Source organism: Pempheris klunzingeri, chromosome 8 (assembly GCF_042242105.1).
Source record: "Pempheris klunzingeri isolate RE-2024b chromosome 8, fPemKlu1.hap1, whole genome shotgun sequence".
NCBI classification, from domain to species: Eukaryota; Metazoa; Chordata; class Actinopteri; order Acropomatiformes; family Pempheridae; genus Pempheris; species Pempheris klunzingeri.
Window position 1 is genome coordinate 18906629 of NC_092019.1, and position 137573 is coordinate 19044201.

At 41.9% G+C, this 137573-nt stretch overlaps 11 protein-coding genes and 1 long non-coding RNA gene across 14 annotated transcripts; 7 read left to right on the forward strand and 5 right to left on the reverse strand.

The window, feature by feature from the left end:
- Positions 1 to 3130: 3130 nt before the first annotated feature.
- LOC139204862 (cell adhesion molecule CEACAM5-like) lies at positions 3131 to 13326 on the forward strand. The gene is made up of 12 exons (XM_070834882.1): positions 3131 to 3285; positions 3650 to 3970; positions 4776 to 5054; positions 5465 to 5737; positions 6714 to 6992; positions 7210 to 7476; positions 9364 to 9618; positions 9740 to 10039; positions 10415 to 10523; positions 11712 to 11758; positions 11888 to 11928; positions 12582 to 13326. The coding sequence occupies exons 1-12, from the start codon at positions 3240 to 3242 to the stop codon at positions 12807 to 12809; spliced, it is 2445 nt and encodes an 814-aa protein (XP_070690983.1). The 5' UTR covers positions 3131 to 3239; the 3' UTR covers positions 12810 to 13326.
- Positions 13327 to 23890: 10564 nt separating this feature from the next.
- LOC139204864 (cell adhesion molecule CEACAM6-like) lies at positions 23891 to 28249 on the forward strand. The gene is made up of 5 exons (XM_070834883.1): positions 23891 to 23897; positions 24785 to 25093; positions 27118 to 27399; positions 27523 to 27789; positions 27861 to 28249. Exons 1-5 carry the CDS (start codon positions 23891 to 23893, stop codon positions 27938 to 27940), a joined length of 945 nt encoding a protein of 314 aa, XP_070690984.1. The 3' UTR covers positions 27941 to 28249.
- A 1543-nt stretch (positions 28250 to 29792) lies between these two features.
- Positions 29793 to 36586, forward strand: LOC139205098 (hemicentin-1-like). The gene is made up of 13 exons (XM_070835201.1): positions 29793 to 29863; positions 30110 to 30403; positions 31316 to 31597; positions 31687 to 31950; positions 32542 to 32817; positions 32939 to 33190; positions 33658 to 33933; positions 34243 to 34494; positions 34613 to 34888; positions 35035 to 35286; positions 35384 to 35665; positions 36015 to 36272; positions 36493 to 36586. Exons 1-13 carry the CDS (start codon positions 29818 to 29820, stop codon positions 36579 to 36581), a joined length of 3099 nt encoding a protein of 1032 aa, XP_070691302.1. The 5' UTR covers positions 29793 to 29817; the 3' UTR covers positions 36582 to 36586.
- An 898-nt stretch (positions 36587 to 37484) lies between these two features.
- LOC139205675 (uncharacterized) lies at positions 37485 to 38692 on the reverse strand. Its single transcript, XR_011584465.1, has 5 exons — positions 38541 to 38692; positions 38381 to 38434; positions 38191 to 38271; positions 37973 to 38041; positions 37485 to 37801 (listed from the first exon to the last, which is right to left on the reverse strand). It is a non-coding gene; the product is annotated as an uncharacterized lncRNA (long non-coding RNA).
- Positions 38693 to 39586: 894 nt separating this feature from the next.
- pafah1b3 (platelet-activating factor acetylhydrolase, isoform Ib, gamma subunit) lies at positions 39587 to 42842 on the reverse strand. The gene is made up of 6 exons (XM_070835256.1): positions 42789 to 42842; positions 42397 to 42485; positions 41918 to 42007; positions 41651 to 41767; positions 41360 to 41482; positions 39587 to 40883 (listed from the first exon to the last, which is right to left on the reverse strand). The coding sequence occupies exons 2-6, from the start codon at positions 42475 to 42477 to the stop codon at positions 40623 to 40625; spliced, it is 672 nt and encodes a 223-aa protein (XP_070691357.1). The 5' UTR covers positions 42478 to 42485; positions 42789 to 42842; the 3' UTR covers positions 39587 to 40622.
- A 4761-nt stretch (positions 42843 to 47603) lies between these two features.
- tlr21 (toll-like receptor 21) lies at positions 47604 to 57257 on the reverse strand. The gene is made up of 3 exons (XM_070835029.1): positions 57244 to 57257; positions 56838 to 56878; positions 47604 to 50746 (listed from the first exon to the last, which is right to left on the reverse strand). Exons 1-3 carry the CDS (start codon positions 57255 to 57257, stop codon positions 47895 to 47897), a joined length of 2907 nt encoding a protein of 968 aa, XP_070691130.1. The 3' UTR covers positions 47604 to 47894.
- On the reverse strand, positions 52297 to 53582 carry cnfn (cornifelin). The gene is made up of 4 exons (XM_070835030.1): positions 53463 to 53582; positions 52967 to 53086; positions 52740 to 52876; positions 52297 to 52542 (listed from the first exon to the last, which is right to left on the reverse strand). Exons 2-4 carry the CDS (start codon positions 53082 to 53084, stop codon positions 52453 to 52455), a joined length of 345 nt encoding a protein of 114 aa, XP_070691131.1. The 5' UTR covers positions 53085 to 53086; positions 53463 to 53582; the 3' UTR covers positions 52297 to 52452.
- A 4553-nt stretch (positions 57258 to 61810) lies between the features above and the next one.
- LOC139205510 (C-X-C chemokine receptor type 3-like) lies at positions 61811 to 65435 on the forward strand. 3 transcript variants are annotated; one of them, XM_070835753.1, is made up of 4 exons: positions 61811 to 62264; positions 62561 to 62736; positions 62923 to 63273; positions 63606 to 65435. In XM_070835753.1, the coding sequence occupies exons 3-4, from the start codon at positions 62926 to 62928 to the stop codon at positions 64314 to 64316; spliced, it is 1059 nt and encodes a 352-aa protein (XP_070691854.1). In that variant the 5' UTR covers positions 61811 to 62264; positions 62561 to 62736; positions 62923 to 62925; the 3' UTR covers positions 64317 to 65435. The 3 variants fall into 3 exon arrangements, with proteins under 3 accessions (XP_070691854.1, XP_070691855.1, XP_070691852.1); XM_070835754.1 differs by lacking the exon at positions 62561 to 62736; XM_070835751.1 differs by lacking the exon at positions 61811 to 62264 and having other exon boundaries at positions 62478 to 62736.
- Positions 65436 to 67734: 2299 nt separating this feature from the next.
- cxcr3.1 (chemokine (C-X-C motif) receptor 3, tandem duplicate 1) lies at positions 67735 to 70688 on the reverse strand. The gene is made up of 3 exons (XM_070835172.1): positions 70624 to 70688; positions 68954 to 69355; positions 67735 to 68839 (listed from the first exon to the last, which is right to left on the reverse strand). The coding sequence occupies exons 1-3, from the start codon at positions 70669 to 70671 to the stop codon at positions 68102 to 68104; spliced, it is 1188 nt and encodes a 395-aa protein (XP_070691273.1). The 5' UTR covers positions 70672 to 70688; the 3' UTR covers positions 67735 to 68101.
- Positions 70689 to 77269: 6581 nt separating this feature from the next.
- trim35-28 (tripartite motif containing 35-28) lies at positions 77270 to 81413 on the forward strand. The gene is made up of 6 exons (XM_070836005.1): positions 77270 to 77923; positions 78555 to 78650; positions 78810 to 79040; positions 79180 to 79202; positions 79444 to 79562; positions 79832 to 81413. Exons 1-6 carry the CDS (start codon positions 77501 to 77503, stop codon positions 80365 to 80367), a joined length of 1428 nt encoding a protein of 475 aa, XP_070692106.1. The 5' UTR covers positions 77270 to 77500; the 3' UTR covers positions 80368 to 81413.
- Positions 81414 to 81867: 454 nt separating this feature from the next.
- Positions 81868 to 101290, forward strand: megf8 (multiple EGF-like-domains 8). The gene is made up of 44 exons (XM_070836134.1): positions 81868 to 82156; positions 82915 to 83104; positions 83196 to 83359; positions 83449 to 83658; positions 83783 to 83963; positions 84252 to 84340; positions 84872 to 85085; positions 85184 to 85367; positions 85777 to 85922; positions 86015 to 86125; positions 86269 to 86420; positions 86577 to 86678; positions 86817 to 86964; positions 87329 to 87492; positions 87857 to 88060; positions 88479 to 88676; positions 88881 to 89141; positions 89261 to 89379; positions 89485 to 89616; positions 89907 to 90020; positions 90196 to 90279; positions 90877 to 91116; positions 91203 to 91387; positions 91554 to 91767; positions 91978 to 92218; positions 92332 to 92464; positions 92740 to 92990; positions 93221 to 93331; positions 93444 to 93562; positions 93706 to 93937; positions 94036 to 94207; positions 94418 to 94581; positions 94682 to 94817; positions 94907 to 95138; positions 95242 to 95368; positions 95461 to 95671; positions 95977 to 96191; positions 96286 to 96481; positions 96613 to 96781; positions 96905 to 97097; positions 97189 to 97359; positions 97459 to 97589; positions 97755 to 97887; positions 98110 to 101290. Exons 1-44 carry the CDS (start codon positions 82133 to 82135, stop codon positions 99607 to 99609), a joined length of 8667 nt encoding a protein of 2888 aa, XP_070692235.1. The 5' UTR covers positions 81868 to 82132; the 3' UTR covers positions 99610 to 101290.
- Positions 101291 to 102195: 905 nt separating this feature from the next.
- LOC139205300 (zinc finger protein 436) lies at positions 102196 to 105274 on the forward strand. Its single transcript, XM_070835469.1, has 3 exons — positions 102196 to 102256; positions 102532 to 103016; positions 103458 to 105274. Exons 2-3 carry the CDS (start codon positions 102566 to 102568, stop codon positions 104840 to 104842), a joined length of 1836 nt encoding a protein of 611 aa, XP_070691570.1. The 5' UTR covers positions 102196 to 102256; positions 102532 to 102565; the 3' UTR covers positions 104843 to 105274.
- Positions 105275 to 137573: the final 32299 nt, after the last annotated feature.

The window sequence follows — 137573 nt, forward strand, 5'->3', positions numbered from 1 at the left end:
GATAGTTGGCTTTGAAATTGTAAACTTTATCTTTAAGAAGTCATTTGAATTAGTGTCTCTTTAATAGAGCACAAGGCTAGTCTAGTAGAAGACTTAACTTCTGCGTGGCTCAATTTACCCCTCATCAGGGGCTGAGCTAAGTTGAACCAAAAGCTTTCATTTGGAAAGTCATATTTCCACTGTAACTGTTTTGTTTTTTTTTATATCCAAAGTGATTATTCCCATGGATGCACCACATTCTACGATATATGTACACATTTTGCCCCTACTTTAAAGATGCCTCAAGAAAAAACGTAACGTAATATCAATTGCAACAGTAAAATATGTGTTAAATTTAGTTCCAGCTCTTCATCTGAGCTGTGTGACATTTACACTGAATGAATATCAAATACCAGCACTCCATGCTCTTTATGGCCACACAATGAAAATATTCTAGATGACCTTTGCATCCTTTTAGAATTTCCTTCAAACTCATCCTGACACTTTCAGTGTCTTTAGAAAAGAAGGAACTCTCCAGTGCTCTCAGTGTGTCTATGTGGGGTGAGAGTGGTTTGGTCTCCTAGCTGATAGCTTTGCCATCATCCCCTCTCTCCCACCACCTCCACTGGATCAAGGGGGCAGCCCAGGACAGAGCTGGCCTGTCCTGTTGGGGTGTGGTTACAGCTGCAGGTATCTTCATGAAGGCTTCAGCTGCCAGATGAGCTGAACGAGTTCTACGCCCACTTCGACGCACTCAACACTGACCGACGCAGAGAGATTACACCAACAGAGGCAGCGCAGAGCTCCTCTCTCACTGTCATCAGCTGAGGTGTGTAAAGTTCTCAGCAAGACTAACCCCCGGAAAGCAGCAGGCCCTGACAACATCCCTGGCCGAGTTCTGAGCGTCTGCTCCTCAGAGCTGGCGGAAGTGTTTACGGACATCTTTAACCTGTCCCTCGTTCACTCATCTGTGCCTACCTGTTTCAAATCCACCACCATAGTGCCCCTCCCCAAGAAAAAAACAGTTACCTGCCTGAATGACTATCGTCCCATTGCACTCACCTCAGTTGTGATGAAGTGCTTTGAGAAAATAGTAATGACACACATAAAGAAGGCCGTCCCGGACACACTGGACCCCCTGCAATTCGCCTATCGTCAGAACCGCTCCACCGACGATGCCGTCAACACAGTCATCCACACAGCCCTCACACACCTCGAAAAGAAGGACACTTAGGTCCGAATGCCGTTTATTGACTACAGCTCAGCATTCAACACGGTCATCCCAAGTAGACTGGCTGAGAAACTGCTCACCCTCGGACTAACACCCCTCCTCTGCAACTGGGTACTGGACTTCCTCACAGACAGACCCCAGAAAGTCAAGGTTGGCAACAGGTCATCAGGCACAAGAACAGTGAGTGAGCCCTCTCCTGTTCACCCTCTTCACCCATGACTGCATCTCCTCCCAGGATGACGCCACCATCATCAAGTTTGCTGATGACACGACAGTCATTGGCCTGATCACCGGTGGAGAAGAGGCAGGCTAGAGGGAAGAGGTGGCTCAGCTGGTATCCTGGTGCCATGAAAATAATCTCTCTTTAAATGCTGAGAAGACTAAAGAGATGATCATTGATCCGAGGCAGCGGGTCTGAGGTGGAGAGGGTGAAAACCTTCAAACTCCTTGGCACTCACATCAGTGAAGACCTCAAATGGACTCACAACACACAGCACATCATCAGGAAGGCTCAACAGAGACTGTACTTCTTAAGGAAGCTGAGAAAATTCGGTCTGCCCACCAAACTTCTCAGCAACTTCTACAGATGTACAGTGGAGAGCATCCTGACCAACTCCATCACAGTATGGTATGGGAACTGTACCATACAGGAGAGGAAGGCTCTCCAGCGTGTCATTAAAACCACACAGTACATCTGCGGAGCAGCCTTCACACCACTCCATCACATATACGACAGCCGTGCCACAAAGAGGGCACAGAACATTATCAGAGACAGCACACACCCACAACACACACTCTTCACACTCCTTCCATCTGGCAGACACTACAGGAGCGCCACCGCCAGAACAACAAGACTGAAAAACAGCTTCCATCCACAGGCCATCAGGCTCTTAAATAAATACATATAACCTGTCATAAGCTGTGAACCACACTACCTCTGCAACCATAAATACTTGTATACTTTTTGCACACTATATTTGCACTATCCTTTTAAATTATTCTTCTGTACATTGCCCTCTTTTTTTATATTTATAATTGTTTTTCTATTTTTTATTCTTGTGTCTATGTGGAGGGAAACGAACAAAGTAAGAATTTCATTGCTCAGTGTCACCATCGCGTTCTTACTGTGCACATGACAAATAAACATCTTGAATCTTGAAGCTACAAGATTTGAGGTGGATCGGATGACACCAAAAAATGGCCCAAAATGTACCAAATTTGGATATATAATGGAAAACGCTGGGCTTCCTGTGCTCTTGACGGTATAGCCTCAAGAGGCTTTTTTGCAGGTCTGGATGTGATGCACGTGCTCATCAAATTTCATCTTTCTAGGTCAAAGTACTGGGAAGGGCTTCAACTTTGAAATCATTCAGGGGGTGCTATTGAGCGAAAAAATATAACATTTTTCACCGGCCCTGACAAGTTTGCCAATTTTCATGAGTTTTTGATTATCCCTTGCACCTACTACAACTACTACTACTACAAATAATAATGATAATAACTCTTTGAATTACAATAGGCACTAAAATAATGCAATAACTGTGAAATCTTCAGGCTTTTACTTGCTGGATTCATAGTTTAATTCAGCAGTCAATTAGTCTGGTTAAAGTTCAGCACAGATCCCCACCAACTAACTGTCTAATTATATGGGCATTGTTTTTTGCTGCATAATCATCAATATGGTCATTTTGAGCTACAGGCTTTTGAAGGTGCCTTAATCAACCAGTGTGAAAGTTAAGTCGCCTAAACAAAGTTTCCTAAATAATTACATTTTCCTTTGGGATTATTAAAACCACAATAGGTGACACATCTGTTGATCATTCACACCAGCATGACAGCACAAACACAAGTCCACCACAGGGGGGCAGAATCAGCGCCTTCATCTCATTATGCCTTTAAAACTCAGCACGCAGACAGCTCCACATTTACTGAGTGATATAAGGAGAGCTGCCTCAGGCTCGCATTCATTTGGACACTCACCGTTTATGGATGATCTTTGCTGCTCTTTGCATCTCACGAAGAGAAATCAATGGATGTATTACCCTTGCTTTGTATCGTCTCGGTGGCTTTCACGGGTAAGAAAGAAGTTTTAACTTCGCCTGTCATCATCGTCTGCAACTTGAAAAGTCAATGATGAAGGAGCAGATGGTTTTCTTATACTTCCTTATACTGTGCTGGTTCCCTGTTGTGATTGATCTGATCTCTTGATAACTGGGTCACTGTGTTACACTTGATTTCCATAATTAGATAAGCTTCAAATATTTATAATTAACTGTTTCTTGCTGTTTAATAAACAGACATCCATATCAGGGTAATATGAAAATAGATGACAACTACTGCCTGGCTGCGCTCATCAGTTTTTTGTGCAAATATATTAAGATACATTGAGTATGTTGGGTACATTGTGATTGTCCTTCTCAAACCCGCTGTCTCCCCCAGGTTTAACCAGAGGATCTGGTTTGTTGCCAGACGGTCCCCTGAATGCAACTGTGGGAGAGACGGTGATGTTCAACACATCACTGCCTCCAACAGAAAAACCATTTGTAACAGCAAACTGGAAATTTGGTGCTAAAAATATAATCACCGCAAATATTGTCAACACAACTGGTCCAGGGTATGAAGGCAGGATCACTTTCTTCCCATCTACTGCATCTCTGGAGCTCAGAAATCTGGCTTTAAATGACAGTGGAAAATACACAATTAACATCACACCACAGGGAACAGAAGAGATCTCTGGGATCACGACACTGGCCGTATACGGTGAGCACATGTTTCACATGTTGAATCTCCTATAATGCTGAATGGACATTATTCACAACAGTTGAGAAAGAAATACATATTGTTGCTATGCAAATAATTATATTTTATACTTTTATATTTGACTCATTATTTTAACCCAAACCAAGTAGTTTTGGTGCCTAAACCAAAGCAAACTGCGACTGAAAACTGATCATAACAGAAGAAACCTGAAATATATAAGTTCACTCAGTCTACAAATAAATGTATCAATCTTAACAGCTGGACTCATATGGGATTCAATAGGACTCTGCCCCCACAGCCACATTCATCTGAGGAATTTGTTGTTCTTTATACTGCAGACTGGGTTTGAATAGCCAAATAGTGGCCGTCATGCAAATAGACTCTCAGTTTAACAAAAACATGATCAATAAAAGACAGTCAACTCAAATTCAAATCAGTCATTCAAAACCGTGTTTTTTAGGTTCCTTTAAAGCAACTTGTACAAAAAAAGTATGAAAAGTGTAACTAATAATTTCCAGCTCTTTCAAACTGCATCTCATTGACTTCATCAGTGATGGAGTTTATTCAGTTGTCATCACAGGTGACAACAGACGGTTGTATTAAATCATAATACGCCATCTTTGAACAGAGGCAGGGACATGTTCTGTACTAGATGGCACAGTTTGCTGTGTATAGTCTGTATTAGAGAGACATTGATGGGAGTTTCAAAGGCATACACATTAACTGGTGCTAAATTGGACTGCATTTTATTGAAATCTGATTCTAAAGAGTGACCACCAAAAACACACCTTTTTGTCGTCCACAGCACGAATCTCTGATGTGATAGTAACTCTCAGCAGCACAGACTTGGTGGAGTTCAACAGCTCTGTCCGTCTGTCCTGCTCCTCCTCTGGATCCTCTCCATCTTTCCACTGGCTGAACGGCAGCTCTGAGGTTACACAAAGTGACAGAGTTCAGCTCACTGATGGAGGCGCCAATCTCACTATAACCAATGTGACCCGCTATGACGAGGGACAGTTTAGTTGTCAAGCTTTCAATCCTGTCAGTGACGACAAGAGTGAGCCAGTAAACATCTCCATCAGCTGTGAGTTAAAAACCTACACGCTCAGTATTTTATTTATCTGCATGCAAACATCAGAGTGGGTTTAGATTGTTGTCACAGCTCAGTGAGGAGTGTTCTTACCCTGTTTTATTGTTTATTTATGTTTTTTTGTGACCCCATGGGTTGAACAAAATATTAGAAAAAACATTTATCAAACTAATGAAATCCAGTATGTCACCAGGGTGTCAAATGCAGTAAATCACTATCAGTCAGTGTGTTTTGCTGTGCTCTATGACATTAAATACAGAATCTTTTTTATATACTTGATGTATAATGATGAAGTTGTGCATATTAATCCTCTCACACTGAGCTAAGCTGCATGCCATTTCCCTTTTTAGTTTTCATGCAACCAGCATGATTTGTTTTTCTGTTCATTTCTTGCCTACATTCAGACGGCCCAGAAAATGTTAATCTGACACTAGATCTCCCACAAGAATACTATGGAGAAGGGTCAGACGTCAGCCTGACGTGCTCAGCTGTCTCCACACCTTCTGCTCAGTTTTTGTGGTTTCTGAATGGAGAAAAAAAGTCTGATACTGGAACTGGATCAAAGCTCAGACTGACAGACATTCAGGAGAGTCAGAGTGGAAACTACAGCTGTCAGGCCTTTAACAGCAAAACTCTGAGACATGAAACTTCTCAACCGGTAGCAATTTCTGTTCTGAGTAAGTCTGACTAAAAGATTTTGAAGAACATTGGAAGACGTGTGGATAAATAGATGGGGTTTAAGCATGTGCCTGTGATAAGTCTGTCTTAGATATAAAAAAAAGGAAGCTCTAAACATTTGTGGAACCAACAGAACAATACATACATACATTTAAAATCTCCTGCAGTTTTTGCTCGCACAAACACAACTGATCGGTCTTGGAATGAAAAATGTTTGAGGTCGTACCAAATTACTTTGTGGAGCGGTCAAGCGTGCAGCAAAAGTCTGGCAAACAAATATAACTGATAAACCTGTAAGATCAGCTGACAGTGAATAAGCATTGCACCAAGTACAAGGTATCGGATAGGATAAGATATAATGCTGCACAGTGAGCCGGACAACTAAGTTCATCCTGTCTGGTGTATGATCTGTGTTGTCTTTGATTAATTATTGTACAGTAATTTGGTGACTCTATGCCTCACCAGTCTTGTAGTGTACAGATCATTGGACCACAACATAATTTATGCTATGATTCAGGCAGCTGCAGTGATGCAAGAATCATCTTCCTGAAAACACACATATATGAGAAAAACTGTTCAGTGTATCAATTCAGGCAGATTCTGAGTCATGACTGCTAAAAGTAAAGTACATGTTCCTCAGTCATACTTTTGTTATTGCTGTCAGATTTCAGTGTGTCAAAACTAACTCAGTGTCAAACAGTCAGGTCTCAAGAGGCCAAACTGCACAGCTGACAAGTCCATGTCTCAAGTCCACATTTCTCCTGACTACATGCATTTGTCCAGCTCAATTACACACCTTGGACATTAGTAATATTGGCCGTTTTATCATTTTAATGGTACCGATTGAATTGGATAGTATCATTGAAATGGGATTTATTCCCACTCCCTACATTGCTCTCCTCTATTGAACACTGTTCCCTTTGATTGGCAAGAAAGTGCCACCTTTCATCAAATCACTGTGTTTTTCACCCACAGCGCGTGTTGCCAATATTGTGGTAACTTTAAACACCACAGACTTGTTGGAGTTCAACAGCTCTGTCCGTCTGTCCTGCTCGTCCTCTGGATCATTCCCCTCTTTCCTCTGGCTGAACGGTAGCTCTGAGGTTACACAAAGTGACAGAGTTCAGCTCACTGATGGAGGCGCCAATCTCACTATAGTCAGTGTGACCCGCTATGACCAGGGACCGTTCAGGTGTCATGTGTTCAATCCTATCAATAATGGCACCAGTGATCCCGTAAACATCTCCATCAGCTGTGAGTTTCTAACCTGCTCGTGCACATCATATGCTTGCAGCTTTCACTATACTGCGTACGTGCAGCTTCATAGTTGCATCTGTGCGCTTCAAAGTTGATGAATGAGGCTTCACACCACGCTAAGTTGTATGTCACGTAGCATTTCTTTCAAACTGCTAACATTACTTTCTGGTGATTTTATTTTTGTTATTCACTCCCCACATACCGCGCACTGTAGATGGCCCAGAAAATGTTAATCTGACACTAGATCTCCCACAAGAATACTATGGAGAAGGGTCAAACATCAGACTGATGTGCTCAGCTGTATCCACACCTTCTGCCCAGTTTATGTGGTTTCTTAATGGAGACTTGCTGAATGATACTGGACCAGAGCTCAGACTGATTAACATTCAGATGAGTCAAAGTGGAAACTACAGCTGTCAGGCCTTTAACAGCAAAACTCTGAGACATGAAACTTCTCAGCCTGCAGTTGTCTCTGTACTGGGTAAGTTGGAATTAAGACATTTGGCAGATATAGTAGTTAGAGGTCAGAAAGTTGGTATTTGAGCATCCACCTGCAATATCTGCAAAGGCATTAAATTAGTTTAAAAAAAAAGACATGCAAATCATTACCATTGTGTACCATTAGGGATTGCAGTAAAATAACTGACAACAACAACTTTGAACTTAACATTTAATTGTTCAACCTTACAGGCAAAAGTAATCACCATTACTATATTGATGATGGAACAGGTGACTAATTGCAACACAAACTAAATGACTCCTCGCTTCCCCGCTCCCAAGGACCTGTGCCACAGCAGATGCAGTCCAAACAGAATTGATTTATTAACAGCTAGCAACAGAAGCTTTCAGCTTCAGGGTAAGATCAGCCAAAACAATGAACAACACATCTTATGAAAAACATCAACTAAATTTCCTAACTGAAGAAAAGAAAAGAAAAGAAAATTCAGGGCTCTTACCTGTCTCCCCAACAACCCCTACATCTACCTGGTGCTGCTTTTAGTTTACGCTTACAATCACCACACTTTGAAGTCAACTTGAAAGACACAAGATGACGCATCAGGGTCCACTTGGGAGCTGAGAAGGAGTGGAGTTGTTCTCAACAGGTGCCATTTTAAAGTAGGCGCTATCAGGGCCTCAGCCAATCAGCAGCCACCACCTGCAACTCAGTACAACACTGGATAAACAGAACAGCACCACCCTCATGCAGGGAGGAAACACAACAAACAGTAATCCAAAAACACATAATGACCCAGGTCATAACACATCTCATAGTGATTTTAGAGAATTATCACTTAGCTCTAATGTTTTCCTCAGATCGATGTACTTATTAGCGTCTTTCAGCTCATTGTTTTGGTTTTCCGAATTCTCAACTTGACTCTCAAAGCATCGTTTTTGACATCAGACAGCCATTTTCAGTAAAACCTACTGTAGGCTAACTGCCGACACCAAACAACAAACAGACAAAGTGACTAGCCGGTGATCATAGTGGAGCATTTAGTAGCTGAAGCACCACATATTTCCCTCTGGAATTGGTGGAGACCAAAACAGATCTAAAAGGAGAGTGAAGATTGGATTCACATTCACCACCTGGCCAGAAACACGGCTGGTGTGACCGTGTGACCTAAACATTGTTGGGGGTAATACATACAATAATATATTACCTTTGGTAGAAATAAAATAATATAACGCATAAGTAATAGAATTTCAGTTACATTATTACATTTACCGTGTTAACAATTTCCAAGCTCACCGTGGAGCCAATTTGCCCAATGAGGACCAGACAGAGCAGGAGAGATCCTTCCACACCGACCAACTGTTTACCTCTCAATGGTTTCACACCCTCTTGAATGCTCTCTTCAAATTTTTTTCAGCTTTCTCTTGAGGTAGTTGTTGCCGATATTTAATCTTAGATGGAATTTATCACCTGCTTGTGGCTGCCTGCCCATATGCTGCCACTGACCCTAAATAGCCACCTGTTTCCTAACAAGTTTGCCACATCAACTTAAACAGTAGTTAAGTGTTAATGTTGTGTTTTATCTCAGGTTTAAGGATTTTATGCTCCATTAACACATTACATGGTGAAGGTCATGAGTGAAACTGATGAAATTGATGACGGCTTTAGGTTAAGTATGGGTTATGTAGGTTTTAGTGGAACTCCGTTACTCAGTGTGTGAATTGACACACTATCTTCAGTCGATCTAAGAACTCACTGTTACGTCATGTGTCATTGGCTGTTGTTAAAGTATGTGGATAGTGGCATGTATTTGGCATGTTGTATACTCAGCCAACCATGAGTTACTTTTGTTCCTGTTATTTGGATTTTTTCACAGAAAATCCATGATGTCTTTGTTTTTGTTTTGCCCAACAGAAAGAATATCAGGTGCTTCTGTCACGTCATCACCAAACCAGCCGATTGAGGGGAACCCTGTCAACATAACCTGCAATGCTGCTGGCTCTGTCTTCACCAGAGAGTGGATGAAGGATGGTTCAAATCTTTCTCAGGATTTCAACAAAAAAACGCTGTCTTTGCAAAGTCTGAGTAAAAAAGACAAGGGAAAATATTCCTGTAGAATCAGCAACCCCATCAACAGTGAAGTAGCCACATACATCATGATTGTTAACTGTAGGTAACAAACTGTACAGTGTATAAAACGATGACTGCCATAACAGTGTAATGCTGATATGTTTGCTGTAACACAGGATTTTTGACTTTTGTTTTCTTTCTTATTGGTGCTGTTTTCCAGATGGACCAGATAATGTTCAAATCAAAGGTCCAAGTGAGATACATTTGAAAAAGCCCTTGACGTTAAACTGCTCTGCTGAGTCCACACCTGCTGCTACTTATACCTGGACACTGAATGAGATGGAGATACACAACTCTCCTGTGTTCACTAAAAGAACGACTGAACTCTCTGACAGTGGCAACTACACCTGTGAAGCAAGGAATGATGTAACTGGGAGAACATCATCAGTGGTCCATCACTTGTCTGTAACAGGTACAAAGATGGTGTTGACTGCAGATTTTGTTGATTCTCTTGGATACTGTGATTAACCCACAGTACCTCTGATAATTTAAAGAGTAGCAGATTTCCTAAAGTGTTTTTTACAGATCCATCCCATTAGCACCATGAGGCAGATTTATTTTATGCTTATGGCTTATGGACAATAATGGCTTGCAATTCAAAACTCCACTTAATCACCTTTAAAAGAGCACTCCAACATTTAACATTGCACTTCTGTTTTTCATTGTCTGTCTCAATATGGACAGACTGGAAAAAATGAATGCATGCAAATAGGTATAATTATAACTGGTCAACTGTGAAATCAGGGAGAAATGATTGTATGCTTTGAATCCATGGGTATAAGTTCCTGGTTAATGCACCAAAAATTATGTTCTTATCCCCTTTTTATATAAACAGTCCCAGGCAAAGCACGCTGTTTGGGTGGTTGCATCGCTGGAATAGTATGTGCAATTTGTGCCGTCGGTGGAGCAGTTGCTTCTGGAGGATACTACTTTCATACAAAACAGTAAGTGGGTAATAGCTTTAAGATATAACCATGAAGCCATTATTGCCATTTTTGGAAGACTCAGAGACCCGGCAGCTAAAGGTGAAAAATAAGTCATGGTCAAAAATAAGAAAAGGTCAATACCAGATAGGCAAGGGAGGCTGGGCAAACTTATCCACGTAAGGACCAAGTATAGGGACAAGTCCAAAAAGCAGGCAGGAATCAGGCAGGCAGGGATGATGGCTGGGTTACATAGCTGAGAGCACATAAGACAGCCTGGCAGAGAATGAATGGGAATGGTGGGGACATGTGTGCAGGTGGGCGGGTTTAGGGATGCTTTTCTGTGGTTGTAGCAATGAAGAGAGGAGTCCAAGATTCATTCAAGAAGTTTATGTAGGTGTACGAGCTCGGAGTCTAAAATCACAGGCATAGATGAGACTAAGGAATACAGAGTAAAGCTACCACATATATAGGACTCTACAAACTATATCTGGTTTCGGATACATGAGAGCATGTCCCAAGACTTGATCTTTCCTTAGAACAACCAGTTGTCCAGACAAAGCGGAGTCGGAAGAGTAGTATGCTGACTTGAGAGTAACATATATACCATGTAAGACACAAGTTCCTACAGAATCATGTGAATCATTCTAACAGCGGGGGAGGTCAGGTGATGGTGTGGGCAGGCATGTTGGCGCGTGACAAGAGAAGAGCACGGACAGAAAATGTGGAACTAGAATCAGGCTGTAACAATACATTTTTGTTTACTCAACCAACAAAAGGTTGATGTTCACTTGCCTACGTGCTGCTAGCCTCGCAATATATGTTTTCTGTATAGTCCTAAGCCTGATTTTAGCTCTGACTTTTATGCTCCTCAGTGGAGATGCACCTTGACATGGTACAACTTCATAGTTCAAACTGTGAGGGATTAAGATTTACTAATAAATGGATATATTTGTTTTCTTTGTGTTTTGGTAAACAAGCAGTAACAATGTAAAAGGAGTTGTGCAGATGTCAGGCTCCATTTTGTCAGCGTCAGCCATTATGTAACATCTGTGACAGACCTTACATATGATCATCAAAACAATTTAATAATTTAATCAGAGGCACCAAGTCACTGAGTAAACCCAGTTATTGTCCATATTATGTTGCAAAAAGTCAGATGATGCCTGTCTAATTTACATACTAATGACTGATTACCTCTTTAAACAGAAAACGGACAAAAAAATCCTCTAATAGCAAAACCGTCTCCAGAACAGGTAACTGTCTCAAATGTTTTTGTGTGTGTGGGTGTGAGTGTGTTGTATATGTGTTTCTGTATTTATACAGTATTATTTCTTCCCTGAATTGAATTCCTCTAAGCATTGTTTGTTTTTCTTGTTGCGAAGGTAGCGGAGGACAGGACAACACAGCGTACGCAGGAGGCCAGGTACAAGTCATCCTTTTGTTAACATGAAGAAACCAAGTTACTCTGATTCAGGCTACACAAGTAATCGTAAAAGCATTTACATACCAAAACCCTAAATGATTTGCAGTTTCTTTCCAAAAAGTAAGTGAATTAGTAATTTGTAAATCAGGATATGTTTATGATTCACAGATTATATATAAGGTATATTATGTTATCACATATAGTCCACAATGCGATAGAGTACAGATCATGTCTTTGTTCACTATTGGAAGCATATAATATATAGCACAAAAGCCTGTATTCATTAACATTATTAACAGTAGTAGTTGTAATAGATGTAAGAAATTAGTAACAATAAAATACTAAGTTGCTTGTGAATCTACATGAAATACTAAAATGATGCAAAGAATTTTGATGCTGAAATCTTAAATGTGAAATTCTTTTAATAATTTGCTATTGTACATTAGTGTCCAGTCTGTGATCATTTGTTTAGGATTTGTTTAGGTTAATTCAAAGACGCCTCCTCTCCCAGTCTATCAGACTGATAGACTAATGTCAAGATAACTGTAAATGCATGTTGGATTTTGTAGAGTTTTAAACAGACATGATTGGACTCCGTGAACTTTAAATCAAGACAGTTATCTAATATTTTTCCCAATCTTTTTCTTTCCCAGGAGCTGAACTATGCAGATATCCGTTTTTTCCAGAACAACGATGGTGGGAGAGTCCAGCCGGAGTTACAGAATAACTCATCAGAATACGCTCAGGTCCAAGTGGCTAACAGTCCTCCTGCAGCATCCTCACCTCCTACCTATGATGTCCACATGCAGCAAATGAAGAGGTCAGCTCCTCAGTCAGGTGCTAACGATGCACAACTTTACTCTCAAATTCGCAAGACCTGACCGCACTGGATATGATAGATCATGTGGTTCGGTCAGACTGGAGGCAGCTGGCCATTGTGGTTAGAGAAACTCGCTGTTCCTCTTTTGACTTTACCTGTTAAAGCACTTTAGCTGGTTAATTATCAACCAGTTAATGACAGTTACTGCCATTACTGATGACAGATGGAACAATGTTCCCCTTTTATTTACCATAACATACATACTGGATAATAGCTTTCCTATCCCTTGTGCCTATGTGCACAGTAAATGCAAACTACACATATCTGAGTGGAGATATTCTCTGTTTGAGATTCACTTGTTTGTTTGAGGCTAATGTTTGACACTGGTGTGGTGTCAAATTGCACTCCATATGTACGTCAGTTGAGATTCCGGCTTATCAGTTTTGGATTGATTTTCATATTTTATTTACATCGTATAAAATGAAAAATATTGGTTATGTTTAGTTGACTTTTCAATGTATTACAGTGTACTAATAACCTTGCAGTCTGTTGTTCCAAAGGAGCATTTGAAGGATTAATAGACATATACATCTTTCTAATTTACTTACCATAATGATTAAGTTAAGCTTTATTATTCCACACACTAGCATGCAAAAATACATAGCAAGAAGGGATTTCTCCCTAGTTCCACTTGAACCACAGAAATAATAGCTGACTGCCAAAGTTAGAAGAATCTCCATGAGGTGTCCAGAGGATATTAGATGGATATCTGTAGGCACATTCAATTCCCACAAGTGTGATCAAAGTAATTCCGGACAAGGTTACAGTCAGTAAAAATTGCTATGTGATAGGATAATAAGGTGCATTCTCTATCAGCATATTTCCCTGAAAGGCTACAATGAGGTAATTCAAATAACTCAAACAGTGCAAGTAGAAAATAGAAGCAAATTTACAAAACACTGTGTGATTTGCCACACATATCCTGACTTATGAATAATATATTTTGTGCTGTATTATCGTTTTAAGGCATTAGATGCAGTATGTCTGCAATTACATTTTTAAAGAGGGTTTTGTTAGTGAAGCAAACAAGCAGTGTGAAATAAAGTAATTATGTCTGGTATTAATACAGGAGGAAGGTAATGGCATGAAAGAGAACGAAATCAATAATTTCTTCGGATCACAATCCAAAACCTTCGACAACCAACAAATAAATAACTTGACATTTTCACCAACAACTGAAGCGAACCTTTGAGTAAATTTTGGAGGGTATAGGAAAATTCAGTAATGCAATCTAAGGTAGAATAGCAGTGGAGTGCTACCAGGACCACAAGTTGGTGGAGTGGAAATTGAGCCACATTGTTTGTTACCCAAAACAATGAATTTGTCCGCAGGCAGTATTGTATCATAGCTGGTGTTGCTTAGACACCAAGGAGGATATATTTAGCAACATAGCATCACTTTTTAAGCTGTTATGGCGAGGTTGTCAAGATCCAACAGTTATGTAGCAACATAAGCATCCATTTGAAGTCATGCTGAATAAGTCCAATATCCTGGTAACTCCTGGGAAATATCTGGCTCTTTGGTGGCCCCATTTTGGGGTCTCATGTGTTCACTATATGTATCTGTCTGCAATCTGTTGCTGTCGTGTACAGTGGGTTTTTAGAGCTTTCCATACACAGGTGTAAAATGGAAAAATTACATGTGATATTACTTAAAACAACAAATACATGAAATAACAAGCAATATATATATATATATATAACAGGTGTCTTTCTCAGTTTTAAAGGTGTTTTTGCGGAGCGGGACTTCACTTAAAGGCAGACAGTCAGATTTGTCTTCAGCCAGATCGATGTCATTCTCCTTTGTTAGACTGTTGAGCAGCCATGCAGTAATCAGCTGTTAATGTCTAAGCACAAGTCTCAGGAATCAGAGTTGTACAGTATATACAAGTTCTATTTTACTTATATCTTCTTTTTAAAACAGTGATTGGTTCAGAACAGATGTGATGAAGAGAATGAAGTCTCCTAAGCTGAGCTCAGAATGAATCCCAGTGTGCAGATTTTCCCTCCCTATTAGTTACTCATTAGCAAAGATCAAAGTCCCTGTGGTTTTGTCACAGTTGATGGATTGAAAGGTAACTTTTCCACACTTTAATCACATTTTTTTTAACCTTAAGCTGCCATGAATTTACTTGGTAACAATCATGAAATTAAGGTTTTTTAATGGGATTTTAAAACTACTACTGTACTTAAATGAATTTCATTTGCCCATGAGATTTTCATAAACACCTCAAGGCAGGCATGGAATACAGTGGAGTGTTTTCAGGGGTAAATTAAGGAGTAAGTCATGGTTTTTAATGGGTATTCTTCTTGTTTCACAGAGAATCGTGCTGTAATATTTGTTTACCATTAACCTCTCTCCAGTCTTTGTACAACCATTCAGCCTGAGCATAGCTTTGTCTTTAACTAACACACTAGTTAATGTGTGAATAATATTTGACCAAAGAAAGAGCACAGTGAATGTAAATCTGGCATTAAAGACATTGCATTTGTAATAATTTGACTGCTTATTCAGATGAATAAACTATTTTTTTATTAGCTGACATTTGTGGACATCTCACGTGCATATCCACACACATTGCAGTTTGATTCTACAACAGATTGTGCTTGTCTTTTTGTTCCTATTTCCTAAAGTATTTATTTCTTAAATACAGTGTATGCTCGCATGCTCACATTCAAAAGGAGGAATAGCTAGAGGGTGTGGGTTATCTACGTGGTCTATGGTCAACCATAAATGCTGGGGAAAGTTCAGTGCAGGTATATAAACCTGTCTTGTAAAACAGGAAAATGGTTCACTGTGCAGGATAGTCTATGTTTTAGTTATCATGATATAATCTGTTTAATACTGACAATTACTATTGTGTTTTTATACTATATTGGTTACTATAGTAATTTATTCAATATTTGTTTTAATGGCACATACATGTCTCAACACCCAAAGGGGAAATAAGACAAACACTTCTGTTATTGTCCCTCTTGTAAATAAGGATTTCTTCATTTGTTCATGCAAACAGGTAAAGGTTGTTTTCATGCTTGCTTACGTGATGAAAGTGTGGATTTTAAAAGAGAATAGAAAGAGAAACTAGAAAATGATAACATAGAAAGAAGACAGGGAGAAAGGAGTTGTATGCGAATATGCCAATGATACTGCAGGTAAATTACAGCAATAAATTCAAAGTTCAGCATGAATAAATGTGTTGCTGTGCCAACCTAATGTCATCACAGTAACACAATCTCCTCAAATGACAGTGCACTAAAAGTACAGGGAGAGTGAATGACCGACAGCCATAAATGAAAATGTTTTCAATTCTGCCCTCCTTTGTCTCTTCTAAACAAAGTTAAATGACAACTAGTCTTAAAAGACTTCTCTCTGAAATATATTGGAGTTTTCACACAACTGGTTTTACTGTCTTGCTTTCAAAGCCTTTCGCCAGAAGAGCCCCACCTGTATAAGATGTAAATGGTAAAATGGGTCTGTGTTTGTATAGCGCCCTTTCTAGTCATTTCAACCACTCAATGCGCTTTTACATCAAATCCTCATTCACCCATTCACACATCAGTCATTCAGGAGGAATCTAAGTTGGAGGAGACTATTCTTTCACACACTTGCACAAGGGCACTTCGATATGCTGACTCATAGCTGGGTGAACCACCAACCTTCCGATTGAGGGACCCACTCTACCTCTGAGTCACACCCGCCTTACTGCTTACTGGTCATAGTATAGTGTGATGCTGGGAAGAGGATGAGTCATCTTTCCCAAGAGATAATTAACTTTTAATGTAATAAAAGCTCATTGCTACTGAAGGAAATACTAAAGGACAATTTCTTACTGTAAGTGCACTTCACATTCATGTTCAAGGTGCATCTCTCATATAACAAGACTCAAATGTCACATCCGTGAGACTAAATAGTGTCATAATTTGAGAAATAGAACATATCCTTCTCCACCCATTTCTAGGCCTGGGTTGGCTGAGAGGGAGTGCTAACAATTCAGGCCATTTACTCTACATCTACCTTAAAAAAAGGAGATACAGGCAGTGCCATCTACTGTTTCATGCAATGCTTGAGCGACTATCGAGAACAATTGTGCACTGTTCTTCTTGATTTAGACTGATCCATTTTCAAAAAACAAAACAAAACTTGCCAGTGAATAAAAGTAATCAAAACTGCACGGTGTGCTGTGATTACAGAGTCCCTGTGATGGTTTAAGGAAATTTCCTTTTTTTGTAGACTGAATCGATTTCATTATCAAGTAAATTCTGGTGTTAAACAAGATGATGATTTTGTAATTTTGAAGATGACGTTCTGCCTCTAACTCATTGTTGGTGTAAGAAATAACAAATGAAAGGAAGTGTTGTAGTTATTGTTTGAATCCACAGTGAAGGCAGACATCACAGTGACGCCCTACTGGAAGAATCTTCTCTGTGTTTTGCTGGGGACAATGATGGGTAAGAGCACTTTATGTATTGCTGATTTTTACCGACTTTTAATCCAGTGGATGATTTAAATGGTTTCGTGTGATATTAAGACAGCTGGTGATATCATGGCTAAGGTCTTTAGGAGGCTGAAAAACATTACCCTCTGTGCTAATTGTTTAATTTTATTCTTCTTCTAACAAACTGTATCCTACTGAAAAAAAGGATCACACAAAAAATGGTAGTTCCTCAGCAGTACAAAGAACCTCATATGGTTCTTTAAAGGTTCCCTGCTGGTTCTTCAGCTTAGTTTAGTTCAGTTGGGTAAAAGTTTTAATTTTACAAAGACGCTATGAACCACTTTGAGTGTTATTTAGCACCATTTTTGTTTAGTGTGATTTTAATGTTCACCCCTCAGTGATGTATTTAAAGTTTAAACCAGCCTTATAAACCAGCCAAATAAAGCACTTCTACAAGGGAAAAGAAACTACCTGTTAGTATACAGTATGTATTACATATTACATAAAGATCTCTGGTAACAAACTAACATTAAATTTTTAGTTACAAAATATAACAGACCAACAAATATGTCCTTAAATCTAAACACATCTGGGTGATGCATTGGTGCTCTAACAGAGACCTTTTATTTTCCAGCTTCATTAAAGTCTTGCAGCTAGTAAATTAATGGATGTCTATAAAACCACGAGTGGTGGCATAACTGTAGAACTGATCGTTATTAATCTAACCTGCGGCAGTTGTTCTCATTTTCCTCCTGTATTTGTAAAAGTACAAAATGTGTTTAAATATAGGCTACTGACTTTTTTCTTTTAAATGCCTAAAAAAGCAACCAAAAAAAGCATGGAAGCAACAGATGTTTGTTTTTTAATCTTGTCTAAAAAGACACAATAGAAAATCAAACTGAACTGGGACTGATAGATGCTTCATGGACAGGTGATTGTTAACCCAGCCAGAGAAAGAACCTTTTATAAGTCATGTGTCAGTAAATTGAAAATGCATGTGTAATAGACTATCGTGTGATACAGCCATGCTGCCTCCTCCTCTCTCTCAGGTGCACCAGGTTTTGAGGCCTGGGAGCAGATTTCCTGGACTGGTGAGGTGACAGCTGGTTTCACTACCACTTTCACCTGTTCCTCCTCTTGCTTCCCAAACTGTGAGTACACCTGGTCCTTTATGGGCCGCACGGTCGTCGGGAGCACATTAACCTGGACACCAGATGGTCTGGACAGTACAGTGGAATTACAGTGCAATGTGCTAAATCCAGAAACAGGAGTCTCCAGCAAAATGACCTCCATTGTAGAAATTAAGAGTAAGTACAGCAGGTTAAGTGCTATACCAGTTGTGCCCATGTACTATACTTAAATGCAATTTTGTACTTTACATGTCTACATTCATTTAATGCTAGTTTATACTTCCACTACACTGCATTTCAGAGAGAAACATTGTGAAGAAAAACTTCTCACATGGTTTCATTTCAAGTGTTTGAGATAAACATATGTAATATTTCACATAATAAGCAAAGAATCAGTCCAAAATTGTGAATGAATTCAGGTTTGTGAAGCAGAACTTTCTTCATCTCACCCCATTAATCACTTCACAACCCTTCAGAGTTTTCTTGGGAACTTTTGAGGGGGCTGGAACAGAATATGAAGTATGAAGGAACAACTTACTTCCACATTGATGCATCACAATCTAATGTTATATGGTATAATGTATGAGTTACGGGGGCCATTTTTCTGCAGAACGAATACTTTTAGTTTGACACTTAAAGTACATTTCAATTATATTTAATGCTAAGTACACTGATAGAAGTAAAAGATCTGAATACTTCCTCTGCTGTAGCTGTAACAAAAATGCGCTGAATCCATTATTTTCTGCATAAGATGCAGATTTAGACTGACACACAATTTAAATGTATTATCTCTGATGTGTGTTCTTATTCCTCTCTTCATGAATTAGAAATCTTCCCCATCTGCCGTCCTTTGCTACAGATCGAGTGTCTGTGCAAATCAGTCCATCAAATGCAGTCACTGGATCTGGTCTGCCATGATGCTGCATCAGGTGACCTCTCAGATCTACTGAACCTTCAGACCCAGGTGGTCTGGTGCAAAGATGGGCAGAAAGTGACCCTATTTGAAAATATGCAGCTGCTGCAAAACTCACTTCACTTTGACTCACTGCTGCCCTCCAATGCTGGATTCTACCAGTGTAAGACTGGTGTGTCTACAGCACCACAGACAAGAGTTTTCAGCCTGGGCTATCTGCTTAACTGTGAGTATTCATGAAGAGAAGACTAGTCATTTATTATTATCACTGGAGTGAACTTTCTAATCTTCCATAGTTGATCCATGAAATGTCACCATCAGCGGATCTGACACTGTGTTTCCTGGCAGACTGAGTAAATTCACCTGCTTACCGAGCTGTACCTTAAATGTGGAGTGTACTGTCAAATGGCAGTTCAGGGGGGGTTTCCCCATTGGAATCTACTTTTCCGTCCATGATAATGAGCTCAGGTGGACCCCTTCCATACCTGGGGCTTTCCAAAACTTCACTTGCGTTGCAGAAAATGCAGCTGTTGGACGCTCTGCTGAGGCCACCAAAGTGGTAGAGGTTAAAGGTACTGACAACTGTTTAGTATTTGCACTTGCAAATTACGTGTTAAATCCAGTTTAATGATTTGATTTGTTCTGTTTGTGACAAAGTGGGTGAGCACTTCTCTTGATGTTCTCACCACTTGTCCCTGGATATTTCTATTTTCTTTCTATGTGTGTTTTGCTTTAATTAACCAGGCTGGTGTGGCCAGGCATTTACTATCCCGGGTGTATGTGTCAGGTTACATCTTGCATGAGGAACTTCAGTAAAACACACAGTCATTTAGTTCAGTTATCCTTTTATTAATTTGCAGGTTTAATTATGGTTCAATTGGTCATTCCTTTGTTATATTTACCTTTTGTTTGTTCTGACTCACCATGTGGGAGGAGTGTTTAAGAGGAAGCTGGCCACACACTTCCACATGGTTTAGATGATGTCAGCATGACATCATTGGGTCAGACCATGTGGAGGGGTTTTTTATTTGTTTCCTTTTGATAAATGATGGATTATTAGACTACATAAATTGTTTTTGCTTGTTTAGTTTTGAGGGATTGGATAAAAGTTCCGAGGGTTGTAGTATGTGCTTTGATCCTTTATTTTGATTTGCAGATTAGTTGCAACTCGGAATACACACGGTCCCCATGACCCCACATGGTAGAGCTGAAGTGAGCACAGGGGGGATTGGAAGCACTATTTAAGGAGTGAGAACTTGGATGCCGGGGGGGCTGGAGGCTGGTTTGAGACAGGAGGGCTGTGCTGTGACAGAAAATATTTCCTTTTCAGTAGCTACAGTTTAATTTTGAAATAGTGTTTTTTTTGTAAATAATTTTGTAATTTAAATGATTGAGCACTGTAAAATAAAAGTACCTCTTTTTGCATACAAGAAGTCTGCTGAGTCTGTCTGCTACCACCTTCCTTGACTACTTTGGCCTGACTATTCTACACTGTTTGTCATCTTTACCCATATACAGGGATTCCTCTCTCTGGATCAGAGGTGGAGCAGCTTGCTGGGTTTCTTGCAATGATCAGCCTGGGACTGTTGGTGCTTTTTGATTTATAGAGCTGTCTAAGCTTTAATGAGTGTGTTTGCCATTTTATCATGTGTAGAAAAACACAACTTTTTTATCCTAAAATATACTTGTTCGCCAATTTTAATATGTGAGTAAGTGTTGATCACTGAAATGTGCAAAGCAAAAGGAGATTTTGAACAGAAAATAAAAAACTATGACTCCCTGGCTTAGTATAGGTGGAAGTCTGTATGGATGTAGACTGGCAGTCAAAGAGGAATTTGAGGCACTCTGGTGGTGAATATTAAAAACCTTTCATTTCCTTACCTTAACATTTCAGTCACTTTAAACCTCCTTTAACATTTCATGGATGAGATGCTCAACAGTTTGGTTAGAAAAGAATTAGTGACTTCATCCTCAGTTATATAAAATCCCACAAATATGAATATATATATTTGTTTTATGAAGGCTGGGGAATTTATGTTTCTTTAGTTTTCACCTGTATTTTCTGCCTTGTTTCGTGAAAACCAATAAAAATGTACAAGAGAATGAATAAAACTACTTCCTCTGCTGTCTGAAATCAGTCTGAACAGCAGGACTGCAATAACAGAAAATGTGTTTACATTATTCATTTTGTCACCTGGAGACACCTGGACAAACAGTCAGAGTTTATTCCCATTTGACAGCAAAGTCTGGCTGATAAAATAAAAGTAATTCAGTGCAAATGTATAGTGCAGTTTCACCATGGCAATAGATAAACTAACCACAAGTTGCATCACCACACAAGTAAAAAGGTGCGGTGTGTTTACTGCAGTGGAGTTAGACCACTCACAAATTCATGAGAAATGAAACTTATTCCGTGTTTAATGAATGTGTCTGAGGGATACATCTGTTAAAGCCCTTTGTCGATGGTGACGCCTGTTAATGGTGTTTCCTCCTCCTTCGCAAAAATGGATTTCACATGATGAGACATTGTTTGACTTGAAGGTGACCTCTAACCTGGATGTGTTACTAATTTACTCAAATACTGAAAAGAGGCCCACATTAAGTCAGCTTCTATCTAGAAAATAACTGACTCATTAATACTGGTGTGTTTTCAAAACACCTTTGCTTAGCGACACAATGAGCGTCTTACCCCTCTGAACCTGAACAAATAAGACAGATAAGAGAACCACACAGCGCAAACAGGTGAGGGAGACAGAGGCCTCTGGTCTGCTTTGCTTTAACAGTTGCTTTGATAGACACAACTATATTATCTGTCCTCTTTGTTCCTTTGTCTCTATTCTATGTTATTTCACCTGTTTTGTATAATTTTAACCACATAGTTCTGTTGGAAGAAGGAAGAACGACCAAATACCTTTTCAAACTTTGCTAAAAAGGGTTTGACATTCTGCACTCTGTAGTTTCCCAACAGCACACTTGATAATCAGTGGACCATGTAGAAGTGTTAGCACGACAAATGATCAATGTTGAGGCTCACACACATGGGATATGCTTTTCAAAGGCTAAAACACCTGTATACTTTGATCTAGCAATTATTGATTATTTTACTGGAATGAAAAACAAACCATTTAAATAACATCTTGTACTTTTATTTTCTTTGCTATTCTTGGCAAGCTGCCTGCTTTCCAGAGGGGGGCGCTCTCAGATACATAAGAAGTGAAAAAGTTAATACAATACAACAGTGCAATAATACAACAATAAAGTCCAAGAGTGGGTCAGACTGATGAAGATGCAGGACTCAGAGGGAAGAAGAAAAAAAAGAGGAAAAGGAGGACGAAAAAGAAGAAGAAGAAGTAGAAAAAGACACTATCCTAGATCACATACATTGTAGGGTAAGCTTACACTTCCAAGTTTCTGCAAACCATAATTTGACCTGAAAGCATTTATATCAAATAAATGTGGATTCTGATTAGTCATGCCACCCATGCATCCATATACCCCTGTCTGTCAAAGCAGTTATACATTTTAACAATTACAACAACAAGGCGCTGTCAGGACACACACTGGCCATTATTGGGCAGGTTCTCTTATTGGGGAATGTGGTTTCTTCAGCCAATGGTGTTGGATTACAAGGCCCGGACATGAGGGCATCAAGCAGCCCTACACAGAATATTTGCTACCATATTTGCATAGCAGAATTTTGCATATGATATATATCTAAAACAGAATGCATCAGAATTATAGCAGGTTTGACCATGTAGTGGGATGATGACAAACTTTCTCTCAGACATCCAAACTGATGTACCAGGTAAAACTGGTGAATATAAATTAACAGCTGATACTGGTTGTCAACTTTTTCTACACAAGCTCTTGAACAGAAAAACATATCTCACATAATAATGTGAGGGTTTTTATCGTGGGATACCATGACACTTTCCGAAGGTCATGGAGGCATTATTCAAACTAAATTCATTTGGATGTGAGGAGATTTTCCTCTGGCAGTTTCAAGTATATCATAATTGTACACTATTTTCAATTTATACTTCTACTCCACAACATTTCAGATAGAAATATCGTACATTTTACATACACACAGTCCTACCAATGGTGCTTTAATATCCACTGATCAAGGGGTGGAAATATCAGGAGATATGCTATAAGACAGAGAAGACTGCAGGAAGGAAAATGCTCATCAGGTTCATTTGATCTCAACCTACCACACATCATGTTTTGGTGAGAACCACTCAGTGTGATAATTTTTGTATTTTTGTTTGCTTACAAGAAAACTCCACCTTTTCTAAAAGGATAAGTATGAGAATAAATGATACTACACAGTATATATGTTCAATATTGCCTGATGATGAATATTCAGTTCAGTAATTAGAAGCTGAATTCTAAGTCTAAACTGGTCATGCTGCTACTCCTACTCACCTTCATGCTCAACAAATAACACAGCATCAATCAGGCACAACAAAGGTGTGCTCAGATACTGACCTTTGTACAACCATTGCACAAATAAAGCCACAGGTGTTTACTGAGCAGTATTGTGAAAGCTATAATGGTTTGCCTACTCAACATGTAATACTAGAAAAGAGTGCAAAAAAAAGATGGCAGGTATGTGAAAATGTGAAATTTGTGAAAATATTAATCAGTGTGCTGGTCTATCATACAGTGGAGCATTTCTTGTTCTGTTTGTCTCATAGCACTAAGTCACTACTTGTAAGATTCAGTGTACTGAGTACGCAGAACAGAGCAGATAGACTTCCTCAGTAAACACGTGCTACACAGAAATGTTGCAGGTGTATTCATTTTGAGTGTAAAGCTGGTGAACATATGTGGAATTGATAGGTGGTCTTTGTCTTTGCAACACACTCACTCACTCTCTCTCTCTCTCTCACGCACACACACACACACACAAACAAAAAAAAGAGCCAAAAGTTTCATATGGGCACACTGAAACTGTCAAGAGTAGGAGTGGGATGTACTAAGCAACACCCTCCAAATCTAATGCTTACCCAATAATCAAGATAGGATCGAGGCAGAGATAGAGAGGGCATTGTTGCGGGAAAAAACAGCATAAACCTCTTAAGAAATTGTATTGTTTGACCAAGTCTTACTAGCTGTCGTAATTTGTCATTTTGCTGTCATTTACACAACTTCACCCAAGATGGTAAATGAAAAAAGCAATGAACATTTTGTAACTTTGACAAGAGTAAACACCAAATGACCAGAAACACCTGCAGATAAGAACTGGGGCTGCTGCTGTAGGTATTTATGAGTGGGGGGCTGGACAGGTATAATAGAGGAGAAACAGTGAGGACATCCTCAGACGATCGATACAAAATGGAGAACAAACCTAAAAGGACATTGGCTATTGTATTTCTGAGTTTATTACAAGGTTGGCTCTGTTACAGCTTTTTTTAATATGATGACTTAATTACACTGGTGAGTAAAAATAAAGGTCTAGCTTTACAGTAAATAACAAACTCTCTCTTCGTAAGGTGTTCTGAGCTGTGGTGCTGTGGAGGTCCATCCATCCATCAACCCTGCAGTAGTCGGAGACACAGTGACGCTGTCTCTGTCTCCTCCGACGTCTCTGCAGAGTGGAAGCTGGGTAATCGGCGATACCCTCATCCTCACCTGGCTAGGGGACCAGGAGGCAGTCTTCCCCAGTCACAGCGGCAGGGCGTCAGTCAATGGCCTCACTGGAGCTCTCACTCTGAGCTCCGTCACAGTGGCTGACTCGGGAGTCTACATAGTGAAGAGCAGTGACCCACAGCTCAAGGCCAATGCTTCCATCACTGTTGTGGGTGAGACTAAACAAATGGTTGATATATAGAGTTGAGAGTGACTAGGAACTCTATAGCCTCTCAGTAAACTGTCCAAATGTCATTCGAGGTCAGAGTGTGGTTAGCAGCAAGGAGAACTGAAAAATGGATTTGCTTTGTGAGGAATTTCCAGCATAAAGAGTCACAGCACCGTCCTCTTTGCCTTATTGTGCTGCACTGAAAAGGTCAAATCCAACAATGCTGAATCAAGTCATTTGTGAGATCAATATAGTAATACTAGCCCGAAAAAGTAAAGCTGCTGACACATGTTTTGTGCACATGTTGTCTTTAGTATTTATTCTCAGCAGTATTATGTGGTGCAGATTGAATATCTTGTTCCGGGACCTTTCTGCGGGTGAATGGTTTCGGTCAAAGAGACTTGAGTCCTTATTCATTCTTCATCTCTAACATTATATTTGTCCTCATTGACTTTCACCTAGGTTAGTGCTCTGACGAAGGCTTTGACTGTAAGCATGGGTTTTGTCTCACTTCCCTTTTAATCCACTTTAACCTATTTCCTCAAAGAGTATAGTTTGTTTTTTTTAAAGACTGTCACGTCAATGTAATGTAAAAGTAAGGCAGCGTCTTAAAAAAATAAATACATTTCTTCTAATGTTCAGTCAACCTGACTCATGCAAGCAAGTAAATCACAAATGTACAATGATATTAAGTCAACAATGTTAGAGGCACACAAAAAAATGTAATAAAATAAGTGGTGTAGACAGAGTAAGCAAAACTAATATAAATCCTACGAGCAAATAAAGATGCAGGGACAGCCAAAAAAACAAAACTAAATTCAATAACAACTTAAAGGAACCCGTGTTTCCAGCTGGTTATATTTGGACTGACAACTTATGCTGTTGTTTGAAACTTGTTCTAGAGGCCTGCGTATGTTTTTGGTTTTGCTACCCTTTTGCTGACGTGACTATGTCCTCAGGATAGTTTCTGTCTGTATCTGTCAACATTCACCTTTATATTGGTCTTTTGTGTAACACTCAAGTTATTCTTTCAGATTCACAGAGTCTGCCTCTCTTCCTCCCCATACAACACAAAAGCTAGAAGAGTGACATCACTGTGTTGTTTATGTATATCATGTATATGAACACATTATTTCACCTCACATGATTGTGTTCACTACATAATAGGTTTCATACAGCCTGATGGAGCATGAAAAGCATTTTTCAAGGGGTTTAGAAGTTGTAAGAAATACCTTTAGTGATGGTTAGTTAATTATTTTTGATGCTTTATGAATCAATAATAATCCTTCAGAAGAGGATCATTTGTGAATAAGCCATTTGGCTCTGGTCTCTTTTAGCTCTAGGATTCATAAAAAAGAGTATCCAGACAAAAATACATACATTAGCAGTGACAAAAGCAGACTTAGGATTGGTTATTAATGACCTTTTAATGACTGCTTCCTTTTGAAAAAGCCGTCATGTCTGTGGTCAATAAGGTAAGTCGCTAAGAAACTACATTCCTCGCCATCTAATAAGTCTGCTGTTACAAACACAGTATTAGTATTGTTAGTTAAAAGTTAAGTCTGCTTTTGTGAGACCTATCATGTTCTTTTTTTTTTTTAATTATATATTTTAGCAATGGGGTCATACTTAGTGATGGTGTTGTACAGGACTATTATATTGAGCAGTGTTTCTAATATTCTGCCCTCCTTATGTAGCCTATGTATATTAAATGGACAGGACAAAGAAAATAAAAGCCACCTCTGAATATAAAGTAGTTCAATACATCATCATGTTAAACTGACCTCAGTAATAAACATATAATTAAATTTACAAGTTTCCAGCAATGTCACCAAAACTGATTACAAGCTTCATAAAGGTAGATATGACAGCACGGCTGTCGTGTTGACCTGCATTAGTACAGGTGTACCTAATAATGTCGACTGTCGGCTTCTTAAACATCAACATTGCCACGTTTTTGTATGGATGCTGTTCCTCTATTGCCTGCTCACAACAAAGCCTCATCCTTGTCTCACTTTTCTTCCACAGAGCGCATTTCAAATGTGACTCTACAAGCGAATCACACCAACCTGATGGAGCTCCACAGTTCAGCAGTCGTTAGGTGCTCGGTCTCCTCTGGATCCTCCCTCTCTTTCCTGTGGATGAACGGCAGCTCTGAGGTCACTGCCAGTGACAGTGTTCAGCTCAGTGATGGAAATTCCACTTTCACAATTGTAAATGTGACCCGCTACGATCAGGGGCCGTTCAGGTGTCATGTGTCCAATCCTGTCAGTAACGGCACCAGCGATCCAGTAAATTTTACTATCAGCTGTGAGTAGGAGAGTGTTATTCTAATCATAATTTCCTGTGATGCCCCATGTGTAACTGTCCAGTCCCACTAACAGAACTGTATGCCTCTTCTCTTCTGTCTGTTTTTTTGTGTCTCTCTCTCAGATGGTCCAGATTATATGGCCCTAACAGTGAATGGACAGAACACGACTTCCTTTTCCATTGGGTCCAACCTGACCGTGGCCTGCTCAGCACAGTCCAATCCTCCAGCTCAGCTTCAGTGGGCCTTCAGAGGAGAGCTTGTGAACACCACAGGTCCATTGTTGGAGCTGCTCGGTGTCAGGGAGGACCACAGTGGTCCATATTCCTGTCTGGCCTTCAACAATCACACCAACATGAATAGCAGTATCACCACACACATCATCATAGCAAGTGAGTTTGTCAGTAAAGTGATGTCACCCTCCATATTTCTCCTTTGTCCTTACTCAGGTTTGTCTCTACAGAGTCGCTGTCAGGATCTGAACAACAGGCGGTCAAAATGTGGTTCCTTCCTCTGCTACTATTGGTCAGATCCTTCTTCTAATTGCCAGGCAAGTAATAGAATAACTTCTTATAAATAATAATAGATAAATCATACCTTTTGTCATTCATACACTCCAAAATAAACTTCATGGCTTGACATGAAACTCGGCATAGTTCCCCAAACATATGTCTCTCAGAAAAGACAAAGAAATACATTATGCCTTTAAAATGGTAACACTTCTACATTCATTCAGATCAGTTCAAGTACCAGACACAATATAATGGGTTAAATGGTGAGATATGCGCAGCAGGAAGTAGATATGGGCTTGCTGTTGAAATATTAATGGTGTAATAGGCGGCAACTACTGATTATTTCATTATCACAAAATTTTACTTCTTGACAAAGAATAAAGTGGAGCAGTGTTTTTGACCACAGTGGTATCGAATGAAAAAATAGACAGGCATATATCCCGACTAATAACTTGAATAACTGCCTCTCTTTCACAGATGTTGGTGACTCATTCAGTCCACAAATGACTCTGACACAATGAAATAAATTGGATACAGTGAACATTAAAGGAATGTCCAACACAGCATTCAAAACCATTTCTACGTGTCTTTTTTGGCTTAGCAATTAAATTATGACAAAATGAATGTCACTATAACCAAATTTGATTGACATTACAGATGTTAAATTGTTTTTTCTTTGACTTCGTATGTTTACATGAACTCTGGCTGATAAGGAGTACTTAATGTGAGCAGAAAATACTTTGCACAACCACACCCACAAACACAAACAGCAGGAACAGGTGTACAACCCTGCAAAGTCTTTTTGTCTTTAATGAAAATGTCATTCCATTGGCTCTTTGTGCAGTCTGTAAGTGCACCTTTAGGTCTCTGTTGGCTGTTCATGTACTGTACAGCACTTCATGTCATTATTAAGTAAGATAAGTGTTCAGTATAAAACTGAAAAAAGTCCTCTTCATGCTGCAATGACTAATGTTTCTGCAGTCTTACCCAATCTGGCTGTGCTCAAAAGAAAAATATCAAAATGATTAATAAGTGACTGCTGATAGTGGGAAAAACAGAAAAGACTGTTGCAAAGACACCTATGGCATATTCTTGAGAGCCATTTGGCATGTTTAAACGTTTTAATGCTAGGCTTGTGTATCCTAAAAAACACTTTTCTTATCTTCTTTGTTCACCATCAAATAAAATATCAATTCTGTTAATCTTTTGCTGCACTAAACAGAGAGAAACGTCTTGCAATGGGACTTTATTAAACTTTGTTAATATTGTTATTAGGGATACAGCTCATTACCAAATAAATCCAAAACCAAACTGTCTGATGACAAGACATTTATAGGTATAGGTGAAGAGTGATGAGATAAAAAGGAGTTAATTCACTGTCTAAGACCTCAACCTTAATATACTATAAATTTTAATTTCCCTTAGCATTCTTTTCCTCGATTTTTTTCAATGTTTGGTGCACCTGCATAGATGGAAGTAATGTTGTGTAGAGCACTGCTCAGCAACATTTGTCTAGCCTGTGACTCCACTGAAAGGGTCTCCACTCTTGTTTCTATCCAAGTCATATATAGCTATACACTTACAAAATATCCCCACTTAGGTTATTTAAAAGTTGCAGAACACCCAAGGTTTATGGTAAATGCACACACCTTGGTGTACCAGTAAAAAACCCCAGTGGACCAGGGCAAAACAAGGTGTGGCCAGGACTGTGAGGTGGTATGGTGGTGGTGAGCTAGGAGTAAGCACTTTCATCATGAGAACAGAGAGCTGGGTTGACGTAGATCAAATATTTGCTGATCAGAAGGTGGCTGTGACCATACAATATAGTCAGATTTGAACTTATCAGGCCAGAGTCAAGGCCATTTGGCTGACAAGCAAGTTTCCAGCAAAAAGAAACTTCAGAAAAGAATGGGGTATCAAGTGGCACTTGTCCTAATCCTGGCCACAACAACAGGTAAGGCTGAACTATCTTTAACTTGAATTAATTCTACATTTTTTATATCATTAATCCTGAGTTCAGACAATGAGACTTTCAGAGAATTCATAGATCTTAATGATAAAAAAGGTTTTAAAAGTTGTACTTTAATGCATTTAAGTGTCTTTAAAACTAAAAACAAATACCTCCAGATTTTTTGTGAGTCGATGATAATGATATTTAAGGCTGTCTTATTATCGTCTGTTCCTTGCTTTCTGTTTCTAGCTCCAGCATATAGCCAGAGCATATTTGCCTCTGAGAACCCCATACCGGTGGGCAGCCAAGTCACACTTTTCAGCCAGGCCAATGTCACTACAGGGGTATGGATGTTCACCAATGACATTATTGTGATGATATTACCTGGAAATGAAATCATATCCAACACTTGGCGTGACAGGATTACATACAATTCAGCCAACTCATCGCTCACTATAAAGTCACTAGAGCTGCAAGACTCTGGAGTGTACACATTAGAAGCAATTAATTCTTTTCAAGCTCAGTTAACACTATCAGTCCAAGGTAAGGACCACATTATCACTTTTCATGTTTATTCATTGCCTCTTATACTTCCTCTGAGTCTGCAATGTTGAACAAAGCTCAATCTATACACAGATATGCATACACACCTGCATACCTCTCCTGTATTGTACTGAAAAACAGTCAGACAATTAACAGACAGTATTTGCATATTCCAGTGAAATATTACTGCGTTTGCAAAGCATTGATTCGCAAGACAAAAGTATGGAGCAGTGTGGCAGTCTTGCAGTACAATGGTAACTTTGCTTTGGGCAATAGCTTGCAGATCTGGTTTCAGGTCTTTAGGTCAGGTCTACTTCTAGAGGCTTTCTAGGGCTGAAGTGAGCACTGCTTTGACTGTTCCTTATGTCCTATGATCCAGTCAGCGTGCTAACATGCTCAAATAAAAAAATACAATGCTGATGTGTAGCAGGTATGTTAACAATTTTTACCATGTTAGTTTAGCAGGTTAGCATGATAACATTTGCTAATTGGCACTAAAAACAAAGTAACGATGGGGAATAATGGGAATCTCATTAGTTTTGAAGGTATTTAGTCATGAACATAGACTATAAAAGAAGGGGGGCGTAACCACGTTGATGTCACACATTGACCTGTGACCGCCATTTTGAATCCTCGGTTTGGCTTTATGGGTGTCGCAATCTCTAGTTTTTTGTGATGTTCGTTCGACAAAGATCACTTCTGATTGGATAGTCATAACGTCGTCCCACCATTAAACCTGTTGTCCTGCTTTATTGTCCATTTTACTCTAAACGTACCAAAACTTACTAAATAAACATCATGCTGTGTTGAAGAACACTTGAAACCAGCAATTGAGACCATAAACTAATTAAGAAAATGTTTACTGAGGCGTGACTTGGGCTGATAAATTGCTTGTCATTTCTTTTTGTGCAGTACCTATTTCCAATGTGACTCTGAGAGCAAACGCAACCAACCTGGTGGAGTTCAATGACACAGCAGTTCTCACATGCTCTGTGTCCAACGGCTCGTCCCTGTCTTATGTTTGGCTAAAGGACAACTCTGTTGTCACAGCCGGTGGGGGAGTGCAGTTCAGTGATGGAGGCGCCACCCTCACCATAGTCAGGGTGACCCGCTATGATGAGGGGCTGTTCAAGTGCAATGTGTCCAATGGCATCAGCCATGAAATCAGTCTCCCAGTATACCTGAACATCAGCTGTGAGTTTTTACCATATAAGTCGATGTATTTAAAAACCTCTAATGACTCAAAAACCCATAACACAAATTCCTTCCTCTTGCTCCATCAGATGGTCCAAGTAACACAACAATGATGATCATACCCATGAGGCACACCTACAGAACAGGATCTAACATCACACTATCATGCTCAGCTGAGTCCAGCCCTCTACCGATGATCCGGTGGATGGTTGATGGGATGTACCTGAATGACTTTGGCCCAGAGCTCCAACTTGAGAGGGTTGCAGAGAGCAACTCTGGAAATTACCAATGCTTATTTCACAACACAGTCACGTCCAGGTTCAGCAGCGCAAATGCAGTGATCAGGATTATGGGTAAAATTGGACTTTCAGCATTTTAGGGGTAATTTTTGACATTTTGGGAAACATTTTCTTTGTTTTCTTGCTAAGAGTTAGATTAAAGGATTAATGCCCCTCTCACATCTGTCCGTTCAATATGAACTTGGAGTCAGCAGCTAGCTAACTTAGCTTTGCAGTAAAAGCCAGACAGAGAAATCCGGCTACCAGTTTACTAATAACGCTTTGCATCTCGTTTGCTTAACCCATGCAAATACCAAAGAGTAAAAAAAATGATTTGTGGTGTTGTGCGGGTTATATGCTATTTCCTGGCTGGGTGCAGTGAATTCCTGAAATCTTGATGTCCCATGAGAGAGACTAATTTTCACACTTTGGTCTTTGGATAGTAATAAACAAATGATGTGTTAATTAGTGAGTGATTAGAGATGTTGGTGCATGAATTTTGTTGTGTCCTCTGTTTCCAGTATGCAAATTCACCCAATCTGGGTGCCTGCCTTTGCTCCATATATTTAATGGACAGATATGAGAGTGGTATAAATCTTCTCATCAGGAAGGCGAATGAGATTATTTCCTAAAAAGTCAAATCTTGCTTCCCTTCTCCTCCTACAGCACCTCTAGCAGCAGTTGTGGTGAATCATACAGGTGGACCAGCAATTCTTCACGAGCCTTTCAGTCTGCACTGTGAAGTGACTGGATCTGTCAGCAACATTCAGTGGTGGAGGAATGGTCAACTAATTTCTGCTGACAATACAACGGTCTTCGAAATGGAGAACAAGACACTGATTCTCAACCCTGTCCAACATTCAGATAATGGAGATTATCAGTGTCAGGCTTTTAATGCTGTGAGCAACATGACCAGCAGCCCCTACACAGTTGAAGTAAACTGTATGTATAATCTCTCTCTCTGTTCTCTGCAGATGGATCTATTGTACACATCCAATACTGTCGATACACAAATTGCACACATCATGAAAATGTAAATTTTTTAATTTTATTGTTCGACAAGATGGCCCAATGAAACCAGTGATCACAGGGCCGTCGGTGGCACTGATAGGAGCACAGGAGACCCTGAAGTGCTCAAGCGCCTCTCATCCTCCCAGTCACATCAGATGGTACTTCAATGATTCCCTCTTGGCTGTCACCTCAGAGTTGGTGACTGGACCTTTGACCTTAAGTATGAGCGGGAAGTACATCTGCATGGCCTTCAACAACATCACCGGCAAAAACAACACTGCCTACATGATGTTCACTGTTATTGGTAATTTAATATATTCAAATAATATACATTGTAGTATAGTATTGTTTGTTGTAGTGTGTGTGTTAATTAGATTTTTTGCTGAGACTTACATGACTGTCCTAGAGCCTTGAGACAGTTAGCTTAGACTGAAAGCAGGGGGAAACAGCTAGCCTGGCTCTGTCTAGCATGTCTAAAACCACAAGAGCCAGGCTAGCTGTCTCCCCTGTATGTTGTCAGTCTTTATGCTAAGCTATGCTAAACAACCCCAAGCTGTAATGCAGCTTTTTACTTAATAGGCAGATCCTGATACTGGTAATCATTTTCTCATATAAGAAAACGCATAATGTTTCCTAAAGTGTCAGACTATTCTATTAGTCCACCAGAAAACAAAAAATCCCCAAATCAGACAGTCAGTGTATCATGCATATTTTGGAGCTGCTCTGCTCACTGTAATTGCTGCCATCCCTGTATTCTTTATCTCTCCACAGCTCCGGTGACCATGGCGTCAGTAAAAGCTGTCAGCGCTCTGCCAATCGAGGACCACACTTTCACTCTAACCTGTGAGACGGCCGGAGGTGTCGAGTCAATTATTTGGATGCATCATTGGTCCACACTGTATGCTGACAACACTAGAAACCTCTCAATGGACAACGCCACCCTAACCTTTGACCCTGTCATGCATTCTGACAACGGGTTATATTGGTGTGTAGCTTCCAACCCACTCAGCAACTACACCAGTAAAACCTTCAAGCTGGATGTTTTTTGTGAGTACTCAGCAGGCAGTTTACCCAAAGCCCATATCACCTTTTGAGGGGGAGTGATTTTCCAAACATAAAAAAGAACTAATTGCATTCTCAAACACATTAATACTACATTTTAAAAAAAGCAAATCTGAAAAATGTATGTAGTATGTAGATGAGACATTACAGACAGAAATGAAAGAAACATCAGATTGTTAGCATCATGTTATCCAAAGGTGGACTTATCCATTCTGGTTCTGAGTTTTAATGTCTTCACATTCATGTGAATGTGTTTTCAGTGAGGGTGATTTAAAGTAATATACATGTCTTCAGATGGACCGGAGATACCAAAGATCACGGGACTACGTATGGCAAAGACAGGAGACAGCGTCACACTCCGCTGCAACGCATCCTCAAACCCACCCAGCTCCTACAAATGGTTCTTCAATGATTCTCTCGTGGCCAATACATCTGAGTATGTCACACCTCCTCTTACCATAGACACGAGTGGGATGTACACCTGCATGGCCTACAACAACATCACTGGCAAAAACAGCACTGCGTTCACAAGGCTTACTGTAACTGGTGAGACTTGGAGGGCTATTAATTTTTATGTTTCTGTAAAAATGTTTTATTTACGTACAAACAGGAAACGCTCAGGCGACGGCCAAATAACTGTTGTGAATTTTTACTTTGTCTTCAGATCCAATAATAGACGTACGTGTAGAAAAACCAATGAATCTTGCCATAGAAAGTCATGTTTATATGCTGACATGCAATGTGACTGGGCCTGCTGAGCATGTTTATTGGATGAAAAACGGTAAGCCACTGCATGAAGACAACACAACTGTTGTCTCGATGGATAACAAGACACTCACCTTCGACCCACTGGAACACAGCGATACTGGGACCTACCAGTGTGTGGCTATTAATGCTGTTTGGAACATGACCAGCCCTTCTTACGAGCTCCTTGTGAACTGTGAGTAACATTTAAAGGATTCATGTTACTGTAAGTGACTTTTTTAAACTGATTGTTTTGTATACTGTAGTGAGTCATCCTTAGATATTTAAATGAATATGGTGCCATGAGTATGTTTGGAACTATTGTCTCCTTTTCTGTTGCAGTCGGACCAGAAACACCCGTCATTGATGGGCCAGCTTTTGCTGAGACAGGACTTAGCGCGGTCTTCCGCTGTTCTGCCATATCGATACCTCCCAGCCAGTTCAGCTGGTGGTTCAATGAATCCAAGGTGGCCAATACTTCAGTGTTTACAACTAGCCCTTTGTCTTTTAACATGAGTGGAGAATACATCTGTGTGGCTTACAATAATGTGACGGGAAAGAGCAGCACAAACTCCAAGATGCTCACAGTCATTGGTAAGAAGACTAAACTATGGGTTCGACTCCCTCAAGGCATGTCATGTGACTCTATTACTGATCAAATGTGAATTTCTACTATATTTTATGTCTGCAGAGGCTATAGAGTCAGTGATGGTCAGAAACAACACAGTTCCAGTAAATTCTGAAAACTTCACTCTCACCTGTGAAGTTATTGGGCCCTATGACAGGATCTACTGGATGGTGAACAACACGTACCTCAACGCCTCCAGCGCTCACGCAAACATGTCCTACCACATTGAAAACAACACGCTGCATTTCACTCCAGTGACTACAAAAAATGATGGGACATATCAGTGTGTCGCGACCAATCTGGCCGATCCACACAAAAGCATGAAATACATGCTCCTGGTGAACTGTGAGTGTTGTAGTGTAAAGGAAAGAAACCAAATGCATAATCTATCTGTGTCTGATCTATTATCATTCAGGTGAAAATAACATCACCTCCTCAATGTCTGATACTGTCTTTCATGACTCACACATGAGCACCCTGTGCTGGTGATTGGAAATTCATCAAAATGAGGAAAAGTGAATGAATGATGATGAATATATAACATTCACTATAATAGAAATTGCCAATGCAATGGTTTGAGTTTGAGCAAAAATATCTGAATGAGTTACTTTTTTGAATTGAGCATTATGTGCTAAAGCAACACAATTTTCATCATTTTGCATAATTCTGACCAGCCCTCTCTCTGTGTTTGCAGATGGTCCTCTGAGTGTGAATATCTTTGGTCCAGATTCAGCAAAGGTTGGCTCCTCCGTGTCCCTGACCTGCTCTGCTGACTCTCGGCCAAATTGTGTCTTCCACTGGTTCTTTAGCAATCACTCATCAGCGGCTGTGAAGACTGGCTCTGTTATCACGTTCTATGCGGCAAATGAGACAGAAGGGAACTACATATGTAAGGCGAGGAACCCTGTGACAAATATCACGATGTACCAGACTAAAGCCTTTTCTGTTACTGGTAAGTGAGCCTCTCTCCTCCTCTCTCTTTATTTTTGATGTGGTCACTATGCTATATAACAGGTTTTTTAATGGTCTTTACAACTTGGATACCTGATGAGCTCACAGGCAAATTATGAATGAAACAGGATCCAATATCTTGATAGGATAATTACAAAAGCATTTTATTTAACTTTTTTGTTTTCTCTTTATTTGTCATTATTTCTGTCTCTCCCTTTTAGCTCACGCCTCCACCCTCCATCTCCCGTCTCAAGGCGGTCTGATGTTGATGGGTCTGTTTGCGCTGTCTGTCACTGTGCTCTTCAACTGAGACCGTCACACCAGACTGAGAGGCCTCTGGCTCCCTCCAAAGTATTAGTCAATAATCTCACAGCAAAGAGAATAGGAAGCTACAGGATATTAAATGTTCCAATGCCATGTGATCAGTTTGTGTGCGGTTTATTGGAAAGGCAAAGAGGAATGTAAATTGTGACTTTGAAGACTTTGGCTTCGTTTCTTCAGTTTTTTTTAACTCTTGTTGTGAACAAGGTGAGATCCAGAGGTGTAAATCACCCACAATGCATTATAGTTATGTATTTGGTGTCCTTATTGGAGAGTTTGGGATGAATGTGTACAAGGGCGGGTGCATTCCATTTAACCCCGCCCACTTTCGCTCTGCTCTCCAGATGGCCTGAGTGTGACCTATGCTGTTACGCAATATCAAGGTCTGAGGGGAAACCAAAGAGGGGAAGTAGAGCTTCTTATGAAATGCAGGCTTTGATTCAAATTACAGTTTTTGTTGTTTCCTTTTATTAAACGTATTTTTTTATTAATGGCCAATACAGAACAGTGGCATTCACACTGGCAGTGAAGGGCAATTATCATTATTATTATTATTATTATTATCAATGTTACTGCATTGCCTGTTTTTTAAGTTAATTGTTAATATTATTAGTGAGTAAAAGTAGTTGTGTTAGTGTTGTGTGGTGGTGGTGGTTGTTGTTTGTGCCCTTGAGCCAGTTTAATGAAAATACTTTAATACACTTGGATGATTTAACAAGGGAAAAGTATATTCCTCCTGTCTTCATACACTTTTGGTATAAACTGCAATTCTTCACGCTGAGCACCTGAAGCTTTTCCTGATATTATCAGAGGTGTGAAGGTACATGTAGCTCTTATAATGCTTTGATTCCCGGAATTTATTTCTTAAATTAATAAAAAAAAATCCATACAATCAATTGTGTGGAGACTTTATTGAGGAGGTTACAGTGTCTCTGTGATGATTCAGAAAGTTACAGCCATGCAAAATTTCTTCAGTGAAACATTGTTTTAGACACAATTTTAAACAAATCTAAGTTGCATACAAAGAAATATGTACGAGAGCAATCTTTGGATAAACATCACACATACACTGCATATAAGGAGTGTTTCTTAGTAGTCATATGGGGACACTGGGAGCAAACTTCCTGGTATTAGCACCACTCTTCGGTTTAGAAAACCAGCTGCACTTCCTCTGGTTCTTATTTTCTTTTTTCTTGCACAATCTTTTCACTGGTGGTTTGAGTAATCCAGACAAGTTAAAGCAATGGGGTGGGAGAAAAAAAAAAGGTTAAGTTCTCGATATAATGTACATTTAACACTTTTGAAGTGTCAATAAGTTAATGATCCCCTTTAAGTTTAAGTGAGGGGAATACACTGAATACAAGACAATGGGTGACTCACATTTTCTATGCCTGCGTCTGGCAGACTGCTGACAAAGGCAGTGTGTATTCATCACCTCTCTTCCCTTTCCTGGATGACTCAAATACACGAGAACAAAAGAGGAGAATAGGTTAGGGTAATGGACTCTAATACTGAGGCTCTGCTTATATATAAACTGATAAGATTCTAGCTAGATGTGTATTTTGTTAACTCTATACAATTGAAAACGCTGCCTTTACCTTTACAGCTACACTGTCTTTTGTTCTGTCTTGGGGTGTTGATTGGATTTGCACTTCTCTGTGGTTCTCCAATACCAAAGGCTACAACAAAACTTAACTTATTTAATTTATATTAACAATAACAATTATATCAAATTAATGCAAATATAAACGCTCATTTTTGTGTGTTTTGAATATTAATGTCACATACCATCAGTGAAGCTGCTGATAGTCGAGGATTGTTCACGTTCAGTGTCAGGAACACCTTTGAAAAACAGAACAAACAAAAAAACAAAAACCATAGATAAATATGCACAAGATGTAAGCTAACTTTTAAAACGCGCTACATTGTTTTACATTGTATACATTACCTTGGCTGCGATCAGTAATTACTGGAAGTACAAGAAGCAACAGCAGAAGCATCCTTGATTCCATTTTGTCCGCAGAAGTCTACAGGAAGAAATCCTGCATGTGCACTAATTTCAGCCCCCGTGTGTGAATGAAATGGCCGTTGTTGTGGCGCCTTATAAAGGACGGTGTTGATTTCTGAAAATATATCCATGGCACATTCATCCTGTTATATGAGCGTCTTGCTCAACAGCACCTTCACGGTGGGTGGATGTGAATAATAGGAAATATGTTCCTTTGCCAAAAAGACGGCTTCAAGTAACGGCCCGCATACTGACATGCACTGAAATAAACACAAGAAGCATTTGAACCAAATGTGCTCGTGTTTTTAAGTCTCAAGTGAAACTTTTCTTACAGGGTCTTGTTATTATATGATACCTTGAATGGTTAAGTATATCACATGTATCACAGTTTAAGTCCTGTGCTTTCTCTTATTTTGTCGGCATCTGCATCCTTGACCCTTTTTAAAAAAACAACATGGGAACAAACTGAGGGAAAAAAAGGATAATTATGCTCTTCTTTTTTACTGCTTGAGGTTGGTGTACAACACATATTGTGTTATTCTCCTATACAGGTGTGTTTACAACTCACAATTGTGTGCACTTGCCATCTGCCCTGTCAACACCACTGCGAAGGATACGCCACCAGCTGTCACATGTTAGATCATGCTCGCTGTACTGTAGAACAGCCATTATCGAAAGTATGAAGTGTCTTGTTATGTGTGATGTTTGTTGGAAAAGTTTCTGTCTTGTCCAGAGGTAGAAGAGCAAAGCAAGACATGTTTACCCTGCTCAGGCTTCAGAAAAGCAGCTCTCTGCTTAAACCTGCGCCTGTGACCGTAACAAAACCAGTCAACCTAGAGCAATAAATCTCTTGTGGTCCTGATTTCTGTATGTGTACTCTTAATGAACTTGCTGGTTTGTGATCAGTCATGAGGCATAAAAATGTAGCAAGCAATGTATCTGTCTCACTATCAGCACACAATCTCTCAATCAGGGGACACTGAAACTATCTTGTTTCCATATTTAATGCACTCTTTCATCACTTACACAATCAGACACCCTGAAGCATAATTCAAGTTCTGCAGCACAATCCTGATCCAAGAGGCTCAGAAGCATTTTAGTGTGAAGTAAAGCCTTTTTAGAGGTTTCGATGGGCCATTGTGTTGCAGATGAGATTAAACTTGGAGCACAAGCAACTTCAGATGCATCTATACAACTTCACAAACCTACTCAAATACATTGATGTCTGCAACAAAACACGGCCTCTCACGTCAAAACCTGTTGCTGTTACAATAGGTGAAGTAATAAAATACAAAGGACAAAAACAAGCTAACGTGACATGATGAAAAGCAAAATGACAGTAATGGTCAAAAACATTTGGTCATTCACATGGACATATACAAAACACATCAGACTTCAAAACAGAGTAATTAAAGCTATTGCCAAGTAAATGTAACTCGTCAAAATTAGTGATATCAAGAAACCAAAATGACAAATTACAGCAATAAGGGCAGTTCTTGTATCTCTTATTTTCTACCAGCCACATTCTTTCACCTAAACAGCAAAGTCTCACACCCTCTTCCATCTAGTTCATGTTCCAGTAGCCTCAGGTTAACAATGTGTGTTCTCATAGAGGGCGTCTTCTGAAGAGCAGATATCTGTCCATATTCCGAGGTAAATTAGGCTTTGAGAGTTCCCCATATCATATTAATCATTTGTATCATCAGTTGTCTATGGTAAACCACTTTGAGAACCAAAAGCTAGTGGAACAGATGCTCTCTGAGAATTGAGGCAAGGCTTTGTTTCTCTATAGCACAGCACATGTAATCTGTATCATAAACACAAAAACCTTTCTGGTCCCATTGTCTGTAACAGTGGTCTCCATCCCTGGCCATGAAGAGGATTTACACAAATAATTTGTGCAGCTTTAACACCCAATAATTGATTCTATCCATCATTCAAGGTGTTAATCAGCTGAGTGTGGTGCTCTCTAGAAACAGGGATGAGGATCACTGTGGTAGTGTAGGTTTGTGCCTTGGTTGCTCAGTTCTCAGCAGGCTTATCTAGCATGGACTTGAGATGGGCATGCAGGGGTTCACACACAGCCTGGTAGCCCTGTGGGGTCAGGTGAAGGTAATCGTACATGTCCTGATGGGAGATGCTACCGTTGGAGTGGACGAAGCCTGGATCCACATTAAAGAAAGAAGCATGAGGGAGGGATGATACGGCCTCCTGGACCAACTCGTTCACCTTGGTGTTTCGCTCCCGTAGAGGGTTTGGCGATTTTCCTCTGGGCAGTATACCCTGAAAGACAGATGAATGGATGCTATTGTTTAAAAGGTAAAATACCTGTGAGAAATGTTGGTAATACTTTTAGATATAAATGCATCAATCTGAAAACTGTATAGCAAAAAAAGGTTTTCCCAAAATGATCAGTCAGACATTACCCACTCACCCACATGTCAGCTCAAACTCCAAAAAAGCTTGTGTTACCACCAAACACACAGAAAGTTCACATGCAATTCCACCTCAGCCCTCTCTAAAACCAGTAAAGCCTTTTAAATATGGTGTGAAAAAGGAACATATCTCCAAACGGTTCACACACAGTCTAAATCCCTATTCAACAAACTACTGAACTGAGTCCAAAGGTCTTCCTAAAAGGCATGACATCAGTGTGGAGCTTGATGGCTGTATGCACTTCATTGGCCATTTTCATGCAGGACATGCAGGTGAGTGGATTAGCATTTCCTTTAAGGAATACATTAAAAAAAAAAACCTACAAGTACAAGCGTCCGGGCTTGAGGGAGCTTGTTCTTGATGACTTGGACAATAGCCATGATGCCCCCGCAGATCTGCTCAGCAGTGTGACCATGATTGTTAGTGCCTACCCACAGCACTACGACCTATAACAACAAAAGATAAAGGAATGCATGACACATGAGCACATGTCATTGATAGTTCAGGGTCAAAATACCTGGAATTTGAATCATAGCACAAAGGTAAGTACAATGAATCTACTGTGTGAACAAACAAGCACAATCATGTTCTCTATTTTTGGCTGTGATTTTTACCTTTGGGCTGATGTTATCTAATTCGCCGTTGCTCAGTCTCCACAGCACATGCTGTGTTGCATCACCACCCACCCCAAAATTGAGGGCATGCAGAGGGGAGAACAGCTGGCGCCATACCTGCAGACAAACACAACAACAAAGCGTTCATATGTTGAACACTTCATTCACACAATTTAAAAGTGTGCATAGATGTTTACGAGAACAAGTCAAGCTATCAAACACTGCACACAGAGCCGGACAAAGAACAGTGCGTGATCTATGTTTTACCCCAAACTGGTGCATGAGCTGAACAAGAGAGTCCCCAACAAACAGGACGTCTGGTTCTTTGTCTTTGCTGTCAGACACGAAGCGGTTGTGCTACATGGAGAAAACAAAGGCAAATATACAGATTTAGGTATGTGTTGTATAGCATGAAGCATCCCACTAGACGCAGCATCATAGGGTAGGTCTTGAAACATTACATGAAATTGCAGATACAAAATGTTTTTATGTTTTATATATGAGCTTGAATAGAAATAAAAGGTTTCTTCAGTTGACTGAATGTGAGTGCATATCCCCATGTCAGTCTAACAAAAAAACAAACAAACAGCTAATTTACAGAAGCATCTGATAATATACTATCTACAAAACGCAATGGCTGCACAGTTATATCTCAGCCTTGGGAAACCTGGTAATTGATTGCTGTTGTGGCACTGTAGCTGCCCCCTTACAAGTGATAAAACTCTAAATAAAAATATTTCACACACCAGAGACATCCATCGTCCATCTCCCTGGGTGTCTTGACAGGGGGTGGGTGTGGCGGCTGGGTTTGGGTCTTCAGCACTCATGACTCTATCTGTGTTGGGAAAGCAATCAAGAAAGGTTTTAGTTTCTTTTTTTTTACAACGGAAAGAAACCGATAAATCAGTAACCAGAGGCTATAATTGTTAGCTAAAGCTAAGGAGGCAAGTAGAATTAGCCACAGTAGCTAGCCTACAGCCTACTGCAACACAGGATAGATGCAGTTTAACAGAGACACCGGTCACACTAGTAACACAGATTATCAACGTTCAATTATGCAAGCCTGTAGTGTGCAAAAGGGAACAAGGTGAGCTTTATATATCGGCTACATTTAGAGATATTACTGAACATAAGCTACCATAAAATCAAAATATCGTCATGTCCCAATTCAGTTTCAGGAAGTAAATTTTCAGCATAACGTTGCTCGCAAGTACCATTGTTCTCCACGGGCAACAATATATGTACTTTCGGGCATTTTAGGTTCATCCGATAATTTACCACCACTATGTGCTTAGTAATATATTCTAAAGTATACCATATGAAAACATGACACATTTATCACTGTTTAAGCGATAAATACAATATCAAAGATGAGATAGTTTACCTCCTCCTCTGAGTAAGTGGATTCGCCCGGCGCCGCGGTGTTCGTGGGAGTTGATGCTGCGCACAGGAACACGTCTGCGGTACGTTGCCGAGCAACTACAAAGTTAAATGCAGGGCAATTTCGGTAAGTTAATAAGTTTGTATAAACATTTCATTGGCACATTACCGTTTGTCTTCCATTACATGTGCTTAAAGGTTGAGGTTGATGTTGGTTGTGTTTCTTAGCAGCCACAGCTGAGTGCAAACACCTGGTGGTTGACGTTATTATCACCTGTTGGTACCTAGCGCTAACTAGCTGGCTAACAGTTGGCTGAATCCAAATGTCGGATGGTGGTGTCACAGCCCTAAAAATGATTGTGGTTATTGATATTATTGGTATTAGTCGGTCCTTAAGGTGGGTTAGAGAAAGGCCTGACAGTATTTGGATGCTGTACTTTTTGAGTGTTATGCAAATTTTAAAGTAGGTGACAGAAAGTCACCTACATTGTAACCATGAGGCGTGTTTCTGACCATGTAGAAAGTGTGAAGACACTCAGGATTTAATAGACACAAATGTTTTGTCAGGCTATAGATCAACTGAGTAAATTTATTTTTTGAATCTGTATTTTTTTATTTATTTTTTTTTACATCAGATGCATAATGGATTTGTTTCTTACTATCTGCAAAGTTAAAGCCCATTGGAAATTATTCACATCTACTCAAGCTTAAATTAAAGACAACTCCCCTGGTTTTTTCTATAAGGTTTCCTACCAAAAGACAAGATGTCGGAGAGCCAGTGTGAATATAACGTGCAGATGTGAGTCCTCTGATATCAAATCTGCTCATAATAACAAGTAAATGTGTCCTTGGAGGGTGGGAGGATCAGCGGCCGTGCCGTGTTTAGATTAATCTGGTCTGCACTCATAAAATCCAACATATGATCCATCTCTTATCTTGTAAATAGTCACCATCTGCGCACCTTCTTTGAACTACAGTATCAGTGACTGTACATTTTTTGGTTGTTTTCTCAGTCTACTGCTGGCAGGTCTGAAGTGCCAATATCAGAGTGTGTTTGTTATGGGCTTTGTCACAGAGCACAAGCAGGGAGAGGTAATCAGTGAAGGAGTTAGTATGCGTTGCCATGTAGTTGTTGCCATATGTGGCATCACTAATTGCGTTTGGCTTAATCTTTTTCAATACAGTTGAGTACAGGAGAAAATCAGCATCGGGGCAAATAAAATACTGTAAATGCCACATTTAACAGAGCATATTTTTGTCTTGTATATTGTTATTTCATTTAGTGATAGTTTTAAATGACATGTTAATTATTTGCCTCAAAATTTGCTATCTGAAAGTGCTTTTAGACCAGTTGGTTTTCAATTACCAAAGAAACAAAATCAGACCACCTCACGGCCACAAGGTCACAGTCCACAGGTCCAGAGGGTTGACTTTTGGATTCAGCTACTGTCAGTGAGACAGGCCCACAGGCATAAAAATGACTAACAGCGGTTATCTTTCCACAGAATCCGGTGCGCCATGAGCCACCTGTCTGGAAGTGCTTCACCAGACAACGGAAAGATCTTGAATGTTTTCAACAAACAATTAAAAACAGAGAAAATCTCTTGCTCAGTAAACAGATTCGCTGCAGACGGCAAATGTTTAAACAGATTTAGTAAGACTGATGGGCAGCACAAAATGAAGAGACTGAAGAGCCGCAAGGAGAGGAGTCAGATGAGAGGTGGCGGGAAAGAAACCTCAAAGTCCAAATCACAACGCCAGCACTGCTGTCACCAAAACAATAAAGACATGGCACATTTCCATAACTGCTGTCATGGTAGCTGTCATTGTCCTTCACTGAGAGACGCACAGTTTACAAATGTCGTTGCTGCTGCACAGGAGCCCAGTATCATCACAGACAGTCGCCTGATAGGACACCACGGCCTCTTCAACCATGAAGTGAAGTCTGTGGACATTGAACGCTTGTTAAGTGATCAAAGGAAACAAAAGAAAAGTGGACAGCAAGTACAAGAAAAGAACAGTGCTGCTATACGCCCATCTTCAACATCTCACATTCCTTCCTCATTCTCCACTAATAATTTGATGGGTGCTGATACTGATGTGGTTGAGCCATTTGACAAAAAATCTGATCTTGCTTCTAAGGCTGATGATGATTGCCAGGAAAAAGAGGTAGCAGTCAGTCAGGGATCAGATCTCACACCAGGGCAGAGACCACAGCAACAACCCAATCTTTCATCTGAAAGCACTTTCTCATCTAAACACAGCTCCTTCGATGTTTTGATGGTCAAGAGAAAGAAGACCAACCCTGTCATGCTGGAAAAGGGCATAGAGTCACAGGTGACTCCCTCCGCTGACAGAGAAAATGTGAAGAAATCAAACAAGGAGATGGAGGATTACAAAGGGCACATGATTTCTAGTGTGGAGCACACCCCAAAGAACCATGCTTCTCCTGTCCAACAAACACAAGCTTGTGATCTCAGCCCAAGCCCACTTCAGCTTTACAGCTCACACACTGCCGACAGCTTGGACACACAGCACAGAGGACAAGATCCTGACCGTGTATCTAAGTCTGTCAGTGCACTGGCAGCATGTTTGTGTGACTGTCTGCAGTTCCCATTTCACAGGAGGAGAAACATGGTGGCAGAGAGCCGGGAGGTGCTGTTGAAAGCTCTGCAGGAGAGGCATGGACTCCAGCTTCAGGAGAACCTCCTCCAGGTGCAGCGATGCCTCAGGTTTGGTACTGATCCTGCAAAGGGCGTCCGGGATCAGGAGCCAACCGTGATAGATGAAGATGAGCTCCTACCTGCAGGTTGGCATTAAAACACCAGAGTGCTTGTCTTTGTGATGTTTTGTTAAACTAGTTGTGATTTGATAACTCTGTGTTCTTGTATGCTTGATAATCTGGAGTTTATGCTGTGATAATTATCCATGTTGCTCATCTTTAAAGCTGCCCTTTGTGATTTCATGGAAACAATGTTATGTTTACAGTTCAGTGTTATTTTACCAAAACGCATTGAGAGCATCCTTGAGTCAGACAAAGACATTGGATGCTTTTCCTTTCTCTCAAAACATTTGCAAATCCAATTTCTTTTGAATCGGCAATTGTTTACATCTACAGTATGTTTACTAGTTTGAATGATAGACTTTAAATATTGTGAACCTATCCTTTAAAGTGACCTTTGTAAGGAGTTGAATGAGTACACCACAGTAAATGTCTTGTTCCAAAAAAGCAGTAGTAAACACTGTGCACATTATGGTTGGTGGGCAGTTTTTCAATTGTCTTCTTTTCAGATGGATTCACTGCAGCGTTTGAAGCCAACACTTGCAGTCAGCGATGCTTCGAAACCAAGAAAACCACAACTTTCAAAGTAACAGGAAGTAGGCATTTTAACTGGAACTCAAGTCCACAGCTACACCAAAACCTGAACCAGGTAAGACCTTAGATGTACTCTGCTACTTTAGTTTAGTTATTTATTTAGTTCTTTTCACATGTGGACCAGCTGTTCTCCTCCTTTTAGTAATCCACAATAATTGCAATGATGCTGAAATAAAATGCTTTGTGGTTTTCATGTTAAGACTGCTGAATGGTTGACAAGCCCTATGGAGACTTCTGTCAGTCTTTTGGATGACATCCTCAGACCCACTCGCTCTCCTCAGCTATGGTTGGACATTAAGCCCTCTGGAGTTTCATCAAGTGGTCATTTGTTCGCTCCCTCTCCCACCTCATGCTGGGGAGAAAAAGCCTCAGCATATCACCAGTGGGAAGACAGTTTCATCAGGCCGAGGCGCAAAGAGGCTGTTATGTTTGGTTCCTTTGAAAACAGCTTGATGAACCACACCAGAGCACTTAGAGAGAGGAGCAGTGGGTCTCAGTACAGCAACAGCAACTTCCAGCCTTTCTCTCCTTGCCAAGCACAGCTGCCAGACAGACATCCAACAGAGCCAATGCACTGTTCCCAGGAGCAAGACCCATTTGAAAGTGACAGATACTCTTTTGCTAACTCCTTCTCTGCCCAAATGCACAATCCTCAGCAGAGCAACCACCTCCATCCTTTCAGCCGCCTCAGTCACCGCTCAGCTTGCCCTCCCCTCAGGTCTCACCACACTGACATGATGCATTACCCCCCATCTTACATGCTTGAAAGAGACCCAGCACCTCCACCTTCTTCTTTCCCAAGCCCTGAGCACTGGTCCTTCCCTCCTATGAGACTGTACTAATGTGTGGTGAACCTCTGCATAGAGATGTGTCTTTTTTTTTTTTTTGCTAACTGAAGAGCAGTGCCTTCTTAATTCACACCATCAAGACTTTTTTTTGTTCAAGATATGTGTTGTGTGCCCATGTATCAAATGTAATGGCAACAGCTTTCATCTCAAGAGTTACCTTTTTATTCTTTTGTCCCATAAAGAAACACACAATTATGTATTGTTTGCATCCTTGAAGCATTTTTTTGATATGCAGAACTGTATATTAAGACTTATCTTCATTAACACAGGTGCTATAATGGGACATTGTTTACACACCAAAAGTTTTAGCCAAGAATGAGCTACTGTGAAAGCTGTTGGATATTTTGTTGTATACGTGGGCTGCATTTAATGTCAGAAAACACATTTGTACAATTGTGCAATAGAGACATGCAATATCAAGCATTGCTAAATTTCAAATTAAACTGAATACAAGACATTACATAGCTGGTATTTGTTTAGTTTTTTTCTAGTTCATGCTTGCGTATATGATGTTATTGGTCTTACAATGCATCACTCTACACATTTACACCATGTTTCCATGACCCTCAAAACATTGAAGCATTCATTTTACATACTAAGAGGTTTGTTTTAACATTTATTTTTTTTCCTCAGTTCTTTTTTAAGGGAGCAAGAAATCTGATGTGTGAGTCTCAAAATCACTTCTGTCATTTTCCTCTGTTTCGAGTTTGCTTCCTGCTCTCATTGCCCTACGCAGCTGATTCCAAAACAGGTCCTGGGCCTGCATCGGATCAGTGCAGTCCGAGCCAGGCCACTGCAGGTAAGTCTTTTTTAGCATTACTTTCCTCATGCGGTGATAGGACGACAGCTGCCTCTCCGAAATTTGCTCCAGAAACACGAGCAGGAGAACGTCCCGGTGCTCGCTGAAGAGTCGGTAGCTGGCCAGTTGGATTTCCAGAGAACACCACTCACTTCTCATGAAATTCCTGCTCACCACACAAATAGTTTTACGGCTGCTATGCACAGCACAGACGATGTTGTCCACAATGTCACGACCCAACTCAAAGTCCCTGTGATGCAGACAAAGTTTAAAAGACGATCCATTTCCCTCCAGGTTGGGCAGCAGCTGGTCCATAACCCATTGTTCATCAGACGAGTTATAGGAGATAAATGCATCATACTTGTAGTTTTCCTCCTCGTCTCTAAATCTGCGCCACTGCTCACTAAACCAGGAACAGAACACGTAGTAGCTGTACTTAATTTTCCAGTAGAGTTTCACATAAAGTAAAGGAGTAACTGTGAACAGAAAGATCACAGCTGCTGTGCTAAAGAACAGGTACTCCCCTAAATCGATGTAGCAAACTTTGGTATCAAAGTTGTAGAATTTGAGTTTTGCATCATGTGGACACATCAGATTGTAGAGATAGACCACTTGGACATTTTGGTTCTGTAGGGTCCAGTTTTGCAGCAAGCTGTTCTTGCAGGTGCAGCTTAAAGGAGTATTGCGTATGTCCAGGTAATGGAGTTTGGGTAAACGTTCCAGTGCTTCGGCCTGAATGTGCTGCATCACATTGCGATTGAGCTGCAGCGTGCGTAACTTTGTCAGATTCCCAAAGACCTCCTTTGAAAAGTTCTGAATGCCCATATTCTCTACAATCAGTTTGGTCAAATTTCTTAGATTTTTAAAGACTCCTGGTTGTAGTTGTGTTATCCCAACACAGCAGTTATCCAGTGAGAGGAAATGTAAGCCCGTCAGATCATCAAAGGCATCAGAAGACAGATGAAAGATGTTATTGTTGGTAAGATACAGAGATTTCAGTGAGTGGAGCCCACGGAAAAAAGAGCGAGGTAGAGCAGTGAGGCCAAAAGGCCGCTGGCCATCCAATTTCAGATCACTGAGTTTGGTGAGATTAATAAATGGTGAACTGATGTGTTCATTGAGGAAGCGAATCTGATTACTTTGTAAGTCCAGCACTGTTAGTGTGTCTTGAAATACGTGATAGAGGGAAGCGTCAATCTGTTTGAGATTGTTTCCATCTAGGTAGAATTTGGACAGACTTTTTAGTCCGTCAAGGCCAGATGGCTGAAAATGAGTGATCTTATTCCCCCCTAGGTCCAGTGTCGTCAGGTTCCTGAGATTGAGGAAGGTCCCATTAAAAATGACAGAAATACGATTGTTGCGCAGATTTAGGATTTTCAGGTTGACATTATCTTCAAATGTGTTATTGAACAAATCAGTTAAGAGGTTATTGTCCAAACGGAGTGTCTCAAGCCTTCCCAGCCCTTTGAGAGCTTTACGGTGCAGGAAAGCAATCGTGTTTATGTTAAGTTGTAGCGTCTTGATATTTGGTGCATGATAGAAAGCAAAAGAGTTGACTGAGAGGATGCGGTTGTAACGATAGCTCAGCTCCTTCAAATTTCGGAAATAGACCATATTTTGTGTTTTACAGGATGGGAGGGAGGTGAAATGGTTGTGCTCTGCATTGAAGCTTGTTATATGTGTCTGTTGGCTAAGAAACCTGAGACAACTTGGGCTTTTCAGGTTGTTGCGGGAGAGATCCAAAGCCCCTGTGATATTTGGACAAAAGTGCAGTGTGTTGTTTGTTAGATCCATGATCCCATTACTAGCCAGTATCATATTTTTAATCACTTTCACCGTTGTATTTAACAACGTGCATAGCTCTATGAGTACTTGGTCATTTTTCAGACCAGTGCCAGAGAAATCAACATGGCCTGCATTGACATTAGTGATCTTTAAAAACTCCACCACCGCGACATTTGTTGAACGCAAACGCAGATAGTTTATATGCCTTAAATCCACTCCTTGGAAAGCCATTGTAGGGAGCCTAGAATTGTATGACAAATCTAGCAGCTGGATGGACCTGAGAAACGAATTTTCACATCCTAATGTAAACAGATTATTTCTACATATATATAACACAGTGAGGGATTTGGGTAGTAACACATTTGAGTGGCTGAGAGAGGTCAAATTGTTAAAGCAAAGATCTAGTGTCGTCAGATTTATTAGATGTGACACGGACTGGGCAATCCCCGAGAAATTTGTCATGAAGTTTTGTCTCATGATTAAAGTGTTGAGATTGAGAAGAGTGGAGAAAATTTCCTCAGGAAGCTGCTTTATTTTGTTCTTTGTCAGCGAGAGAAACGTGAGGTTGTGCAGGTCCTTAAACACAGAAGGGTCGAGCTCTGATATGTTGTTAAAGGACATATTTAGAGACTTCAGTTGGGTTAAGTTTTGGAAAGCAAATTGGTCGATGATCCTCAAGTGATTGTGATCTATTTTGAGGTGCTGAAGGTTTGGTAGGTGAACAAAGCTATTGTTGGGAATGTGCCACAGGGGATTAATGGAGATGGTGACATTGATGGCAGATGGCGGCAGGTCATTTATAATATCCGACACTTTCTTATCCTTCCGCCGGATGCATTTGAAACTTTGTCCCTTTGAGTATGGGTCCTCGATGCAGTTGTTAAAGCTGTAACCACTGGTGAGTTGAACAGCACCAAGAGCAACTGCAGCCAACAAAAGCATATAAGTTGGACATGCCATTTTATCTTGTTGCAGTCCAGAGAATCAGCCCTTTAAATCTCTCGCGTCAGTGTCTTTGTTGATTTGGTCGGTTTGAATATTATGTTGCAAATTTCTGTTTACGAGGCCTCCGGGTCCCCACTCAGTTAAAGGTGGTACAGGAATCTGAGGACAGAGAGCAAGACACACATTTTAAGATTTTTATATATTTTCATGTGTCACCACTCATACTGTCTGTCAGTCCTGTTTTCACACGTTTACAGGATATCTGGAAAATAATTATAATGAGTTTAGGACTTTGATATTCATAGGTGGATATTTTAATTGTAAAACTCATATAATGGTCTCAAGTCAAACCATCCAGTAAATGCATTTTTTGCTGGGTTTACCAATAACAAGCACAAGTATATTCCTTTAGCACTGTTTTCATATCACTTTTCCCTCTGCCCTTGAGTTTCTCCTCCTCCTCTTCCTCCTCCTGCATAAGTTCCACTTTATTGTAATCCTGATACTGTGGCCTACTACTAAAACACACCATGAAAGTGTGAACAGAAAATAATTTGGCTTGCATGGAGACAACAGCTACAGGAATGGATGATCTGTGACATTTTGTCACAATCTTCATATAATTGTTGACAGCATTAGCACAGAGGGAAACCTCTCAAATCATCCATGTACATTTTCTGTCAAACATTACCTAATTATTTGTTCTGCTTTTCCGATTCAACCTCTTTAAAGAGGACATTTTTAGTTTAAAAACATCTAACTCTAGAAACATCACTTAACAACAATAACCTGTGATAAATCATTCTTACATAATCCTTTGCACAATCTTTCACTGATCTCTGATCAGAAACGACTTCCCGGTAACTGGGAATGTCTCACTGTATTTAAAACTTTATTTAAAAGAGAGGCTGTATTTATCCCTCACCAGGGAAATCCACTTGTTACAGCAACAGAGGAGACAGAAGAGGTGCAGAAACAAAGTGTCAGTAACAGTAAAATGAATAACAACACTTTGCCATGACAGTCTTACCTGCTCAAATGAGTGTCGTTCATTCACCTCAGAGAGCTTGTTGTGCCGTTGATGTCTTGGATACACACTAAATCAGAAAGAGGAAGATGGCTGCAACCCTTTCTTTTCCTTCTATTTTCAGTTCCACTTAATGTCATGTAAAAACCCACAACATGATGATTCCAAGAGGTTTTATTGAAATACTGTTGATATACACTAGTTCATTAAACAAACATGAAGTACTCCTTTTATAGAATATTAGATGAATACATGATATACATTATTGAATAAAATCATATACAAGAAAAGCAGTATTCTGGTATAATTACATTCCAAAATAAATAATGTTTGTAAACTCACTGTATAAACATGGTGATTTTCTGTAAGGGAAGCATAACTTTGCTGTATTTCTCTGCATTTCCTTTTCATGGAATATGCTATTAACAGTAATGAAGTCATACAAAATTCAGTCTGATTAGCAGGCTTTTATTCTTACATTGTCAACCTGGTTCTCCATCAAACCTGCACGGAATTATGGCCATGCCAGTAAATGTAAAATTTGAATTTGAAATACAGAAACTGTGTCCAGGCCAATGAATCTATATTTCCACATATTCTCTGCCTTTGTTATTTGAAAATTAGATTCAATCTCCCTTCTTTTTATCCTCTCATCTTCTGCTCCCGCGCCATCTGACACAGTCCACATAGAGGCAGGCAGGCCATGACTACCCAGTCATCACACACTGAGCCCTGTGTGGAAGAAGCACGGGCACAGCAAGCTGGTGACAAACATCATTACCTCAAGCAAATCAAAAAGTCTGTTTAATGAGAATGTTATCTTTTTACAGGTTTTTGCTTTTCACGTTTACTAAAACTAGCTGTCTATTTTCAGTATGCAATCCTGTTCTGTGGTCTAATTTGTGTTTAGACAACTTTAGCGCACTTACAGCAATGTGGTATCTGCTGCGAATGCTTGTCCTCAGAGCGATCATAGCACCAGGAAGGAAGGGCACGCAGCAGCTGTCCCCATTGTCCTGAGCCACCTTACAGGCCAGAATACAAGGAAGGAACGATGCACAGAGACCTGGAGGTGAGAGACACTGTTGAGAGATACTGTTACACTGCTCATTTCACAGTGTTGGTTGATCTCTGCTCGCTCCACGTAAACACTTACAGATGCCACAGTCGTCACAGCAGTCACACACATTTGAGCTCCAGTCTGATAATCCGGAGGTCACGGTGTACTGTGTGACCTGAGGCTGCGAGCTGATCACATTCGATTGGAAAGTCATCTCTGCGAGAGGACGACGAGGAATATCAGGAATTGTAGAATTTCACAAAGTAAAAACACATCACATTGTCATTTCATGACTTGCCGTAATAATCACGTTGTTGCACTGGAAGGTTATTAAAAATGAAAGATCACTTTATATCTGGTAACATTTTCTTGCACTAATTGCAATAATGTATCCCTCAACTGAATATCTTGCCCCATGTCCAGACCTGTGTCATCTAAGCTTTTAATCCAACCGCAGACAATTTAATCTTATTTTGCGGATAGTGCGCCACAAACAACAGAGGGAGGTACTCCTGTGTGAAAGCCTGATAATTCTTGCATGTAACAGTTCTGTGAAACCTTGGTTTGGAGGAAACTTTCCTTTACATCTTACCTGGTCTCACTTCCTGAGGGTTGTGTACGGCTCCTGAAAAGGTGGTCGACAGTCACGGGCCAAATCCACAAACAGGAGGGCAGGGGCATGGCTACAGCTTTTATACCCAGTGTGACATCAGTCATACACTACAGTCCAGTTTTGATGCTGATGTGACACGGCAACAATGACCACTTGTGCAGGTGCCACCCACTTGTGAGGACAAAACCTAAATGTTTAGTTTTGGGGCGTATCACGAGGGTGCACCTAACATGGCGTGGTCTTTATCAACATACAGTAATTGAAGGACAAAGAAGGTATATAGTGCAAGTTTATCAGAAAGGTGTACACCAGGTTTTACCTTTAGGTAGGCAGGTGTGGTGTGTGTACACACTGTCGGTCCGACTCACTGTAAAATATGCGTCAAGTAATGAGCTGTGACCCTCAAGCACAGACCTGAGTTAATGTCAAAGGGTTTGTACTCTTGTGCTGCAAAACATCATTTGTCACTGGTACATATTTGAATTTATGGTATGTCCAGTTGTCCACAATTTTCATCTGTTTATCTAAAGATGCCCTTTGGATCCCTTTTACATGTAGACCCAGTAATACTTGTAAGGGATTCTTTGTGGAGTTCATGTATAACACATTATAACAAAAACATTGAAGAAGTATAACAGGGATTCAAGAAAAATAATACGATATAAGTTACAGAAAGTCAAAACAAAAAACAAGGATACTAATAATACAACATTAGGTTAGGCTTTAGGTTGTAACAGAAAATAAACTCCAATACAGTTTTTAAAAATCTGCACATAAAACATAGTTAATAGAATCTTCTTTTTTTAGACCTCTCTGACCCCAAACAGAATTTGCATCACTATGAAGGATAATGCACATTGCTTTGGCTGTGAATCACGAAACAATAAAGAAGTTAAGCTACTTTACATTTTCCGGCATGTCAGATGTAAAAACTTGTTTTCTTACTTTAACATTTTATAAACTTCTGAAATGTACACATTTGTGGTCTTCAAGTGCACTTAAAGAAAAAAGGGATCTGATATTAGCTTACTGCAGATATGTGGGTGAATAAGTCAGCAGATAAGAAACAAGAAATTGCACAACAGAAAGGCCAAACTATGTTTGAGGACATTTAGAAACAGTGTCACCTTTACATAGTTTGTCCACCAGAGAGCACTGACTAGTTGATTTTTACGCTGTAAAAAGTCCCACCTGGTATGTGTCTAGGAAAAGAAAAAGAAAAAAATCTAAAGGATGCATATCAAGATTATTTGATTATTGTGTTATTTATTTGACATTGTTGTTTAACTCCCAAATATCATTATCAGTCAGGTTATAGCTTCCTATGTACACTGGTGTGTACATGCTTTCTTTGGAGCAAGATGGGTCTGATGTGATCCTCACCATCACAGAGGCACTTAAACAAGCCGGAGAGGTCCTTAAAAAGACCAAGTATGGTCACCCTTCCACTCCAGATTACACTCAGACATAAACTGTATAAGACTGCCTCCAACAATATGCTTCTGTGGTGTGTGTTTCACTGTTCATCATACAAACACATCAGTTATGACAAAGGAGAGCAAAATATCAGTGATATTGCTCAATAATAGAATTTACCGGAAGACCCTCAGTTGAGACGGGTTTAACCACAGGAGCGTTCACTTCCTCATGCATGTAACACATTAATTGCTTTTCAAAATAAAACATGCATAATATCAACAGAGGATTTTGCTCATTCTGTCCAACCTGTCTCTGTCTGGTCTAACGACATGACTCAACCCGGCTCTCTGCTGCTGAGATGAGTCTGAATGTGTTTGTTTGCTAAGCCACTACTCAGCAACCAGTGCTTTAGCATTTTCTTGTATTGCATGAATTTCTTGAATTTTTCATATTAACTTCTTTACAAATTTCAAACTTTTGAAGTGGAAAAAACGAGTTGTAATGTTACAGAATGTACAGAATATCAGTGGAGGTGTTTGCTTATGTCGGGCACCTGCAGAAAGGATTATTCCACCTAGTTCAACTTGCTATACAGAATCTGATAGATTAGATTAGATAAGATTATAGATGGTGAAAAAGTTGCGTAATGTTAATGCATAGTCAATTCTTGCAGATTCTTTTGTGGTTAACAGTTTTACCACTTGTGAGCACTCGGGTGATGTTCATGCACTTAAGAGTCTATAACCCACACAGAACAAATGACTTAATTTCCTGTTGTGTTTTTTTAAGTGAATCCAATCATATATAGAATGCAGCACATCCTACATCGGCACCTCAGTTTCCACCCTGTCTTCTTAACAGTAAGTAAGTTATGTCCTCCTCTTTATTTACTATGAAACTGGATTACAATAATAAACTAATTATATGAATAGAGTTTTCTTTGGACTTGGTCAAAGCTTTGAAAGGTGCTCAAGTTAAAAATCACTGAAATCAAAAAATCAGAAACCAGCTTGAAGTATTCTACATTCGTATTTCTTCTTAAACTATTGTGTGTTTTGACATACTGAGACATTGTGACATTCAGGAGCACCCTTTGACAATCAAAGGGTGCTCCTGAAAGTCACTGAAACTGGTTTTACATAAATTTTGTTCCCTTTTGATATAATGATACGTAAAGCATTTTGTACACTGAATACGAAACAGCTTCTGCAGTAGAAGATCCAGACAATAGAAAATAGAATATATTTCCACAAGGACTTCTCCAGTCATGCAGCGTCTGTCTGTCAGAGCTTTATAGCTGGCAGCAGCCACGTTTTAAAAATATATGTCACAACTTCCCTGACAGTCATCAATTCCCACTATAACTATGTTTGCATCTGTCTAAAGTCAGTCAGGATTCGGTTCCTGAAATTCTGACTTCTTCTTCTTTCTGATCCTCTGCATGTGCAGCTAAGATAGCCTTTGAAAAAAGGATGTTTAGCTAATGTGTTCATGAGTGTGCTCTGTTGACTGCTGGAGGGTTTCAGGTGCTCTGCTGTCTGTTTGTTTACTGCAAATATGGATCTGGTCGCGACAACCACAGACTATTGGGTGAGTGGGTGTTTTTCTAATGCTAAATGAGACTTCTGGCTCTTTTTGCACTTTATTTTCTATAACATGAGCAAGTGTAATCCATTGTGGAAAAGACTTTCCATCAACAGACGTCAGATTTTCAGCTGTATCTGGCACGTACATCAATTGTGCTCCTTTACCGTTTTGATCAAATGAAATACTGAAATTAATTTTATTTGATGTTTTGGGAATCTTATCACCACCATTTCAAATGTGATTAAGATAGAAAATGATGGGTTTCCACATTATACCATTTGTGAAATGCTAAGAAGTGCACTTTTCTGTTTCAAGAATGTGACAGAGCTCTTGTCCCCTCTCTTGTGAACAGAGCTATGATGACGACTATGACAATTACACCTTGCCCACTGACATAAGCCGGAGTAAGGCAGCCCCATGCTCAGAGGACACCTACGGCTTTGCACAGAGGTATTCCCCTGTTGTGTACAGTCTGGTGTTCCTTCTGGCTCTAGTGGGCAACGTGCTGGTGCTGTGTGTGATCCGACGCTACCGTAACTCTCAGAGTGGTGGAGCCTGCGCCTTCTCTCTGACGGACACCTTCCTCCTTCACCTGGCCATCTCTGACCTCCTGCTGGCCTTCACCCTGCCTCTGTTTGCAATACAGTGGGCGCACCAGTGGGTGTTCGGCTTGGCTCTTTGCAAGATCTCCGGTGCTCTGTTCTCCCTGAACCGCTACAGTGGCATCCTTTTCCTGGCCTGCATCAGCTTTGACCGATATCTGGCCATCGTCCACGCTGTCAGCTCTGGCTGGAAGCGCAACACCTGCCATGCCCAGATTGCGTGCGCCGTCATCTGGGTGGGCTGCCTAGGCCTAAGTGGAGTGGACATTATCTACAAACAGGTAGTGGAGATGGAAACCGTGGGTCACCATAGGGTGCTCCTGTGCATGGTGTGGTTCACTGACAACTCCACACAGTGGCAGGTGGGGCTGCAGCTGGTCAACCTGACCCTGGGTTTTGGGCTCCCCCTGCTGATCATGCTCTACTGCTACATCCGCATCTTAAGGGCTCTCTGCAATGCAACTCGCCGCCAAAAGCGCAAGTCTCTGCGCCTCATCGTCTCCCTGGTGTCGGTGTTTGTCATCTGCTGGGCACCGTACAACTGCTTCCAGCTGGCAGATAGTCTGCACAGGCTGGGCGTGGTGACCGGAGGATGCCAGTTTGGCCACGTGGTGGACATTGGGACTCTGATCACTGAAAGCGTGGGGCTGTCCCACTGCGCTCTGAACCCTCTGCTGTATGGCTTCGTGGGGGTAAAGTTCAGGAGGGAGCTGGTCAGAATGTGTAAGGGGCTGCTGGGACAGAGAGGTCTGCTGGGGATGGATGGATGGAGGGAGAGGAGGATTAGAAGAACCACGGGCTCTTTCAGTTCTGCTGAAAGCGAAAACACCTCGTACTCTGTTATGGTGTGAAACTAGAGAGAGACAGGAATGAAGAGATAGATGAGATGAGATAAGGGGAGATGTGTGTGTGTGTGTGATAGAGAGAGAGAGAGAGAGAGAGGAAGGAAGCCAGCTGACTTAGACTTTTCTTTATTTGATTCCCCATAGGGGGAAATTCTCATGTTACAGCAGCAACAATAGAACAGGGAGAGTGAAAAGAAGCAATAGTAAAAGAAAAAATAGCAATAGCAAAATAAATATAAATATAAATATATGGCTGTGATGAAATAAATATTTACACTATGTGATATTTACACTTTGGTTCAGAAATATACAGGAATGAAGGAATGGAATGACATGGCTGGAGAGGAGATATAGCCCTACCTTCAGTTTAATTAAGAGGAAATGTTTTCGGTCCATGATAGATCTGCCACTGGTGCTTTGGTGCAGCTTACAACATTTGTTTTGTTGTTTTTTAAAGGAATGCTGTGGTAAAATCATTAAATGAGGTCAGGGCATAGAGTAGAGCAGGAGGCCATGTAAGCTTCTTATGAGAACTTGTTGATTTTTTTTGTGTCCATGGGTCAAATGTTGTGAAAAATCTAGATTTCGTCACATTTCTAGATAAGTTTCTTCTTCTTCATTACTCACAAACTTCAACGCTCAGATAGTAAAGCACGGTTCGCTTTTTTTTTTAAAGCTTTTTGTTTCAATTTGTGCCACAAAAGAGGAAATGAATACCGTATGACTCATTTTGAATGTTGTAAAGCACAATTAATGTACACGTTTTTTATAATAAATATTTTGTAATAGAAAACATAGTGTCATGTTCATTTATGCATCAACATCTCAGATTCGTTCCCTGCAAGTTCTCTACTGTCATCCAGCACAGCATGCAGCTACTGAGCTCGTTGACACCTTTAACTCTTAAGTCTGGAGCTGCAATGCACTGGGCGCTACGATGAGGCAGAGCATTATGCATGCATCTGCAGGTACAATTAAAAAAATAAGTAAAGCTCACAGTATTTGCTCACAGAGCAGCTACAAATACTTTGGAAAGGCAGTGGTGGAGTATTCAGATCAGATTTTTCTGAACTGAAACTAGAGCTGCTGCAAAGTAGAAATACTGTGTTAGAAGTTAGTCAAAAGTAAAATGTACTTATAGAATCAAAAGTGGAAGTACTCCTTGTTCAGAATATCCCCTTCCTGTTCTATTGTTTCTGGTGCTTTGGTATGTGAGCAGCTTTTATATGTTGCAGCTGACTGAGCATGAGCTAATGTTCACTATTTATATTAATCAATCTTTATTTATATAGCACCAATTCATAACAGCGTTATCTCTCTCTCCATAAAGAACAGGTCAAGACCAAACTCTTTAATTAAAAGACCCAACGATTCAGGAATTAAGGATTCAAGAATCCCCACATGAGCAAACATCAGATGTCATATTAGGCAACAGTGGCAGGAAACCTCGAACAGAACCAGGCTCAGACAGGCTCAGAGGTGGGCAGCTTTCTGTCGGGGTCCGTGTTGGGTGGAGGTTGGAGAGAGAGAGAGGGAGAGAGAGAGAGAGAGAGAGAGAGAGAGAGAGAGAAAAGAAACCGCAACCAAAATACTAACAGCAACTATAGTACTGACTATAGGAATGTGACTAATAGTTAGCAATATGGTAACTGGTGTGGTCTATATGGTTTGGTTGTTTAATCTATAACACCACACACATCACACCACTTTTTAAAAAGCATAGTATAATAATTGAATGTAAAACAGAAGAGGCAGTGGTGGAAACAGTATTCGGATTGTTAACAAAGTGTATAACGCTCTTTTTAATGTCTTTTGAACATACATATGTGTTCCAGGTGTGCCAACATACCACCAAACTCTGAGTAAAGACCATCCTCTCTCTTTTTATCTCCCTCCGTCTTTCGGTAAATGCAAGTGAAAACATGCTGTTTAGATTTGGCTCCCCTAATGATGTCATAGGGGGATCTATTGATAATGTGACGTCCCCCAGCCCTGTAGCAGGCCGACTGTCCGCGTCCACTGAGAAATTCACAAGTCTACCTCACTGTCTGCCACTGTTTTCTCCTCACTAACATCAGCTCCCGGAAACACGAGGATGTCTAAGGCGAGAGAGCAGCAGCAGATCGTTCTGTTCCTCTAAAACGGACCGTTCAGACAGAGGCTGAAAACGCGTCTCTTATGAGGGGAAAAAAAGTGTTTTTTGAGCATTAAACCATGTGAACCTGTTTTAGTGTGACCTCCAAATGCAAGTACGAACTTTAAAATGAGCAGAACATGGGAGCTTTAAATAAAAATACTAATATATCTGGATCTAAAATTATTTTATTACAAGTGAAAGCTTTGATATGCTTTGAGAAAATGTCCTCCGTGACTGACATATTGTTATGTGTGACATTATGAGGTTGTTCACACTGATGTGTCTGTGTGCAACTACTTTGTATAGTTTGTTTAGTCCAGTGGTTCCCAGCCTCAGAGTCGGGCCCCCTTGAAGGGTGACGGGTGAAGGTCATGAGATTAATCAGAGAAGGAAGAAGAAAAAAGTTCTGTTACATAAATTTGTATCCGGTTTCGGACTGGATTGTTTGGCCTCTTTGTTCCTGGAACAGTTATTTTTGATAAAACCCCCTCAACAGCTCAGAGGGGAAATGTCTCTTTCATGAAAACTGCTGACAACAAACGGCTTTACGTGCACACAAAAGGCTGGGAACCACCAGTCTAACCTTTATCAACGCATTGTATTCTATAAGCTTATTACTGTATTTGTAACTATATTTTATAATAATTCTATATAATTTCAATACAATTGACTTGTAACTTCAGCTGTCACATTAATGTAGTGCGGTACAAAGCGCAATCTTTCCTTCTGAGATATGAAGAAGAAGCATAAAGTCTAACTTAAGAAGGATGCTCAAGGACAAGTATCTCTATATTGTACTTTAACACATTACTTGAGTCTTGTATCGTACTGTGTCTGTCCCACATAGCAGACAAGTCTGGGCCAGATCTGGCGTCAAACCGGCACTGCTGGCAGGCTGCTGGCATGGCAAGTGGTGTTTATATAATGGCATGCCACATGTGGTCCGATTGTGGTTGAGCTTCTGTCGCCCATATCTGTCTCATATGAACAGGCACGGATCTGTTCTCTTAAGTGTGAACCACAAAGAATTGTTAAGTCTTACTTTTAAAATGTTTTTCTACCTCTACTGGTGTCTCACACACCACCACCCTGCTCCTAATTCAATTTAGTCTTTCAGAGTTTATCGCAATTAAGTGCATTCAAACTCATAAACACATTGTATTCCACACTATATTTTGGTTGTTAAGCATACCTCAGACACTTTGGCCTTTTAACCACTTTTAACATTTAGAGGCCATTTCCAAAAAACCATAAAACCCCCTCAAACATCAAAAAGACCTACTGTGGATTTTATTCAGCCTAATTATCCTGATGTTCAGCTTCAGGCCTCAGTTGTTCAGTCTGGAGACACGAGCACAGCCACAGCGCCACCTAGTGGAAGCAGGGCCCAGTGCAGCGCATTGTCTCGCTGCTTTGTGTCCAGCACTCCGTGTGAAGGCTACACTGTTGCGTCAAGTCTGTCACAGAAAGGCGGGTACACGGAAGTTTGGCAATTTGTCCTTCAAAGTAAAGCACCTGCTTTCCACAATAATGGCTTAGGTCACGACGACTGTGCCATTTTTTCACCTGCCTGCGTTTCTCACTACAAACCGAAGAGCTCCACTTGTTTTTCAGCCCGCTTCTCTACTATTTCTATCCCTTGGCGCCGCAGTGAATTTCATTACGGATTTTATTTTGAAAAATGATCAGTCGGGCTTTCCGGTTTTTCGTGTGAATTGGCAAATTTGTAAGACGTTACAATGTGCGACGTGACATTTCGTTGACGTTTGATGAACCAAAACAATCCGGCGTGGATCTAATAAAAGTGCGTGGGCGTCCACCGTGGGGGCCACGCCTGAAAGGTTTTCAGATGACAGTCCGACAGCGAAGCGCGTCCGTGCGGTAAAACTTCCAGCTGGTTGAGCGCAGCTTCTTGTGCTCGTCTGTGTTTCTTACTCCCCCCCCCACCCCCCACTGCCCGGCGGGTTTGGGTTTCTAGATTTGCCGTCAGTCCTTTTTTCTCTTGTTTGTTTTATTTAAACACTCTAAATCCAACTTTAGTGGCACCTTAAGATTTGTGCGCAAACACGGTGAAACTTTTAGTGCGTTTTCCGGCTGGACGTGACGGGCGCCCGACAGCTGCACGGACTCGTCTGTCTGTCCGTCTGTTCTCCCTCCAAAAGCAGAGACGATCGTCGCCCGTGGGTTGCTTGTGAGTCCCGTGTGAAACTGTACGTGCATGTTGCTGTAGTTGTCCTTATTTAGTGTCATCGGCCCACAGAGAGGTCATTGTTTATTTAAGTGAGATGGTAAATGTGCAAAGCTCTCAAGCTCTTTGTCTTATTACAGCACATTGGCTTTTGCAGTATATGATAACTGCACGCCTATTGCATACTTGAATATGTAGCCATGTTTGCAGTTCTAATATTCTAGCATTCCCCTTTCTGTTTTTGTGTGTGTTTCGAAACGGATCCCCTCTGTGAAATTCTGTCTGCGCACACTTCTCAGAAACCTGCCGTGTCCTCACACCTGCCAGCACCTCTGCTCTGTGGCGTGTTTGCATGTTAGAAGAAAAAAGTAGCAACATCGCACAGCCACTGTACAAGTGTGTGCATGACTAAGGGGAACTGTGCTTTCCGTCTAAACCCACTCCACTGTTGCCTCATCCAGTGACACGACACCATGTGAGTTACGTGTGAGTTTATAAAGCCTCAGCTTTCCAAGGGGAGACTTTCAACACTGCACTCTCACATGGCTGACTGATGCACACACACACACACACACACACACACACACACACTCATTCAGAGCAGTGTTGATAAGCTGACAACCATTTTTGATCTCTCTGTTTAATGTTTTGGTCTCCACAGTAGATGATCATGGACGTGGATCTTGATGGATTATTTGCCCATAACACCACCTATGACTACGAGGACTATGAGTACAAGGAGGACTTTGAGTCAAAAGGCAGTATAGCGGTGCTGATCCCGGTTCTGTACTCCGCGGAGTTGGTCATAGGTCTGCTGGGAAATGGACTACTCTTGGCCATTCTGGTTCAGAAGAGGCGATCCTGGAGTGCATCAGACACCGTTATCCTCTACTTGAGTGTCGCAGACGTCCTGCTGCTGCTGACGCTGCCCCTCTGGGCTGCTCAGGCTGCTCAGAGTTGTGGGTGGTGCTTCGGGGTCATTCTCTGCAAGATCAGTAGAGCTGTTTTTAATGTAAGTACCAAGGTGGTGTGAAGAACAGGCTGGGACTGGAAAGCGAAAGGGAGATCTTTTCAGTGATCTGACTAGATCTATTCTAGGCAGTTGGTTGTGATGGATTGTGTTTGGCTGTATGCCATTAGTTTCTGTTTAATCAAGACTCTTGGCAGGCAAGGGTCATTGTACTTGATACTGTTATTGAGCAAGCACACAGTGATATTCACATTTCTTCAAGTATCTCAGTATTTCTGGGAAGAGGAGAGGGGGGAAACGGGGTAGAGGAGAAGTGAAAGTTAAGAGGTGAAAATACTACATCACAGCTTAAATTTTCCTTTTGTTTTTCCTAGCTCAACTACTACTGTGGGATCCTTTTGCTCATTTGCATCAGTCTGGACCACTACCAGTCCATCACCCACGCCACCCAGCAGTACGCCCAGAAGACGCCCAGGTTAGCTCATATCAAGTGCTTGCTGGTCTGGCTCACTTCCCTGCTCCTCGTCATCCCTGACTTCATTTTCATGGTAGTTGTGAAAGATCCAGCACAAGAGAAGGCACTTCTCTGCTTTGACAGCTTCTCGCTGGTGGGACGCCTTCTCCACCACACACTGGGCTTCCTGCTGCCTACGGCCGCCCTGATCATCTGCTGCTCCCGCATCCTGCTGCGCTCCAAAGGCCTCCAGAAGGAGAGATCCACCATATTCATCCTGCTGCTGGTAGTGGTTTTCTTTCTCTGCTGGACGCCCTACAACATCACACTCATTGTGGACACCCTCAGGAACAGGTCCCAGGAACTCGGAGATCCTCTGAAAACACCTCTAATGGTCACGTCGGCTCTGGGCTGCTTTCACGCCTGCCTCAGGCCTTTGCTCTATGTTGGCCTGTGTGGAAACTTCAGGAAACACACGCTGGCCATGCTGAGATGTGCCACAGTTGAATCTGAGAGCTCGCTGTGGGAGTTGGGTGTGGCCAACGAAGCCCCACCTGACCAGAGTCATGAGAGGGAAGAGCTGAAACAGATGACAAGTGTAGATCATCAGGTGCAATCAACTCAGTGCTGATGATGAATGGGCAAAAATACCGTCCTGTGACTCTAAATTCCGTCTATGACCTAAATAACACTCCTGCCCTGTGGGGAATTTAGTGTTAAGTCATTTCATGGGTTGAGGGAGTAGGGGAGTATTTTCTGTCTAATGATGAGGAATAGATATATCTTGTGACTCCCTCACATTGCACTTTAATGTGAAGGTACCAAGCCACGTCATGTTGACATATACTGTCCTTTAATGTACTTTTATTTTGAAATCACTGTTGCACAGCATTAGCTTTTAGCTTGTCACTCTAAATTATAAAATTTTTAGAATATTTTTATGGTGTATTGTGTTTTATTATAATTGTGATTAATATTAATAGAAATAGTTTTTCCATTATTTTATATGTAGTGAAAAAACATTGAACAATTTTCAGCTATTACACAATCATAATAAAGTTAAAGGTATAATGTTTGAAATGGGAAGAAATATAAGCTCTTGTCCTTGGCAGTGTAGAACTTTATAACTTTATTGCTGATAACGTGTCACAAACGGTTTCACTTTTCATTTTACACCCAGTTATCCTCAGGCAGTAAAGACTGCGTGAATTCCATAATTGCACAGGGAGTGTGTGGATGTCTGTGCAAGACCACAGTGCAGTGAGGGAATTTCCCCTCTGCAAATCCCACAGACTTCTGTCTTTTTGACTTCATTGTTGCAACATATGTGCATTGACTGTAGGACACAGGATGACACAAACAGGTTATGATGTCACCTATCAGGTGACAGAGAGTGAGACAGAGGAGGAGGGGGAGGAAGAAAAGAAAAAAACACTCACTGCACTGCAGCAGCCTTTTCCCAGCTCTCTGTTTACTGTCATCTGGACACTTGTATGTCTGTTGAGAGGGAACAGTGACATGCTTTGTGTGTGTGGGCATTTGACAGGAAAAACGAGTGTAGTGTAGGTGGCGAGATGAGTCGAAGACAAAATGACAACACATTTTATGCAGAGCTCTAATTCTGTGGTTTCAGCTCTAAGCTGCCATGCAGGTTATGGCATGCCAGCCACACCCGCCTACAGGGCTCAAGGTGAGACAATAAGATGTAAACCTATATAAATGTGGCATGAAATAAAGTGTACTCTCACAATTGAGTGTTCTTTTAGAAACTCCACGTGCAGTAGCTTCACCCAAGAAAAGAAACTGTTACCATCATCTAAGGCCCCCTAATTTCCTTCCTCTTTCCGCTTTACCTAGAATGGTGTTGAAGTTCATTTATAGTCGAAGACTCGCTGAAAGTCTGAGAAATGCTGGTTGACAAGACAAGCTGGTTGTCAAGGTAACAGCAGTCACACGTCAAGCTTATAGCATTACTGGTTATATTTAATCTTGAGTATTGCATCAAATTAAAGGGTTATTTCCTGCATCAGAGCTAACCTGCCAACTAGATTTCTCTCTTCTCTCGCTTCTCAGTACAAACACAAACCTTGTACACACACTGAGTCATTAAGTTGCAGAAGCATTTTGCATCGTGACAACTTTATTTAAAACAAAACCAGCACATGTTGACGACACACACAGTGACTGAACCAGTAGGACTACTGTGGATACACGGCCTGTTGGAATCCAACTTTAAACATTACTTGCTGTAGTCAAATGTGTGGTTCTCATGTAAATTATCAATGAGACATGACAATGAGTTATGCTTTTATAGTCATCGTGTGCGTATTGGTTGATTTGGAGACGACTGCCTCATGTCACAGCATTGCTCTGTACTCTGCCTAAACCACATCAGTGAGGATGTGCAGCCACCTTCTTGTCATTTTGCTTCAGTTTCCTGTCACAAAGTTATATTTCCACTGAAACTGCTGCATGCGGTTTTTGCATTATTAAATGCTGTTTTTGGATGTATTCTATGTGGTCCCCTGGTCGTAAGAATCTATTAGAAAGTGCAACAAGTTAATTTATTAAAATCTCTCAGATGTTTAGTTCATATAGACAGAAAGAGATGTTGCATTATCTAAATTCTGCAAAAACAAATTTGTGATGTTATCTTCCATCTGTGTTGCAGCATGTGTATACAGTATATATTGACTGATTTTATAACCCTTCTACTGGGTATAATGATAATACTGTGTAATATAATAAAGGTTACAAGTTAGAAAACCCACAGTAAAATAAAAACATAAATCCCATAATCCACAAGACTTAAATAAAGTCTCTGTGTGTTTGGATTATGGAATAAAACAAATACATAATTACAAAAGAAACAAATAATACAAGTGGGAGCCATAACATCTTGGCTGGCTCCTTGCTTACAGTGGAGGCTGCCTTATACTAAGGTCATTAAAAAAACTGGATCTGGTCTCTGTGAAATGAGCAAAGCAAAGGCTTTTGTGACCAGCCACCAGCCAAACTCTGTACAATTGTCAAGGTAAAATAAAAGCAACAGAATTTCATATTTGATTTATTCACATAACTGTAAGTTTATACCATTTTCTAAGAGTTGTTTTAAGGCTGCCCATCCTATCTCAAGAACACCTTTCTTCAAATTTGGCACAAACATCCACTTTGACTCAAGGATGTACTGATTAGTTTTTGGTGCTCAAAGATCACTGTGACCTGACAAAACATGTTTTTGGCCATAACTCAAGAATTCATACGCTAATTAGGCAAAAAAATTCTCACAAATGTCTAATAGGATAAAATCATGAAGTGATGATATTTTATATCCAGAATGTCAAAGGTTAGCTTGACAGAAACATCACAATGTTCTGCAAAAACACTTTTGGTGTCATTATTCACCACCATAATTCAGGACTGTGCCTTCTTTCACATTTGGTCAGATACTGAATCTTTGGCACTGATCTTGGGTGCTCACCTTGAAACTCTGGTGATCGCATCAATCTGTGCTGCATATCAATGCTAAATGGCACCTTTCTAGTGTTTTCAGTCACTCATTTACTGCATTCACATATGATTCATACAGTGGGGTCTTGCACTATCATGCCAGGGGGGCGGGGGAGATCATCAGTGGGAGAATAACCAGTCACACACACACACTCACATGCCGAAGTTTTTGGGAGCAGTTTGGGGTTCAATGTCTTGCTCAAGGACACTTCGACAAGTGGACTGGAAGCACCGGGGGTCGACCTGCTCTACCCCCTGAGCCATGGTGTTTGTGAAGCATCCATGTTTTCAAATTTGTAGTTTCTTTGCAGCAACATCCACATTTGAAGGATTGTCTACTGTCATGGTTCCAACTTTGTGTTCAATTAGAATTGAAAAGATTGTACACACGAAATCTGACTCTGTCTTAAGTTTCTCTCAATGAACTTACACATTACAAATAAAAAAAATCTTCACAATTCTGCTGTCTGTCCACTGTTGCTGTACTGTGATGTTGAAAACACACTGGTTGATGATTCAAATACACTTTTATTCTTTATTTGACCATGCCATGTACAAAGATACAATGCAATATACAGTATATTTATGGTATAAAATATGTAAAAAAAAATGTAAATGTTATATTTCTGCTCTGTAAGAAAAACAAATCTACAAGTAGCTTAAAAGCATATGACCTCCAATCCAAGACATACAAAATATTTTTTGTCAAATGGTCATGTTCATGTTCAGCAACTAATGCTATAGCAACTAGGAAACTGAAAAGAAAGATCGTCTGTTACAGGTTGTATAACACAGGAAATATACAGAAACACTCAGTTGTTTATGTCTCTGTCTTCATGTCAGTTTTAGTCAGTTTGTAAGCCTGTTCAGGTTTGTGCATGAACCTGTTAATATGGTTATGTCTCTCTAGATAGCAATGGAGTTGGAGGTGTCAGCAGACTCGGACCAAATGGAGCTTCTTCTGCTGCTGACGGCAGATTTAAATGTGGCACTTGTTTTCAGCCTGCAGCCCAGAGACCTCAGGATGTCCACAAGCTGACGCCGGAACTTCACACCCACAAAGGCATACAGGATGGGGTTGAGGCTGCAGTGGAGGTAACCCACGGAGGAGGTGATCACCTTTGCTTTCTCCAGAGAATTTCTGACTCCACAGGTCTCGCTGCTGTTGTTGGAATGAAGTGTGTCCACCATGAGTGTGATGTTGTATGGCATCCAGCAGAGAAAGAAAACCACCACCACAGCCATGATGACCCTGAAAGCTTTCTGCTTTTGGAGGCCCTGGGATCCGGACCGCAGCCGATACAGGATGCGCGAGTAGCAGAAGATCAGGACAGCAGAGGGCAGCAGGAAGCCCATCATGTGGTAGAGCAGGCGTGATGCCAGCCGCCAAGTACCTACTGACTCAGCATCAAACTTGAAGTAGTTGCGAACACACTCTGCTCTGTGTCTTCTTTCATCCTTTGCAGCATCCAGAAAGATCCAGTCAGGGATAGAGAGGATCAGGGAGAAGAGCCACACGCACAAGCAGCTGAGCTGAACGACCCAGGGATTCCTGCGTGAGTACATCTGGGTGGCATGGACGATGGACAAGTAGCGATCCAGGCTGATGCAGGCCAGGAGGAAGATCCCACAGTAGAAGTTGATCTGAGGGTGCAAAGAAATCAGCCAAAGAGAAATGAAAAATCTTTATAGCTATTTACTAAAATGCATTTCAATGCAAACCGTTGTAGTGCATCTTTCCTGCAGCACACCCCTTACCGTAAAAACAGCTCCAGTTATCTTGCAGAGAGGAGTGCCAAAGGTCCATCCTCCATCTTGAGTGGCCTGTGCAGCCCACAGAGGCAGCGTCACCAGCAGCAGGACATCAGCCACACCCAGGTGGAGGATAAAAGTGTCTGTCACACTCCAGGTCCTTCTGCTCTGAACCAGAACCCCCAGCAGCACCCCGTTCCCCAGAACACCCACGACAAACGTCACCCAGTACAGAACTGGGATGAACACAGACTCAAAATGCATGCCCTCATCCAGGTTGCATATATCACCCCCATCACAACAATCATCAATTGTGGAATTGTCAACGGTGTCGTTATATAATGCATAAAAATATTCACTGTCTCCTGCATTGAATGTAAACACGTCACTGTGGTCCATCGGTGAACTCTGCACAGAAAGAAGAGAAAGAAATCTATGCATTAATTTGGTTTGAGCATTTGACCTGTGTAGTGTGTTTCATCCACATGGTGGCGTCGTTTAGCTTTAAATATATAATCTCTCAGTCTGTCTTCCTTCCTTATCTGTGGTTATTTATATGTGGTAAGTACATTTCTCACCATTCAGTTAATTAACGAACAAGAACTAATCAAACATAACGTAAAGCAAAAGGGAGACAAGCCACCATTATAAGCATTTTAACATAAAAGCAAAATATGTTTTGATGTCCTGAGTGCTATTCTGAATTATAAAATCTGAAAAATAAATTTGAAAAAAAGTCAAATAAAAGAATCCTGAAGCTGAAAATTTAAATCTACTATCGGCTAATCATTGTTTTCTGTTCAAAGCTCTGACGGCAGCATCCTGAGTGAGGTGTATCTGTGCTAATAACGTTTTGGGAGACTATAAAAAAACGGGAAACCTCAGCACATCCAACCTGTCTGTGACAAAAGTGTGCATTAGCCAGTCTGTGCTCTCTGGGCAGGACCATAGAAGTCCTTTGAAGAAGGAAGAAAAGCCCTTTTGTCTGTTAAATGTAAGGCGAAGATGAAATACCACCATCTTGACTGTGGTGTACAATAAAAAGTAAGTAATAAAACGTAAGGTAAGTAAGGTTTTGTGGTATAATGCCTGATGGATTTATGATTTTGTACAAACCAGCATGATGTCATCTCACTGTTCATCTGGAGAAAGTCAGAGCCAAATTCATATTCAAGGATTCAAGGATTCAAAGAACTTTATTTGTCATACCAACACGTGTTTAAACATGGGGAGGTACGAAATTACTGCTGCTAAAATTGTTCGTGCCACTATATGTGGAAGAGAAACTGACATTTTCCAAGAGGAAGCATGTCTAAATTCACAGCTTGCAGCAAAATACGAGGCACAAAATGCTGCCACTTTTCAGTGAATGGCAGCACAGTCAAGCTACAAACCACAGTGTAACGCAGTGTGGTCTCTCAGTGTGAATTACAAGTGTTTGAACAAGCACCAAAAAAGGTGATCAAAGGTGCGGATAAAATGCTACATCACAATTCAGTTTATGCTAATCAGTAATTTAGTTTATAAGGTAAAGATCATGCACACAAAGTAGGTGATTCACAGATATGGAGTGAAACCCTCAAATTAGACACAGTGATATAAGCATGTGAATTAAAATCTTGGTAAAAGACTAATACATGCATTATCTGAAAATGAGACTTGAAGTAAAAACTTACTGAATTGTAACCCTGTGATATTGTTTTCTCCTCAGCGAGCAGGTTCATGTGGCCAGTGAGCACAAATGAGCTCTAGTGATCCTGTGCTGCCAAGAACAGCCCCTGTAAATTCAATTCAGAGGAAGCCCAGAAGACAAGGCAAGAAAGCAACGCCTCAAACCACACTGTGAAACCTTTCAGCATTTTACATTGAGGAGCAACACAACCACGCATGATTTAGGAGAATAAATGTATCATTTTACAACATTATTTTTAAGATGTACTTGTTGTATATATTTTATTTGAACTCATAAAAGTAAAGCTCACATTATTTGCTCACAGAGCAGCTACAAGTGTTGAACTGGGAAAGCAGCATGTGGATCAGATCAGATCAGATCAGATTTTACTGAACTAAAACTGCTGCTGCTGCAATGTAAATACAATAAAGTTTCATTATTTCTGTTGCCTGGGTTACGTAAGCATTGTTGTGTGAGATTTTACTTGTTGCAGCTACTTTGAAAATACACACACACACACACACACACACACACACACACACAATACACAAAGCAGCATGATATTTTTTTGTTGTTGTTGCTGTTTTCATTCATTGAAACACTGATTCAGAGATCTGGAGCAGGGCTGGTATATGGCCAAAACAGACATTAAATGGTTAAATTCTCAGTATGCCCTGTAAAATTGTACTTCTTTAATTTTTTTCCCCTTGTCCTTCTGTATTGAAGGGACTTTACGTCAATGTAGAAATATGAATATGTTGAAAAAGACGTACGCGTATGTGGGCAGGAGACTTTCCACAGAAAGTGATGAATAACATTAAGTTAAGTTAAGTTTAGTAAGTTAAGTATATATCTATCTATCTATATATATATATATATTACATAGATAGATAGATAGATAGATAGATAGATAGATAGATAGATAGATAGATAGATAGATAGATAGATAGATAGATAGATAGATAGATAGATAGATATGAATGTGATGAATGTAATGTGCTGTGTGATAGTGTTTTCTGTATAACAGCTCTGTTTGTCTGGCACTGACAACCTCCAGTCTGATCATTGAGCCATAAAGTGCAGGAAGTTCTGCTTTCAGGTTCACCTGTGTTTCGTATCACAAAGGCCCCGTAGGAAGTTCCTGAACCGATCCAGTTCTACTTTACGATCATCTAGTCAATTTTCTGCACCTCCCTCACAGTCTAGTTGGAATTGGCCACCCAGTAGAACAGGAACAGACTACAACAGACAGACAGAGAAAATCACCACTGCCAACTCACGTATACAAGTCCAGAATCATGAAAAAGGCAGGAAACAGCCCCCGCAGACCCTGGACACAATCTGTCCCAAACTCTCTGGCTGAGGGAAGCACTGTGTGTCACTCTGATGGACTTTTAACATCAGTCAAACAATGTCAAAAACGATCCCTGTGCAATAACCCTGATACACCAAACCTCCATTGTACCTACTTGTTATGAAGTGTGACTTTGCAGTTTATAAACACAGTTTATTAACTTTACATCATTGTCATTGTCACCATTGAAAGCCAGAGTCATATTCCTTGTCTGCATACACATATTTGGCGAGTAACCCGTCAAAATCCCATTTGAATAGATTCCCTGTTAAAACTGAGAGAGAGAGACCACTCATGCAATAATCATGAGTGGTCTCTCTCTCAGTTTCACTAATGTGCGCTCACACCATGCTGGCATGCTTAGGTGTAGAATTTAATGGGACTTTTAGTGTCACTTTTAATAGAGATGTCCCATACATTTCTGAGCTACGAATACAGAGTCAACTAGATAACTTTATTGACCCCTAAATGTATTTCCAGTGCACAATTACAATAGCAGAAGAGAGGCCAAGAGGCCAAAATGTAGAACTGCCACCACAGTAACAGCACTAACAAACAAACTCCAAAGTGCACCTTTAATCACCTAATCAAACCCTTCAGATACTATTTATTTTTGTATATCAGTGTAAAATCTCACCATAAATCATTTTGACTAACCATTTCATAGAGTAGAGGGTTGCTTCTCCAAAACCTCAAGATCTCAATCACACCTTTTTTTTCAGTATTGCTCATGTGTACAGGCACACATAGTGATGCAAACACCTGCGACAGTACTGGCTGTCTGCGTCTGCTTCCCCTCTACAGTGCAAAGTGTTCAGTGTGTTCCTGTTTTTTTTCACACCTTCTCTTTCCTCTTCAGTTTTGCAGCCTTCTTGTGGTAAGAAGCACTGATGGAAGCTTTGGGCCATGAAAGTCAAACCAGTGACTTTTTCAACCCTGAACCAGAGAAAAAGCATTGATGGAAACTATCTGCTTTATGACAGTCAGATTACATAGAATGGAAACAGCAAGCATGCTTGTTACTATATGGTTGAGCTGTGAAATCTGTGCTGAACTTAAAACATAACTCCAAAGATTCTCATGTGACGTTACAGTTTTCAGATGTTTGGTGGATTACTTATCATTTGAATGTATAAGCAAGATATCGAAATGTTGATGTTGAGTGATAATCCCTCTAAAGTGTTATGCATCATTTTGATATCTACAAAAATATATCTAGGTATTTTCCTGTCCTAACTAAGTGTTAGAAAGGGTTTTTATTTTTATCATTCCTGTGAAAGTATTTGCACAAGTCAGGGGCCCACAGCATGCTACACAACACTACACCACTATCTTTTTTCGCTTTTTTTTTTAGCTTTAAAATCTTTTTGCTTTGGTGTAATAGCTTTCTGGTTAAGAATTTAACTTAAGTGAAGTAAAAGTGTGTTTTTTACAAGGCATGCTGAGTTGAAAGTATGCCTCTAAATTTAGGTTGTGCTTAAAGCATTACTTGTGAAACCATGGAAGCACATCACTTGAGGAACTGAAAGACAAAAAAATACTTTTAAAAAATGGTTTTGATTCCTATATTCCTATACTAAAGTTGTGGTTACTACGTTGCTAATGTTGTATAGCAACCAATTATTTTACACAGCCAGTTGTAATCAGCAGGTACAGTCACAGATCAGTGGTGCGTTATTCTTCCTGTAATAATGGTGTTGAGACATATTACAGCGATAGTAGATGGGGGGACAATTTTTGGATTCTTTCATAATTTCTGATGCTAATAAACAGATAAACTATCAAAGAGGAGACTTCCTTATACTGCTGTTTGAACACCTGCAGAAATGGTTTTGTATGACCTTTGGTTTGAACCATGACCTCCTTTCGCAGCTTCTGGTTTTGACAAAAAGCAGCTGATCTCATTGTAGGTTAGGGTGACAATAACATCAGAAGCCAAATACATTGGATGGCCTATCCAGAGATGGCAGTAAGGCACTGAAGTGTGTCAGCAATGACACATATCAGTGGGTTGATACCATGAACCACAGTGTACAGCTATTCTAAACCGGTTTTCTTGTAAATGTATGAGTTTTGATAGCATAGTTGCACATCAGCCACTACAGTGGCTGCTATTGCATCATCTCACGCACTGCAAGTGAAAAAAAAAGAGTGAAACCAAGATGGTCGGCAGACAGCCAGAAACACCAAGTTGCTCATTTTCTTCTGTTCAAACCTTGCAGGTACGAAAAATATGAGGACATCAAGTAACATCTAAGGAGTCATGCAATTGCTAAATTTTCCAAGTATTGATTTTATATTGGGAGGAAATTATGATTAATCACTAGCTATATTTCAACTACTGGACATGTAAATATACCTTTAGAAAATATGGGTTGAAAAAAAATAAAGTTCAAACTTTGTTTTTCATGCCTAAAGATGAATAAAAACACTTTTATACACTTTTTACAAGTATAATCAGGAGCTGCCTGTAGACTGGGGCTTATGTAGTTAGCTGTGTGTTAGTTAGCCATGATTTGGGGAGAAGGTTTGGGTAAGGAAGCTTTTTTGTTTAAATGTGTTCTCAGGGATTTATCATACATCATACTACACTATACCCATAGTATACCATATCATATTTGATGTTCTATGTTGTATTGCTGTACTATACCATACGCATATTATGTTATGTTATTTTATTACTATATCAGCCTATTATTTTATTAGCCTGTTTTATTACATTACACACTGTATTATATTTCTATTATAATGCTATATTCATAAAGGAAAACTAAGCATGATTACATTATCAGATTATATATTACTCTGGTGTATGCTTTTTACATATACTAGATTTGCCGACTCTCCGACTATTGATCACACCGCTGTCATTTTAATACATAATTTTATCCAATTACTTTTTTGTTTATTATGTTATGACGTCACTTCATACTTTGGTTTTATATATATCCTGTCTCTCTCATCTTAGCTTCATACACCATTAGATATTAAAGGGATTGCTACCTCAAGTATAACCAGTATTTTAAGAGTTCTGACACACAGGTTTGCGTTGTCTCATGGTCTATATTGCCGCATGAGCCAACATACATTTTACAATGAAATTTCAATTGAGATACACTATTAGTGTCACGTTGGTTTATTTGTGAAACGTCTGTCCTTTGACCACATGAGAAGGCAGAAGTCTCACCTAAACGGAATTTGTGTGACGTGCAAAAAACACTTGTGTATTTCCTGTGTGACTGCTGGAGCTGTCATGCCAATGCAGCTAGTTTTAGCTAAAATGCAGCTTTTGTCATACTTTCTGTGTTGGCACAGCATGCAAATGTCACTACTTTGTGACGGGAATAAACGTAGAATTTCTTAAAAAGTAGATTTGCAGTCAAACTTGTTCTAATGTGGCGCTGTAGTTAACTGTCGCACCACTTAAAAGCCCTTAAAAGTCATGAGTACCATGACAGGTGTTTGTGGATGTCTCCACAGAGCAGCCCATATGCATAACACTAAAACAGCTCTCATGCCTTCCTGTCACTGTTTAAATGTTTTTGAACACCTGCATGAAATTCGTCACTAACATATGAGGGGGGGTTAAGAGAGAAGGTTCATCTTTGGATATAAATAAATGTTTTCTGTTCAGTATTTTGGGTTGTCTGAGTTTTAGTATCTAACATTAACGAACACTGTAGGCTGACTGCAGTCTCCTTCATGCCCACTGAGTAATGGCTTCAGGTACCCATCATATGCTTAGTCCTGGGTAACAGACATACATTTAACCCTTGTATGGTGTTTGGGTTTGTGGGACCTGATTTAATCCGTTTTCATGTTCTTTATCAAAAGAAAAATTATACGATTAATCATTTTTTCACTCAGACTCATCAAATTGAGCCAAGGCCAAAGAGTCTGAGTTTGAAAAAATAATTAATCATATCATTTTTCTCTTGATAAAAAAATTAAAACGGGTCCCACAGACACCATACAAGGGTTAATCATGGTTGTTCTGAGCTGCACTGTTTTTGTTTCTATTTTAAATGAATGCAAAGATCCTTAAAAGAACTGACACACAAACAAAGAGCACACATCTGTCACACACGTTGTCATCGTGGGTTTTAGCAGTTTAGCAGCAGGGTAACAGTTGGCCACACTAGTCACAATGCAGCGCCATGTAAAGCGACTGTGGCTCCATCTGTTGGATATATTTGCATCATGAACTCCCAGTAAAGGCCTCATGTTCACTGAACTCAGTCAGAGATACGTGGACCAGCCAGTGAGACCACTGAGACTTAACAACAACAGCAAAATGTAAGATATGAAAATATGACACATGAATACTGGATAGCTTCAGTTTTTGTTTGCCAAAAAATTCAGTCAAAGTCATAATGTGAGCAGTTTTACAGGGGACACATAATATCTAAACTTTAAGCAGCCACAGCAAACGGGTGTGTCACACTGATAAGAGAAAACTTCTGGTCCTTCACGTCTCAAAAGGAAACTAATGCACTCAGCCCTAAATGTATTGCATAATTACATAATTAAGCCAACACAAGTGAGCCCAATCTAGTTAGGATTCAAGAATGATGAGAATCAAATCAAATCAACTTTAGTTATATAGCATCTCACACACAATACAGTTGATCCAAAGTGTTTCACAGAACATCAAACGTAAAACAAAAGAAGGAGATAAAACACAATAGAAGAGAAGCAAATCAGAGTGACGATGAACATGAACAGAACCCATAGCGGCACAGACCTGGGTTAGAGACAGTAAAAACCAAAAGTGTGTGTTTAAAGATGAGTCTAGAAGATGTCAATAGTTGGGGAGAACCTGATAGAACCAATAGAGGCGATTATTATTATTATTAATTCACTCTACCCTGCTGAGGGAGGAAGAGTGGTGTCTTTACTCACTCATGATACAGCCTGATGACACAGCATGTTGGGTTATCTGAGAGCAACAGGGGTGGTCTTTCTGTGCCTCTAAAGCCCAGGGTCATGGGTTAGTCTCGCTGCAGCTCAATGATGTATGCTTTCTCCAGGATCAGGGATTACAAAGTGACAGAGACAACAGTATGGTAGCCTGTGATGTAATAAGTAAATGTCCAAAAACTGATCAGTAAATGTTTATGCCTTGCATGGATGTATTATATGAACTTATGTGTTCTTATAGTACATCCATGGTGCCGTGGGGCGTGTGGGAGAAACAACTCCACAGGAAGACACCATTTCTGACCTCCACCTCCACTAGAAGGCAGTGTTGTATAAACCCTGATCAGCTTTGCTGCATATCACTGAAACGCGGAAAAGGAGTGTGTGTCACAGCGGAGAAGTTGCTGCGCGCCGTGATCGTGCAGTTTGTGTGTTTTCTACTTTCCAAGTCCGTCCCCGACTCCGATCTTTCATTTTTGTGAGTCTTAACAAACTGGCGAGGCCTTGACGCGTCACGGAGCCAAGCTAGTGCGCGTTTCTCCGTGCGAATCCGTCAGTTTGGGGTCTTTCTCAAAAGAGATCGGAACCGGAGGAGGCCCGAGTAGCCATGGCTGACAATATGGATGAAGACATGCCGGAAGAGCCTTTACCTCTCCAGGAGGACTTCACCTGCCCCGTGTGCCGGGTCGTCTTCCGGGACCCCGTGCTGCTGCCCTGCACCCACAGCTTCTGTCGGGAGTGTCTGCAGAAAAGTCTGCAGTTCAGTAACAAGTGTCCCATGTGCAGGGTTGAGTTTGCGGAGGGGCAGGACATTTCCAACCGCGCGCTCAGCAGCGCCTGCGAGACCTTCCTCAAACAGAACAACCGGCGGCCAAACCAGAAATGTGCCAGCGAGGACATCTGTAAGCTGCACCTGAAGCCGCTGGAGCTCTACTGTGAGAAGGACGAGGAGCCCGTGTGCGTGGACTGTGTCACTCTCCACAGCACACACAGGCTGCTGCCGCTCAAAGACGGAGCACCATTGTGTAAGGTAAAATGCCCTCACCTGATATTTGTTTAGAAATGCACCTTTTTCCTTGTTGGCACCCAGTTTAACACTTGATTTCAACTTTTGTTGACTGAATGAACGAAAAGGATGGAAGACTCAAGAGTGAGGCCGGAAGTTGCAGTAGATTTCCCCATAAAGTTAGAATAGAAGTGGAATACTAGTTGCACTTGTGTCAGTAGACTACAGCAGTTAATTGCTCCTTTTTTTAACGATCATTGTTAGATTCAATGCTGGAGTGCATCCAACATACATTTTCTTCTGGATTTGGATTCTATCAGATATCCAACAATCCTTGCCACCTGTCCACTTGCTTAAAGGCTCTATATTATGCAAAATGCACTGTTTAATGTCTCGTTAACATTAACATGTGTGTGTCTAGAGACCACCAAACTATGAGACTATCCTCCTCCTTTCAGTAAATGTGTGTGAAAATGCTCTGTTTAGATTTGGCTCCTGTTATGACATCTTAAGGCGGTCTATTTTGTTTCTTTTGAGGGTAACCTCTGCTAACTCTTGTATCCAACACAATAATTAAAAAAAAAAAATGTATGTGGATGTCTAAAACGTCCTGTTGGCTTTTGGTTACCTTATGTTCTGCTTTTTCACCCTGCAGAGGGAGCTGGGGTTCAAAGTCCAGATTTTTGAAAAGAAAGTGGAGTCATACAAGAAAATGACATACAAACTCAGCAACGCAGTGGAATACATCAAGGTAAAGTTACTGTAACGTTTCACGGTGTTCACCGAGCAACAGGACCTTCCAGCCAGTGCAAAAAGCAAACACAAGACATAGAACCCACCGTAGACTGCACAGATTATATTTCATTCACGTATAAACTGCATGTAAACTCCCCTCTCTTGCTGAACGCAGTATCAAGCTGGGCAGGCGGAGAAGCAGGTCAAGGCGGAGTTCGAGAGGCTCCATAAGGTGCTTGTCACAGAGGAAGCTCTGCGGATACAAGCCCTGGCTACAGAGGAGGAGCAGAAGATTGCTGCCATACAGGACCTGATTTCCAACACAAACGAGGACATTGAGACTCTGAAGAAACTCATTGAGACTCTGAAGAAAGAGATGGGCAACGAGGATCTCCCCCTCCTGCGGGTAAGAGAAGACCGCTCATCCCCACGGTTACTAGACTCCCCGGTCCTTGATTTGTCTCTGATGTTTAAGCGTTTTCAAGACTTATTTTCATTTTTAAAATGCATTAAATTAATCTGAATCACTCTCCCTTATGTTTTAGAATTTCCAGAATTTAAAAAGAAAGTAAGTACCTGCAAAACTCACTGTAGGAGTCACACATAGTGTGCTATCATAATCTCCAAATTTGTATCTGCAAAGTAGAATGAAGTGTGTGTTTACTACATATTTGAATATTTGGATGATTGTTGGTTGTATATTTGAAATGTAGCATAGTTTCACAAATGTGTTGATTTTGATGAGGTTATCCAGGTTCCTGCTGTATTTTGTCTCTTGCCAACTTCACATATTGCCTTCTTTGCTCCAGAGCCCAGTGGACTCGTGAAGAACCCTGCCTCTGTGATAACTCTCTTTTGAATATGGGCAAGCATGTTGGTGCTTTGGGCTTCAACATCTGGAAGAACATGCAAGCCCATGTCAAATATCGTGAGTAAATTACATTGTGGGAGTGGAGAGTGGCCTGTGGATTTAAGGACTGGGAGTTTGAGGCTGATTGGACACAGGAAAGTCTTTCTGATGAGATGCCTGGTGTCCGGTAAACTTGCATCGGTGTACTTGACACATCGGTCCGGGGGAACAATGACTGAAATGAAAATGAACATTTGCACAAAATACCAGCATTTTTCAGTCTTTAATCATTGTATGTGACTTGAAAGTCTTTGTCACAGTGGCATCTTGTCTCTTCCCATGTGCAGATCCAGTGGTGCTTAACCCAGACACAGCGTCTCCATGGCTGTCCTTGAATGCCGACCTGACCAGTGTGAAGGAAAGCGCAGAGCGGCTGACCCTCCCTGACAACCCAGAGCGCTTTGATCCCTGCGTCTTTGTCCTGGGTGCTGAAGGTTACACCTCCGGGAAACACAGATGGGATGTCATCGTTGGTGACAATCACAAGTGGATTGTGGGAGTGTGCAGAGAGTCAGTGGCCCGTAAAAAGAAGTTCACGCTCTCTACCACCAGAGGTGTGTGGTCCATAGGTCTGAGCAAAGGGGTGTACACCGCCTCAACACCTGAGCGCACAGAGCTGCAGGTGCAGCAGCGTCCCGAAAGGATCCGCATCAAGCTAAATATAGATAAGGGAGAGGTGTCATTTTGGGATGGGGGAACAGCAAAGCACCTGGTCACTTTAACACACCAGTTTGATGAGAAGATGTTTCCTATTTTTGGCCCTGGGCTCCACACCACGCCAATGAGTCTGGCTCCAGGAAAAATAGCCATTCATACCTCATAATAAGCCAGTGCAATGCATAGGGAAGGTTTATGACTTAAAGGTTAACTTTTTTTCAAATAAACCTTTCAGAAGCAAGATGAACTTAATTGCACTTTATCAGCTGAACAAGGAACATCAAATAAAAGATTAAAACAGACCAAAGAGAAGAGATCATACATTGTCTTATGTCAGAAATAAATTACATTTACTGTTATGACAGTATATCAGCAATGTAATTTGCAGTTTAATGCTTGAAACCAACACTGAAACGTGCAAGCAGCCAGTGAAGAAAGGCTAGGCTATGTGTAATGTGCTCTCGGAGTTCATTATTAAAAGCCTTGCTGCAGCATGATGCGTAAGTCAGAGCTGAGAAATGGCTTTCTGAATACTGAGATGTGACGGTCAGAGGAGGATAATGAAGGCCACATTATTTTAGATGCTCCTTAGCTGGAGGAAACTGGATTGATAAGTCTTTTTCTCAACTACTGAACAACGGACCAGAATAAAAAGCATGGCCAGTGCTGGCGGTGCAATACTGTTGATTAAAAACTAAATCTGACAATCTCTTCTGATTTATCATTGCACTGATGGAAACTCTTTGACACCCAGTTCTTAATACCTGAGAATGAACCAAAAACGTTGAGTGTGAACGTTTAATGGACTTGCTTCACTAGCTTTTGGTGATCTTACTGTAGTAGTTATTTCTTATCTTTGGGTGCATTTGGACTAATGTAATTCTATTATTAATCAATCAAATGGGCTGTCTTTATAAATGTGGAAACGTGCTATAATTAATTATTGTAATACTTTTATATGATTTTGTTAATTCTGCAAAAAAATTGTTGTTTCAAATGAATCTCTGTTGAAGATAATTGTGTTAGGTTGTGTTTGTTGTTGCTTGGCCAGGGGGTAGTCATGCTCAGCAGGGCACAGCTTTGCCAGTACTTTAAAGTAGGCTATACTACTATTCATACACCAGTACTGCTCTGAATCTGTCTATGCAGAAATCTGAATATGAATATGCTGATTCCATATGATCACGATCAATAAAATGGGCTAAAATCAAATTTGTTTTGTTTCATTAATTAGAGCCACATAATGCATTTATAGCTATTATATAGCTATATAACATGTATAGACACAGGGATATCCTTTGACATGCATGTAGTTAAAAGTCAAAGGGAGTATTCTGAGTGAATCCTAGATTTATTTTGACCATGTATTCTAATTGTGATTCTTAACCTTTTGCATTTATGATCAATACACCATTGTTTATGTTGTCTTTATCCAGATGTTTAAACACTGTTTCCGATCTCCACTGGATGGCGGTGGTGGGACATCACACTTGCAGCGGTGTCTTTTGTGTTGGCAACCACCGGTTTACTGCTAGCCAGCCATAAACACCAAAACAACGGGCATCTGTCCTCAAAATGGACCGCAGGAAACGGGTCGATGCGGTCTAAAAGGTTGCGTCGTTAGCTGGCCGCATTTTCTTCTTTGTTTTTGGAAACATAATTACGTTATTACACAATGCACGAATTTCTCTCCAGAATGACTTATTCTGGCAGATTTTGCAGCCACTGACGATTGCGCATCTGGAGTTTGGCTGTGCCGCTAGCTCGCTAACGAACAAGCTAGCAGCCTACCGTGCAGTAGCCCCAGCCAGGGCTGTCCGCATCAGTAGCTACTAGCTAATTTAGCTAGCTGTCAGTCCTGAGTGGTCACTAACGATAAGTTGGCTCATGCGGTAGCTAGCGTTTAAGGGATACCGAAAATGTAAATTGCCATGAAGCCAACGAGACGGGAACTGGTGAGTAATGATGGTGCAAAAACTGCAAACTAGACATTTACCGGCCTCTGTTTGGTTACGGTTTTCGGTCAATGTTAGCAAGAGTATCTTAGCTTCCCTGTACGTTAGCTTTGTTGTGATAGCCTGCGGAGAGCTCCTTGTTGCTAACAGTACTTCGTTTATCCTTTAACCTTAGCTAGTTGAATATAGTGTAATTAATACACGCTGTGTTGCACTATAGCATTGTTTTTGCGTATAACACTTCTTTGGTGAAGCTTCGTTTAACATTACTGTTATGTTTGTGGGATTGGTGCACTGATAACGTTAGTGGGCTAATGTAACTGTACATAGGGCCAACAGTTGTTAGCTCCGTCAGATTCAGTTTTTTTTTTTTTTCCTAGAGGCTGTCTAACTGCGTCCCGTAATGCGCAGCAGGCAATTTGTAATCTGGCCACCTTTTAGGTCTGTTTAATTCTGCAGTGCACAAACCGACCATGCATACATAGAGTTGAGTCTTGCAGTGAGCTCTGTCAGCAAAAGAGAAATGTGTTGATGGGCAGGGGACTGCAAGGGCCATACCAAGTTGTTTGACTCTTGGAATAATCCTCTTTGTTATCCTGCTGGTATAGTTCGTTTGTCTAGTTTGGTAGATCTAGTGCTCGATCCAGCTGAAGTTTCTAGGAGGTTTGTCCACCGTTAGCTGCAAGATGCTGCTGTATGTTTTTGGTAGTGATGTTGCTATTTGGACCCTGTTTCATCTTTTCCTTCCCATCTTTCAGGCAGTGCCAGTGATGGCCTCCCCCCTCCCTGTCTCCTTTATCCTGGTGGCTCTGCTGTTGGCCGAGGCCCCTGTTTGCCAGGCAGGGGACTGCAAGGGCCACAGGCAGGTTTTGAGGGGACCACCAGGCTACGTCACAGATGGGCCAGGAAACTACTCTGTCAATGGGAACTGCGAGTGGCTTATCAAAGGTATAATGAGCTGAATATTGTCTTGTGCACAGGAAAAATTAGACTGTCAGTTAATCACACTGATATTTCCTATTTTCTTTATTTCTTCCAGCTCCGAGCAACAATCACCGCATTGTCTTAAATTTCACCTTCATGGACACAGAGTGTACCTATGATTACCTGTTTGTGTATGATGGAGACTCCTACCAGAGCCCTCTCCTTGCCAGTCTGAGTGGCAACACTCTGCCTCAACCTATTGAAGCCAAGTCTGGCAAGGTAACCAATTCAGACATGCTGAGAGAAACTCCAAAGCACACCAACTGTGGCAGATGTTAACTTTGTTTCTGTTAATTTGCTTGTTCTAGATGCTGCTTCATCTCTTCAGTGATGCTAATTACAACCTCCTGGGCTTCAATGCAACGTACACCTTCTCTTTGTGCCCTGGAGCCTGTGGCGGTCATGGCCGCTGTGATTCCTCTACATTAAAGTGCCACTGCCATCAGGGCTGGGGAGAAGCAGCTTGTACAACCCCCCTGTGCTCCCAGGCTTGTTCTGTAAATGGCCAATGTGACAAGGTAAGTTTAGGCCAAAGGGCCGCTCATGCTTCACCAAATAAGCTTGGATTATGCCTGTCAGTTGTGGGGTTTATTGAAACATTTTTTATTGGTCTTTAACTGTTTAACACATGTTTTGTCTCAGAAAGGAGAGCGCTGTCTGTGTAACCCAGGCTTCCTGGGTCACAGCTGCCAGCTTGGTTTCCATGATGACAGTGGGGTTGGGCAGTGGTACCGTGTGAGTGAGGGAAACCCCTACACGCCACCCAGGATGGGTTCTGCTGGCACGTACCTGTCCTCCACTGGAGCCATGTACTTGTTTGGCGGTGAGAGTGACACACTTTAAAGTTCCACTGGTTTTGTTTTAATACATCCCGTTTTAAATACATTTGTTGTGAGTTAATGCTCCTTCAACGTTCAACATAAAGTCAAATTTAGAAATGTTTATCACTTCCCAAACTCCGATTTTAAGGATTACATTTTTATTTTACCTTAATGTTTCTTCTTCTACTTTGTTTTAGCTGCAGTCCCTGATTTGACTCTTTTACTTCTTTGGTATCTGATTGATCATGGATGACATCAGTGTATGTTTGATTACTACCTTTTTTCCGCAGGGTTTGACTTGAACAGAGCTCTTGGTGACTTGATCAAATATAACTTCACAACCAACCAATGGGAAAGCAGGTCGTATGGTCACTCTCCTGTAAGTGGTTTGTGGAGACACACACACACACACATGCAGTTTTTGCTTGCTCCTGCTCTTGCCTCTTATATACTGTGTTTCCATGCAGACAAGTGATCCTTTTACTCTCAGCCTTCTGCAGTTCAAATGTCAAAGGAGAAACCTGGTTTTCCTAACCAGGATAAATTATTCAGAGAAACTGTGTCAACAGAGCTGGGATTCTACTGGCAGAAGGATTAAAGGAAACATAATTAGTTGTAGCAAGTAAACTCAAGCTGAATTGTACAAGTCTTGCAATGTTTCCACATCTGAATAGTAGATCATTTGTGCACTTCAGACACATATGATGCATACACTTAAACTATGCCTGAAGTGATTAGAAAATGTGATAGGGCAGAAATCTGATTAATGATCAATTGTGTCAATGTAGGTTTTCTCGTAATTACCTGTTTTTTGTGTAGTCAACAAGGACACAAGTGCTCTCATTTTTTATTTTACATTCCCTTTTCATTCACATCCTTCCTGCAATGTTTGGCTGTCCTATGTTGTCAGGTGGCTCGTCATTCCCACACTGCAGTAGAGTTCATGGGTAATATGGTTATCTTTGGTGGAGAGCTAGCCAACGGCTCCCTGGCCAGTGATGTCTGGATGTACCGCCCACTCCATGATGAATGGCAACAGCTTGGCTTTTCAAATTCACATGGTGCCCCTAAACTAGCCAATCATGCTGCAGCCATAGTAGACAGTTATCTCTATGTATTTGGAGGTACGTTTTAAATCCTAATATCATTGGCATGCATGTATCTCTTGAGAAATAAATCATTGTTAAGAAGCATCTTTCCGTTTTCTCTCCTTATTTTGCAGGTCGCACTGAGGAGGATATGTTTTCCTCTTCTCTCTATCGGTTCGGTCTGCGTGGCTCTGGACGGTGGGAGACTGTTCAGCCCACCGGTGGGAAGCCCCCTGCCACCGCTGGCCACTCCATGGTGTTCCACAGCCCATCAAGGACACTTCTGGTCTACGGAGGCCACAGGCCTACCACTGCTAGGTACACGCTGTCTTGTGCATAAGCACACCGGAATTTCACACACACAGCCAGAGAGAATACAGACGTGACGTGTTCCTACATATTCTACACATTTGTAAATTTGGAGGATGGGGCAGTTTGCTGCCTAGTTTTGAAGTGTATCTGTGTTTGGGGACTATTACTGTATACAAAGAGTAAACTATATGTCTCATTAGATTAGCTGAGATAAAACTGATCCCTGCAGGAACACTTGCTGAATGATACACTCCAGTAAAACATAATAATAAGAATAGCAGAGGTAGAAATGATTGAAAATAATGGAACAAATGATTACCCAAAGAACATTTTGGGGATAACCCAACAAGTAAATTCCAAAATATGCAGCATCTTTGCAGATTCTTAAAGTACACTTGCTGTATATTTTTCTAAGGTTTAGCGTGAGGGTGAACAACACAGATGTGTTCCACGTGGACAGGAGGTTCTGGACCTCCTTCCGTTCCCGTTTCCCAGCGACAGGCCCCAGAGAAAGAGCTTTCCACTCAGCCATCGTCATTGGAAACTACATGGTGGTCTACGGTGAGCATGGACAAAATTAGCAAACACAGGTCCATTTTAGTCAGTGCAGTCCCGTGTATATTTATCTATTTCTTCCTGACTGTGTCTCCCAGGGGGGAATGTACATATTCACTACCAAGAGGAGAAGTGCTATGATGAGGAGATCTTCTTTTACCATCTGGGCTGTCACCAGTGGGTGTCTGCTGGGGAGCGATGGTCACTCAGTGAGTTCCTGTAGACTGTGTTACTTGTGTACTTACTTCTGTCACAACTCTCACACATAGTTTCATCTACAGCTATGTCTTGGCAGTTTTTACTCGTGCATCTGTAGATACACTGCCTATAAAAGTTTGATTTTTTTTCTAAGGTGGAGATGCTGTGAGGGGGCGGTACTCACATGTTGCTGCTGTGATGGAGGGACGAGTGCTGCTGGTTGCTGGGGGTTACAGTGGTGTTGCCCGTGGAGACCTGGTGGCTTACAAAGTTCCACTGTTTGTCAGTAGCGATCAAGGTGACAGGGTGAGTGAAAGTGTCTTAAAACAAGAGAACAGCAACATCATTGGGAAGAAGGGCAAATTTGCCTATGCTGTGGAACGACTGAAAGTTGAGGAAACTAGGGATAACTAAGTTGTTGTGAAATACTTGTGTGTGTGTATTTGCATGTTGCCTTACCAGGACGCTGTCTGTGCTGAGGCGCTGGATGAAAGTATGTGCCTTAAGAACCCAGAGTGCAGCTGGTGTGAAGGTCGCTGTCGAGAGTACCAACCCACTAATCCGGTAATACTCAACTTGGCACAGCCTTGTGGTTTTTATATCCGTCCTCACATTGAGTCACAAAAAACATGTTTTTTCACTGCAATGTGTCGGTATAAACATCTGTCAGGATTACGTTTTTCTGTGTTTGTGTGTTCACAGTGTGGCAGTACTGGCTGCCTGGGACTGGCTCGCTTCCTGTCTGATTGCCAGTCCTGTCTGGTGTTCAGTGGCACTCCAGCTTCTCTGGCTCGTGCCCCTGGGGAATTTGGCTGGTGTGTTCAGAATGAGTCCTGCCTACCAGTGTCAGGTGAGACCCAGGGAAGGAGGAAGGAGGGCAAAAGAGATGGGCTCAGACTGAAAAAAAGGGGGACATGGCATGGGAGTGACTAGACTTATGTTGGGCGTGTTTCAGAGATGGAGTACAGTGACTTTACTGTACCCAGTTGAGATCGGACAGGCTACTCAGACCATGATTTGACTTGCCTGTCCAGTCGCATACTTTGGTGCAGTGAGGTCATGTCTTTTTACTCTTTTTGAACACACGTCACACAAAAGTTGCAGATCAGACTTGTTTCAGTACAGTAGTGCACTGTAGGAAACTGCTGTATTATGAGATTTTAAGAGGTCAGATGTGTTATTTGTGTGCTGACCTCTCCCTCTTGGTCTCACAGAGCGAAGTGCGTGCCGTGTGGACCAGATCTCAGGGGCGTACGGCTGGTGGGGGGAGCGTACCCTTTTCCTAACCTCCCTCCCCTCCTGTCGCACCGAGAACTATGTCCCGGGACTGCACCTGCTCACCTTCCAGCACCCCCGCAACGACTCCCAGCCTGACAAGGTATGGAGTCTAAATCTCAAGTACTGACTGTACTAGTTGTGGTTGTAACTACTTCCCTCTCTGCTTATACTTATCCGTCCTTCCTTCCTCCACCATTGCTTTGACACTTTGACTCCACTATAGTTCTCCAACTTGAATATTAATATTTTTTGTTGTTGTTTTCTACCTTGTGCTCTTGGCCTTCTAACCTCTTGACTCCAATGCTCACCCGCTGTCTGTTTTGCAATTCACTCATAGAGAAGATTCCTTTTTCAAGTAGTTTGTCAAATTTGTGTAGCAGTTCGTAGAGAATAGTGCTTCTGTTGATGTGTTTCCACTTCCATCCATCCTCCACAATCCTCCATCTTCCTCACCCCTTCGCCAGGTGTCCATCCTCCGCAGCACCACCATCATCCTCAGCCCCACCACGGAAATGGACGTAGCCCTACAGTTCAGGGGCTTCATCCACCCGTTGTGGGGGGCCCCTCCACCTGCACCCCCTCCCACAGAGACTGTCTCCATGTGGGCTCGAATCCAGAGGCTCCACTTTGAGGCTCGAATGGCGTCAGGGCCCAACTCCAGCCAACTGGTGAGGAAAAATACAAGTCAATTCTTCAAATACAAAAAATTAGCGATTTTATTCCCATAATGGAATAACATGGTGACTCTTGGAAAGAGTAATCAGTGCAGGACAAATAACCTCTCTCTATGTCTGCTGTAGTCTGGTTTGTGTCTGTGCTTACTATAAATTAAATCCTTACTTGACAGCAAGACTGCATGCCTGTTTTTTAACTGTTTTGCTGCACTTGAGTGTTGGATCCCCAAAAATGAAATGCATATAATAGCGTAATAGAACGTGGACAAATATTGCATTAGATTGTGATCGTACTTTAAGTTAAATGACTGAGAATTATAAAATGAACAGCAATTATTTATTGCCATTTTTACTTACTCTTCACTTTTTCTTTGTCTGTAACTCTCTCTGCATCATTAAACAATCGGAGCAGGAGGTGGTGGGTCGTTGGGCAGCCCAGCAGGAGAAGGAGTCGAAGCTGCTGGCTCGCCCAGATGGGAGTAGACTGTTCTCTAACCTGACCAGGGGCAACCATTACCTTGTTCAGGCTGAAGGCTACCTTAACAACTCGGGCTCAGGACAGACCAGCGAGATGGCCCTGATCTGGAACAGAACACTGCCTGGAGGGAGTGTGAGTACTAGCACAGTTAAACACGCGCTTCACTACAAAAGCAAAGACCTTTAACCTGCATAATCAGTGAAAGGAGAAAAAAAACATAAGCTTGTTTTCCTCGCATATTTACATTTCTGTCATTTTTCTGTACAATGAGTTTCCTTCCGTTGAAACAAACTCTCTTACCTCATGTGCTCTTTTCTCCATAATTTGCTCTCTTAGGAGATCTCCTTCCTGTTCCTGGAGCCTTACCGCTCAGGTTCCTGTTCCAGCTACATGTCCTGTCTGGCCTGCCTGTCTGACCAGTCTTGTGGCTGGTGCCCATCTTTATCCCGCTGCCTGCTGCGGGACAGCCCAGACCTTGAGCCCTGCCCTGAGGGAGAAAAGGGTGAAGGCAAGGGAGAAGGTCAGCGCCATCTGCTGTTGGCACCCCAGCACTGCACCTTGTGTGAAGAGTACAGAGACTGCTCCGCCTGTACACAGGTACATCACAGATAATAAATAATGTAGTGTCACTATGATGCTGAATTACATAGCTTAATTTGAGGCTGCTACAACTACTGTTTCTGACTCCTTCTAATAAAACTATCTTTGGAGTGCAGGACCCTTTCTGCGAGTGGCAGATAAACTCCAGCAAGAAAGGGGACTACCAGTGCAGTCGACGGGGAAGACTAGATGGATCTATACGTGACCCAAGGGGGTGTCCTAAAGTCTGCAACCAGTGAGTTGAAAAACGTTATTTTCAGCATTATACGTGATTTCAGTTAGAACCTACAGCTCGTTCTTATTGTCCTCCCCTCTGTGGTTGTCTCTTTGTTTTGCAAAGGAGAAAGACGTGTGGTGAGTGCCTCTCTAACTCCAGCCAGTGTGCATGGTGTGAGTCAGCCCAGGCCTGCTTCTATTTTGCTGCCTACCTCACAAAATACCCCTATGGAGAGTGCAGGGACTGGTACGACAGGTAAAATGAGGACCTTTTCAAGACTTTCTTTATTTCATGTTTAGCTCAAAGTTGATAAAATGTGATAACTATTTGCAGTTGCACACACGGTTACCTGCTTTCCTGTTTTAGTGATTTCAACTTGAGAATACATAGTAGTACACTCAAAGTACTCAAACAAAAATAAGACAAAAAACTAATTATCTTAAAATGTATAATTTCAGTGCAATTAGGTATATCTTGTCAGTCAGTATGTTGAGGTGAACCTTAGATCAATAATCTAATATTGTTGTTCTTCATTCTCGTACTAGTGTTCATTCGGTTCCTCAGTGTAAGCAGTGTTCAGCTATAAACACGTGCATGGACTGCCTGCGGACATTCCAGTGTGGCTGGTGTGGTGACTACAACAATCCCACAATTGGAAAGTAAGTCTAGCAAACAATCAGGTCTAGCACACAAATAGTTTTGTTTGTACACTATACAGAGAAAGTGCATATAGTGCCAACATGGCTGATTTCATTGACTAATTACCAAATTCTTTGTCAAATTGCTTTTATTGTGGTTTTCTTGTATTTATTTTATGTTTTCCACCTTTTATAGATGTTTGAGGGGAGATTGGGCAGGAATGGACGACCCCTTGGTCTACAACTGCAGCGTGGCTGTGGCTGAGGCCCGGGCTGCGAAGTGAGATATCTCTTAGTACACTTTCATGACTCAATGCAGCAGTGCAGTAAGCTGTCTTAAGCATGTGACTTTTTCACATAAGGACTTTTGTTATATGGGTAGCTTTATTTGTGGATGGAGTGTTTCACGTGGGTTGAATATATATTTGTTGTGGTCCACTCGATAGAAGGGATCCTTAACATGTTTTTCACAGTTTAGTGACTCAATTAAATAGGACAGAATGCATTAAAAATTGGGTAAAAAAACAATAATTACATGTCTTTTTAGAAGCCGACCTCACGTTGTGCATTTCATCAGTGTATTTTGATTTGAAGTATTTTAATAAACATTTGCAAGAGACTTCAGTAAAAAATTCCCTTGTTCCAGTCTATGTATTGGAAAAAAACATTTTAATGTTATCAGTTATATCCACTTAAAAAATAATTGTAGTACTTAGTATTTTTTGTAAGGATGTGTAATTTTTTTCTTAAATCCTCCTTAGACACCTTAGAATGCTCAAACTAAAACAGAACTTCTCCGTGGGGCTATAACATAATGGATGATGGATTGATGTAGTATGCCTGTCCAGCATCACATCTTCTTGTCCCATTCTTCCAGCCCTGAGCCCCAGACTTCAGCCCCACCTCGACCCCTGGAAATGGAGATGGAGCTGGAGCACTTGGAAGATGAAGAGCAAGATGCGATCTGGTCCTACCCCACCTGCCCTGATGTTGAGGAGTGCAGGCTTGGTCTCCACAACTGTCACCCCTTTGCCACGTGCATCAACACTCCCACCTCCTATGAGTGCCACTGTGAGAGAGGATATACAGGGGATGGCACTCTGCACTGCAACCAGACGTAAGAGCCTTGTTTACCTTTCCCATTTAGTCATTTAGTCAAAAATGGACATTTGACCCCCTCTTGTATTTGTTTCCATCCCACAGGTGCTATAATGAGTGTCGTGAGGGCCAGTGTAGTGGCAGCCCACGGTTTGAGTGTGAGTGTTCCCTCGGCTGGACATCTGACCCCGCCACACTGGTTCTGAGTGGTGTTGAATGTGATGTGGACTGTGGCTGCAACTTCCACTCCACCTGTATCACTGCACCAGGGATCTGTGATGAATGTCAGGGTGAGACCTAAATATATGGCTCATTTCAAGAGATTGTTCTCGGGCATCATTTGTATTTAATTCGTACTGAAGCGAGACAATTTCTGCGGTAGAATTAGACAATTCATAAAACTAATGTGCTTTTATTGAAATTTGCCCCAGCTGACATTGCTCCTCTGTTCTTCAGATTGGACTACAGGGCCCCACTGTGAGCACTGCCGTCCAGGTAGCTTCGGTTCAGCCCTGGCTGGCGGCAGTGGCTGTGTGCCATGTGAGTGTAACGGCCATGGCGACCCTCTCCGAGGATACTGTCACAACCAGACAGGCCAGTGCTACTGCACCCACAACACTCAGGGACCACACTGTGAGTCCTGCCTGCCTGGTTACTACGGAGACCCCAGGTAAAAAGACCTTAATCAAACACCTTGAGTGTAATGCCCACTTTTAATTTCTCTTATGTCTGAACTGATTGAAAACAATGCTGAATTAAGGGACAGAGATCATGATAAATAGTTGAAAGTGAAAAACTTTGAAATATCTGGTTGTTTTTCGTATTTTCAGATTCAATCATCATGACTTTTCTATTTCTGCCATCTTTCTCTTACCAATAGGAACAATGGCACATGCTACCGCCAGTGCCAGGGCCGCTCTGTACTACTCTCGTCCACCTCCGCCTCTGCCATGCCTCTTTCCTCTTCTCTGGGATGGCGAAGTGGCACAGAGGGGAAAGGAGGACTTTCTCATTGCCTGTGGGTCCTCTCTGTGACTGGGAATCTGGCACCTTGTCTGCCAAGACAGCTGTGCCCTCCTGTAGCCCTCACTCTACACCCAGACTCCCATACTCATTGTAAAGTGAGTTCAAAGTTGTCCTGATTATATACACACAAGCAAATAAATATGTCAGCTGTGCTAGGATCAAAACATTTATTTCTCTCTGCATACGTCCCCTTGGTTTTGTCTTGCAGAGCTCCTATGTCTATGTGTTTGATGGCCTTCCTCGTTTCCTGGGCAATGGAGTTGTACATTCAGATCACAACCTGATTGGGGCGTTTTGTGGCACTACAAGGACTCAGCCTATCACTGTAGAGGCCACCTCAGGTATCCATCCATATATTCATTCAGTCCACACTGCAAAAGTTGAGCTATTAGAATGGTATTAAAATGGTACTTGGTACCCTCTAAACACACAAACCACCAACTACCTAGCAGATTATGTAACCTCAGGGCATTGGAGAAGTCCTTTTACTGTCAGCCACTGAAACATGTTATACAAACTCATACCCTAGACTAATTACTAATAGTAATTTACTAATAATGGAATTTAAACATTAAGAGTCACTTTCACTATATTGTATTTTCCCTTTCACCACCAGGTGTGATCTCCGTCTACTTTGAGGCCAACGTCTCCTCAAACAAACCACAAGGCTTCAATGCATCATTTTGGGTGCGGCGATGCCACCAGAGCTCTGATGAGGGTGACGAGGGGTCACCTGTGTGTCCAGGTGGAGCCCAGTGCCAGGGAGGGCTCTGTCAGTGCCCTCAGGGATATGCTGGACCCCACTGCGACCGGCCTCTGTGCCCTCAGGATTGTGGAATAGCAGAAGGAAGAGGAACTTGTAATATAGTAAGAGCTGTGGCAAGATATACGTGGAAGTCTACATTTGGTTTTTAGAGTACCATAACGCACTGTTGTTGTATACTATCCGCCATTTGATTTGTTGTGATGTGTTCATAATAATCTCTGTCTATAAAATGACAGTTTTATACAGTTGAAAACACAAACATTTTGAAATACTAAAAGATGACAGAGCAGTTTTTCTTAGATTTCTAACCTACATGTCTCGTTTGTCTCAGTCTCTAGGAGTGTGCGTGTGCTCAGAGAGCTGGGCTGGCTCAGACTGCTCTGTTCCTCGGGACGTCAGCAGCCTGCTGTGGGAAACACTGCTGGACACACAATTGACAGTGGTAGGGACAGAACACAAACCGTAAAAAAATGCTTCAGTCCACACAAGTAATGATATTCTTTTTTACAGCCAGTGCACACAAGCACACATTCATATGCACTATTACTCCACAGAATCAGGCCCACAGGTTCCTCCACAGGATGGGCCACTCTCTGGTGTCTGGACCACAGGGCCACCTCTGGATGTATGGAGGGCTCTCTCTGTCAGAGGGCATTCTGGGAAATGTCTACAGGTAGGGGCGTGTAACCTGACACTGCTCTAGGTAGTATTCATTTCATGAAACAGTTTAAGTGTCATTATACAATATTTACTGTATTTAGAGCATTTACTGTCAATATGTGTATAATAACACATTTTGGCTCTGTTGTCTTGTAGGTATTCAGTGGCAGAGCACCGTTGGACCCAAATGTTGACAAGCTCTATAGAGGATGGCTCAACCCCCAGAGCTCGCTATCACCATGCCGCCGTGCTGCTGACAAGTCACGAGCCTGGCAGTCACGGAGCCAGTCACAGCTTCATGTTGGTGGTGGGCGGTGTCACTCAAAATGGTGTTGCCATGGATACCTGGAGTCTCAATCTCAGCAGTTTAGTCTGGAGAGAACACGAGGTTAGCATTACATTTATTGTTGTAATGCAAAATATCAGAAAAAGTGTGCAGTGTTTTTTTTACTTAAAGCAAGTAAAATTTTCTTCCACCTCTGGCAGAGCTCAGTGCTGCCCCAGTTAGCGGGCCACACTTTAACTGTTCGCCGAGATTCATCTGTACTGCTGATTGGAGGTTACTCGCCAGATAACGGATTCAATCACCATCTACTGGAGTTCAGCCCTCATTCTGGAAACTGGACCATTGCCCCCCACACTGGCACACCACCCACAGGTTTTCAAGGCCTTTTGTTTTTTATCGGTTGTAACAGTTTTAAAACAGTCTATAACTTTTTGACTGATGCACCACTTGTTGAAGTACAAAAATGCCTCATTTACTAATCTACATTTTGAAAATGACTAAATAGACAACACACAGACACATGCAGTGAAATGTTTTTCTTTTGCACTTAAACCTGTTTTGTCTCATGATTTCCTCAATCAGGTTTATATGGCCACTCAGCAGTCTACCATGAACAGACTGATGCTATCTATGTCTTTGGAGGCTACCGCTTTCACGTGGAGACAGTGGAGCCCTCAGGCGAGCTCTACAGCCTGTACTATCCCAATCTCACCTGGTCTCTGCTGGTCCCCTCACAGGGTAATAAGGTAAGAGGCCAATCTCATCTAACCCTCACCTGTAGGCCAATGGATCAGTCCACTGCATAAATGTATCTCTTCTTGCTGTACCATCTCTTTGCTTTCGCAGCCCCTGTCCCGTTTCTTCCACGCTGCAGCCCTGATCAAAGACACCATGGTCATTGTCGGAGGGAGGACAGAAGTAGAAGACTACAGCAACTCAGTGTCTCTGTACCAGATCAACTGTAACACCTGGATACAACCAGGTGATCATCTTGGTGTCTTCTGATTCAGTAATGGTGAAATCATAACTTACCACACCATAACCTAACCACTTTTCCTCTCTTTCTTTCAGTCTCAGCTGTAGGAGATCCAGTAAATCGTTCAGTGTCTCTTGCCATGACGAGCTGGGGTGGCCGACTCTTCCTGTCAGGAGGCTTCAATGGTGTCACGCTAGGCAGGCTCCTAACCCTGTCTGTGCCCTCTGACCCTTGTGCCCTGCTGCCCACACCAGAAGCCTGCAACACCACCACAGGCAGCTGTGTCTGGTGCAGGGGAACCTGTGCTTCTTCTGATACTGCTGAGAGGTAATGCAACAGTTGAAAGCAACTCTAAAAAAAACAGCAACTAGGTACCAATGCTAAATAAAAGATGTCCAACTTAAAAATTGTCTCCCTCCCTCTCCATCAGAATGGGTTGCTTCACTGGCCCGTCTCCCTGTTCCCCGACTCCCCGCCAGCCAGACCAGTGTCGCAGATTGAAGACCTGCAGTGAATGCCTCGCCCGGCACCCTAAAACATTCTCCAGTCCATCACAGGTAGCATACGTCACCCCTACTCTGACCCTACTCACTAAATCAAATAGAGACAACCAACCAAACTAAAATCTGTTCTTTACTGAATTTCCCAGCCTGCTCTACAGTGTAAGTGGTGCACAAACTGCCCAGAGGGGGCCTGTATCAGCAGCTCTGTTAGCTGTACATCTGAACATGACTGTCGGATCAACCAGAGAGAGATCTTCCTGTCTAGCAACTGCACTGAGACCAGCTGCGAGGCCTCTGACTGCCCCAAATGTACTGCTTCTGGAAAATGCATGTGGACTCGCCAATTTAAACGCACAGGTACGGGTAGTAGTGTTGAAGAGCCTCAAGGAAATTGTGAATTTCTTCAAGGCTCTATTTTTGTTTTCATTGTTTCATTTAAAACAGACAAGTTCGTGTAAGAAAAGCGTAAAGGATACAGACGTAGACATTGTGATTCAATGATCTTAATCGCCACACGTAGCACATTTAGATGATTAATTACTTTGGAGATAACTGTGTAGCTGTTAAGATTTCAGCAAGCTTTGGTTATCTACATTTAAGACATTTTTCTTCTCATGAAGTGTTCCACTAAAAAAACTTTGACTGCGTCGTGATTTCTCCAGGTGAGACAAGGCGCATCTTGAGTGTGAACCCCACCTACGATTGGACATGTTTCAGCTACGCCCTGCTCAACGTCTCACCCATGCAAGTGGAGTCCTCTCCCCCTATGCCGTGCCCTCCACCCTGCCACAGTCTCCATAACTGCAGTCTCTGTCTGGGCTCCAGAGGCTCTGATGGGGGCTGGCAGCACTGTGTGTGGAGCATGGCTCTGCAGCAGGTTAGACTTCCCTCCTTGAGCTTTACAGTATTTTGTGTGATTTATTTACTAAAAACATGTTAACATACAGCAAATTTCTCTCCTCCTCCTCTAGTGCATGAGTCCGTCTTTCGTGCCCCTGCGATGTGAAGCAGGTCAGTGTGGCCGTCTGCTTTCTGCGGGGGACTCTTGCTCTCCCCAGTGCTCCCAGCTCACCCAGTGCTCCCAGTGCATTGCCAGGCCTCAGTGTGGCTGGTGTTCTAGTCGGGGAGGCAATGGGGCTGGACGCTGCCTGCAAGGAGGACTTGATGGTGAGTTCATAAGGTCAAAAGGTTGAGCAGTGTAGAGAGTTACCAGTTCAGTGTTACATTTTTCACTTCAGTAATCCAAACAAATGCCTTTCTCATCCCTGATTCACACTTTTTCCATTCTTGTCTCCCAGGCGTGAGTGAGGGTGTTTGTCCCCTGAGAAACAGCAGCTGGTCCTTCCTCCACTGCCCAGAGGAGGATGAGTGCGCCAACGGCCATCACCACTGCAACAGCACCCAGGACTGCCACGACCTACCCCAGGGATATCACTGCACCTGCAAACAGGGCTACATACTCAGCAGGTAAGATCAGGAGTCAGCATTTATGCCTCAGCCCGAGGATAGTTTAAAAGAATATTATGTTGCTGTTCATAGTTAGTGGACACGATTACCCAAATGGCGTCCTCTCCTTTTTCTCCTGTACAGTGCTTCTGGTCAATGTGAACCAGTGTGTGCACAAGGCTGTGTGAATGGGACATGCGTTTCCCCAGGAATCTGCCAGTGTCACTTTGGATTTGTGGGGGATAACTGTTCTTCTCAGTGCAGCTGCAACAAACACAGCAACTGCGCGGGTGTTAATAAACCAGATGTTTGCCTGGAGTGCCACAATAACACCATAGTAAGTGCTTGTAGTAAAACACCCGCACATACTGAAAACACAGTTTATCCATGTCCAGTGCTGATGATTTCCCCCCCCCCTCAATTTCCAGGGTAAGCACTGTGAGAAGTGCAAGCCTCTGTTTGTGGGCTCTGCCAAGGGTGGTGGCACTTGTCGTCCATGTCGGGAGTTTTGCAGGGGAAACAGTGCTGTGTGTTTAACCCGAGATGAACATAAGAAGGCACTTGAGAACTCACGGCTCTTCCCTCTGGACCCCAACAGCGTAAGCTGTAGCATTTTCCTGATTATATCTAAAAAGCAAATCCAGAATATACAATAACAATGAGTTTTCAGGGGTCTTACCTCTCTGTCCTTTTATTAGATTCAGAACTGGGTGTCTGAGGGTCCCACAGAAGAGAGTGCTGTGTGTGTGAACTGCCAGAACAACAGTGTTGGGGACAAGTGTGAAAGCTGCCTCAGTGGCTACTTCCTGCTGCAGGGGAAATGTGACAAGTGAGTAAAGTTTGCTGCTCAGCAGTCAGGATTCTCATGCTGTGTCCAACATTACAAAGCATGTATATGTTACATACAGTAATAAATGTTTAAATGTTTTTAAAGGTCCTCTATACTCCATGTTTATAGAAACGACTAACCTAGTAAAACTCTTCTTCACCGCAGATGTCAGTGCAATGGACATGCAGACACATGTAATGAACACGATGGTACAGGTTGCCCCTGCCAAAACAACACAGAGACCTCCTCCTGTCTCAGCAGCCCCCAGAGTGACAGGAAAGACTGCTACAGGCAGCAGGTACGCTCTATGCTAGAGAGTTCTTTAAATACTTGAGAAGGCTTTCACTTGCAAAATGTTGACAGCATATCTTTTTACACACAGAAGGTGTTCTGTGTCACAATATGTTTTTTCTCTGCACTGATAAAAGAAATATTCAGAAATGAGAAAAAAGTTTGTGATCTTCCTCTTTTTAAGTACTGGATTTTGCTCAAATTACATATGTTGTGCTGCTCTGTTTAGTGTGCCAAGTGCAAAGACTCCTTCAATGGCACACCGGTGAATGGGCGTCAGTGCTACCGTCAGTTCAACGTGGACACAGAGTGCTGCTTTGACCCCACATCCCAGACCAACTGCTTCCATGATCCCACCATCCGAAATCTGCCCAAAGGCCGTACCGTGTTTTTCGCCGCACAGCCGAAGTTCACCAATGTGGACATTCGGGTCACCATTGATGTTACCTTTGGTGAGGTGGAGGTCTATGTGTCCAACTCTCATGACACCTTCATCGTTGATGTGGACCGGCACACAGGGATTCATACCATCAGGATCGAGGAGGAATCAGTGACTCGTGGGGCAACGACTGGTGCAGATAAGGATTCACCTCCATCCCCTATAAAGGTGTTTGCTAATGCCTCATCCAGTGTTGGGGGTCCTGTGCTCTCTCACAACCCGCTGCAGCTGCAAGCGAAACCCCCAGGGGCAGACAGAGAAATTAGGGAGGAGCAGGGTGAAGGACTCATCACCTACATCACTGTGTGGAAGCCACAGACAGTGCTGATTGTCCGGGCTGTTCGAGATCGTGTCGTCATCACTTTCCCCCATGAGGTGCATTCCCTGAAATCCAGCCGCTTCTACATCGCTCTGAGAGGTGTGGGAACTGACAGCAGACACGGGGAGTCCCAGGGCCTGCTGTTTCTGCGACAGGACCAAGCCCACATCGATCTTTTTGTCTTCTTCTCTGTTTTCTTCTCCTGCTTTTTCCTCTTCCTGTCTGTCTGCGTCCTCCTGTGGAAGGTTAAGCAGTTCCTGGACTTCCGTCGGGAGCAGCGCCGCCACATCCAGGAGATGACCAAGATGGCGTCAAGGCCCTTTGCTAAACTCACCATATACCTGGAGCCGGAGGAGCCTCAGCTCATCTACCTGCCCTCAGCTGGTGGAGGAGTGGGGGGCAGCACTGTGTCGCTTGCTCATGCCCGTACGAGCAAGTTAGGAGGAGTGGTGGTGGGCCAGAGGGGCAGGGCAGGACCTGTCTCCTACAAACATGACCCGGGCTCCGGGCCCACGGCCCACCACCACCATCACCTCACCCTGGGTGGAGGGGGCAACGGCGGGCAGCACCTGCCGCTGCACTACTTGAACACCCACCACTATGCCAGCACCACAGCTGGCACCACAGCCTCACATCATCACCACCCAACGACGTACAGTGGCTACCAGCACTTTTGCCGCTCCGACCCCTTCCTCTCTCAGCTCATGGGCTTTTCCTATTCCACCTTTAAGGTGGGGCCCATCACCCTAGAGCCCACAGATGACGGCATGGCAGGGGTGGCCACTGTCCTTTTCCAGCTGCCTGGGGGCGTCTTGGCTCCAAATCGTGCCTGTCTGGGCTCTGCGCTGGTTACTTTGCGTCAGAACCTGCAAGAATACTGTGGCCATGGCAACGCAGGGGGCCACCCTGGAGGGGGGGCAGGGCGCAAGGGGCTGCTAGGGCATCAGCACCTGACCACTATGGCTATGTAGGGCAGCACAGGTTTAAATTAAAGAGGACAGGGATAAAAGAGAAGGGATAAATCTGTAAAGTGTGTGATATATAATAAATTAATCCAAAAGAAAGGGTTACGTCAGTCAGTTAACGTGAGCATTTTGAACAGAGTTGTACATACACTGTATAATGAATAATTAAGTCTTTTATTGTATTATGTATTGCTATACTGTATTTCAGTGCTTCACATGACCAGGCCAGCTGTCTCTTGAATGCACTACAACTACAATACTTGCATCCCGTCTGTGATCACTAAAGAGGTATGAGCACGCTCGACTGTCAGTCTCATACAAAGGCTGAAGCTGTTGTTTAAAATTCTTCTCATTCACCAACAGAGGTGTTTAAAAAAAAAAAAAAAATACATCCGCTCTCTTTGGAACCAACATGTGCTTTATACCCCAAAAAGTGACAATCAAAATTGCCATTGAGAACAAAAGACTAATAAATTGGTTCAGAATAATGTGCAAGATTTTGATTGTCAGCTCCGTGCAGAAAAAAGTCAAAGTTGCTTGTGAGATGGTTTTTATATCATAGTCAATATAAGTGATTTATAATTGTAACTCAATATATGGCAGGCTTCTAAGCTACATATTTATGTTAAACAGACTTCTGAGTATGTTTTTTTTGCATATTCATTTACTTGCTCTGTTACATTGTTTGTTTTTCTGCTCTTCTGCCTTCACTTCTTGCCTTGTCTGTGAGTCAGCTGGCTTACACTTGATACTAGTGTTAATGGAAATGTGCAGTGCAGCTCCTCGAGGACATCATAACACGTCACATTTTGTTTGATGAATAATTTTTGTTAAAAAAAATGAAGGATTATGTTTTCAGTATGACTCTTAAGTTCTTGACACTATTATAATGTAAAACACAACAGAACTCGTCCATAAAAATGAAGAAATTGTGTTGTTTTTAAACATTTCATCATATTTTGTTGACATGAAATGTATGTTGGTGTTCTGCTACTTTTGCTGGAATGCTTTTTTTCAGGCAACTGCATAGATGATTGTATCAGCCAATCATAGCTATAAATTTGATTTAAAAAAAAAAAAATACAGTACAGAAAATGTTACTCTATTGAAACTACAATGATAATGGAAAGAAAGTTCTCCAGGTGAGAGATTTTGGGAAGACTTGATAGCAATTTTTATTTGCAATGAGACTGAATTACTTTCACTGGTTGGTGTTGATGTTGGTATTTTTTTTTCTCTTTGTTTTCCTTTTTGCACTGCATGGAGGCAATGAGCCCCATTATTCATGTGAAACTCTTCAGAGGGGATGTCGTCCAGCCTCAGGTGGCACACAGTGTCGTGGATGAACTCAGAACGGTGCTACTGGCTTCTTATCAAATGAGCAAAATCACAAGAGGTTTTGTCATGAACTGAATACTCAGCATAGTTAAGCAAACTCAAGTTCAGATGAATACTGTCACTATTTATAGCAGCCCTCCACAAATAAGCATTAATACTGTTTTTTTGTCCTGTATCTTTGTTTTTTTTTTTTTACATACTTTATTTTTGTACATAACTCGTGCTTTTTTTCTTGTTTTCAAAGAAGGGACACTGTTGAACAGAAGATTGCGTCAAGATTTTCTGTCCTGAGTCGGCTGAAATAAAGTCTGTGGAACATGATTGTGACTGTTTTGTACAGAAGAGAGAATTATGCAGCTGTTACCATTAATATCATTTTTTATTTAAGAAGCACAGTGAGGACATTTTACATGGGAAAAGAAATGTTAAGTTCTCGGATGTTAATAAAAATTATGCTGCTGTAACGTAAGTATTTGATTTTTGACACCATTAGTTGAACATAGAAAATAAAACTAGGAATTTAGTGTCTTATTGTCACCTTGACTTTATTACTGCCTGTATTTGTCTCATAGTTGATGCTTCACCTTCCTGGTGCATCTATGAGTCTCATTTGAATCTGACAGTTTACTACTTAATAGATCCAAAATACAAAGATTTGTATCTTTTGAAGAGTTTTTTTGTTTGTTCCGTTTTTTTAAATCTTATTTAACAAACCCAAGGCACATCACAGCCTGAGCAAAGGCTAGTGGAATTATATTAGACTGATTTTTAAAATAGATGAATAAATGGATAGATAAGTAAACTCAACTAAATCCAATGAAGTGTATGTGTTTGAGTTCCATATGTTTTAGACACTCTTGACCTGTTTTACTATGGAAAGAAGTTGGACTCCTGTATGTGGTATGTGCCTAACAATTTATTTTAAAATTAATTATAAAAAATCGTTTCCAATCAACTACAAATCAGCTATTCACAACAAAGTAAGAGCAAAATATTAGTAAATTGCTATGACACCAATTTGGTCTCTAAGAAATTGTGATGTGTGTAAAATATTGCAAAGGCAAGTCCAGGACCGGGGACTAATGAGTTAAAATATGTGTCTGCGGTGCGGAGTGTGTGAAGGTAATTTGCTGCTGTCCCTTTAAGGGCATTGTGGGCTGTAACGTGGACGTCTGTGGTCTGAGCTGATTGGCCAGTACCACAGGAAGTGTGCTGAGCTTCCTGTTGTTATCACTGCACACTAATGTAGCCAGTTAGTGGACGTTAGCTTAGATACTGAAAAGCTGCTTCGGCTGAATTGCGTCTATTTACAGCGGTAAGTCTTTTCTATAAAGCGGACAAAAGCTGAATGACAGTGACAGCTGCATGGCCACAGGAGACAGTAAAGGAGCCACGGTGCTAGCACTGCTGCTAGCTAATGTTAACGTTAGTGGAGCTTAGCTATGATGCTAACGTGAGATGACAGAAAGGTGACCGAAACGGAGAAGATTGACGCTTGTTTTTGTTTTTATTTTGCTTTCATTGCCTTGAATGTAGCCGTCTTTGCCTGACAAGATATTCACCTCGGTAATGTGTCCCTGTGGTCCACAGCACACTGAATGGACGACATCCCAATGGTGACACGATGAAGATGAAACCTGCCAAGAAGAAATCTTTGCAAAACAACAACAACAACAACAAACCAAAGAGGGGGGAGAAACAACAGGATGCGGTGAAAGTGAAAAGTGAATGTGAATCAGAGGAGGGCTCTCATGAGGTTTACACTAATGGAGATGGTCTCAACATCCAAATCAAGGAGGAACCATACTCACAGGAGATCAGCGAGGAGCACAGTGGAGACCCTTCCAGCTGTCTGGACACTAAGCCTGTGGCATCCAGATCAGATGCTCACCACCAACAGGGACACGTAAAGGACGAGCATGACCTTGACCATCAGCCACACCAGGAATCCACCGAGGCTGCTATCAAGGAGGAGTCAGAGTCGTGGATTAAAGAAGAGAGGGACTGTGAAGAGGAGGCAGAGGATGAAGGCAACATCCAGGAGGGTTATGGAGAAGGGGAGGAGGTCTGCACAGGTTGGATAGAGTTTTCTTTTTATTGTTTGTGTTTACTCACTCTTTTCTAAGTGCAGCTCCACAGTATGGTGTCTCTTTGGTTGCCCTAACCACATTGTTAAAAGTGTAATGGAGCAACACAGATGGCTAAAATGTGGAAGTGCATTTTTAGTAACTTTGAAGTGTCAAATTTGACTGCAGTAGTTTGCTGTGTAATGTTTTAATTTAAGAAAGGCATGTTTGAAATACATTTTTATATTTACCCTCCTTTCTATCTCAGTGTCAGACGACAAGTCTGGATCATATCAGCCCAAAAAAAGTGCATTTACAGTATCTACAATAGCCTTAATTTAATTCAATATATTCTAGATTGTCACTATGACAGGGAAGTGTACATAATAAATTGTTCCTTTTTGTTTATATGTGCTCTGCTTTCTGTGTGTGTCTTCCTCTCCTGCTTAGAGTCATCGTCTGACTTCTTCCCATGTCCTCACTGCACCGTCTCCTTCACTGACTTGGAGTTCTTGGAGAAGCACATCAAGTGGGTCCATCAGAAACAGTATCTTGCCAAGTTGAAAAGATGCCTTTCAAACAGCACACTAAACCTCATCCCCAAACACACCTGCACTGTCTGCAGCAGCACCTTTAACTCTAAAGTACACCTTAGGGTCCATGTACGTGAAGCCCACCCTTCTGCCCCTCCCCGCAGGCTCCACCCCTGTCCAACCTGTGCACGCAGCTTCCAGTACCTGAAGAATCTGAAGAATCACTGTCAGCGATGGCACAACATGTCCGTGGTTACCAGAGGAGGGCATCTGAGCTGCGCCGACTGTGGGAAGAACTTCAAAGCTACCTGGGGTCAAGGGCCTCATTTGTGTCATGAGCCGGATAACACAGAACCTGAGGATAAACCGATCTGTCTGGACACTGGTGTGCAGTGTCCAGAGTGTGGCAAGAAGCTACGCACACCTCAGAGTCTGGAGGATCACATGCGCACACACACAGGCGACCGGCCGTTTGTCTGCAAGGACTGTGGCAGGAGGTTCGTGGAGCGCAGCGGCTGGCGGCAGCACATGAAGATACACACAGGTGAGAAGCCGTACAAATGTCAGGTTTGCGGGAAGGCCTTTTTAAGATCACACCACCTCAAGTGCCACTTAACCACACACTCGGGCAAGAAGGAATATTCTTGCCCCGAATGCGGAAAGGAGTTTGGATTCAAGTCGAGTCTGGATGTCCACCTGAGGACGCATTCCAGCGAGAAACCCTACCACTGCAATGTGTGCGGGAAGAATTTTAACACCCAAAGAAACCTGAGGGTTCACAGCAAACTTCACACCAATGAGAAAGCTCACCAGTGCGGGGACTGTGGGCTGAAGATCGGAGATCTCGGGGCGTTGAAAATACACCTGCGGACACACACCGGTGAAAGGCCTTACCACTGTACAGTCTGCGGCAATAGGTTCATTCGCCTTGCACATCTGCGAAACCACCAACGCACCCACACGGGTGAGAGACCCTACAAATGCACTGAATGCGACAAGAGCTTCACTCAGTCCGGCGACCTGGTGAAACATAAGAGGATACACTCTGGGGAAAAGCCCTTTGAGTGTCCAGACTGCCACCGCCGTTACACCTCCTCTGGTGATCTGGGAAAACACAGGAGGAGTCACACTAACCAGCGTCCCTACTCGTGCCAAGAATGTGGAAAAAGCTTTCGCCTGTCAGGCCATTTGAAAACTCACATGTTAACGCACACTGGGGAGAAGCCATATTCCTGCCCCAACTGTCTCCGCAGGTTTGCTCGCTCTCACCATCTTTCTGGGCACGTGGCTAAATGTCGCTGAACATTCCTGAGAGGACTGTAAATACACTAGGCTGATTCTGAGAGATGTTCAGTCGACTACTAGAGTTTCTTTTTTTTTTTTTCCGTGAATGTGTCAATGTCAAAACTCATATCTGTACATAATTATTTATATGACCTTTCTGTAACCCTCTTGACTCAGATTAATTTATTATGAACTGTGAAATGAACTCATGATTCATGTTTGACATTGCATGGAACTTTTTTTTTTTTTTTTTTTTTACAGCACTATCCCAGGCCTTGTATGATCTTCCTCCAGGATCGGTCTAAAATGGTTTGGGAAGACACTATAAAAATGGAGGCTTGAGAACGTGGTATGAGGCAGAGGTCAGCGGGACATGCAGACAGCAGATGGTTTTTGTCTCCACTGATCAATGCTGTATTATTTGTAAAAATGTAATAAATTATTTGATGACTGCATGAACACTGGAAGAGGCCAAATTATGTGAAGCGTTTGTGCACAAGTGTTAAATGCCCACAATAAGGATGGTTGTATTTCACCAGAAACTGAAAACTGGAGAATTATATAAAAATGCAAAGAATAACAGATTAGTGGGCAGACCTGGTTTGGCTCTTAGTATTCATAAATCTAGCTGGGTAACACTGCTGAGTGAAACTTGGGAATGGGGACTATTTGTTTAGTCAGTGTCTGCTTCAAGAAACCGTCATTGAATGAAACAGTTACTCTCGTTTCTCTAACACACTGGACAAGCAACTGCTCTTTAGTTCTCCCGGCTATGAATTTATCTTTTAAAACTGTAACGAGTAAGCTAAATGTGTAGCACCTGTATTTGATGATGATTTGGTGTGTCGTCTTGGGGTCGGGAGTTCGTCGTTATTAGTTTAGTAGCCTTTAAAATCACAGCAGTGTGATCGCTGGGGTCATGAAAACTGCGAAGGTGAAGTGTGGAGGCCCTGAAAGGAGCCTGCTTCTCTGCGTGTTCAGGCTGCTGTTAACTCAGCATTGATGCAGGGCACGGCGCATCTCGGCGGGGCGGGGCAGCCGTAGTTAACTTGGCGTTCAACGTGGACGCTCAAGCTCCTCCCACGAGGGAGGGGCGGATCGACAAAACACGCCTATATTTAGTTTTAGCGCGCAGAGTGCGCAGGTCAAGTTTGCTAAGTGCGAACAAGCAGTTTGTCCACGTCCCAAAATTGGCGGCATATTTCGTCAAGTTCTTTTCTTTTTATTTATCTTAAAAGGTGTAAATATCTATAAAGTGGCAGACATAAGCCAGCTGGACCTTAACTAACTTTGACCTGAGCTCAGACTGGGATGATGCAGTGCTAAGGCAAGCTAGCGCTAACTCAGCTAGCGAAGCTAAGCAGGACAGCTGCTGCTTCCTTTAGCTGCTGCTGTGTTCACGGGCTCAGCTGGCTCTTCAGTACCAGGTTCAAGACAAGCGGTGTCCTCCAGGAACACGTTTTAAACTCAGTTTTAATGTGCAGGTACCCCAAAGCACTGCATGAAGGCAGCTTAAACTACGCCCCGGCTCAAGTGACTGCATGCATCGACAGTAAGTTCGGATTTCTCCTGTCCTCTTTGCCAAATTATGAGATAAGTGGATTCATGTTTTCAGTAGGTGTTTAATATTTCATGGCTTAAAGAAGTCAGCATATCATGTAACTTTCTCTCACACATCAGGTTACATGATCAACATCACACATCATTTAATACAAAGTGGCGTCTTACTTCGCAACAGTACAATTCACACACATGTATTTATATTCAATATGATTGCACAAGTCTATGGTTCTTGGTATGTTGCTGTGCATCACATTACTGTGATCCTTCGTCATATAATTGATAAACTGTGAATTGACACTGAATTGAGGGGATTTGTAGTATTTGAGTTACACAGTCATTCATTTAATTTACACTAATGTGAGAGTGGCCTTTTTTACTCCATTCATTTTGTAACGTATTATCTGGCAGAAACATTAAAATGATCTCAGTTTAAGTAACTGAGTATTCTGTATAGTCAAATTAAAAGATAAAACCTCAGATGCAGAGACCTCTAGTGGCATTTATGCGATTTGTACAAGTCACATCAAGGAGGGCGTTGACATTAAATGATAGCTTCATAATGTAGTGTACATCTTACTAGACGATGGGTACATTTAAAAAAGTCACAAATTACCTTGCTGTCCTCTTTGTCAAACCTGCCTTTTTATATCTATAGATAATTTCCTCTACACTAAAGAAGAAGGCAATAGGTGAGATGATCCAGTCAGCCAAGATGGGACCACAGCGTCCTCAAAGCGACGAGGAGAGAACTCCTGTGGGACGTGAGACGAAGATCCATTCATTCATAAGTGGACCGGGTCGCCCCATCAAGACTGAAACCACAACAGGAGGTGAGGAATAATTATCTTTGGCCAGCAGAATAATCTGCTATTAGGTCTGTTGTAACAGATTGGTTAGAAACCAAACTTTACAAAATAATTGACTGTCCAGCAAGTCAAACTAGAAAAGAGGACACGAACCAAAAAGAATATTATACAGCTCAGCGAGGGACACATCCTTATTAACATGATCAAGTTGCAAAAGCAGGACAAGGACGTCTTAAAACCTGCACACAGTAAAGAAAAGTTGAAAAATGAAGAGGAGGGCATGAGCTGGACTGATGTTAACTGATAAACGAGTCAAAGAGGAGCCGGCAGACCCTGAGACACATGAAATCTACCATCACGTAACAAAGTTTGTGAATTAGGAATTTAAAGGCCTGGAGGCATTTGTGAAGGGAGAGTTTTTTCTAAACTCACTTTTTATTCATTAGAGTATGAATTGTTGAACCTTACACAGATATCTTCTTTGTTAAAAGAGCTCAAAATAATTTAACACAGGTACCTACATTTTAAACTTGTTCTTATAAATGCTTGTTGTTTTTGCTTTATTTGCAGCTTTAGCAAACGATCAGTCTCTACATACCTAAAACTATCAACTTTCATTCCTGGTTGTTGTTGCCTGCATTGAGTAGAAGACTCCTACCGCCCATATGTTTCAGGGTTTAAGAACCCCATCGTGATCACTTCACCTTCCAAAGACTTTCATGTGTCAAATGAATTTTTTAAAAAAGGTTAAGCAATGTACAAGTACCGTACACCAGAACTGATATTTAAAGGAATAGTTGGGATTGTTCGAAGTTGGGTTGTATGAGGAACTTATCCATAGTCAGATTATTACCTACAGTGGATGGCAGTCAACAACTAAGCAATATGCTGCTTTGGATGAAATCAGCAGATTAAGTGTAGCTATATTTAGAGTATTTTCACAGCTTTACTTCGCATCAGACAGCACTTGAACAACTGAAGATGTCCTCTCTCGCTTTGCTCTCTTCAAAGCCACCAGACTCACTTGATTACAAATTTAATTTTTGCAGAGCACGGGAGTTTCTGGTCTGCTGCTGTCTCAACTAACAACCTAACAGACTAGTTCAGATCTCAAACAACCATTTGAAATACCAAAGTGATCCAGTTACACAGACAGACGAAATGATGCAGGCAGTTGTAGACAAGCAGCTCCCACGTTCTGCAAGGTAAAACGGCTGTTTGCCAATGGAGTCTGGTGGCTTTGAAGAGAGAGAGAGAGAGAAAACACTTTTAGTTCTGTTGTTGTAAACTGATATTGTTGTTTTTTTTTAATGTTTGGATAAAATGAATTTTTTCTGCTGCCCCCATCTATAGCAGTACATTGCTTAGTGTCTGTACCAGGACTCCTGCCTGCTCCTTCAACTGAGATCATGCTGACTTCGATCAGCTGTAGCTAATACACTGACTATGGATAAGTGCCTCATACAAATCTGAGCTATCTTTTTTTAATACAAATGTGTAAGTGTCATTTTTGGCAGTGTTTATAGATGTGTATGTATATGAATGGGTGATGTGTTGTCCACCTGCTCTTTTACAATATATTCATTAATCATTACCTGCCTTTTAAATTCTGCCGAGGCTCCTGAACACCAAGTTATTCAATGGTATACTTTTTCTCTCTCAGCTTTGTCTCTGCAGGAGTCTCCTGAATTATACTGTTGCTCACACTGCACTGCAGCATGTCGGCTATCATCACTGGAATTATCTCTGTGGTATAGTCAGACAAGTGTCCTCTAGATATAGAGGGGTCACTGTCAGAGTTGGCACAACATTTCAGTTTATTTCTCTTAACGTCTGATGCTCAGACTGTGGAACGAGTTTCCTTAAGTCCTGTGGACAGAGGCTTCATGAGCTTGTTCGTAAGAAAGCCAAAACCAAATTTGCTCACCCTTAATATGCAACACCAAAATCGCTTGCAGTAAGCTAGGTGTTCATTGTGGCAAGATATTGGTAAACCCTACAAGTTTGCATAAGCACATGCTTAAACGTTTCATGCCTGTAAAGAGTGGGGAAAAGGCCTTTTTAGAGTAGACTCCCCAAACAGAGGAATGTACAAACAAGGTTTCAGCCATATGAATGTGATGTACGCAAGAAGATCACTGCTTGCCTAAATGTGTTCATGCATATATGTAAGAAACCTTACACCTGCTCTGAATGCAGAAATGCCTTTGTATTCAGGGGCTCTTTAAGCAAACACAAACTACCACCATTTGCAATCTGGGGAAGGCTTAAATCACACAGAATGTGGTAAGAGCTCTACCAGCAAGGTTTAACCATTGAGTGAAGAGGGAAGAAATATCTTTGACAGGACTGCAGCTGTTTGTTTTTCCCTTTTAACTGTTGCGTACTACTTACACAGCACAATACACTACAAATACTAAGACTCTTTTAATAGTTTTAATAGCATGCTGACTGACTATGCCTAACAGACGTTTTTTCAACAAATCCAACAGTACAGTTAGAGTACAGTTTTAGATGCAGCTTATCCTTTACTACTTTTTAGCTTTGGAAAAATATGCTCTGACAGTTGTCAATAACTGTTATTTAAATGTACTTAACGTATTAGTGAGTGTATGTGCTAAAAGATGGACAACTCGGTAGCATAAGGAACTCAAAGGCCGGCTTTGCCAGGAAGATGTTTGGTACGGTTAAGTGGCACAGAAAAAACTAGAACTTGTTTCCACATGAGAAAAAACTCCAGGGGCTTTGGAAGTATCTCAAAACAAACAGCTAAAAATAGAATAGGAATAAAATGCATGAAAAACAGTGATGGTAAGAAGATGAATTGCCTTTTTAGTATCTGAGATTGCCTTTGAAAAGCAATTTTTTTTAGTCTCACTGTGTCTCTTGCATTTTATTTCCTGTTTAGATTGGGATATATATATATATTTGTCTGTGGTAGGGCAGTCATCAGAGGAAAACCTTGCTCACACATTCATTTACACCCAGGATATGCGTCACTAGGACAAGGGCCGCAACCAAACCTGTCTCGGTCAATTCAGTGGGAATTGGTCTATTATTTTTATGTCCGCAATTACGAGGACAGAGCAGTAACTACGACTCCAGCGCAGATAACAAAGATATATTTAGTAGTAAATAATATTGACTGTACCTTTGTTTAAAGCTGGAATCAATACTTCTTAAAGCGTGTCCATTTTTCATTTAGCCGCGTCATGTCTGTGCGGAGGAGGGGCAGAGAGATGAATGGTTGGATTCTCTAATTCCCCCTGTTGCAGTTATCATAATTGTTGAACAACCACGGTTTTTAAAGATCGGGCTCGAGGAGAGGCAGGCCACACAAAGAAAGTTAATAGATTTGGAAAATTGAGATAGATTGCACAGCAGCCGTTTTTGGAATGTTCCATCGGCGTGGCAGGCAGATGGACAAATATGATCCGGGGATGAGGAGGTGGGGCGGGGAGGGGGACACTGCAGCACACAAACACAGGGCAGCAGAGAATGCATCCTGACAAATAAAAGTGTTACTGTTCACCCTTTCCATGCGGCGCGGCTGTATCTCATCGTCTGGCGGCTGATAGCCGGATGCATCACAGTTTGAGGCCTGCATCAGCTTTAGAGCAGATGAGTCGGCCGATGAATTCGCCCTGAAAGGCCGCAGTGAAGCAGCAGTAGTTCCTCTCTTGAGGCACCAGGGGGAAATGGATAGCTGTGGAAAGGATGCTTCAGGGAATAGGTGAGCTCAGGAAATGTCTCTCACCCAGAAGTTCTGGTAATTTGTTAGAACTATGATACGGAATAAGCACGTGGTCCGCATTGCGTATAGAAAATATTTTTTGTGTCCCATTGTAAAGCATCATCATACCTCCTCCTCCATCATAGACAGTGTTGTTCCAGCTGATGGTGCTCCCTGTGTAAGATCTCTGACCCTGTCATTTGTCTGTTGACGATGGCTTTTAGAACCTCTAAAGGATATTTTACAGCAGTGATTTATCCACAGGAGCCTACATTTGTTTCCATCCGTTTTGATACCGGTCATTGTTTCCACATTTGATGCAATCAGGCCTTTCTCTGCTCCTCAGAAATCTTTCCCATATCCAATTTTCACCTTTCCCATGTCCAATTTTCCCTAATATTCAGATGATTATGGCATGATGCTTTCCTTCCCTGCTTTCAGCATTCTCCTCTTTTCCTCTCCTGCTCCTATTTTCCCCTGACTCCCTCTCAGTCTCCTCCTTAGATTCTGACTTACAGCTACATGATATGAATGTTTACAGTGACATTATATTTAATCAGCTCCGTTATAGATACACTACGATGGCTGCGGGTCTACTGCAAATCATCCACAAATCGAAACATAAAACCTTACATTTATTGAGCCTTCCCCGTCCCAAAACCATAGCGCAAAAAACATTTTCAAAACGCCCCCTTGGACAGACAGTTGGCTGTGTTTTAGGTTGCAGTCTGAGAATCAAATTACCCCATATTGAATCTTATAAGAGTCCAGTTGAGGGGATTTTCTTTTTGTGATGTAATTTGAGCTATCCAATTTTCCTTGTATTTACTGTCTATATTTTTGTCAATTTGGCAGAGGAACACATTGTGTGCGTTGGCGCTGGGTGTCACTGGTGTCGTCACGCTACGGTGGTTTTGGTGTTGGCTGGCCTCGGAGGTCACTGTGTGGGAAGAGATGGTGGCTCTGCAGGGCTTTGCAGCGGCTCTTGGCCTGTCCCTTTGGGCTCCGGCAGGCCCACATCCACTCCTCTTATTCATGAAGGGGTCAACACACGGGTCAAAACACACCGTTTGACTCCCCGCAACACACTGGTGTGTGTGGGCGTAGATGAAACCGGGTATTTTGTGGGCCTTTGGTAAGCTGCAGCTGGTAGCGGCTCTTACTTCTCTCCCTCTCAAGTCCAAATGTGCCTAAAAGCATGGCTCACACAAAGGAAGGAGAGAGAAAACGCCATTAAATTGCGTTGCATTGAGTGCTGAGAGTGGGCCGGCGAGTTACACACAAAGGGATGGAAAGACGCTGTTTATTCCCTATTACTATCACCACATTGACAGGTTGGTCAAGAGGTAAGGAAGATTTCTCTCCCCCTCATCCACCTCTAACGCTAGAACTGAGAAACTATGCTGGTCAAGACTAATGTGTCCTGCACCAAGCCAGCTGCCATGGTGGTGACTCCTGAAGTGGATCTCTTGACCACGGCCTCCCTCCTTCTCTCATCCCACTGTAACCTCTTGCTCTCTCTGTCTCTTTAGCGGAGGGATAGAGATGTGGAGGGCGAGGGAGACTGACAGTGTGCGCTCCCCTGCTCAGTAAATATGAACTGCACCCAGCAGACAGACTCATTCATCACAGGGGAAAGAGGGGGAAAAGGGGGTGGTGAGGCAGCGTGGAGGGATATAGAAAGGACTAAGAGAAATGTCCAAAAGACAGAGGGAGGGAGGAAGAGGAGGAAGAAGAGAGGTGGGAGGAATAGGAAGCACATGGAAAGAGGATGAAAGAAAGGAAAGTGTTCTGGGTGAAACGAGTGGGAGAAAAAGATAACAGGCTGAAAAGGGGGGAGAGAGAGGCTCGGATGATTGAAGGATAGATAAAGGATAGCGGAGGTGCACAGGGAGGAGAAACATCAAGTATGAAAAAAAACTGATGAAATATCGGAGGGCATTTTATATCTCATCACCAAGAGATCATGTGCAGCCTTTAAGCATCTTGTTATGAGAGCAACATTAGTTTTGCTGCCCTACGGTCAGGAAGCAGATGTCTCACTCTGACTTGTTGCTTTTCACATTTTGACCTTGAATGTGCACTCCAGTATATGAGCTCGGGTCTGGAGGTCACGTTGCATTACTGCAAACTATTCTCTTTTTTTTTTTTTTTCATGCATGTCAGTGTGAAAGTGGCAGTTAGGCACGAGGTGTGAAGATGTTATAGTTGCAATACAACGAATCCCATGAAACCAACTAAAACCAACAATCTGTTTTCTCTCAAAACTTTCCAACCTCTCTCAGCCCCAGGCCCACTCATCCCTACTGACGACTACATTTTTAATTATTACCAAACAACACCCAAACACGAGCAAAAAGGGCATTTGTTGCCGACTCTTTCAGCCACGAATTTGGTGCTCTAGTGTGTATGGCATCCAGGTGGTGTTTGTGCAACTGACCACAACAACCTACAGTGGCCAGTACGGTGTCTGTTGTAATGAAGGAACGTGTCATCCAGAGCAACGGTTTTTAATAGTTCTGTAGAACAATGGAGCTCTGGATCACAGAGGATCACACTATGCAGCCTTTGGCACAGGCAAACATTGTTAGTTGGATACATTCATGGTTGGTTTTGGTCTGGTCATGGATTTGTTAACAATATCACGAGACTTTTATTGTGTGCCTTTAAAAATGTCAGTGCAAACAAAACATATATTCTAACTGCTGTTTTCAGCCAAATGTACCTATAATTTTGCGTTTGTAGGATTTGACCATTTCTGACATCTCCCAGAGGTAGTATCAAAACTGAGGCCGCAGCAAACGACAACACACAACATGTGTTTGATAACTGAGATACATAAAGTAGTTACTGTTTATTGTTTATTGGCTCCGCGGAAAGAAAGTCAATTTAGCTTTTTGGAGCCTTAGTCGAAGTGATTGGTGACAAAGGTCGACATAAAAACTGCACCTTATAACCTTTTTAAACTGTTATACTTGTGTCCTTGTGTTCAGTGTCGCTTTGTCAAGTACTTCAGTTTTGTTAGAAGTCCCCTTGACGTGCCATGACTTACAGTTGTCTTTCAGATTTACTTTTATTCTGCCAAAGTTTTGAATGTTTCAAAAGCATGCCGCACCAAATGCAAGGAGACAAAAACAACAACAAGATATTTCTTGAAAATTCCAGAGTCCTTTGCCCTTTTTCCGGTCCATGTCCTCGATTTCCAACAACTTCCCCCCTCTTCACTCCCACCAAAACCACCTCCTCTCCTTATTTTTCCACTCCGCAGAAAGACAGGAGAGAGGGAAGATGATGTGTGACAGATGCCATATTTCGACTTTCTGTCAGAGAGATTAATATTGACACAGTGTCTTTCTTACCAGGGGCTTCTTGACTGTGTGTGTTGGGCTTTGATTTCATTATCCTCTGCTCAGCCACTTTTTTCTTAAGAATCAGACAATAACAGATGTGGCGACTGAAATAAAGAGACCGATAGTGGAGGGGCTGTGTGAACAAGTCATATTGCCGTTTGGGTCGGCCATCAGTCCTGTTTGCTGTGGAAGTGTAACCCCCCCCCAAGGATACCCAGAGCACAGAGACCCTTCAATTTTAACAGCCCCTTCAGCTCGACAGTAGCTTCAGCCGCAAGCTGCTGTACAAAGCGTCATAGCTGGTGCCTCACATATCTATACGGAAACAGGTATGAGTCCGAGTTTAGCAGTAAATCAGTAGTGTGATGTAGAAGGTGCATTTACTCAAGTACAATTCCAGGCTACTTATACTTAAATTTCAGTTAATTTAAAAAATCTATTGATTTTTTACTACATTTCAGAAGCAAATATTGTGCCTTTTAACTCCCTGTGTTTATTTGACATATGTCGTCACTGTGTGTTTTGAGTATAAAGCCAATGTGAGCATATAGAATATGATGCATTGTCAATATGCCATATTAGATTTTTAAGGTTAGTACTGTATTTGAGTCTAAAAAATCTGCTAAGGATTTATCTGCTACTTGTATTATTTAACATAAACAAGCATTTGATTCCTTCCGTTAGTTTTATTGAAGCATTGTAACAAAGATATGTACTGAGTGCCATGTTTTATAGTTAAAAGTAAAGCTGCCATTGCTCTCTGGTTAACAGACTATGCAATGGCGTCACTATTGCCGCTTCATTACTTCACACATCTTTGGCAAAACAACAATTGCTGCAGTTTCTTGTCGGTTGACATATATGCTTTATGGGTCTACAAAAAGCTATTATAGTGGATATCAAGCATACTGGTCCAGCTCTGATATGATGTAACTCAAATAAATCCACTTTTGTCCGGTTCAACATTAAAAAACTGAGTCATGCATCAGTAACTAGGGATGCATATCAATGGCAGATATACAGTATTATTGGCTAATAGATGAGAAAATGTAATAATTGTTATTGGTCTGTTCATGGAATTCAATCTGCCAATTATGTTAGATAATATGGATCCTTTTTACAATAGCTGTGGACTAGAGATGTCACCAGAAACATGGTTCTGAAAGGGGATCAGTTCCTAAAAAAAATCTATTTTTAAATTAAGTTCTTCTGAAGTTAATACTTTTGCTTATACGTGTTTGTCAATGTGAGGAGGGCAGGTGTGATGTTAATAAGCGCACATATTTTAACAATAAGCAACGGGCCTGTTGTTGCACTCAGGTTTGGTGTTACTCAGTTATTCTGTAAATACACTGTTGCCCATAAAGTTGGAATAATTGTTCAATACCCCCAATTTTGTTAAAGCCTGAATACACAGTTTGCAAAGGTTAATTGTGGTTTAAGTTTCACTGTGATATATTTGGAAGAGTTTGATCAATAAAGTTGAGATATACACTTTATTTATCAAGAATAAATCACATTGTCACAATCATTTCATGAGAAGAGGTAAAAACATTTTATTCCAACTTTATGGGCAACAGTGTACATGAACAGTAAAGGCTCTCTAAACAGTTCGTGTTTATTGTGGGGAAATAGTCCATCTAAAAAGTTAGCCTTTGTTGTCCTCTTCACACTTTTGTATCCTCAGTTGTTGTTTTGTTACAGATCAGTGATATGAATCCAATCATATATAAGACAATAGCACTGACAGCCATTCTGCCTGCGTTATGAGGACTTAGTGCAAGTACATGGTCGTAACAGTTCTTTTCTAGAGCAGGATGAATGAATTAGTTCCTGGATGCACTTTTACACAAGGTTTGAATGCAAGACTTTCACCTGGCAATGGTCTACATGTGCTTCTTTCCTGAAAGGATCTAAATACTGTTCCCATTAGTCGTTGTAATATTGTGTTACAGGCTGCTGTAGTTTTAATGTTGACCTTTGTAATCTCATGGGTTGCATTATTGACGTTCTGACGTTTTAGACAAGCTTAGTGAGGATAATATTGTCAAATATCAAAATATTGTGACTAATCGCTGTGTCTTCATTTTGCTCAAATAAGCATCTGCCCAGCCCATGATCGTGAAGGATATATTGTGTTTTGAATTGGAGAGGAAACTGGTTGTGCTGAGTGTGGAGCCCAAGTTTCTGGATTTTATTCCTTAGTCAGGTCTTCCAAAGAGATCATATGTCACATATTCTCACATCCTTATTTCGTTTCTCCCCTAGTTGTCTTTATGTGGATGTTTCGGCTGTAGATGGACTCAAATGTAATTCCTTTGTTGATTTAAGCAACCGACAGAGTGGCTTCATGTCTGCGGAGCCAAAGCTCACCGGCCTTCCTCTCCAACTAGTAAGCCGCTGAGAACTTTCTGACGCTCATCGAAACATTTCTGAGGTGGATACAAGAGATGGATCCTACAGCTTCCTGATTTTGTAATTTCAAAGTGTGGGGCTCGCTGTTAGTGGGAGAATAAAATCAATAGGCCTCTCCGGAGAGGAGACGGTATAGCTTGTAGTCCTATGATATGAAAGAGGATCTGAAACAGGAAACACAGCCGGTAGAGGAGGAAATAGGGAGGAGCAAAGCAGCTTGGGCGCATAAACAAATAGAAAGCAAAGCAGGAGAGATAATGCAAGAAGGAGACAAGAGACCAGTGGGGGAAACAGTTGTCGCCAGAGACTTTTATTGACTTCCCCCCCCCCTCTCCTCTGTCCACGTGACTACCAGATAAATTCACACAGAGAGAGAGAAGGGTAGTGAGGGAGAGAGAGAGAGAAATGAGAAAATAAATTACTCTGGAAAGATATGACGATAGGCTACACACGGCTTTAAATCTAAAAGGGAATTCGCGACACACTCGACCAATTTGTCACTGTGCTTTTTGCCTCTTTTCATTTCTTTTTTGGTACTTTCCCCCCCTATTATTTTTCACCCCCTCAATACCCCGATGCCCCTAATTTACCCCACTTTTCCCGTGTAGGCTTGTCCAATTCTTCTTCACTCCATGTTTTCCAAATGTATTCTTCAGGATCTACGCATTGTGGAGCTGTCATGTGAGGATATAGGATTTCTTTCTTTCTGTCTTTTTTTTGGTGCCTTTTTTTTTCTTTTTTCTTTTCCTAACCTACCTGTCAGAATAGGTGTCCCCCCCCCCCCTCATGTCCAAGTCTTTATGTGTCTGTTTGTAATTTATGACAAATCCATAAATCCATCCACCTGGGCTCCTCTTTCAATAGGTTTCCCTTCATCTGTAACTACAATCAGATTTGTACACCCCCCCACCCCCCCCTTCTTCCCCTGCAAACATGGGTCTATCAAAATCTGAGAAAAAGGAGGAAATGAGATGCATCGTAAAAAAAAAAAAAAAAAAAAAGGAATGAGCAGGCTCACGGTAAAGGATGCCTGGAAAAGAGGTGGAAGAATGGAATGGAGAAGAGAAAAGAAAGAAAACGCAGACTTAAAGTATACCCCCCTCTCTTTTATTTAATTTAGACGCCAGGCGAAAATCGATCCTGCCATTCGATACGCAATCCGAATCAAGGCGAATTAAGCGGGCGGAAATTAACTCTGAAAATATTTTTGATGGAGTGGCTTGTAGTCTCTCGGCCAAATGGACTGCAAAGTGGAACAAATGACAGGGGCCTAGTGGTGGAGACAGCGCCGCTCCATCTTCCATTAGGCCGTAATGGGATAGGTCCAGCCCCCTAGCTCGACTCGGCTGCATTAATCAAAACAGCCGCTATATGAAGATTTATGGTTCTCCACTCCAGCGAAGCCGGAGCCGGAGCCAGTTCTCGGTGTGTATGTTTGAAGGAGGGGGTCGGGAGTCTCCCTCCACCCCCGCCTCCCTCCCTTCCTCCCTCCCTCCCTCTCTCTCCCCCTCCTCTCTCTCCATCCATCCATCCGATAGACTTTACCCCTACCTGTGGGCCTATGCACGACACGCGTGTCGCGCCTTTACGCGCACACACACGCACCTTTAATCCAGAGGCTGTGTAATCGCATTTTGTCATTTTTTTGTCAACAGGCGCGCCAAGCGCTCGTTCTTTTGTGGGCGGGGTTATATACCTGCGATAGCCTGGTCTATATGCATATGAGCGTGGCACTTAATCAAACATCATGTTAAGTGATGTGGTGGGAAAGTGGAAAAGGCTTTAGATGACCTTCAGATGACATAAAACAAGCCATAAACAGAAAGTCGGACATGTATGAACACATAAGCTCTGTATTTCTCATTAGTTTGATGCCTCATAGATTTAAAATGCCAATCACCTCATCTCCACAGGAAAATGTTGCTCCAACTCTGTGGGCTGTCCCTCCACACACCCCTGATTATGTGTTTTGATTTGCTGTTTTGTAGTTATTCAGCGTTCAGGAGGGGCGGCCCCCGAGCAACTTCTCCTCTCTGAGTCTGCGAGCCGCACGGTTCGCCTGTTGTCACCTCTCAGCTATCCAACATAACAACCGGCAGACAAACAAAATGGGCATCCTCCGGCGTTTGCTAGTGAGACTTTAGATTACAGCCTGTATTGCTGCAGCTCCTCTCTCCATGGCAGCCTATTAGGAGTGTATAGCCCGGTGAGCAGGCCGCCGCTGTGACGAGCCGGAGGGACAGACAGGGGGAGACAGTGTGACGGAGAAGAGTGTGGCGGCCCGAGTAGATTGGAGCTGGGATCATTCCAAAAAACTTCAGCCAAGTTTTGATGAGATGAGACTGATCGGACCCACTGCTGAGAGACCCCGTTTTACTTTCGCTCTTTCGCTCTCTCTCTCTTTGTGTGTGTGTTTCTTACACAGGAGGGAGGATGGATGAACTCTTCCCAATAGATGGATCACACCTCTATCTATTCACACACTCACAATTCTCTATTACCTAACTTTCACAGCTCTTTCCTATTCTCCCCTCCCTTAACCTCTGTATCTTGTCAGTGTTTTCCCCCATTATTTGTGTCCCCTCTCTTTCTCCTCCATCTAGCTCCCTATCTTATTCCACTTCACTCTATATTCCCCCATTCCCCATCCTCTGGCCTCTAACTCTCCCATGCGGATAAGCAAACCAGCATGGAGACATCTCTATATCCATCTATCTATCCTTTCCTTTGGCCCTCCCTCTTTTCCCCTTTTCCTTTCTTCTCCCTCTTTTCCTTGCGAGCAAAGGGGAAGCTCGCTGCCAGTTTCAGTCTGCCAAAGGGTTTATTTAAATTAGAAACGCTTCAATCTCCTCACTCCCCCTCTTTCCTTTCTCTCTCTCTCTCTCTCCCCCCCTCATTCGCTTCCTTACCTCTTTCTCTTGGCTGAGGGTGACTCCCACCTTTCCTAGCTGACAGCCCCTGGGGTCCCGTCAATGCCAGGCAACTTTATTTTGTAGATGGAAGTGGTGGAAAGCGGGGTTGCAAGGAGAGAGGAAACGAGGGAGAGGAAAAGTAGAGGTGGGAGAGTGGGAGTTGGAGAAGGGTCAGGGGAGACCTGTTAGTCAGTGTACTTTAGTTCCTTCTTTCTCTCACGGCTCATTCCACCCAGATTAGGACCTGTAAATGGCTTTAGGGTACCTCACCTGACTTTGGATCCGTCCGTCTCAAAGGAATGCAGGCAAACTATTACCTCTTACTCTCTCATTATCACCCAGTCTGACCTGTCTTGTCCTAAAAACCCAACTTTGTGTTTATTTTGCCCCCTTTCTTCTCATTCCTGTGCAGTTTGTCCCCTAATTATGCCCACACATCTCTCCGTCTGTCTCTGTGACCAGCAAGGGTCAATCATCACAGCTAATCATCTCCTCCGTTAACAGTGACCCATCTCCGCTATAATCCTTCTATCCTTCTTGCACGAGCTCTAATCCCCCTCATACCCAACCCCGCTACCCCTCCTCCTTGCCCATTAACACACAATTATTTTGGGGGGGGGGGGCCCACACAGACGAGGGCGAGGAAACGAGGTGTGGAGAACACGGAGAGACGGTCTCTCTAATGGCGGAGTGACACCAGACGAGCCCATAGATCATGGAGATTATTAATACCACTGTTAAACACCCCATTCAAGGGCCGCCACCATCCGCACGTGCAGACACACACAACCGAACTGTGCACACACACACACACACCCCCTTCATATCTCATTCGCAGCCCACGTCTTCATATGAGCTGTCATTCATGCTTGGTGAATCGGCATCAATTTCATTTGAGTCATTTAAACAATGCTGGGTGCTCATTACAGCATGAGGTTGAGGGGTAGAATCAGATTTACAATTACAACTCTCATTGGCAGTGTAGGCCATTATTCACGAGGTCGTTTCCTTATGGTTCGCCCCCTGCAATATTTCTAATGACGGTAACTCCAGGTTTGATCTGATTATCGTGCATACAGTGAGGTGAGAGATTCTCTGTGACTTACCGGTAATGACCAGGGAAATGTGGCCTTTAGACGGCAGTGGAGGCCCATCTAGGGAGAGGAGATTGAAAGGCAAGCAGCGACTGTGTGTGTGTGTGTGTGTGCACGTGCATCAATGACCTGTCCGTTTAACCGTTGGGGTTCTGGGGAGATGGCAGGGGGAGCCAGGCGTCCCCGGAGAGCAGGGTCTGGGGAAATCACACTCTCACTTTCACCAAACAACCTGGAGGCTGCATGGCAGCTGGCAGCAGCCAATACACACACTCCCACTCCCCATATCCTAGTTTATATGCAAAGAGACTCCTAAACACAGTGGATCTGTGATGTATGGCTCTGAATTCAGTGAGAATCACACTCCTGTCGCAAAAACAACTGCATGATCTGTTAGTCAAAGAGGTTGGAGAGAGAAGTCTAACAAGAACTCGCGATTTCATCCATTGTTCATGATATTTATTGCTAGTTTTGTAGCGCTACTTGAATAACTTTTTCTAGGTAACTTGCAGAATGTGAAAGACGCTTGCAAGAATCGGCCAATAACAAAAGTAGTTATAGTCAAAGCAGCAGGGGTGTAAAAGCTTCCTTTAGTGTCCTACTGCTCCATTAGCTGATCTCGGGTCTCCTTGTGAGCTCTGCTAGTGCCAGCTCATTGATTCCTTAACTAATCACTCTAATTAAAATGCCTTTTATTCATTCAGTGGTTTACATGGCAGCCTACCGCTTGCATATAGGGATCAATTGCTACACAAATATACAGAAATTTCTGTCAACAATGGCAGTGGATTGACCACTGTTTTTGGCAAAGATCTACATTTGTACAGATGTGCCCCCTTTTTTTTTTCCAAAAAGTTACAGCAACTCACTTTAATTAAACAAGATGATACCAATTTGAGCAAGTTCAGACCTGCAATACGTGCTGTATATGTAGCTACCAGGCTGATTGCTCCTTAAAATACTCTGTCACCTGAGGAAATTGGTTTCCTGTTTATGCTGTGTGTTATAAATCGGTCTCTTTGTCTATGAATGATTCAGGCAGAAAGAATTTACACCCTCATTATTTGGAGAAATTAGAATAGTGTAGTCATTAAATAATTAAAAAATACTGCCAAAGAATTATACATTGTCTCAAGCTGTCTTATTTTGATGGATGTCTGTTTATGACTCGTTCCGCCTAGAAATTCCTACAACATTTCTTTCCTGATAATATATCAATTTATCAGCAGAGATTTTTATGTTAATTTCCTCCCCCTCCCCCCTAAAATAAAGTATCTCACTCCCAAACGATCTCGAACTAATTAAGCAAGCACTAATTAAAAATGCGAGAGAGGATCAACGTGGTAGAATTGTTATGGAAACGTTGAAGTTAATCAAGCTTTCAAATTATTGATAACATCCTTAGAACAGTGATCGATCGGGAAGACATTAAGTGGCAAAATAAAGCAGCCGCATTCAGATTTGATGGGCGCGCGCGCGCGTGTGTGTGTGTGTGTGCGTGAAGCAATGTGCAAAAACAATTAGCTCCATAATACATAATATTAGTCCACATGACAAATAGGATATCTTCTGTGCCGTTCCAAACTTGTCTCTGTGCACGCGCGAGTCCGTGGCTGCGTGCGTGCGTGCGTGCGTGCGCTCTAGTAAGTGTGGGGGCGGACGGGTGAGAAAGGGAGGGAGTGTGTGTGTGTGTGTGTATGGGGGGGGGTCTCTTTATCACACAAACGCCATTAATCAAATGTGTGCGTTCAAATTGCATTGTGAACTCCAAGAGACCGAAGTATTGACGTCTGTTGATATGAATATTTCCCCTCTTTGCGCGTCTTTGCGCCTGTTTTAAAAGCAGCGCGCTTCCCCGCGTGTATACATGTTTCTCCCCTGCCTGCATATCTGTTTACGCCGATGTCAGAGCCTGTGTGGCATGTACTTACAAGGCGCTTCATCATCCCACCAGCGATAGGAGCAATTCACCCATAAAGTGGGTCTTTCGCCCATAAATAATATTCAAGTCGCTCTATTGTTAAGTGAAAAGTTGACTGGTGTTTGATTTTTTTTTTCTTTTTTTTTCTTCTTCTTCTTTTCCGCGGCGACCTCGGGTTAGGACTCATACATCACGGGATGACAGCTATAGAAAGGCCCTAAATTAGCAACTAAATCGAATATTGATCAGCTATGTGCGGCCCTGCGAGTCGCGCCTCCTTGCCGTTTTTTCCAGAGAGAAAGAGAGAGGGAGAGGGGGGAGGTGTTGGAGGAGTAAGGGGGGGGTGAAAACGAGAGATAGAAGTGGGGGAGGAGGGGGTGGGGGGGAGCATGAAAGGTGCTTCTCTCTCTCTCTCTGTAGTCTGTTTCTGTCTCCGTTTGAGTTGAAGTGTTTGTGTGCGAGTATTTTATTGCCCATTGCTGTGGAGTAAAAGCATCTGTGTTGACACTGGATGCTTATTCTTTTGCACTCATAAGCAAATGAGGCGACAGCACAGCACCGACCTCTGTGTCTTTTCATGCTGCAGCTGTCCATCCATCCATGTCTGCCCCCGCACACTGGACAGACGAGTGCGGCTCCTCACTGTTTACATAAAGTTCAAATGAAGTCCCTCATTACCCACTCGCCTATTGGCTCCTGTTTATGGATCATTGACTGTGTTGGCGCTGTTGCATCGACTTCCCCCTTATCCCCGCTGCTGGGGCGAGTGGGAGGTCGGCGGCGCGCACATGCTCCGCAGCGGGGACGCGTTTGATGAAACGATCAAGAGGGCTCTCTCTCTCGCTCTCTCTCTCTTTCTCTCTCTCTTGGGAAGTGTTGTCTGTCCGGGGCAGCGATGAACCAAACCCAAGGCCGGGAGAGTGGGTGGTCAAGGTTGCGCCGGGTCAGTGAGATTAGCCCCGGCGTGTTCTATAACAAAGGGCCGGATCGTCATGTGCCGCCAAGTCTGGATCAAAGTATCGGGTGTAGGACAAGTGGGCCGTAAAACAGGGATGAGCTGCGGATTACAGCGGGCTAATTGGAAAGGATGCTCTCTCTCTCTCTCTCTCTCTCTCCATTAAGGGTCAAGGATTTTTTTTTAGTTGTTGTTGTTTTCTCGCTTTTGATCAAGACTTTGAATTCAATTATAGGTTACTCGAAGGGCGATTTTAATATTTACAGGTTATTTATGTGTCCTGGTGGAAGAAGGACGGAGAGACTGAGAAGTAAAACTACAAAGGTGTTATCAGCAAAATGCTGAAGCATTCAAAGTTGAAGCAGTCAGGGTGTAGAAAGACCATCTTCAGAGTGTTACACGCTACATTAATGGATTACTATCACTGATGCATGGACGCACAAGCAACATTTTAATGTTTTAGGTGGTCGTGGTGGAGCTAGTTTTGCCTATTGTAGGTATATTCATCTGTAACAATGCATCATAGTATAAGATGATAATATGTTTAGTTTGAAAAATCTTCAAACGTCAAGGTAACTAGTAGGCATAAGTACAGCTGTCAAATGCATGTTGCTGAGTAAAAAGTGCAGTATTTGCCTCTGAAAGTGTTGTATTGTCAAATGGAGTACAAAATTGTACTGAGATGGAGTCCTTGAGAAAATGTCACTACCCAAACACTATCTGTAGCTAAGAAGACAGCTGTGTGCACAAGTCAAAACATCTCTGACAGTCTCAACAAAAGTTAAACATTGTTAGTTTCACTAGATTCCATCATATTGTACCGGTGCTATAGTGTCCTCTCCATCCATCTGACCTTTTAACCAAAGCCATAGGTTTTATTTGCAGTTTTATTTACAGCATGTCCCTGAACTGACACAACTCCAGTAGGTACTGTAACCACAGAGAGGTTTCAGCACAGTGGTTTCACTTCACTGTCCATGGTCCTGAATGTGCTCGACCCACAGCGGACACATGTTCACTGTCCAAGGTGCTGAAACAACCTCAATAGTCACAGTTTGTTTTCAGTCAGTGAAAATCTAGCAAACTCCCCTTTTAATTTCGTTGTAGGCCCCCTCAAACCTAGTTTACTTTATGCATCAACTGAACCGAAAACCACAGTCCATCCTGATGGGGTCACTAGCAGCCATGTCGCTTCACTGCCAAGCTTTGTCACATCAACAACCCCCAAACACACACATATTCCCAATTGACAAGCGTGTCACCCAGACGATTTTGTGACAAGACATGCTGTAATGCAGATACATATAACTGGTTTATATTGTGTAATCAATAAAACGGCTTTGCCATAGTATTTTGTTTCCATTGTGATAACATGGAGTGAGTTAAATAACAATGAAATTAAGCTACTTTAACTGCTGCTGAAGAGCTCCACTGCTTGACAGCGTAATTATATTGAACTATTATTAAGTATCCAAATCGAGCAGGAAGACTGAGAGCTACAGAGAGAGGCAGATGAAGTTAAGTTTGTCGGAGAGACAACGCGCGCCCCTCCCTCCTTCACGCGCCTCTCGGGCTACTAGCAGCTCTTCAGAACTCTGCTCGAGGACATTCCGGGAACCATCTGTTTCCGGCAGAGCACAGGGCGCGGGGCATGCAGGAAGCCAGGCTCACAAATTTGCGAGGAAAGGTGGTTGTCTGCCAATGCGCTTGCTGTGAAATATCGCCCTCCCCCCTCTGCTCGAATTCCTATCTGTTGTGTTGTAGACCTAACGGGAGAAATGCAGTGTCGGAACACCAGCCTAATAACTCTGCACAAAGAGAGAGTGTCAGATTTGTATTCCTGAGATAGAAGTATATCACTGATGAAGACACTGGAAACCGGTTGTGGTTCACTATAGGCTCACCTGTTACCATAGTAGGCCACTATCAAAGGCAGTTAGGGCCAGTCTACAACAGGTGTTCAGGCAAGTGGGTGCGTGCATGTGTGCACGTGTGTGTGTGTGTGCGTGTGTGTGTGTGCCGGGGCTTTGTGTCAAGGTAAACTGGCAGAGAGACAAACCAATCTCCACCTCCCTGCTCTCTGATGAAGTGCCCTGGGCATTTGCAGCAAAGACTGTGATACAGTACTGCAGAGAAGAAGTGATCTTTCCATCTTTATAAGCTTACAAGACGCAATCTAATGTGAATCAAATACATTCCTCCTAGTGGCCTGTTTCTAATTTTATTTCAAATAAATGAATTTAAGGGAAAATGTTGAGCACTGTCGTTTAAAGAGAATTGCCAATAGCAGCGTGATACTGTGGCTGGATTTGGGGCTCCGGATCCAGAAGCATGATGAGCTCTCCTCTTGTTCCCACTGTCGGGGACGTGGTTTTTCCTACCCCTGCAAAGGTGAGGTGATGGGGCCTGAAGATGTATCACCTGCGACCAAAGGAACCTTCAGACACCTCGCAGTGAGTGGAAAGTGTTAACGGGATCATAGCCTGAGGCTACATGAAGAGGTCTCTATCCATGTGTGAACAGGACATCATCTTTCTCTATTGTGTTTATTGTTTTTATCTGCTGTATTTACTGCTTTTTCATGATATGAGCTCCTATGTGTAATGGATGGCTGTGCAGACAAGCCTTGTAAAATGTGTACACTGGCAGTTCTCTGGCTTGAAATTGTAGAAATGTGGTAAACTGTTTTTCAGAACATCAACTGACCGAACTGGATGAGACAATCGTGAACACTTGTGATACACAAATGAAAGCTGTTTAACTTTAAGTGTAAAGGACACTTTTTCAGAGATGCTCATTTCCAGCATGTTTGACTTTTCTCTAAGCTTACTAAACTACAAGATTTAGACAAAATAGCATAAACTAACCTTTAAATAACTTAATCACAGCTACAACAAGCTACACTGCTACAGGTGTATCATGTTAGATACAATACCAATTAGCAGAGATCTTTAGCTATAAAACAGGTCTGGCAATTAGCGCTTTGATCTGTGACTTTTCAAAGTAACACGAGGCAACTAGCAGAGCTCGAAAGAAGCTGAGTAGTTTGAGAGGAAACTGCAAGTGTATCAGTCAACAAAACTGTAAAATAGTTTAAACGCTGTAGGGGAAAAGTGGACAAAATATACCAAACACAAACTTGACTGACAAATAGGAAAGGCAGCAACAACGTGAAATTAAAAGGATGTGATGGACACAACTTATTCAGCTTTGACAAATACTGCTAATAGCCAAGGAACCAAATATAACCTACCTTTTTTTCCTGCAAAGTCTTTGATGATGTGTTGGTTGTTTTTTTTTTTTTTCTAGCCCCCGTGTTTGTTCACAACTATTATGTATGTTTCTCTTTGCCGTATTGCAGAGGCTTGGAGAAGAATGTTATCACATTTGGAGAGTGATATTGATTAATGAGAACCTTTTTGTCACACACCGAGGCTACGGGAGACTGATCACTAAAGATCAAAACAAAGGAGAGAGCCAGGTAAGAGCAAACAAGGAGGAACAATAAGTACTACTGACAATGGTAGACACAGTGTTGTCAGCCAGAACATGACTGGCGAGATAACGAAAAAGGGGGAAAAAAAGAAACGATAAAAAAAAAAAAAATCTTACAATGTAAAACAGAAAAGTACCAATGGGAAGAGCACAGGAGTAGAAACAGAGGGAAAGAGGAAGGAAAAGAGGAATGAGGGATAATTGCATTAGAAAGAAGAGAGGGCCAAAAGGAAGGAAATGATTAGAGGAGAAGGGACTGATATCCGATAGAGAGAAGGAGAGATGGAGGAGGGGATGGGCGGGAGAGGAGGGTTCACTTACCGCCCGCCGTTCAATACATACTGACACTCTCTCTCTGTGTCAATACACAAACACACAGTGTGCCTGTGTGTCTGTGTGTGTGTGTGTGTGTGTGTGCTGGTACAGGTCTGTTAATCCTAGTCTAGCGTCCTATCTCGCTTGTCCCATCCGCGGTCTCAGAGGAACGTTCACGTACGTCCGTCTCACTCACTCCCCGTGCCACCAGTTCTTCTTGAACTTCCACGTTGCCTCCTTCAGTTTCCAGTCGCAGTTATTAGAAATAAAGTGATGCTTTGCTGTGTGCTATTTAAAAAATATTTTCAACCACTGCTCACGCTAGTTTGATCCATGATTTGATGACTCTTTTGCATTATCATTAGCTGCATACTGTCTCGTTTGGCCCGACAGATGCCATCGTTAAGATAAAAACCACCCTTTCATCTTCATTCTCATCCCCATCTGTCTTTGTACCTCCGTCTCGAATGTCCCTCTGTGCTCTTTCTTTCACCTTGTATTAATCTTGCCTCAAAGTTGTACTATCTCGCCGCATATCTCTCGTGCCTCACCATCTATCAACTGCCTTCCCCTTCTCTTTCTCCTCCTCTCTCCCTCCTTCCCGAGCTCCCTCTTTCCAGGCGGCCTACCTTTTGTCATTGACCCCCTGCCCTGGGTGTCTGGGCATTGACTGGCTCTCTCCGTGTCACTGGAGCTCCCTGTCAATACTTACCAGGTTTGGCCACCCTCTGCGCTGTGGTCGGAGAGTGGGGGAGAGAGGGAGATACACGAGATGCTCCACAGCACCGGGAGATAAAATAAAAATGAATGAGAGGGAGAGTAAAACAAAGAGGGTTGGAGAAGAAAATGATGGAGGGAGGCAGTGTGTGAAGCAGCTGGTCAGCAACCTCATAAGGTTGTTACACTTTAGTAGAGCCTTCTTGGGTTCTGCCATGTGACGCTTTACAGTATAGCCGTCTTAGATATCTGCAGCCATCACGTAGAGTTCTTTAATTTTAGAAATCTGTATGTCTACCTCCTCTTTTTCTTGAAAATAATTTTTAAAAACAAAAAATTACCCTGCAAGCTAATAGTGACTGTGTTCATAGGATGTTTCCACAAGGTACCATGCTACTCCATCTTTATGAGAAGTTGAGACAAAAGTTTTAAAGTACATCTCATTATCCAAGAATATACCTCATGAGAATGTTAAGAATGTGCTGCTCAAATTAAAGAATTGAAATTTGATAAAACTTTGCTGAGAGTTTGCTATCTCACTAACACTCAGTCAACATCAGTGGTGCATGTAAGGCATCACGTTGGTGAATTGTCATGTTTTCCTTTATGCAGTAGATCCGTCCTTTTCAATGCATTTCACTAATTAACAAGATCGCTGCACGTGAACCATCATTTCCACACATATGTTACACGTGTTAGCCAGCCACTTATATTTCAACTGCAGTCTTTGGGCAAGATGTACTTAAAACCAGTAAGATGGCAACTCAATATCTGTCACAAACATAACATGGTCGGACAATGAGACACCACAATGACGGCAATAACAGAAAAAATCAGCAATTATGTCTGGCATATGTCTGTAATGATAATTGTAAGAACTCAGAGTATACAATTCAAAAGTTAATAGCAGCTTTTTTAGACCAGGTAAACATAATAGAACATAGAACGTAGTTGAAATAAATAAAAATGCTATGAATATATCTGATATAAGGACTAACATCTTTTTTTTTCATCGTTACTCATCAAATCTAAACATGTTTTTTAGTTATAATCAATGGGCCAAGCTCATCTCCTGAAAGTGCCTGTAAATACATCACTACTGTGAAATAAGCTACAGGTATCGTACTGTCATTTGATTTACAAATAAACTTTGGACACGGCAACATATGCTGTGCTTTAGCAGGCGATACAGATGAATTACGTAAGATTGGTTTTCAAAACGCATATAACTGAGAAGAGGAAGCCAAACGACATGACGACAGATTTAGGATTAGTGTGCTTCATACATGTTGGTCATACTTACTGATTAAGATGGATACATTGAAAATCCATCATATACACCCAGGTAAACAATAATGTGTAGATGTGATAACCCCAATCACTTTTCAGGTTGTCAGTGACATAAATGTCAGTGTGTACATCCTAATCCAGACTCATACACTATCATTTATAAACTGAGCGTGAGCGTCACTCCCTATTTTACAGTCTACTCCATCTGCAGCACGCTCGGCCTCCCATTCCCTCTTTCCCTCTTTCCTCTTTACTCTTTTCATTTCCTCTAATCTCTCACTCCCCCTTGCTCTACCTCCGTGTCACTTTGATTTCCCTATCCACTGGCCTGTGGGATGTGTGTGTGTGTGTGTGAGGGAGAAAGAGAAAGAGAATGTATGTGAGAGCATGTGTGTTGTCTGTTAAGAGAGCATGGCTTAATTGTGGAAAGCAGTTTCACAATCATTGTAAGTGAATCAGTGCATGTGTCCTTTAGCACATCAGTATATGTGGCACTGGAATTACATGGAATGTCTCACGTGATCCGTGTACCTTTAAAAACACTCACACACACATTCACATTTTCCATTTTGGTTGCAGGTGCCCTCATTCATTCACTGCTTTGTTTAAACTATATTTATATGGATATCAGCGAGAGGCTTTTCATGCATACGTATTTGGTTGTCTACGTATATGATCTTGCACGTGACTGTGTCCGTGCATGCACGTGTGCTTTCCAGTGTATGTTTCATGTATACGTCTGTGTTTGTGGATGTGTGTGTCTGTGTGCATGAGTAAATGTATGTGTTATTGCGCTCGTGTGCGTGTGTTTGTGCACAGACGCCTCTGCGTCTGGGCTCGAGCCTGGATGGGCCTGTCTATATGAGAGTAGACAGTGTGCGCGTGGAGAGCAGGGGAGTGAGAAGGACGTAGCGGCAGTTGAGGGGGGAGAGGCAGCGCCAGGCCGAGGGGCCCCCCTCTTGTAGACAGTTTGACTGATGACATGCATTAAACAGTTAATCTGTCTGATTGAATGTTTGCTTCCTCCAAATTGAAACATTAAACAACAAGGCGAGAGAGAGAGGGAGGGGAGAGCCCGAAGAGGAGAGAGGGATATGGCTTCATCTATTGCCCAAATCATGCAAAGCATGAGACTGGAATATATAATACTGTCCTGTGAGCTAGAGAGAGGGGGAGCGTGAGGAGGAGAGAGATTGGAAGGGACAGAGAGAGGAGTGTGAATGAGGGAAAGAGAAAACGAGTGAGGGAGAGAGATGAGAATGGAAAGGCTCTGGGTAGGTGGAGGGGAGGAGAGGAGAAAAGGGTTGGCGGGGGGGAGAGAGAGGAAAAAAGAGAAAGGGATCAGTGAGATGTAGAGGATACAGGAGAATAGGCCCATAGAGAGAAGCTCTGCAGAGCCAAAGTTGTCTTTAGCTGACAGTCCAATGGAGACAAAAAGCAAAGATTAAACAGCATCAGTTTAAAAGGATTATGTCGGTATTACAAAGAGAGGAACAGTCTAACAATTAACATAATTTTGCCTCTTTTGAACCTCACACGGATTCAGGCTGAAACTTCTTTTATGCTGGTCTAAATCATTTATCTGCCCAAAAAAACCTTGTTGTCCAGCTTTATGTTCCAGAGAGGAAGTGAGGATGCTGTTGTCACCATTTCCTGACCTGCTTTTACTTCCTGAGGTCGTGACCCCTCTCATGGAGCCTGCAGCCTCCTGACGTTGTCAGCTTTCTCCCAGAACTGTTTGACTGACGTCTAAGAGCTGGTGTTGCTAGAACCAGTGGACTTCCATGGTGTGCAAGTGGCAGGAGAACGACATACTGTATTGACTCTGAATGTTGATAGAAGACTATTTTTCAGCAAGCCCACACATCGTCGCCTATCTACCGTAAGATTAGAGATTTAAAACGTCGAATCCTTTGCAACACAATTTTCTCAACAATTGCGAGAATCCTTCGTGCTTGTCAGTTTGTACTTCACTCAGAAAGATGATTAGCCCAGCTTGCCAGTGTTAGCACTGATTCCCACTAGATGTTACTTTCTATTCATGATATTTCACATTTGCTGAGATATTGCGCAAAGGAATGCGTTCTAACTAGCATGACCTGGCTCTTGTTCATTGGTCCATTGTGATGGCAAATAACCAAACATTCAAAGCTCACAGCAATGAGCTGTCCTGTGACCTCAGTGCTCTGTATGTTACCCCATGAAATGAATATCAGCATGGTGTAACAAAAGGTAACAACAGTCTTTGAGTTGAGTTGAAATAATGTATCAAACTATTTCATTGATATGGATATTACAAAAAAAGCTTTGTGGAGAAAACGAATATAGATAGCTTTATAAATGTATACAATATCAATAAATGAAATTTAGATTTGGTCTTTTTGGTAATTATGGCTTTGACCAGATATTCATACAACTCGAAATTTAATTCAACTCAAAATTTCAGTTCAAGTTTAGTTTTTTAGAGCGCAGAAGATGAACGCATGAGCAGAAGGAGAGCAAGGCACTGACTGACAGATAAACAATAGGATAGCGTTTAACAGAGCTGTTGCCACAGAAATGCTGGTAGTAGATTGGGAGAAATTGGGTGACCCCTAGCTGGTAATGTGATATGTCATTTAGCCTTAGCCCGACCCCGTCTCCTCCCAGGGTTCACAACCATCACCATGCTCAAAATGGGCTTCCCTTCCCTTTGTCTCAAGTGCATATTCTCCTCAGTCAAAATTACCATCATTTTCTCCACCGGCTGATTTTGGTCCAGCTCTAAGACTGAGGTATAATTGCACAAACAGACACCCACTAGTTCTTGAAGAGCACATAAGCTTAAAGCCACTTCACCACCCAACAGTCAGCAGCCAGAGAGAAGAAAAAAAAGACAACAGGGGAAGATGAAAACATTAATGGATAGGTTGCAGGATGGACGGATAAATTGATAGATCTTTTAGAGAAGGTCAAACTTCTGTGCCCACACGCGGGACCATCATGAAGAGAAGAGAAATTGATTGCCGCTCACAAAGGCGCTGAAATGACTAGAGAAATTATTTTCTGGGCAATGAACATTCTGAGAGAGAGAGTGAGAGAGAGAGAGTGAGTGCAAGCAAGCCTTTTTCACAGGGTACAAAATGGCTCAAGCAAGCTGCTGTCAAGTGGAGTTGTTGGTGAGAAAGCTCGTCTAGTTGATCTTCAGGTAGATCCCCACCGAGTGGGCCGAGCGTTTGTCTCTGCATGTGTGTGTGTACATGTATGTATTCAAATTACTTTTCAGGATCCCTAATTGATGGATAGGTTATCCGAATCATAACAACTCCTCCAAACTAAACAACAAAAGACATCTTTTGTAACTGGTCTGCAGAAATAACATAAGTGTTTTCTGATCTCACACTCTGTTTGACAGGATGTAATTTGTCCACAATTGTTGTCAGTAGAAATGTTGTCTATTTGGGTTAAGAAACGATCATGGTTGGAAGCAAATAGCGTTGGCTGGGAAACTGCAAGTGAGCAGTAGCGTCCCATCTCAAAGTCTGATGTTGTGGGGATTTAACTGTTGGCTTCGGGGGGACAAAGAGTCACATATCCTTCTGCTGCTAGTGGTCTCTGTCACTTGGACATAAACAAATATTGCTGTTTGGACTGATGCTCTTGTTTGTGTGGGAAGTCCAAGGATAAAGGGTGTCAGATGTTCTACAGTTTGTAAAGCCCTTCGAGGCGGATTTGTGAGTTTGGACCATATAAAAATTTTATTTTATTTATGTTTATTTATTTACTAGTTTCACATTTTTTTCTGCCCTAAAACAATACTTGCATGCACACATGCACTTCTCAGTCACTCCTGTCTCTTCTGGCTGGGAACCACTACCCTCTTACCCTGCATACAACGGTAAAGGACATAATCAACAGTGTTATTATTTATGTCCTGGCACTCAGCAAGGAAACTCAAAGAGTGAGTAAAAAGTAAATTTTGCAGACTTACTTTGCCTACTTGATTTGAACAACACAGATTACTGAAGCATTTGCTTCAGCTAAACGTTGGGTTGCATTTTTTTCAAACGGGTACTGTGGATTTCTTTTTGTTTCCCATATCATCAATAACTTTCTGACATCAGAACTGGGTTGGTGGGCGTCTGCTCTGTAACTTTGCAAACTGTCAATTTGACAACCACATTGATTGGCCATTTTGCGAGGGTGAGAAAGGAGGCAGGGTAGGAATTTCTTTCTACATGTACACATGAGAGCTATGAATCAATTTAAGGTGAGACTGTCGAAAAGTGTGCACTGCTGTCCCCATTTGAATTGAATGTGAAATGCCTCTCTCTATGACAGCAGACTTTCACCTAGCTTTGAAGTGTGGCTATTCGGAACGGCTACTTTTACGATGGAGTTGCACCAGGAAGGAGACTCTTCACAGCCAGTGAGGAGGAGGAGGAGGAGGAGGAGGAGGAGGAGGAGGAGGAGGAGGAGGAGTGACTTCAGTGAACACACAGCTTGTAAGTATAGTATTAAGTCTTGAAAAAATCCTCCCCTATCCTTTAAGTTGCAGAATTTCAAACTGTTTATTGGTACAGACTTTTTTCACTAAACCGATTATTTTTACTCGCACATCTACAGAATCGGGTTGCTTTCTAAAAAGCCCTGACTTTGCGCCTTCTTACATCAGTGATTCCTGTCGCAAAGGCTTCTGGTGTCATCACAAGCACTGCTCTTCAGATTACTCCACCTCTGGTGAATTAAACAACACCCTCGTGGGGGCGTGACTGAATGCAAAACAATAAACAAACTGTCCCCAAGAGACTTTAACTAAATTAGTGTCTATCACATTACAAGAGTCACAGTACTTTAGCGTTCCTCACCCCACCCCAAAAATTACAACCATAATGAATTAATCTCCTTCACTCTTGGGGTTTGTGCCGAGAGACCATCACCATGCTTTGTTTGATGAGTGATAATGAGCGATCCTTGGACACACGAAACCCCCAGTGCGCCAACTTATCCTAGCACTTGGCAATCCTATTAATTCCTTTTCAGACAAACAAATCTTTCACTTCTACATCTAAACCCCATCACCAAAATGAGCGATCCTCCCGTCTCATGACAGTCCCCTCCTTTTGATGACAATGAGGCCCCTTCCTCCTCCTCAGCCTCCCTAATGACACTCAGATTGATAAAGAGACCTCCAGCAGCAGCCCAACAAATGGCCCAGCATCAGGACCAGAGGAATGGAGCACAGTGGCGGATATGTAGATGGGGAGCGCAGACAGAGATGGATCAGGGGGGCTTATGTGTGGATAAACAGAGTGAGGTTGATTGCTAGCACAGAGAGGGGCCATTACGGCGAATCCGCACGCTAATCATAATGAATCACTTACTTATTAAGCGTTAATTATTGCACGCAAATACATCCCATGCAGGCGAGGGAGCAGGGAGGCAAGCGATGGCGCCTGCCACCACTCTGAGGTGGGGGGGGGGGCTCGGGAGGAGGCGAGGAGGCCACATTAATTTATTCTTACTTATTAATTTCCCTAATTAAAACAACAAGGCTGTGGAATAGAAGTGTTTTCTTTGGGTGAAACAAATGAAGGCTCTGGAAAAGCGATATGAAACCAGGCGTGGCATGGTGTAAACATTAAATCATGTGAAGTGATGGTGCTTGTTCAGCTGTTCATTATTAGAATAGCTTTATCCAATTGGGCTGCCCCCTCTTAGCCTTTTTCTTCATATCACACTGCAGCCCCTACTCTGTCACTAGCAGCACTCGCACTCTGGTGATGTGGATGCCAGATTTCACCATTATTATTCAGTGAATGGTTTACACACCACAAGGAGCCTCAGTTCCTCCTTGAACACATCCTCCTGAAATGGCATAAAATCAGACAGAAATGCCCCATCTTTCCCATTTGATTGTCAGATGCTTATGTTTATACCCCACAACTGTACAGGCCTTTTACTCAAGCTAAAATGCTTCTCCCATTTTCTCAAATTCATTCATCTATCTCATCGTCCCTCACCCTCCTTTTCCACACCGCCTTCTCTCAATTTCCTGATCTCTCTCCCCCTCTCTCTCCGTCCCAGAGTGGCCCACCTGAGCGGGAGGGGCGCGGTAATGGCGCTAATGCCCAGTAATACGGGCCAGATATTATAATCTCAACACTGTCACATTGCGTTAGCCGCGGGAGACTGACGTGTCAATGCCACGGCGAGCAGGTGACGCGTGGGGCTCAGGAAGCGTGGCCCGGTAATCGCCCAATACAGACACATTTATTTTAGAGTTGAATATTTTCACAACGCTGCTTTTGAAGCATGCAGCGCTGAGGGTGGTTAGGGGGAAACTTGTGTCAACCAACCGGTCAGGGAAGAGGCAACACACCTCATCTATACCTAGGTGGTGTAAACTTGCAAACAAAACAATAAAACATTTGAAATAAGTCATGCCTCTTTTTCCCCCGAGCAATTTAAATGCAACATTAAGAAGATGCAGCATGTGTTCATAATTGTTTTGTTAGTTATCCTCACACTTCTGCAGCACACTTTCCTATAAATCTGAAATCTCCTGGATTAGTACAAAGTCACACATCATGGCTACATCAAGATGGCTTCTTCCAGGCCTAGATGTTGTTCAAATATAATGTTTCGTGATGTAGCTTGAACTATTTAGATCTCAATAAAAATTCATGATGGTGTTGGACTCTGACATAGTTTTTGACCAAGCAGTATAGCTTTGCAACAACCAGGTGATCAAATTCTGCTTTGTCATCCATGGTGGATATTAGATGGTGACATTTACCCAATTTAGATTCAGGATGATTGTCTCAGTGCCTTAAAAACCTGTATCAGTATATTGGCCGTATAGATTACAAGTCGTATCACATATGTGATTGAAAAGTCTGACTTACATACTAAATATCCTGCATTTTGTATATTTTCACTTGCTCATTATTGAAGATATACGCGGTATTTCTTCCAGCACACACATCAATAATGTAAACAATAACCACTAACAATCTGTGTATTTCATGACCCTTTTAATCGATGTGAAATTTAGAGTGGGATTCCAATTCAGCTTAATTTAACAAGTATGTTCATGCATAGATGGAATTTGACTCCGAGGACAAATTTACCCAATAATACACATACAGACATACGGCAACAACAAACATATGAAGCTTACAAATATAAGCAACCTTAACCATATAGGAGCCATTGTATTTTGCATTTTGGTGGAGATGCCACACTTTGTGTTTGCATTTGGATTATGAATCATATCTTTGATACTTGAGTGAAGTCGGTACGTGTCTCAATGTGCTCCATATTCAGTATTCAGTAGTCATCATGTCATACCCTAGAGGTAACCCATGCAATATGGGAGGATGAATAGCACATTCTAACTAACACTATGCTGTTGTGAGGTAACATTACATTTTTGAAATCCACTTGAAAACATATCTGCCTATTTGCTATTGTATTGTTTTGACCAAACATTTTCAAAAAAAAGACATATTAGCGGTATTGTGGACTCCTTCATGCCACACAGTGTTTACCCACTGTGACAGATCTGCAGCATACCCTGTTCTGTCTGTAGGCCTACCTCTAAATTATTTTTGGCCTTTTGTGAAAGTGATGGCCAAAGGAAAGAGAAAAAAAAAGACCCATCCCTCACATGGCGGTCAGCAGTTATGCTCTTGTGGGTGCACGGCTCGTCAGTGATTTATGCGTGTGTGTAATTGAGTGTTAATAAAAAGTGTGTCCGGAGCGCATGTAATTGTGTGTTTTCAGGATCCACCATGTGTGAGCTTGTGTGTAATTGGGTGTTATCGATGTTGAGACTGTATGTCGGGGTTGAAAGAGCGAATGGACAGGTAACATTGTGCTTGCAGTTTGAAGAATACCTCTTTTCTATATTTTAAAGGCAGGAATTCTTTTTGATAATTTTATATTCTTTTTTTTTTTATTTGAATCTGATTTACTTTATCAGTTACTGGGTTTGGAAGAGCCCACATTAACACCAGTAACCTTTATTTTGTGTTTTTTTTTTTGTCTGAGAATAGAGCATCAAAAGAGGTTTTCAATCATGGATGGAATGGATTTTTGACTGTGACGATCACTTAATGTTTTAGCTATTGCACATAACAGCAGAGTGAGGTTTAGTGTATTAAAAAGAGCACAAGCATGTATTGTATGTCCAGTTTGGC

Excerpts from the sequence above, each read along its gene's own strand:
- LOC139205098 (XM_070835201.1), top strand. The coding sequence starts at position 29,818 with ATGGGGTATCAAGTGGCACTTGTCCTAATCCTGGCCACAACAACAG. Across the intron at positions 34,889-35,034 it reads TTACGAGCTCCTTGTGAACT|TCGGACCAGAAACACCCGTC; the intron begins GTGAGTAACATT and ends TTTCTGTTGCAG. Across the intron at positions 36,273-36,492 it reads TAAAGCCTTTTCTGTTACTG|CTCACGCCTCCACCCTCCAT; the intron begins GTAAGTGAGCCT and ends TCTCCCTTTTAG.
- megf8 (XM_070836134.1), top strand. The coding sequence starts at position 82,133 with ATGAAGCCAACGAGACGGGAACTG. Across the intron at positions 94,208-94,417 it reads CACTGGCACACCACCCACAG|GTTTATATGGCCACTCAGCA; the intron begins GTTTTCAAGGCC and ends TTCCTCAATCAG. Across the intron at positions 94,818-94,906 it reads TAACACCTGGATACAACCAG|TCTCAGCTGTAGGAGATCCA; the intron begins GTGATCATCTTG and ends TCTTTCTTTCAG.
- LOC139204864 (XM_070834883.1), top strand. Across the intron at positions 25,094-27,117 it reads TGCTTCCATCACTGTTGTGG|AGCGCATTTCAAATGTGACT; the intron begins GTGAGACTAAAC and ends TTTCTTCCACAG. Across the intron at positions 27,400-27,522 it reads AGTAAATTTTACTATCAGCT|ATGGTCCAGATTATATGGCC; the intron begins GTGAGTAGGAGA and ends TCTCTCTCTCAG.
- cxcr3.1 (XM_070835172.1), bottom strand. The coding sequence starts at position 70,671 with ATGAACCTGCTCGCTGAGGAGAAAACAATATCACAGGGTTACAATTCA. Across the intron at positions 69,356-70,623 it reads TATCACAGGGTTACAATTCA|AGTTCACCGATGGACCACAG; the intron begins GTAAGTTTTTAC and ends CTTTCTGTGCAG. Across the intron at positions 68,840-68,953 it reads TAACTGGAGCTGTTTTTACG|ATCAACTTCTACTGTGGGAT; the intron begins GTAAGGGGTGTG and ends TTGCACCCTCAG.
- cnfn (XM_070835030.1), bottom strand. The coding sequence starts at position 53,084 with ATGACTTTCCAATCGAATGTGATCAGCTCGCAGCCTCAGGTCACACAG. Across the intron at positions 52,877-52,966 it reads CTGTGACGACTGTGGCATCT|GTCTCTGTGCATCGTTCCTT; the intron begins GTAAGTGTTTAC and ends TCTCACCTCCAG. Across the intron at positions 52,543-52,739 it reads GCAGCAGATACCACATTGCT|GGCTCAGTGTGTGATGACTG; the intron begins GTAAGTGCGCTA and ends TCTTCCACACAG.
- trim35-28 (XM_070836005.1), top strand. The coding sequence starts at position 77,501 with ATGGCTGACAATATGGATGAAGACATGCCGGAAGAGCCTTTACCTCTC. Across the intron at positions 78,651-78,809 it reads ACGCAGTGGAATACATCAAG|TATCAAGCTGGGCAGGCGGA; the intron begins GTAAAGTTACTG and ends TGCTGAACGCAG. Across the intron at positions 79,203-79,443 it reads TTCCAGAATTTAAAAAGAAA|AGCCCAGTGGACTCGTGAAG; the intron begins GTAAGTACCTGC and ends TCTTTGCTCCAG.
- LOC139205300 (XM_070835469.1), top strand. The coding sequence starts at position 102,566 with ATGAAGATGAAACCTGCCAAGAAGAAATCTTTGCAAAACAACAACAAC. Across the intron at positions 103,017-103,457 it reads AGGGGAGGAGGTCTGCACAG|AGTCATCGTCTGACTTCTTC; the intron begins GTTGGATAGAGT and ends TCTCCTGCTTAG.
- LOC139205510 (XM_070835753.1), top strand. The coding sequence starts at position 62,926 with ATGATCATGGACGTGGATCTTGATGGATTATTTGCCCATAACACCACC. Across the intron at positions 63,274-63,605 it reads TCAGTAGAGCTGTTTTTAAT|CTCAACTACTACTGTGGGAT; the intron begins GTAAGTACCAAG and ends TGTTTTTCCTAG.
- pafah1b3 (XM_070835256.1), bottom strand. The coding sequence starts at position 42,477 with ATGAGTGCTGAAGACCCAAACCCAGCCGCCACACCCACCCCCTGTCAA. Across the intron at positions 41,483-41,650 it reads TAGATAACATCAGCCCAAAG|GTCGTAGTGCTGTGGGTAGG; the intron begins GTAAAAATCACA and ends TTGTTGTTATAG. Across the intron at positions 40,884-41,359 it reads AAGCCCGGACGCTTGTACTT|GGTATACTGCCCAGAGGAAA; the intron begins GTAGGTTTTTTT and ends TCTGTCTTTCAG.
- LOC139204862 (XM_070834882.1), top strand. The coding sequence starts at position 3,240 with ATGGATGTATTACCCTTGCTTTGTATCGTCTCGGTGGCTTTCACGG. Across the intron at positions 3,286-3,649 it reads CGTCTCGGTGGCTTTCACGG|GTTTAACCAGAGGATCTGGT; the intron begins GTAAGAAAGAAG and ends TGTCTCCCCCAG. Across the intron at positions 10,524-11,711 it reads TACTACTTTCATACAAAACA|AAAACGGACAAAAAAATCCT; the intron begins GTAAGTGGGTAA and ends CTCTTTAAACAG.
- tlr21 (XM_070835029.1), bottom strand. Across the intron at positions 50,747-56,837 it reads AGTCGTCATCATAGCTCTGT|TTCAACTCACCAGTGGTTAC; the intron begins TCACAAGAGAGG and ends CTCTTGGTGCTG.